Below are 144,179 nucleotides of genomic sequence, written 5' to 3' on the forward strand. Positions count from 1 at the left end.
TCAGACCTCCAATGAACTACCTGTGCTCTTCGAGGTGACTGGCAAAGAGCCTCAGAAGAGACTCTTGATAGCTGAAGAACGAAAGCGATGACACCAGGCAGCCAAGGAGTGAATAGGGAACGCAGGGGTTGCATATTTTAAGAGTAATCATTAAAATGGTTCGTAGTTATTCATATGCCACAAAAAGAGTTTCACTCTGCCTGCTGTTGGGAGAAGGGCCATAATGCATGCAAAAGACCCTAGCTTCAATCCCCATCTCCAGGTAGGGATGGTAAGGATTCGTTAAGAATGGACCGTAGGTCTACTTTACCTGCGGAAAGTCCCAGCTTCAATCCTCAGCAGCTTCAGGCAGGGCTGGAAGAGAATCCTGTCTGAAATTGTGAAAAAGCCACCGCCAGCCAGTGTCGATGGACCAATGGTAGGACTCTGAGGCAGCTTCCTACGTAGCTATATACTGAAGAGCAACTGGCAGTGAGAGAAGATAATACTTAAATAGACTGACATAGTATAAGGCAGCCTACTGTGTTCCCATATGCTACTGGGTGTTTTTTGTTTTGTTAAAAAAAAAAAAGCCACGATAGGACATCCTGAGATGCTAATGTAAGGAAACAGGTCTTGGTTGGGTTGGTCAACAACAAAGCCCAGCCCACCCTCAGAAAACAATTGTGCTGCTAGTGTGACTGGATGTGGGCAGTGAGGATGATCCCCCAAGTGACAAACAGGAAAATGTATGCCATAGCTCCTGCATTCTAAAAACTGGCAGGTGTACATTTATTCTTTTAGCAGAATTTCTAGAAAACTGTTTTGTAACATTCACGGGGCAGGGATATGGATGCTAATTGGACATTTCTTGCCAGTACAAAAATAAGCAGCATGATTCAGTACCAAATCAATTACTGTCAACCAAATAAAAAATAGAATTGTAGAGTTGGAAGGGACGACGAGAGGCATCTAGTCCAATGCAGGCATCTTTTGCCCAGTGTATGTAAGAAAGACTGGGCTAGATATTCCAGAATTTACTCCAAGCATTCAGTAATATGGGGAATAATATTTCAGATATTACTAGGATGCTTGTATTTGCTTTTGCCTTCCCTTCCATCTACCATTTCACTTCTCACTGTTGCTCCTTATATATTCTTGTTCCCTTCTTTTTGTTATGAGATGAAATAACTCTAGAACTCATACACAACAGCTTGTAGATGTTTTTAAGAGCTGCACAAAGTGAACACATCATGCCTACTGCCCTTAGTGGCTAACACAAGGAAATAGGCAAGCATTATCATGCTGCTGGATGTGCTTTTTCACCGCCATGTAAGCAGAATCATCTAGGGTGTTGTCCACGTGGTAAAAGCTGGCCCTTCGTACAGAAAAACTGTCGCTTTGCATGGATTGTGCTCTCTGAATTACAGTGACCATTTCAGAGATGAAAAGAGTTACTTGCAGCCCACCTGGACATGCAGTAAGAACCCCTTCTAGGCAACTGAAGATGGGAGCTTTTGTAAACTGAAAGCATCAATTCTTAGGGCAATCCATGAGTAATAACTAGCATTAGCTATGTGTTCAAAGGTAAGCTAGTAAAAAAAAAAAAAGGATTGGTAACCTTGATTAATTTATTTACAACTAACTGAAATCCTGTTACACGCAGAAGGTATTATTTCATCTGTAACCAGCACCTCTTCTTCAATAAAAGAACCAACCAACCAAAATATCTTATTTGAACAAGTAATTGTTTTCACTGTGTTCAGACCAAGGTGAAAATGAAAATTTAGGGGGAGGACAGAATGACCCTGGCCCATCAACAGGATCCATTTAAATAATCTTCTTCTTCTTCTTCTTCTTCTTCTTCTTCTTCTTCTTCTTCTTCTTCTTCTTCTTCTTCTTCTTCTTCTTCTTCTTCATTGTGCAGTTCTGATGTCATTCTGTTGGGGCATTGGTCTCTACTTCAGGAGAAATTTAACTGCCCAGATGTTGCATAGTAACCAGAGCTATCTGCGGAGAATCTCTGAGAGAGGTAGACTGAATTCAGCTGCACTTCTCCGAAGCAGAAGTTCTCAAAGAGCTGAAAGAAATGAGATGAAAATAATGAAAGATCCCTAAAAGCGTGTGCTCATATTTCTTATGAGTGAAACTACAAACAATATTTTTGAAACACTTTGATTTTGTAGGACAGTAAGAAGCCAGATATAATAGCATCACAGATTATATCTGGCCTCTGGCCCAACATTTGGCCATCTCTGTTCCTGACATTTCACAATCCTTGTTTACACTTGCCTCAGTAAAACACAAAGGGAAACATAAAAGTGGAATCAGCCCTTCAAACAAACTTTTGCTTGCTTCCCTGGGCTCCCCACAGATTGGAATGTGAGCGCTGCTCCTTCATCACCCAAAATGAGCTTAATGACCAAGTTCCTAGTAGATTTAATAAAAGATGTTACTGCCTCTCTTTGTTAGTATGTAGTGGTATCACAGAAGATATGGTTTGTGGCTCAAGGAAGAGGTATAATTATAGTTTAACTCCCGAGTCTTCATTCTTCAGTTAGGCCTGATTATAATACAGGCGACGTCCATTTTAGGTGCGTCTAACTGACATGTGATTGCTGGTGCGCAGGTCCTTTTGGACCTGGAAGAAGGCAGAACAGGGGTGGGCTGGGGTGTAATGGAGCAGGGAATGTGGGGTGGGAGGACCAGGAACAACAGCCCCACGCAAAATGGTCATCGCCAGTAGTTCATGAACTAGGTTAAACGAGGCTTTGTTTGGTGAGAGCTAGTTTGTAACGTCCATGGTAAATAAACTGAGTTCATTTAATTAATGCAGGTTATCAAACTGCATACTGAAAGGAGACACCCTCAGAGCTTTTGTTCGAGATAAGAAGAGTGAACCGGAACAAAAGGCTCTTTGACCCAATTCCTTCAATGAAGTCTTTCAAGGGCACTTAAAACACACACACACACCACTCCTGAAACCTAGTTCAGGAGAAAGCTGCTCCCGTGATTAACACTGTACAGGAGACAGATGAAACGATTACATCAGAATATATTACAAAGGGAAGCCAGTAATATTGCTTTGAAGAAACATCACATTCAAGTGCTTTTCTCCATTCCATTAAGAAGCAGGAAATTGGTCTGCCTTAAAATGCCTTTGGAAAACCTTTCAACAAATACACTAATTTCAAACTCAGTTCAATTCTGCTGTGCCAAGGGTCAACAAGGGCTGAGTAGCTTAGCTTCCCCATCATGGAGGCCTTAAAAACCACACTCCATCTGACTTCTTCTGCATTTTATATCTGTCCCTACAGACCTCAGCTCAACATGGGCACATACAACTCTTCTGGCCATTAAAGACTCCCAGCGGCTTTGAAAAAATCTACAGCTTCATTAAGCCCTGCTCATCCAGAGCTGACAATGCATTGATTCTTCTGTGTGAAACCACTGAAATTCAAAAATTTACTTGGCAGGCATAATGTAATATATTTCACTTCTTTCCAGAAATGTACTGAACTCTCTCTGGTACGGTTTATCTTAAACCACTTCTTCACTGATGTTGGCCATTTATTTTATGTTCCATGACCCTCTTATGTAAATCAGGATTTGCCCAAGTGGGTGGGGCATCTGACACCATAACAGTTTGCTAAAGGAGTCTGAGGGAGAGACATATACTGTACTGCTCAAAGATGAAGACACTTCAAGGCAAGCTGCAGCTGACTGGCCCCCCTGCTGTACTGTCAATCTCGCTGCAAATATAAGGATGGGGATGGGCAGAAGCAAAGACAGGGACTTAAATTGATCTGGTTGGCTGGGCAGAATACATTACGGGATCTAATAGGGTGGTGGGCAGAAGGAATTTCAAAATCTTGAGTCTCTAAGTATGGAGTCTTGGAAACAAACAAAAGGTTCTTAAACTATAAATCTAGCTTTTATTTTCAGATCCTTCTTCCACCCAAGAGCTTCAGAGAACAAAGTAGCAAATGAGAATTGCAATAAACCTCACTGTCCCTACTTTGACCCCTCCTTGACTGTTTTTCTGGTTGCCTGGATGGAGGATGGAGTGGAGTGTCAGTGTAGAACATGGGTATGCAAACTAAGGCCCGGGGCCCGGATCCGGCCCAATCGCCTTCTAAATCCGGCCCGCGGACAGTCTGGGAATCAGTGTGTTTTTACATGAGTAGAATGTGTGCTTTTATTTAAAATGCATCTTTGGGTTATTTGTGGGGCCTGCCTGGTGTTTTTACATGAGTAGAATGTGTGCTTTTATTTAAAATGCATCTCTGGGTTATTTGTGGGGCAAAGTAATTCATTCATTTCCCCCCCCCCAAAAAAATATAGTCCACCCCCCCCACAAGGGCTGAGGGACAGTGGACCAGCCCCCTGCTGGAAACGTTTGCTGACCCCTGGTGTAGAAAGTCACTTACTGCGTAAAGAGTAGAATTTACATTTGTTGGAAAAACCCTCTTTTGGTTCTGGCCCCACCCACCATTGGCATGTGGCCCCTTGAAGCATGCCAAGAAGGGAATTTGGCCCTCAGTGTCCTCCGCCCTTGGTCTGGGAGCTGGTCCTGAAAACCTGAATTGCTAAAAGATTGCCCCAACAACTGCTGGAAGTGCAGTTATGTTTTAAAAAGGACGTGAAACTACACAGGAGGAAGCCAAAAATTACTTTGAAATAATCAAGATTCTAGGAAAATCAATATTTGGATAATGAGACTTATCCTTTTTCGCTTCTTGTTAAGCCTAGCAAGAATACATTTTATCGAAAACTTAAAAAATAAGTTTTGATTTCATATTTAAAGCACAGGGTAAAAAAGGAGAATTGAAAAGCCCCGTGCAATTATAAACATGCATCCATAATGAGGCTCCAAAATCTTATGTTCCTGCAATCAAGATATACATTTCTCATATATAAGAACTAATAATGATGGGAGTAGGGGGTTCTTTTTAAATTAAAATCCAGTTTGACTGAGCACAGTATTTAGAGAGTATTTTTTGAAGACTACAGCAATTTTGACAGGGCATAGGCTTTTTGCTCGGTGGCCAGAAGTGGGATTTTAAGACTACACCTGTTTTTTATTTTCCATATATTTTAAATAAGTAGCTCTCACAGGTCCTCATAATCCTACCTTTTTGTTTACTCAGCAAACAGGATGCTCCCTGCACTGCCTACACTACAGGAAATTGTTACTGTCAGACTGTTTGTGAGCCTGAAGATGTTTTTAAAGTGAGGAATATTGAAGTATTTATTTGCAGTGGCGGGGGCGGAATGTTGAAGTTTTAACTTCTAAGGGGATTATTTGCCTCAAGACAAGCTAGCACAGGAAGCAAAATGCATATACAGGATATTGCAAATATCTATTTGAGATAACAAAAGCAAGCTCTTTCTTACCATATAGGCAGTTCTTATTTGAAAATAAGCTCATGCACATGCATACTCTCTCTCTCTCTTTCTCTTTTCAGGGGGTACTCAAGAATACGCAGTACCGACACCTCTTTTTGTTGTTGTTAAAAAGTGTAGCACTTACTGTAACAACTTCATGGTGAGTACCAGCACCTATTTTTCTAGAAAAAAGCACTATATATATGTATACACACATACACATACAAACACACTTTGTGTACACACACACAGACACAGATATAGATTTAGTTACTAAGTGCAAGAGCATTCTCCCCTCCTGCGGTTTCCAGCAACTGGTATTCAGAAGCCTTTGACAATGGAGACAGGAAATGGCTAGTAACCACTGAAAGTCCAATCGTCCATGAATTTGTCGAACGCTCTTTCAAAGCCATCCAAGTTGGTACCCATCACTGCCTCATGTGGGACTGAATTCCATCGTTTCACTAAGCTTCACTGGGTGCCTGCAAGTTCTAATGTTACAATCCACTTTCTCCATGCCATGCTATGATTTTATAAACTTCTATCATGTCAGCTTTTGTCTAAACTAAAAAGCCCCACAGCAGCCCTATCGCTCAAGAAAGGGTAAGGGGAAACATGTAGCTTGCAGCAATAATGCACAGGTAAGACAAAAAAGGGGGGATACACTTATTTAAAATAACCACCTGTTCTCAAAGTGGGGTGCTACTTCAAGATGTAAAGAAGAAGAAGACAGAAAATAGCACTTTCCCACAGTGAACTTTACTAGAACAATTGATTTTTCTGGAAAGGTACTAGCCGTACATTAATCATGAGCATAGCGCAAGATTTAAGGAACAGCCACAGCCTTTTCTCTTCCCGCTTTCACATCAAGCCTCCTACTTTTATTACCTCACTTTATTCCCTCAGGCCTCAGGTGACTGCAGCCGCTGGAGACCAAGAGAAGGCAGATGAGGGCAATAGCGTAGTCCAAAGGGCATGAGGTCCCTCTCAAAGCACAGCTAGGAAAGAGGCTCTTGGGAGCACAGATGGTAGCAAAAGGTCTCTGATATTGCAATGTTAATTTCTTGCTTTGAAAAAGGGGTCCCATGACCCTGTCTCCTGAGCTTAGGTTTAATAGAGCCGCCTTCTACTTCACATCTGATGAAGTTGACTCTGGGCCATGGAAACCTATGACATAATTAATTAGTTTTCAAAAGGTGCCACACCTGTCCTGATTTAGCTTACATTATTTCAGATTAAGGGGAGTTAACAGCAAGTAAAAAAAGTTAGCAAGTTGAATGATCTCTCGTTTGCCCTCCTTTGTTTTCTCAAGCCACCCAAACTTTACTTATGATTGTAGGTAGGCCTTTTGAAGACAGAGATGAAACTGCTGTAGGCCACCCTGAACCCATTGGTCTTGTGTGGGTTATAAATAGGATTAATAAAATTAAAATTTTCAAAAATATTTTAACTATAGTTTTAAGAATACTGTACTTTAAAGTGAGGCTTCCATAAATGTGCTCAATATATTTTGCTTCGGGCAGAATGAGTGAAACACCCCCTTTCTCGTCTGCTCGGTTCCAGCAGTTTCCTTTCAGCTACCTTCCCCCAAAATGCGATGCACCACTTCTGTTTTCAAACCTGGGAATAGCTACAATCAATCACAGGTCTAATATACACCAGGCTACCAGCAGAGCAGAACTGCAGCTCCATTTATGAAAACGTGGACATGCCAGCACAAACTACTGCTTTTAAATCACCTGTCATGAACACAGCAAGCATGAGAAACATTAATAGATTTGGCTGAAAAGGTGCTGGGCAGCAGGACGGCCAATATAACCAGAAGAGAAGAAGGGGAAGCAGAGGTATTTAAAACTTCCTTCACGTAATCTCTCTGCTCTGCGCTCTGGGCAGCCTGGCCTGGATTTCACTGTTACTGTCACAGGTATTGATCAGTTCCAAAAGCTTTGCTCTTGCCTAAAGTGGCAAGGCCAAAAGGACCATTTGGAATTAATTAAAAAAAAGAAAGAAAAAGAAAACCTAGCACTTTTGCAGAGAATTTCAATACTCCAATACCATGGGAACAACTCACTGCAATGCTCTGCAGTTAAAAATCTACCAACAAAGAGAAGCAGTATCAGAGGATGAGATGCACACATTCACTCGGAAATGAATACACGCATGCAGTCAGTCTGTAGGGAATCCATTTGCTGAAAAATATCAACCATATAAAGCACCGCCTAAGGGTAAAGAGATTAATGGTGCAAAACTGTCCTTTGTGAATTAGCACAAGTAGGCTGGCAAGAGAAATAACATGTCCTTAGCCGTCTGTACAGTTTATTCACAAAACCAGATACTCCCAGCCACCGCTGTGGGAGGCTAAGGACTCAGCCTGAAGGTAAGAATGTTTTAAGCATCAGAAGATGGAGGGTGTGTGTGTGAAGAGCTATTAAAGGAATCAGATGCCTTGTAGGTGATACAAAGCAGCTACGCTGTGTGGTATCAGCCCCAAATCTAAACATACCCCTAAGGGTGACAGTTCTTAGACTTGGATACAAGGACAGATAGGATATACAGTAAGAGCAACCAGGGACATAGTCAGACTTCTGGTGCTGGTGGAACAGAGAGACGACACATCCATACCCACCCCTCAGTTTCTTCCCTAGGCAAGCCAAGCTGCCTAAACTGGTCCCATCCTGACCCGCCCGCAGAAAAGGATCTAAAAATATGATTACCTCAGCTTAACTCCAAGGATGGATGTTTCTAAGGGCACTCCATCAACAGAAAATGTTTGTGGTGACTGCCCTTTCCTTTATCACATCTGCAGCACCCAGTTTTCCCCAGAGGAGATAAAAAACCTCCACCAAAAGATTCCATTGGGATTGTTTTCATGTCCACTCCTCTCTGAAGGCAAAATTCACACTTATTTCAAAGCAGCGAAGTTCACTACATCATTTTTAGCAGGGAAAGTGGTCGCCTATCATCTCACTCCCCCACAAATGAAAAGCACCAAAGTGTACACTTAAAATAAGGGGGCAAATTCACCATACACATATTAATTAGCTCGCAGCCACACTGATGAAGTGGGAGGACTTGACTTCAGCTACATTCAAATAGGTACAGACTGGTAGAGAGTTTGGGATTACACTCAATATTACATTATTTGACTACAGTCTTAAAGAGCAATACATGCTCTGCATCTATCATGCAGATAATATTAGAAAGTAACTTTGCTCAGTTCTTGACTTACATATCATAACTCTCCCTAGTTTTCCACCTGCAGACTTTGAAATTTTCAGTGACCACAACTAAATATACACTTTAAAACAGGCATTCCGGAGCCCTTGGCTTCACAAACTTTTATCTACTCATGTGCCTAGCCTATATCGCAAAATACAGGAGAGTACCAAGCCCTCAGACAGCTACTCTTGAAATTATCCACGAAAAATTTAATAATCCTACCCTAAACAAGTATAAAATGACCTAAATTGGAAATATATTGGTCCCATGGCTTAGAAGAACTAGCTAGTTAAACCCATGCTCTTTATAGCCTGTCTTTGTGGAAAATATTACTTAAAGTGCAAATTATTATAATCTTTCTGACTTTGACTAAATCAGAGCCTTAATACCAGCACAAGCTAGAGGGAAATAAGCTGTACGTAGCTCACCCATCAAGCATATGATAATTTATCAAAGAAGACAATGTTTGTTGTATTGGCCTGCAGCTCTTGTTCAGTCTTTTTTGGCAGAAATGAGTATCTACTACAAGGTCTCTGACAAGGAGAAGATTGGTTTAAAACCAAAGAGGGGTCTGCAAGTATAAATAAAGAACCTCTACTGCAATCCTCTGGGAATCGTATGGATTTAGAAACACATGCTATCCTGAGATGGCATATATTGATACTGTGGGGGAGAGGAAGGGGGGGAGAGGAATGCTTGTAGGGATAGGAAATAAATCAAAGTGATTGATAGGACAAAGGAGACTGATTGATACAAATGGGGTGAATTTCACAGTTCATGAATATGTGGAATGGATCTCAGTTGGCTAGCAGGCAGATGGGAACTATGGACACAGTATGCTTTGGCCATCTGTCCCACACAACTCTTGTTAATGAACCTCCATTGCGACATGGAATGAATCTGATTTTTTAGTTCCTAGAAGGCATGAAGCTGGAAGGAATATAAAAATCACCTAAATCCAGCCTCTACACATCATCATGCTTTCGCTTTCTCTCTCACACATTGATTTACACAGGTGATCCAGATTGCAATGCCTCACCAAACAGGAAACAGGAAGGAATAAGAACATGCAGTCAATGAACATTTAGTAAAACAATGAGTTAAAAGTCTGTTGCCGCTGCCCCCCTCCCCGCTCCCGGCACATTAGTACAGTGGTACCTTGGGTTACAAACACTTTGGGTCACAAATTCCGCTAACCCGGAAGTAGTACCTAAGGTTGTGAACTTTGTCCCAGGATGAGAACGGAAATCGCGCGCCAGCAGCATGGCAGCAGTGGGAGGCCCCATTAGCGAAAGCGTGCCTCAGGTCAAGAATCGTTTTGGGTTAAGAATGGAACTCCAGAATGAATTTAGTTCGTAACCCGAGGTACCACTGTATTATAAAAATGCTAATGATCAAAAAGGGTTCTGGCCAGAAAATGTCTAAAACTGCATGTTGTTATAGTTTTGAAATCATCAGATATGAATCTAATGAATAGTATTCCATACACACTTCAGAAAAGAGCCTGACCATCATTCCCACATTACACAGATGAAAAATAACATGAAAAACGTATTTCAGTCTCTATTAGGTAACAAGAACCACAAACTTACAGCACTTCAGTGATTTATGTTCCAAGATCATTCAACTATTTCTAACAAAAGGGCCTCTTTGCTATAATTCCAAAACAAAGTCTACTTGAGTTCATGGGCATCAATAAAATCAATAAAAATACTTAACTAATTGAGGTTCTGCCCTACCCCAACATAAAGCCTGACCCCCCTAATATGAATCCTGGCTACGCCCATGCTTCAGGTGGCAAGTTGTGGCGACTACCCAACTAAGATAAAAGGCAACCATATTAACAGGGATGCAAACAGTCATTCAGATGAGTAGCAGTGAACAAGCATTCAGTGGAATTCATAGATACGTTTCTTGAGTCAGATCTTTTACTGGCTCAGGAAACAGAAGTTTGCATACAACTAACCATCACAACAAAGGAACAAATATGGAGAGTTGATTAGTTGATTCAGATTTTTTCATTCCACATTTGAAATATGTTTTCAATAACGTTTTGGTCACGTACAAAAAGCATATATCCGACTGTGTGCGACTCCAGACTCTGCAACCCTAGTAATTACCTTACACCATTTAATGTCACCTAGAAGCTTTCCAGCACTACAACCATTAAAAGAGCAGGTAGGCTGGTGCTGTTCCAGAGCAAAAGACCCTACCTTCTGCTCCAGAGTGAAATGAATGCTACCTTCTGTCAAAATGAGCCTGCTGCTCCTTTCTAATGGCTTTTTAAAGGCATGCTAGCCAGATGAAGAACAAAAACTTCTGCTATGGCACAGGTGCTTTGTGATTAAGATGTGCTGCAGTGTTTCACAAAAAGCATGGAGGACAAAATGAAAAGGAGAAAATGAATGCCTGGCATTCTTTCCTTACTTCCCATAGCAGGGCTTCCAAAACAACCCACAGGTTATCAAGGCCTTCCACCTTGAAAATACAGCTTGACAGATTTCTGGAATAGTCTCCCTAGAATAGCAAAGGGAGCAAATCAAGTCCCAAAGGAATAATTTGTAAGAGTATTTTATTCTTTTTCTTTAAAATCTGGTGGAGTACTCAGAATCTGTTGCATCCAGCTTTTCTCTCCCCCCCACCCCTCAATCTTGTAAGTTTTTTTTCTGGATCCAGTCACTACAAAACTTTGGAAGACAGCACATGCCGAAATTCTCCCTTATATGAAACAAAAGGTACAGAAGCCTTCTCAGGGCCAGGCTGGGAAATCCTAGCTTTCTCCTGCACTTCTGGAGCAAGACAGATTGTCACATTGAGAATGTTGACTGGGATGATGTTGTGATAAGAATGCCTTTTATTTGAATAGCTTGTGCTTCATCCTCAAGAGGCTACCTTTCCCCCCCCTCCTGATCCAACAGGCTAGCTATCCAGCGATAATTTTTCCTCCTACTGCAGCATTTTGGCTTGGCTCAGACAGATTGGTCCACTAAATAATAAGACAGTGGTTCTTCCATAAGTGAGCATGCATGAAAAGTGTTCCATGAACATTGGAGAAGACTACTGATCTGGAGAAGGTTTTATGAAGGACTTTGCCTTCAAGAATGAAGTGGTCTATCCAGTCCACTTCCCTTCTCATTCTTTTTTTTATGTCTTCTGTATTGTATTAATCTTTTAAAGAGCTATGATCTGGAGATGTAGGATTATAAATGATTAATAGGGTCTCCTTAAAGGTAAAGGGACCCCTGACCATTAGGTCCAGTCGCGGACGACTCTGGGGTTGCAGTGCTCATCTCACTTTATTGGCCGAGGGAGCCGGCGTACAGTTTTCGGGTCATGTGGCCAGCATGACTAAGCTGCTTCTGGCAAACCAGAGCAGTGCACGGAAATGCCATTTACCTTCCTGCTGGAGTGGTACCTATTTATCTACAGTGGTACCTCACAAGACGAATGCCTCGTGCAACAAAAAACTCGCTAGACGAAACGGTTTTGCGGTTTTTTAGGTGACTGGCAAGACGAATTTTTCTATGGTCATGCTTTGCAAGACGAAAACGTTTTGCGATCCCCCCCGACCAATGCATTCCTATGCAAACTGCGCTTCGCAAGACGAAATTTTCACAAAACGAAACGACTCGCGGAACGAATTAATTTCGTCTTGCGAGGCACCACAGTACTTGCGCTTTGACATGCTTTCAAACTGCTAGGTTGGCAGGAGCAGGGACCGAGCAACGGGAGCTCACCCTGTCACGGGGATTCGAACCGCCAACCTTCCTATCGGCAAGCCCTAGGCTCAGTGGTTTAGACCACAGCGCCACCTTAGTATTCCATAAAAACACCTTCAAAGCTCCCCAAACATTGTGGCTTATTCTGCAAAACTAACATGTCAAGCAATTTATAGAAGCCTCTGTTTTATCAGCAAGCTCAATATTCTTTTTGTTCAGTTCTCATTTTGATTAACTGTTTCCACAAGAACTTTAATATAATGAAGCTTATTAAATAGTCTCATGCTAGGGTTAAAAAAACCCGAAGATTTGAAAACAAAATTAGATAGTGTTTGAATTATGAAGGCAATTCATAGAATTGTAGAATTGTAGAGTTGGAAGGGATCCCAAGGGTCATCTAGTCCAACCCTCTGCAATGCAGGAATTTCAACTAAAGCATCCAGGCCAGATGGCCATCCAACCTCTGCTTGAAAATCTCCAAGGAAGGGGAGTCCATCACCTCCTGAGGGAGACCGCTGTTCTTCCCTTCATCCAGGCATCACAGAGCGGTTTACAATATAGAAACACAAAAATACATACCACATTAACAAACAAAAACAATACCCCCCTAAAACAGTTTAAAAGGCCATAGATTGTTTAATTAGCCAAAGGCCTGTTATACTTAAATGATCATGCAACAGAGTCACTCTTGGTACAAGACCTAATTACAATACCTGGAAATATCCACATTTGCTGCATTTGATGCTCCATTATTTTCAATACCCACTGCTAACAAACTACTAGCCCACCCACAGGACCACACTCAAATTAGTAACAGATCATACTCTTGGGTAACTAGCTGCACACAGAGACAAGCACATACAGAGTTCCCTCTCCTTTAATCAGTGTTACAAGAGAGTTAAGCAAGCAGTAATGGCACCTGGTGAAAAATAATGAATTAAAGATACATCTGCACAGAGCTATCCGGCACATTTTAGTGATGCTCCATTAACTTTAATGCACTTTGAATGAAGCCATGTAGGCCTCTGAGAGTCTAATGTGTTAATGAGGTATTGATGGCTTTAGAAGTAGCTAGGCTGCAAAATGGGCCTTATTGGTTGCTTCCCAAGTAGCCTGGCAGCTAAACAAAGACTACTTGAAACAGAAGCAAGCATTCCGCTATGTCTCTCCATATTGCAAAACTTGGGCATGTCACAATACTCCATTCACACCTTCAGCAGACCCTGTTGTCTTGGTACCAGTGCTACTTCCTGTGGAGCAGTATCTTGCTGTTATGTGACCTCTTTCTACTACCTTAAGCAGAACTATCACATTCTTTGGCAACCAATTTGTGTGCCCCATCACTCCGTTTGTGTTTTGCTGAGGGAAGGATTGAACACTGAGATGTTCACAAGAGTGTAAGGAATCTAGACATTTGTCTTCAGATCAATATCTATTTCCTCCTTAGGGAGATACAAAAGATTCATACATGCTAATGTGCCACAATTGGTCCCCCAAGAGTCTGTTCTCAGGCAAAAACATCTGAATTACTCTTACAATAAATCTAAAGATTGAGACTGGAATATCTCTTTCTATACATATGCTTGCCTCTGGGCACCTTTCCCATGCTTTTTGGAAAGGTTACTCAAGGTCAGTAGCAGAGAATAATAAAGTAAGTTAGTACTTACAGATGACAACAATACCCGACTCCCAGTATATTGTGGAGTGCAAACTGGAGTGCTTTGTTTTAAGGGAGAGCATAGATTTAGTGGGCAGTCATGGGATAAGAGGACAGGTCCTCTTACAGATCAGGCACTGGTTAAAGAACAGGAAGCAGGAGCTGTAATAAATGGATAGCTCTCTCAATGGATGGATGTACTTTTAAATTTGACTGTATACGTGTGAGACTGTGCTCAACGATACTTATCGCCTTGTAGCTGTGTTTGGAATGGCATACATACTCTGAAAACATAAAGGAGATAAAGAATTTCCAAGATCAACCACATACTTTCTCCCATAAAGTTTCTGTCTCGTAAGATACACAATGCATTGGGTCAAGTGTAGGACTTTTAACTCACCTACTAGAAAAGAGGCAGAGCTAATTGCTGATATACTGATTGAAGAGAACCTAAGATTGAAAGGAATGCCCATGGAAGGGAGTATGAGGGAAACTAAAATTTGATTTTAGGGATTTCTGAGCATCTACAACTCTAGTTGAAGAAAGGTCACATTCTCTGTATCTTTTAAAAAAATCTGGCCTCCAGTTAATTGTCATAGGAGAGCAAATTAAATAGCTCTGCCAGCATTCCAGTAGATATGGGAAAGATACAAAAATATAACGAATTCGCTATATTACATTTCCACTAAGTCTTATTCACTTCTTCCTAAAATTGTTTCTCCAGTGGGCTCCCTTCTCCCCTCTGTATTTGAGTTACTCCAACAAAATATTTTTCCCCCAGTCTCTCTTCTGAATGTTCTCATATTCTCTCTTAGATCACTAGCTTAAGGATTGCCCATATTCAGAGGATGTCAAAAAGCCTTTCCCCCTCAAATATTAGATTTCTATTAATGTATTTATACAGTCATCCAGCCCCTTTAATCTTCCTTTCTCCAGACAATGCAAAAGTTGATTTTGAATCTCTCTTTAGCCCTGCGGTCTCCTACCACAGCATCATTCTAATTGTGTGTTCCTGAATTTTCTCTAGTATATCAGAATCCTTTAATAATGCAGGGATCAGAAATAGATGCAATGTTCTGCAGTGTGCAAAGTGGCATTATGTGTTTCCAATTCTCCTTTCAATTTTTGTACCTAGACACTCCAATATTAAAAAACCACTCTTAACCGAATATTCTATTCAAAAATGCTACAAAACATATATTTGTTTTCTTTCATCAACTTCTTAGTTTTATCTTCTGGTGTTTACGAAGCCTGCCAGTAGTGTGTTCTAGTCACCTTACTTTTATTAATTTACTTGTGAAATACCTCTCATTATGAAGGGTAGAAGGAGAGCACATATATTACAGGGACTCACAGGTGTGAGTAGAATATTATTTATTTAGAAACTTTATAAACAGCTTGACTAAAAAAGTATCTCCAACTGGTGTACATTTAGCATGCAAAATTTTCAGTGGAGACTGGATCTCCTAATTTCAGAAGAAAGAATTAGGCTTTGTCCCCACCAGAACAGTGTACCCAAGTACAGTACTATAAGACCAGACAGCAGCTACTCATTTTAAAATAAAAAGATGCATGTGGAAACACTGCTGGGATGAGAGCTGAACCCACTCCTGCACCAAGTGACCCAAGTAGCTGCAATACAAGACATGTTCCACTCCCATCCCTACTGACACACCATCTTTCAATTCATTTCTTTGTTACAGGAAGCTACTGACTCACAGCCAATGAGCTGCACCAGGATACACTCATGAGCCCCATGTCCAGAGCACAGGTAGATTTTTCTAGTCCCCTGCAATCCAATCCCAGTTTGCATCTTATCTTACTTTACTCAATAGGACTATGGAAGCCTTTAAGAACTAAGTCCATACCTATATGCACATCCCCACCCTCAGCTTTATAGACTAGTCTCTCATTTTGTGTGACAAAACAAGAGAATCCAGGAGCTAGCTTTTATAAGAATATGATCATGGGTTTATCCAAGTCACGCAGAGTGCAACCAGAGCCCCCTCAATATGCCCTGTACAAACTCAACAATGCCTTAGCACTTCTTTCTCGTATTGTAATTAAATAAAATAACCAAACTGATTTTCAGTGTTCAGCACTAGTGGAGATGGGGCTGTAGCCTGGGAGGGTCATTATTAGGAAAGTCAAGCTCTGTCAGTTTCTCAATAATTGCTGTTGTGGAATGCCATAAAACCCTTCTCTATCAGGATGTAATTAACTCTACTCAGCATTATGTAGGCAGCTGTTACTCTAGGCTATTTTTTTTTAAAAAAATATCCAGACAGTTTCCCCTCTATTTCACTTTAAATATACGACATTACAAAGATAAGTGTCATACTAAAAATCTGTGTCCTGCATCTAAGTTATATCTATTTACCGACATGAGGATTACAAACCATAGACAAGCGTACTCACAGATCATACCCCATTATCACTTTGTTATCTTTTGCTAAATCTCCCTTACTTTTCCCAAACACACAGAGATGCAAAGACACCAAATGATTTTTGTTTCATAACAGGCGCAGAGTACCTCAAGGCCTGAACATTCTAGTGGATTGGAAGTGAAGTAAGTGTGAGGTTTAGGCCATAGGATGAAAGGGAAACCTGAGTGGGCCAGTGCAGTGCAAAGAATTGTTAAGGAAATGCATGATGAGGCCTTGCTCGCTGTGTCATGCATTCAACTGGCAACAGAGCCTTCAGCATGATTGTACCAGTTTTAAGGAACTCTGTCTCCTTGATGATTGGACAAGCCTACAACTCTGTCCTTTTTACTCAGGCCTTCTCCAGCATTGCTTTTCACTTGATATGATCTATGATGAAGGCCTTTTTATTATGGAAAAGGGGCTTATAGCTCAGTGGCAGAGCATTGCTGTGCATGCAGAAGGTCCCACCTCATTCTCTGGCAGGTAGGGCTGGGAACGTCTGAAACCCTGAAAGTATAGACAATACAGTGGTACCTCATTTTTCAAACATCTCGGAAGCTGAACGTTTTGGTTTTCAAATGCCAAAAACCCAGAAGTAACTGCTTCAGTTTTCAAATGCTTTTCGGAAGTCGAACATGCCACGCGGCTTCCGTTTTGAGTTTTCTGTAAGTAAATGCTTCAGTTTTTGTACATTTTGGAAGTTGAACAGTCTTCCAGAACAGATTACGTTGGAAAATTGTACTGTGTTAGATGGATCAATGATCTAACTCAATATAAGGTACCTTCCTACATTCCAACTATGCTTTGTAGTTTTTGTTTTATAATGGATTTTATCTTATGCATTTTTATGCACTCTTGTTCACCACTTAGACTTTTTATCCTTAAAATAAACAAGAGTTAAGTGTATGCAGGAATCCTATGAAGGGACAGATTATTGCCGAGCACTGTCAGTTAAAGCCTCCAGAAATCTGCAAACCTGGCGATATACACTGCAATAGCCCCCATATTTTATCAGTCTACAGCTCCCATCAGCCTTAGCCTAAACAGACAATTGTGAGAAATTATGGAAATTGGGAGTCCAACATCTGGAATATGTTGACTACTCCTGCTTTAAAAAAAAGGGACTATGTGTCACTGGGATCCCATTATACTTGACTTTGCATATATCTTCTTTCAGAACATACAGTCAGTAATGGCTTAGCAGTTTCCCAAACTGGGGTCTCCAGTTGTTTTTGGACTACAACTCCCATCATTCCTAGCTAGCAGCATCAGGGATGATGGGAATTGTAGTTCAAAAACAGCTAGAGACCCAAGTTTGGGAAACCCTTCCTTAAAGCCTTCCTCTCACATGTTTCTTCATGATTTCTAAGATCAGCTAGGAGTGCCCTCTTCAGGATCACAATCCTGGGTTGTTTTGGTGACAATGGCACATAGAAAAGCACTATCAGCAGCTGTCCAAACATAGAATCCACAACCCTGCCCCAAATTTTCCAAAGTTTAAACATTGTTGGAAGCAAGAAAACATTTCTGTTTAAGTTGGCATTTGGTAGCAGAGTTAAAAGCAGCCAAAAGGTTATTTTATGTTCTCATCCATTTGAAAACATGTGGCACCTGCTGAACCCTTTCTATCAGATTACTTTCTACTATATAATTATTACAGTCAGTATGGTGTTGTCTACAGGAAGGTACCAGCAGACTTTAATCTCAAAATTCTCCCAGCCTCATGTATTCTGGCTTCTTACAGACTTACCTCTTGAGCCCCTACTGTTGCATCCTAATGCCTAACTTCTGGCCTCGTCAGTAGTAGTAGGAGTAATTATTCTCAATGCATTTATATTCTGCCTTCCTGCCTTAATATGAGGCACTCAGGGTAACTCACAGCATGGTAAATATACACACACACCACAAATCACTTTTAAAAAACTCACCTAAAAAGGGGGGATAGCAGAAAATACAAATCAAATACATGCAAAAGAGAAGGCCAAAAAAGGAGAAACAAACTGAATACCGGCCTGCTGGAACAAAATAATAAATAAATCTGCCAGGCAGAGTAATCCAAAGCCTAGACACAATAGGAGAGAAGGCTCTATTGAACATTCCCACCAGCCCACTCTCAGATATCAGTGGGATACACAAACAGGCTTCTCCAAATGACCTCACAGAACAGGCAGACTCATAAGGTAGGAGGAGCCAGTGCATTTGATATCCTGGTCCTCAGGTGTTTAGGAATTTAAAGGTAATGGCCAATACTTAAGTCCCAAACAAACCGGAATGAATATTGTAAATAGTGTGAGGGGGAGATTTGACAAAATCTAAGAGGGGGTGGGAGGTTCGGCTACTCAATGTTTTCAAATGCCCCCCCATGTTTCTCATTCAAACCTCCACAGGGGGTGGCATGCACCTACCTGCCTATCAGCTTATCCAGCACCCACCCCCTGTAAACTTCTCCCTTCAAACCTCAGTTCATTTTGATGTCCCACCATAGCTTCAAATAAATCACTTCGGCCCACTAGGGGTAGGGGAGATAAAGATTGAGCCTGATCTAATGGGGGTGGGGGTGGGGTTTGGCAAACTGTAAGAGGGGATGGCTTTGGCAAGGAGTGACGGGAGGAGGTTGTTTTGGTGATGGGGCTTTGGTGAGGTGGGGGGTAAATGAGGTTGGTGAGTTAAGCCAGCAGGGGTGGAAGCCCCTAGTACAGGGTTTTCCAAACTTGGGTCTCCAGCTGTTGTTGGACTACACCTCACATCATCCCTAGCTAGCAGGACCAATGGTCAGGGATGATGGGAACTGTAGTCCAAAAACAGTTTGAGACCCAAGTTTGAGAAACCCTGCCCTACCTAGTACATTAACAAGAGCAAAATGACTGATCAAAGTGTGGCAGTAATCCTAAACATACTTGGCATAATACACTTAAGGCTGCAATCCAACTCCCCAATCTGTCACAGCCTCTCCTCAGAGCTCTGCTAGCATCACTCCTCCAGCCTGGAGCTCCTTGTTCTGCCCACTGAAAGTGTAGGTTGGGGTGGAAGTATCACTAGCAGGAACTTGCAGAAAGCCCCCAAATGGGGCATGCTGGGGGGGAGGTTGCACTGGCCCTAGATTCACTAAATCCCAAACTAACCCCACTGCAGTCACTTGATGGTATGGGGCCTGATCCAGGAACAGTCTCCATATCAGTTCCACATCAGCATGGAATAGGGTTTTATCTGCCCCAGGCAATGTTGAGTAGCAAGGCTGTGGATGCAGCAGTGGTCTCCCCATTCATTCATGCCTCTCGGCTGCCCAGCCAGTGTCAAGATTGCTCTGATCCAGTGGGATTAATTCTGAGTAAATATGCATAGGATTGTGCTGTAATGGCTCTTCTGTTTGTCTAACAGGGCTGTTGCTGGAAAATGTCTGGATGCACAGAAGCCTAAGGTTTGTTTTTAATGTGCATATTGCTTATTGTGAAGCATTAAATAATTGTTGAAAGACACTGGCAGATGTGCTGATGTGGATGAAATTAATGCAAGGTGAGTTAATAGATCTCAAAGATCTGCACTGGTATGTAATGACTGCAAAATCAAAAAAAAAATCTACATTTATAACAGAAAAGGTTATTGGAAAGGCTAAATGCAGTGGCATATTTTGGAAGAGAATGCCACTGGAGGTGCACTGATTCTCCATATTATCATCGGTGGCTGATACGGTGCCAGTCCAGTATCACAGCAGAACAAAAACAAAAAAGTGTTTAAAAAAATAGGCCTGTGTCTAACTTGCTGCAGGAAGTTCATCAGCTTGTGCCTGAGCTGTGCACTTTCTTTTGGCTGTTCCCACTTGGAGTTTGCAAATATACTTTAATTACTACTTCCAAATGAGATTTCTTTATACTACTGCTCGACCTCTTTGGGTTATGCTCTATAAAAAGGGGCTTGCTCTTACCTGGCATGCTCTCATTTTCAGTTATCAAACCGATCTGAAAGTTATCCGACTGGGAGAATTAACCCTAATCACTGAGCTGGTTGCATAAGCATCCACAAAGCTAATAACGAGTCAACAATACATAATCTGGACTGGAAGTAAAAAAAAAAAATGAAAACTACAATTTAAGAACTAAGGGAGAATGGGTGAGTTTGTAAAGCACATTGCATTTGGATGGCAGGATGTAGCTGGTATGCTGCGACAGTCGCTGCAGCTGCATTCGTAACCAATCTGACGTTTGGGCTTCTGTCTCTAAACCTAAGGAAACTACTTTGCAAGCAGAAGAATGTAACTAATATAAAATGGCAAGGGCAAGAGTGCCTATCAGAGCAAAATTCAAAAGAATGCATCACTGATCAATGGTCAGGCTGTCAGGGCTCTACTGCCAGTTATGAGTCATACTTAATTAGTGCCAGTGGGTGTTCCTCTGGGCAGTTGGCAACAAGGAGGGAGATGCCAAATGAGTGGCAAAAGAATGTGGGGGTGCTGGAGAAAGATGGTGTTTCTTAAAAGAAGGCGTGCTTGGGGAAAATTAGCAGCATTCTTTCATGCATCAAACAGCCAATGGTTATATTGGCTGGAACAGTAAAAAAAAAAAAAATTTAAACCCCCCACAATTAATGCTTCATAAAAACAACTGGTCTGTCTCACATTTCACAGAGCTGTGGTATGAATAATAGACATGCGTGATCAAATTTAATGTATTTTTCCACTTAGAAACTCCACACATCAGCATGCCAAGTCAAGACACAGAAGTGCAAATGATACAATCTTTAACTTGTTGCCAAACAGGAAGATGAGACAGGTGGGAGATGAATAAACTACTTGAATCTATTCTTATTTTAAAAATCTAAGTATTTGGGAAACATTCAAGGAATGAAGGACTCAAAAGTAGCTTAAGGTAGACCTAATAACCGCTTATGTTCTTTTCTGCTGTGTTGCAATTAAATATTTATTATTGTCTGTCTTTGTCTTTCTGACACACACACACACACACACACCCCAAATTAACTATGCTTGGATAATATTATCTGGGTTTGACATACCATCTTTGCCATCTTTCTCATTGCATGCTTGAATGAAATGCAGGCATGTCTAACTAAACAGTTTCCCATTTTGTTCCCACTGGTAAACTATGGCTACCTGCTTTGGACAACAGTTTCAATATCTATATATGTGTGCCCCACCCCATTCCGCCTCCATTCCACCTTCTTCTGGGACCGAAAGGACCCATGCATTGGCAATCACATGTCAACTGGCTGCGCCTAAAATGGTTGCCACCTCTACAGGCAAGTTCTAATAGCTATATTATGATCTCACTGAGTCCAGTCAATGTGCATCCATATGTCAGTGTCATTTATACATTTTGCACATGTTAGACATGCCAATAGTATTTCAGTTTGAATTCCTTTCTTTTTAGTAAAAAGGTAAAGGTAACCCTGACCATTAGGTCCAGTCGCGAATGTCTCTGGGGTTGTGGCACTCATCTTGCTTTATTGGCTAAGGGAGCTGGCGTACAGCTTCTGGGTCATGTGGCCAGCATGATTAAGCCGCTTCTGGCGAACCAGAGCAGCACACGGAAACGCTGTTTACCTTCCCGACGGAGCAGAACCTATTTATCTACTTGCACTCTGACATGCTTTCGAACTGCTAGGTGGTAGTACATACATTCTTTTTAAGTACATACAGTACATACATAGTACATACAATTAGGATATCATAGATACAATATACAGATGCAAGTTTGCAATTTATTTTTTATTTCACTTGGAATGTCATTTAACATAAGCTAAACAAGCCTACTTCACACTGACCTTCAATATATTTCGTCCATCAAATGACTCCCTTTCCTTGAAAAATTTGCCTGCAGATCTATTACTTGGCTCTTCAGCTGCAAAATAAATATATCAAATTACAACTCATCCTAAAAGGGTTTTTTCACACATGGAATACAACTCTGCACTCACCTTTTATACAAGAAAGAAAACCTGCAAATTATTTCCCAAAGTATCATGTCAAAACTCCTACAGTCATCAATATTGTTGCAAGGATTATGCAGGGCTGACAGCTCAGTGTAATAGAATCATCCAAGGGGAAACTAGAGTGTAATACTCAGTGCTCTGTCAAAGCACATTTCAGCAATAAAGCATTCTCTCATCTCTTGAATTACCAAGTCCAGCATCAAATATCTGATCACTCTGCATAGTATATATTTAAAACCAATGAGGAAAAGCAGTCACTTGGGCAATGCATCCTTGTTCACAAGGTGTCTCTAATCTCTCAATGCCAGTATCTGAGAACAAACTCAAGAAGATGAATTACTCCTTAGCTAGGGTTCTGTTACTCTGCAATCTGCATATTCTCCGCACAAGCATATAACCACCAATATGATTTCTGAGATGTTCACGTTTCATTAAAAAAACCCTCAAAATTCTAGCCCTTATGATAGCAAGGAACAAACTGTTGCATTGCACTTAGCTAAGCCACGGTTTGGCTTAGCATATCATCAAAACCAGAAACAGTGGTTCTCTCCTCACTAACCACAAGCTACAATCAATAAAAAACTTCAGTACGATCTCACTAAGCCATAGTTTGGCTTACTATGTTGTGCGAACTAGCTATCTGAAAATACAACTTTTGGAAGTCGTCTATTTGTTAAAAATAAACATGAGCAGTAGTTCATAATTCAGGGTTGTAAGCAGCAAGCTACCTGTTCACCTGTGAGAACTGCTTTCAGGAAGGATAGTAAAAACAGTGGTGGACTAAGAATTTTTATAATTTTAATTTGCATCCCAGGCACCGGATTTGAGATTGTATGGATTCTTTGATAAAAAGTCTGAATTTTCTGATGCAAACATCACACAAACACATCTATTAAGTGTCCTATTTGTTCCATCAGCCAAAATCAAAGACGAAATCTTGATATACAGTTAGTTGGATGAACTTAGCATGGTAGTTCTTATGGCCTTAAAATATGCAATGCACAGAATGACTTAAGGAAATGTCCTTGTCATACAGCAGTTTGCTGTAAGCAGTACTGTTTGTTAGAATTAGCGCAAGGCATGTTCGGGGTTCAGTTAAATAGTTACTCAGTTACTATTCTATTTACTGATATAGTCATTCTCACTAAAACAAAACAAAACAGGAGCCTGGAAGTACATAGCATTAACCAAACCCATTTTTTAGATATAGGAAATATGAATGAAGACAGTAACAGTCTTGTCTAAAAAGCAATACAATATCCTAACTTTCTTCAGACATAAGGGGAAGACAGAACCAATTTCTGCCAGACATAAACAGTGTGTTTAATGTTTTAGCAAAAGATTTCTTCTCTGCTCTGTACTGTGTAACCTAAATGAAGGAACCCAACTCCTTTTGAGGGTCATGAACCAATTATCTTCTGCCTAAAGGTCACAAAGCAATAACAAATGAGCAACACCAAACACAGGAACCATATAGCAATCTCAGAGATCAAAGTGGTAGCTATATTTCCTCAAGGAGACCTTAACAAATGCTCACCACTAGGATCTTTCCGGAAGATTGTGTTCATGACTGTGGCATGGAGTTTCACCCGATCCCACTCTTTCATCATTAGTCCAGAGGTCACAAACCGATCTGTCAGTCTATCTGCTATGAGCTGGAGCCTATGGAAAGGGAAAGGAAGTAAGGAAAACCACAATTTTTTCATGACTGTAATGGGATACATAATTGTATGTTCATAACCCTGCGAGGAAAAATACATAAAATTGTTGATACTAAAACAACAGATGTTGCATTTGCAGCCTGCCATTTCTTCAAGGTAGGGAGATATCAGTGGTGAAAGTTGGAATTGGCGGGTCTGAAGTACAGAACAAAATGTTTCAGTCACATTTGTCACTGGGCTTAGAATACAAGGCAAGCCTAGATAAGGGATCAATCATTGGATGAGATGACAAAACTATGTTCTTAAGACTAAAAATATACTGACCCCACCTGAAGATGGCTTGATATCATGCTAAAAACAATTTATCTTGTTCCATGTACAACTTTGTAGTGTGGAAATCAGAAACTTGGCCAAGGATGCTTGTCTGAGATAAAGAAACGGCCTCTGAATCACAAGCACTGCTTCAAGTCATGCTGGTACCTGTCACTAATCGTCTCCAGTGACAGAGGTGATAAAACAATGTAGCTGGAAACTGTCGATACCTTGCTTAACCCTAGCAATACAACACCTTCCCCTACCCTACAATGCAGACATTTCTAGGACAATGTGGTGCACAGGCAGGTCATCATACAGGATTGCTTTATCTGGGTGTGCATGTCACATTCATTTTGGCAATAACCTGCAGCACACAGCCACAGGGTGGAGCTTTATTTGGACATGTTTGTTTTCTGAGCATTGCCAGAATAACTCGAAACATTTACAGTCAAGTGTTAAGATGTATTTAGAGACAAGTCAGATGCATCGTTTTTTGTTTATTCACTGCCAAGCATAATTGAACCCATTTGGTTAAATCTACTGCAGTACAGCTCTGCTGCATGGTTTATCTGGGGATGCTTTCCAAGGCTGGTTCTTATGAGTGAATTATTCTGCCTTACGCTGTTTAAAGCACAGAGTGATGGAATTAAGACAGAAGGAAAACATGAGGTCACCATATACAGCAGCTCTCCTCACCATTTCAGCTCTGGCTTGAGATAATGGTTCTCCACCGGAAAAGTGGAAGGACAGAAAGTGATAGAAAAGAGGCAAAGCAATGCTCCCAGCTTAGGGCACCTTCCCAAAAATGAGCAGTTGACCAAAGCAGCTAGAACTGTATAGAGTTGCCGTGAGATTTTAGCTATCTCTGATGACATCAATCATAATGAACTATGTTGCTTCTATAAGTGGAAATATATATATATTGGGCAGGGGGACTGGAACAGATATATACCCAATGCCTATATCTGTAAGCAATAAAGTTGTGGCCATTTCTAATCCAGATCATTGTCAGCTTGAGTTTATTAATTACATCTTACATTTAGCCAATGCCCGTGGGGGGTGGTGGCACTGTGACTAGGCCCACAATAAACAACCAAACAAACAAACTTAGTGGTGAGTTCCCCCACTTTTTCCCCCAAAAGAAAAGCACTGGTTCTACATCACCTTAAAGGCATCAGTTTAATTCCAGTTCTGATTACAACTGAACGTTTCTTAGGAAGTCCGTTAAGTGTACAGAAACTTGTCACTGCTAGAACATACAAGTAATCTCCCCACACAAGAGTGTGATGATTCGTATTTGTGCTAACTGCAAGCTAAATGTGTGCACTAGAGGATGAACACATTTCTAAAGCCCCGTAGCTCTTCTGTATGTTTTCTTCCTTCAAAGCACTGAGCAAGATTCACAGCACCATGGACAGAGAACATTCATTAAAACCAAACATTCCTGCTCATTAAAATGGGAGATCATCACACAAATGGGAAATCTTATACAATCTTGTCACAAAGTCCATTAGCAACATAATTTGCCAGATAGCTCATCCCTTTCCAGCTATAAGTTGCCACCTTGGCCCTTTAGGTCTTACTCAGAGATGGAACAGTAATAAGGTTATTCTCTCTCCCTCTCTGGTCACCATTTGCTTGACAATCCTTGATGAGCTAACGCTACAGCCTGCTAGCTTTGAGCTGTCCCTTTGAAGCAGTTACTGGCCAATTTCTAGTCTTACTGATTGAATCTTATGTTTTGCCCCTCATCATTTTATTTCTGGTGATACATCAGTGACTTTTAAAATTAGCGATGACAAATGAAAGAAGTATCATTACAGATGATACTAAAACAAATTAACAAAATAGCTCAAGTGAAAATTGTGCTTTATTATGTTATAAAATTAATCAAAGAAATGAGACAAATTAAAATGAATTACAAAGTCTTTGCTACATGGGAACCATCAGAGCATAACCTTATTTCACTGTCTCCCCCACCCCACCCCACACACAGTCTAAACACAGTCTCCAACATCACCAAGGCAAAGGAGGGAAATGGGAACTCTTATGCTTTGGGAAATCAACTATTCAGAAGCAAACAAAAATCAGAAAGGATATTCGCTTCTCACATTGCCATATAAAGGATGGATAAAGAGCTTATTTTATAATCCTAAGTGTTGAAAGAGTCGGTTACTTTTCTTAAGGTATCATAGTAACTAATACTGTATGTTACTATTAGTTACTAAACTCATGGAATCTACTGAGTATATCTATTAAATCAAAGCGCCTTAGCTTTCATATCAACCCAAGTATGTACGTCCTGGTAGCACAGAATCCAGTTAATGGGTAGTGAGAGAGCTATGAAGCAATGGACACTTGGTCTTTGAAACTGTACAATCCCAAAGTAATTAGGATCTGTCTCTACCATTGATTCTACTGATCAGATTCCTTGTAAGGGAGAAAGCTAAAGCAAATAAAAACATGGTAGTCCTTATTTTAACAAAAGCTGAAGATTAATTTGAAATGTTACATTAAAATCTTGTTTATTTAATTTTGCTGTAACTATTTACTCTGGTGCTTCTTTTCAGGAAACCACAGATACATTTCAAAGGGAAGAAATAAATAAATTGAAACATTCAATATACATTTGAAAACAAAACAAAAGGAATGGCCTGGTCTATATTTAAACTTTGGTTTCTTAGGGAAGGTAGTGACAACACTGAATACAAAATAAATGAACATTCATACTTTGCAAGTAGGCAAAGTGAAGAGCATTACAAATTGTGATAACAATGTGACTTAGCAGTCAGTTGCAAAGACAGGGGCCACATTCTCGCAGTTTAGCCATCTAGACAAGTGTGAACGGGTCCAAGCAAAGTCTTCAGCTTGCATGCTCCCCCTTTCCCTCTCTGCTTCCATGGGGCCAGAACTTCAGCAGCATTTAGTTTCACTTTTAAAGAATTCTGGCTCAGCACCAACATGTGCATAAGAGATCCTAGTTTTTTTTTAAAAAAACTATGGCTAGCCACATAGCAAGCAAACTCCAAACCATGGGTTATGAAAGTGGGTTTTTAAATGAACCAAGGTTTGTTTTAAATCAGAATCTGTGGTTCAAACCTAATGCTTTAAAAGTGAAACAAAACTCTGCTGAAGTCGTCTTGCTCCTGACTGCATGGAAAGAGAAGATGGGAGGGGGGAGTGTACAAGCCTGATACTTTGTTTGGGCACTTTCAGGGTCACCCACATATGTGTGAACGCAGCCACCAGCTAGCAGTAGTAAGAATTTCAACCACGTATTTAAATTAGAACTAACAAGAGTGGAAACAGTTTCTAGTTTTCAGAAGTACCAACATTAAGCAGAAACTGCACAGGTGGATACTCCATAATTATCTCTCTCAGTAATACTACTTGTTATCAACCCAAGGGCAAACTCATTACAGACCCTTCTTTACCTACAAAGAGGTTGCAATAACCTTATCTCCTGGATATCTTGTGGTATATTTTCAGGCAGAAATAATCAAACTCAGAGGTTGAGAGCCTTCTCAAGAGTTATTATATTACTTTTGCAAATTCATATATAATCTCTTTATGGAATTAAAATGATTTTTTTAAATTAAAAAAAGCAGGGGGAAACTTACTTGTTAGAGCCATCCTTCATACGAACTTTTGCATAGAGAACATCCATCATGGCTGGATCATCATTCATGTACTCTACACCTGCTACTTCTACAGTTAGTGGTTTGCCTCCAGCAATTGAGCTGTTTGAAAGAGGGGGGAAACACCAAACACAGTTCATGTTTAAGATTTGGCAACTGCATAATTCACTTGTTCAGCTGCACTAGGCTACAGCAATTCACCAACACAGTTTCTCCCCCACTTTTTAATGGAGATTTATGGATTACTTCTATTAAATTTATATATTTTAGTCCGGCTGTTATTTCAGTAGTTTGATGCATATTTAATTTTTAATTTTCATTATTTTGTTTTAAGCCTTTGTATGCTGCTTTAGAACGCTTTTTTGAACAGAAAATCATACAAAATAAAATGATCATTGGCAGAATTCACAACTATATACTGTCCCTAGCAAATTCCCCAGAATACCTACCCTTTCTTCCCTAGAAGACAGAATGGATTGTTCATCACTATTGACCTTTGCCCTTGTTTCTGCTGTTTCTAGAATCATATAAACCTAACTTAGTTCCATTAATTTCAATGCATCTGCTCTGAGCACGTTAGTCGACTACAACCCAATGGATGCAACACACAACAATCTTACACTATAGATTATAGAACATTGAATCATACAGAGCAATGCCTCCAGGCCTCCTAAGCCCCAACAGATTTATGTCTCATTGTGAAACTTATAATGAAGACATTCAGATTATTTTGCCACACAGGCTGTATTAATGTTCCCATCAAATGGAATGTTGTATGATCATATAAGGGCCAGTTCATATGAGGTAATCACAGGGGTTCACTGAGATAGAGGAAAATTAAATCCTATCATTATTAATGTAGATTGCAAGCTTTACAGGCAGCAACTTCTAGATACTATACAGCACAGTGCTAGTAATATTTAACTGTATCAGAATCCATGCAGCTAGCTGCTCCCCGAATAATGCAGACAAAGGCCTTTTCTCTGACAATTTAAACAAGCCCTTGCCATAACTCACTTTGCATTTGCCACCAATGTGCTTACCTGGTTAAAAAAAAAAAATGCTCATCATTTGCAAGCTCATCTCTGGGTCTCACCCTGCATGCCAGGAATCATTCTGCTAGAAAGTCCTTGCAAAAATATTGGAAGTGAAAAAAATATCGGGGGGGGGGGGATTCATAGTTTCATAGCTTGCTATTAATTCTACAGCTCAAACAATATGGTTTTGTGTAGTAGATTATGAAAACTCCTGCACTGTAGAATCATTGATCTACTGTATTAGAGTTTTTTTTTTTAATACAGTTCATGTGGCTTCAATACTCTCTACCTTCAACTTGTTTAGAAAATTAATCTCAGGGATATACGACCAATGGGTGGGGGGAGCTATTTGACAAAGGCTCTGCTCGTGAAAAAGTGCCAAGGCAATCACATTTTTCATGCACTTCCAGGAGGGGGGAATCAATCTTTGTTCATGTACAAATAAAACCAGCTACTGTAAGAGAGAGAGAAATTCTAGGTTATAGTAAGATTGCAAGCAAAGAGATGCTCCTAAATGGTTTATATCAAGAACAAATTAGGTCCTTGTATTGTTTTGTGTAGGCTTTTCATTTACTCCTAATAATGGCTTGCTGGATTGCTACAAGCTGTGACATCCCACACACCCCTCTAAGTTACCCTGGTCCTAGAACCAGTGCTTCTTTTTGAGTGCTGCAGCTGGTTTACGGCATCCCAAGTGCTTTCAATTTACTCACTCAGCAAAGTCTTCTTTACACCTCTGCAGGAGTTCCTGGGCCTTCTGGATTTCCTGTTCATTCAGGAGTACCAGCGTCCCAATAGTCAGATGGAGCTTGGCAGGGTTCTGGAACAGGCTACTACTGACACCATAGTCCTGTAGAAACATTGAGAAATTCATTGAGTGACATCAGAAATTCAAGTTTCTCTTTACTTTTGCATATCCAGGAATCTGTGTCTCTTTTAAGGTATAGAGCAGATCTCTATTACAAGCCAGGTTTTATGTTCTAAAAAATGTGGAGCAGCTATTGATTCTTTATTCCAATCTCACAGATTTGTAACCAGCTACCTGTAGCATCTTGGGGAGACTTATTAAACTGCTATCTCCACCTTGCAACTGAGTCATCAAGGTAACCTCATAGCTATACATCCAGCCCAATTATTTTACTTTATTTCTTTTTCCTTCTCTTCCAATCCCCTATTCTGAGTAACATCTTGCCTAATTGAAGAATTCTCGAGAACTCAATAACTTGCCACTATTTTGTGACATTTTGCTTGCTCCTAAGAAAGGTATTAACCAACTCTGGATTTTTGAATTCTGATGATCAGAATTCAAAATGGGTGACATGCAAAATGAAAGTCATATAATAACATGGCAATAGCAACAAATAGGAAATCTTATTTTTTTAAAAAAAACAGCAAACTAAAAAATGACCAGATAAACATATTCAAATTACATAACATAATTTCCTACATTTTGCTGGCTGCTGCATTTTAAAATCAGTTAGCTCTTATGTTCATAGCTGCTTTAGAAGAGGTAATTTCCCTACAGGTAATTGTCTTGTCTCCATTCAACCACATTGTTAATTTTTACATTTCAGAAACCCAACTGATGCTGCACAGCAGGGGGCCAGCTAATGACTCCCTTTCTTATGCAAGTCTTATTTGAAGGAGCAAAGTGGCAGATCATTTGCTACTCCCCGGGCCACATATACAGTGATGCAGACTGTAGAATCAACACACCCTCACTCTCATCTTGCTTGATGCCTGCCTATGCACTGCACACATGGGAGCTGCTGGCAGTATGTGTCACACTGAAATAGTTATATGCCATGGCAAGGAGTGGCACCAGTAAGGTTGTGGCACATGTGTGTCAGGTGACAGTGCATGGCGGGAGGCAATGGGTGACACAGGAAGCATTGGAGTAGCAGGGGGCTCTGCCACACAAGGACCCTGGAATTATTATGACTAAATGTATTACCAACCCTTCATCAGCAGGTCCTACGACAGTAATAACAATTTAAAATTCGGTGTTAAAAACAAATAATAGTCACAGAATAGGATGGAAACACACATTTCAGGTGCCAAAGGCCGGAGTGAATTGGCCTGTCATCAGCATTCACTGAAAGCTGTATAGTGAAGTCACCAGATGTATCTCTGTGGAGAGGGAATTCCACACCTTAGGGGTTGCCACAGATAATGCCCTTTCCCGGGCCACTGCCCCTTGAATTTCTGAGGGTGGCAGAACTACTAGCCTCCCCCCTCCTGATCTTAACACCTGAGAGGGTCTGTAGAGAAGGAGGCAGTCTTTCAGCTATTTGGGGCCTAAGTCGTTTAGGGCTTTAAACACTATCTACACAGGGAAATGAATTTTCAACAGTGAATGAACTGTGCCATGAATAAAAAAATTATCAACTGGAAAAAAGACGAAGAACATTGATTTAGGGCCCTACACCCTCCAAGAGTCAGGGATCACTATAGGATATCTACCGGTATTTAGTGTAAAAATAGATCCAAGTATGAGGAACGCAGAGGTCTTGATCCCTGAATAGTAGAAATTTAACAAAGGCTTTTTCTTGTTTCTAAGCTTTTAGAAAGACTGCTCCGATTTGAGATTTTGTCAGCCACCCTTATACACAGAAACTTTTAAATCATTTGCTGAAATCTTCCAGAAACAGAAAGGTCTATAGCAGTCTATGCCAACCTGGTGCCCCCAAGATGTTTTGGACTATACCGGTAGTTCCCATCAACCTCAGACAGCAAGGCGATGGACAGGCCTGGTGGGAGTTACAGACCAAAACATCTGAAGAGAACCAGGTTGGCAAAGTCTGCTTTAAACAAGCCATTGTATTGTTCCATATCTTATGACTCCAGTTATGATCCTACAGACTCAAAGACTCACTGAACATGGGCAATAATCTGCCGTCTGCAGACAGAGCTAGGAATCCTTTATCAATGCTGTCCATGTTATTGGGAAAGCATTACTACCGTCACTGCTACCTTCCAGGCCCTCACAGACAAAGGAGGCCAAATTGATAATATTCAATTCAATTCAGTTAATGTCAATTCTACCTTTCAACGGGAATGCTCAAAGCAGCTGAGAACAAAAGCTCCCTCCCTCCTGTTCTTTCCATTCTGCCAACTGGTACAAAAACAAAGCTGAAAAAGGTCCTCATTCTCTTCTGCATGAAAGCTTATTTAGGATATACTGCAAAGACAAAGTGGTTGTACTTATGAGCTTTCTCTTCAAATATGGGACAAGCCCCAGAAGCCATTTAGTCCATAATGAACACAGGGAGCCTCAGAAGCTGGGGAGGCAGCAGGGGGCAGGTTTGTTATGTTCCAACTGTTGACAGCAGTTTATTTTAATTTCTGTAATGCTCACAGATATGATGTGCACAAAATATATTAACACAATAAATAAGCAGCTTTTAGGAAAAGAGGCATATTCAATCTAATCCCATGGAGGAGGGGAAAGGAGATTTCATGTTATAATTACCAGCAACCTAATCAGCTGAATTTCTCCTCTACAGCTTTCCAGGAATCAGTGGTATCTTACATGCTCTGACAGCTTCCCATTCTGATGCTGCACATCACTAGGAAACACCTGAACTAGCTTTGCAGGAGGAAGCCCCATTAATAGCAGAGAAGATCCATAACTCCTTCCTATAAATTATCGGCAAATATCAAACCTATTGCTTCTCATCTTTTACTGTACTACATTTTCAGAACTCTAGTGATAGTGGTCTAAACCAGACGTAGGCAAACTCGGCCCTCCAGATGTTTTGGGACTACAACTCCCATCATCCCTGACCACTGATCCTGTTCGCTAGGGATGATGGGAGTTGTAGTCCCAAAAATCTGGAGGGCCAAGTTTGCCTATGCCTGGTCTAAACAGAACAATCCTAAGTAGGTTTACTCAGAAGTAAGGCCTACTGAGTTCAATGGATCTTACTCCTTACCTAAAGGAGCAATCTTAATTCCTGGCAAGGGAACAACAGGCTGAACAGAGAAGAAGAGCTGCCACCACATCTGAAGCTCTGCTGCTCACACTGGCCAGGGAGGAAAGGGAAGGAGTGTTTCACCTAATTTATGCTGTGCCAGCTTCATGTGACAATAGCAGAGACCTGGATCAAGTCCCTCCCTAGCTGCTGGACCAATTCAGGATCCAGCAAATTCATGGCTGGTCCAACTTCACTCCACTGCCATTCCACCCAATATTGAGCCCTTAAACTGACTACCACCAACGGGAACACCACTAGCCATAGCATGTCGACAACTCAAATTGTTGATGGTCAGAGACAGACAGAAGGAAAATCCTCCCCATACCCTAAACGCATCCCAGCAGTGGAGGTTGCGGGTTAGGATTGTTCTGCAAATGTGTTTTAATCTTAATACTGTAATTTAACCCCATGACGCTTCTGAGTGGACTTTTTCCAATGAAAAGCCTGCAGCAAAGTTGCAACAGGCTGCTGTAGCTTGCTGAGCACTTGCCGTTTTGCTTAGATGCTTGCCTGCTCTAAGACAAAGAGCCTTTAAATTACTTGTTCAAACCCCCAGTTCATAATTTACTATTTAGTAATCAATGCAGTGCCACTGAATTGCATTGATTTTTCCTTTACATCTGCACCTATCCTAACAGCAGCAGAAATAAATAATAATAATAATAATAATAATAATAATAATAATAATAATAAACAGTGAGTCAGAAGCATATCTAGAACTCCTCTTAAGTAAAGCAGAGTTAGGGAAGTAAGTTCGCTCACAAAAATCTGGACTAAACCAGACTTACAAGCTATATATCTAAATTCTATTTTCTTTCAGCATTTAACTTGAGACAAACTAATTTGGAGCCTCCACATTATAATAATAGAAAGCTACCATTAACACTAGATTACTTCTCAGATACTTGTCACAATTTTTTCCTAAGCTTTTTTAGATGTAAGTTTCTAGCAGTAAATGCATCAGTTATATTGTGATAAAGCAATGAAGGGATATAAAGTAATTGGAATGGTTCAGAGCCACATGTGTACAATGACTTTCTATTACTATCTATGGGATTGTGCCTTGTGTGTGCATAAACCCAATGAAATCTTTGATGGCCACCAAACAGTTAAAGCGGTCCTCTTGTATTCCATAAAATGCAATATATAATGTTGGTACCATACTATTACTGTTATTATTAATGCCTCAGAGAAGAGGAAAATTCATTTCAACTGGACACATTGGTGCAAACTCAGCTTGCTTCATGTAACAGAAGGACAATGTAATTAGATATTATTATTTATGCAAATAGTGGTTAGATTTAATTTAAAAAACAATTGTCTGTAATAGGTCTGCACATATGGTAGAAACAGAACACAATGTATCCATAAGCACACTCAAATTACTAAAGTTTGAAGTACCCAGTAGTCCAGTGCATTCTGCCTCTTCTCAATGTGTGTACTTAGGGTCACAGTTTTTATATTGTTGTAGGATGAGCTGTACTCTGGGGCTCACTCTTAAAATGCTAAATTGAATTTAGAACTCCACTATAAGCTAAAAAGATGCTCTAGCTTTCACAGCCATTACAATTCGGCTTAGATACTTGCCTGCTCTGTAAAAGAAACAACAACAACAACAACAACAACAACAACAACAACAACAACAACAATAATAATATATTTATACCCTGCTCATCAGGCTGGGTTTCCCCAGCCACTCTGGGCAGCTCCCAACATAATAATAATAATAATAATAATAATAATAATAATAATAATAATAATAATGTTGTGATAAAACATCAAACATAAAAACTTCTCTAAACATCTGAAGAATATCTGAAGAAATGTGCATGCACACGAAAGCTCATACCAAGAACAAACTTAGTTGGTCTCTAAGGTGCTACTGGAAGGATTTTTTTTTTTTTTTTTGTTTTGACTATGGCAGACCAACATGCCTACCTACCTATAACTTCCCCTGTAACAGGGCTGCCTTCAGATGTCTTCTTAAAGTCAGATAGTTGTTTATTTCCTTCCCACCCACAAGCCATTTTCAATTCAGTTTTAAGTTCAATTATTTATTTTTGATGTGGGATAACTACTCGTGTTCGCCAAGGAATAATTTGCCCAGAATCATGAGAAATGTCCTAGAATCAAAGTCAGCCTAAAACTTCATCAGAACTATGGAGCTAAGTAAATGGACTGAGAAGAGACAGCATGTGCTGATGGGTTGCATCCAACAACGGCAGAAAGCATTTTTGCTCATGCAAGTCTGGGTAGCCAATTCTTGTCAAGCCACTTAAGTCTCACATTTTCCCTCCCCAAAGCTGTTGAGGAACTCCCTGGATAGGCTGGTAAGGGCAGTATATTCAAAACTGAATATACTATCCAACATCTAAGAAACTTTTTTTTAATGGAAGCACATTCCATATAAACCAATATCATTTGTTTCACATTCATGTTTAGGAATCGCGCATCAGACTCTTAAAATACTGAGTTTCAGATATCCACTACTGCTGCCTTCCTAGCACTGCCCTCTGCTGGACACAAAGCAATGGCAAGCCTTTGTAACCCAATAGATCAGGGGTCAGCAAACTTTTTCAGCAGGGGGCTGGTCCACTGTCCCTCAGACCTTGTGGGGGGATGGACTACTTTTTTGGGGGGGGATGAACAAATTCCTATGCCCCACAAATAACCCAGAGATGGATTTTAAATAAAAGGAAACATTCTACTCGTAAAAACATGTTGATTCCCGGACCGTCCACAGGCCGGGTTTAGAAGGCATTTGGGCCGAATCCGGCCCCCGGGCCTTAGTTTGCCTACCCATGCTATAGATGACCATCATTGTTCCATATAGTGGGAAATACTAAAGGTTGAAGGCTTAGAAACAGATGAAGGAAATTAAAATTTGAAGGAGAGGGGAAATTGAGTATAAGGCTGCTGAGTCTTTCCCTGACAATGTTTTCTTCATATTTACATTACAGGGCAAGGGGGGGGGGGAGAGACTACAAATAAAAATGTTAGTTTCATGAACATTCTTATTTCAACATGGAAGTTACATTTAAAACAGCCAAAATAGCTCATGGTCAGGGATGGTGATAGCTGTAATCCAACCAAATCTGGAGAACCACCAATTCCTCACTCATGATTTAAAAGAACTCGGGAGACCATGGTAACTTTATCATCATAGTAGCTTATATAATCTAAGGCATGGAAGGTACCTCTGCTGATTTTGGGATCCCCCTTCCACCCTCAGCCCTCCGTTCCACAGCCTCCTCCATTGAGCAAGGCCCATAAGACCTTGAAAGAGGTTTAGGGAGAGATGCCAGGAAGACCACCTTTTCCATCCAGCAAGCAACCAAGAACTTCCACCCAGCTGGAAGTGCCATTTTTAAAATCTGTTAACAATCTATAACAGGACCTACTTTCACTTAAAAAACAGAGACATCACCTTGCCAACAAAGGTCCGTATAGTTAAAGCTATGGTTTTCCCAGTAGTGATGTATGGAAGTGAGAGCTGGACCATAAAGAAGGCTGATTGCCGAAGAATTGATGCTTTTGAATTATGGTGCTGGAGGAGACTCTTGAGAGTCCCATGGACTGCAAGAAGATCAAACCTATCCATTCTTAAAGAAATCAGCCCTGAGTGCTCACTGGAAGGACAGATCCTGAAGCTGAGGCTCCAATACTTTGGCCACCTCATGAGAAGAGAAGACCTGGAAAAGACCCTGATGTTGGGAAAGATGGAGGGCACAAGGAGAAGGGGACGACAGAGGATGAGATGGTTGGACAGTGTTCTTGAAGCTACCAACATGAGTCTGACCAAACTGCGGGAGGCAGTGGAAGACAGGAGTGCCTGGCGTGCTCTGGTCCATGGGGTCACAAAGAGTTGGACACGACTAAACAACAACAACAACAACTTTCACTTATTTCAGTCTCATGCAACTTAGTAACTGTCAGATGCCATCTACCAGAAGTACTTAGTATTTCAAACCTAACCCCATGTGCACAGTAGGCTCATCTATTGTATATAAAGGAAACCCTGTCTCAGCAAACTCATTTTAAAAGGTGATTTCTCCAAAGGCAGCAAGAAGACTGGAAACATCTGCTTCCTAATTTAAACTAGCCACAGTTTGTTGTTATGGCCCAAGATTACCAACTGCTGTGAGTTTAAACTATGGTTTATTAATTAAAGCAAGACACTTTCAAACCAGTTTGTGATGATGGTTCGTTTCATCGAACCTGAGTTTAAACTAACTAGAGTTCCCATTTCAGATAAAATGAAAGACCCCTATTAGTTTAAACTAGTAAGTGGATACCACTAAACTCTTCTTCACAACTGCACCAATGAAGGAGGGGCGGAGTAGGTCACAAGCCTAAAACTCGCTTCTGACCATTCACATAATACTAAATAAACCATGGGGCAGTGTTACATAGAATCTACGGCTTGATTAGATAAATGATCCTTCTGCCTATTTAATTATTTTATTTTATTTGGACTGGGCTGGGCTCCATTTGCTTAGATGCTGGGAACCAATATTAAATAACTGCATTTTAGGTTTGTACTTGGATCTACAGCTATTTTCAGATTTATTCTTTTTTTCCCCAGGAAATATTTTCTTGGTAATGTGTTTTTATCCATTTCAAAATTTACAGTAATACATAAAAAAGGCATTACAAAAACTTCAGGCATAAATCCTGTCTCTATCCAATGCATACTGTCAATGTATCAGGGGAGTACTAAGTACAGAACTTTTGAAAATTGTCGCCAAAATTATTTCCAGTTCTTCTATCACAATCAAACCCCAGATCTTAGCTTCCTCATATATACTTCAACAGATGAGATTTTCTTTTACTTTTTACAAAAGCAAGGATAATGTGTGAAGATATCAAGGCATTTTAAACAATCTTAAAGATGAGTACTTGATAAAACACTTAAACAGGCAAGCAATGCCACCACTCCCCTTCAGTGGCAGACTTTGGGTTCTCAGATTTCAGCAGTGCCCCATGTGACACTAAAATTCAGTGCCCCCTGCCTCTGGCTTCTGCAGCATTGTTGTGGTGCTCCCTGCATTGTGGCACCCAGTGGAACTACATAGGTCACACTACCATAAACTGCCTCTGCTCCTCTTTACCTGTTACCCTTGCCTAAAAGCAGAAAGGGGAGGATGGAGATCTTGGCTGCAAATAATGGAGGCAGAATGTGAGTTCTAATATGAGACAAGGGAGATTTCACTGAGGAACTGAGAGTGCCTTATTTAGAAGGCACTCCCTACTGAATACCCACCCCATACTTAATTGTAGGTACCTCTTTCTGAAAATTCAACCTCCAACTAATTAAAGCTGTAACCTAATTTGATGATACCCGTCAAATAACCATTTGTGATACGTATCCCCAAATCTGATTACTGGTATATGGCATTTGCAGTATCTGTATGATTTTTGTAATGAAGGCCAACAACAACCTCTGTGTTTCTGCTCCATAATTTCAACAACAGTTTATTTCAGTTGATCCTGACAAGCGGCGGAGGCACATCATGAAAAGCTACAAATGATGGTGTGTTTTTGTATATTTAGTATATCTGCTAATTAGGTGATTTAGTACTAAACACTGATCATTCTCTTTCCTGAACACCACCGGCTCTTTTGAAATTATGTTGTTTAAATTCGCCCAATCTTGCAATTTACTGGTAAAGAAACTGGTGGAGTCTTGAGCTGTTGTCTGTCTAACAGGCTAATTGGACAGCCATTGTTCCAATCAAATTTATTGCCTTCTTTGAGCACCAGAACTTCAATATTCATTCCCAAACCATTAAGCAGTCTTTTCACTGAAATTTACATATGACAATTTGTTATATGTCCACCCGGTGGTCTTTGTTCAGAAACATTTCAGAAGTCAATAATCAATTATTGAAATACGATCAATGGAATAGTCTTTTTCAAGGGACTAAAGGTGGTCATGGCTTTGTTTGTTCTAATATGGAAATTTAGTTTGAGGATATAATACAAGTACTTGATTTACTCAATAATTAAAGCCTTGATCAAATTGCGCTTTCCATCTTTCTGACTTTATTTGGGCATATATCATTACAATCACTGCTTTTGATTTATATGCTACTAGAATTATATGCTCCTTTGTTCACAGCAACTTCCGTTAGTTCTTAGTTATCTTAAACATGCTTTGTCCTTCCTGCTTTAACAGTTTGAGGACCCTAATGGAAATCTGCCTGCAACTTAACCTAAACATGTGAAACCAACACAATCACACATTGCCTCCTTGCTCACCCCTATTTCTCCTGCCCTGTCTTCCACTGAACTTTATATTGTAAGCTCATCAGAGAAGGAACCTGCCTAATCTGTTCTGTAAAGTGTTAGGCACTCTGATTGTGCTATATAAAAATACTGGCACTAACAAAGGGACAAACCCACAAGCTGCAAGCAGCAGAAACTACTTGAAATATAAAATCAGTAAGGGAAGGGTCCTTTTTTGTTGTGATGCTTTGATGAGAAAACTTGGTCCCCTGAGACATCTGCCAGGGCAAATTAAACTTGTACACTTGAATTCAAACTTTTATTCTTTCAAAAGGCAAGCTATATATTTTCTGTTCAAGCAGGCATCTTGATTTCAACTTATTTGTGTTAGATTTATTTTCCATGTTATCTGGCATGATATTTTTATGAATTTTGATTATAATTGCTGTTATTCTGATGTTGTTAAGGCAACCATAGCTTTCCTCTGTGAAAGAAATCTGTGGTTTGTATAAAAATAACTTATAATAAATATAAATGTTCCTTGACCTTCAGTACAAGTTGTCTGCTCAGTGTAAGCTTAGATGGACAGTGCTTATTAATTTTCACATTTTAATACACCCTTAATTTTCTGATGAAGCAAAAAAGAGGAAGAGTTATCTGCAGCATATACAGACGCATGAGACTACAGCAATATAAATGATGGATGTTCGGTTGCCATGGTAACTATTATAGTGAGAGGGAAAGATTCCGTACCATTGCTCAACAACCAGCAGAAATGCTAATCTGAACACCTGATATTATTCCATTTTTTAAATAACATGGCTCTTAATCAGCCTCATTTGAATAGAGACATCATTAACTGACTGCTCTATTTTGAAGCTGAAAAAAGCAGCAAGAACAAACACATACAGCTTCCATAACTAGCACCATATTCATGTTCTAAGCATCCTAAAAGCTCACCCGCTGCTTTGCACAGCTGTATATACTTTCATAGCATGCTACAAAGCATAGGTTTGCAAATATTGCTTTCTGGCACATCCCACTGTGAGAAAAAGTGACATAAGAGTGGGATAACTGACCATGAAATGACTGAGAGACATATGCGAAAGCAGTATGTTTTTTCCCTACTAACTAGCAGCTGTGTATTTTATACAACAGAGTTTAGAGAAAAGTGTGGAAAAAATAATGTACCTCACAGACTCCACTCTCTTGCAGTGATTTATCGATAATTCTAGGTTTAAAAATTGTGAGGACTGTGAATTTTGACAAACGGGATTATGTTGTCAGATTTCAAGGAATCCAATTAAACCCTCATAAAATACTGGAGTCACACATTCAGATGCACTATCAAATTATTTTCTCAGACTAGACAATCAGTAGTTTGAAGTTGTTTTTTATCTGGCTGCACACAGAATTTCACCAGAAAGGTGCCAATACCATTCAACACGAAATGAAAATAGTGTACCATAAATATATTGTGAGACTTACTGATCTCTAGACAGGCAGACAGATAGATAGATAGAAAGATATATAATAGAAAATAAAAGGACTGGTGTGTCTGTAACTTTTAGGGATTTTCTTAAAATTTAGTTATATGTACAGTATAATTCTGTTTTTCCAGGAATACCAACATTTGAGGAACATCTACAGTTTCTGAAAGTGACTCCGTGTAAACTATTGACCCCTTCTGACCCCTTCTGCACAGGCAGGCCACAGAACTTAGCTTGGAGGTCCTGGAAGTAGCAAGGTGCTGGTGCTGGGGAAATACCTGTACTTGCTTTAGTAAGGGAAACATATTTCACTTCTTTATCACTAAAGGATGTGGGCAGCTTCAATGGGAAAATCCTGGATTTTATCTTTATAATGTGCTAATTCCAGGGGAAAAATAAAAATTTCTATGATCTCTCATGGCTTATCATCATACTTATTATCCCACCATATTGCTAACATTGAGTATATCATCTCAGGTAATAGTGTTGTTACTAATGACATATTTTTAATGTGTATCCTGATCTAGACAAGCTCATGTAGCATTTTGCAACATTCTCTACTTATTTTTTAAACTCCAATTATTTATGAGTATTATCATGGCAACTTACATTTGAGCACTTCTCCAACACTTCCTCTTTGAACTGTAGAAACTTTTCCTGGACTGCAAGTTGGTTGAGTGCAAATGACAGAAAGTGTGTGAAGGGTTGTTTCTTGCGGAAGCTCTCCACAAGAACATCAATTCGCGTTCGAGCTGAAATAATACCATTCCGGTGTTGTCCTGTGATCACTGGAAACAAGCAAAACATAAAACAGGATTTATGGCAGCTTGCTACATCTGCTCACAGAAGTTTAGAATTAATAACAAGATTTTCCACTGTACCAGAAAGCCAGTTCCTAACAAGGTGAGAGCTATCTCAGCTGAATACACAGGTCAGTGTTACTATCAAACTAGTGTTTTCAAAGTGTGAGATGAAGCTCCCTAGTTTTCCTAGTTTTAATACATTAATATTTATGTATTGCTAGAATCTAACCATTAAAATGTTTCTGTCCTTTAGTTCATACAATTTTTATTTCTCCTGATACAGGTTTGTATTTATTTATGTATACCTATTGATATTGCCAGGACTTTCTCTTTTATCAAAGTAGACTATTTTTGAGTCTATTTGTTATAATAACTGATTCTGCTTCCTCTGGAAACATTTGAGGTTTTCAGTTCACATTATGGGTGCACTGCAGAGTTTTGTCACTTGTTTTAGCCATAGAGATTTTTGTGTGTGTTATTGTTATTACTGTGCAATGATTTGTGTAAAAGCAGTCCATACACTTTTGCAAACATGCGCTGGATTGCAAACATGCGCTGGATTGTTGAGAAAGCTAGAGAGTTCCAGAAAAACATCTACTTCTGCTTCATTGACTATGCAAAAGCATTTGACTGCGTCGACCACAGCAAACTATGGCAAGTTCTTAAAGAAATGCGAGTGCCGGATCACCTCATTTGTCTCCTGAGAAATCTCTATGTGGGACAAGAAGCTACAGTTAGAACTGGATATGGAACAACTGATTGGTTTAAAATTGGGAAAGGAGTACGACAAGGCTGTATATTGTCTCCCTGCTTATTTAACTTATATGCAGAAATCATCATGCGAAAGGCTGGACTGGATGAATCCCAAACCGGAATTAAGATTGCCGGAAAAAATATCAACAACCTCAGATATGCTGATGATACTACCTTGATGGCAGAAAGTGAGGAGGAATTAAAGAACCTTTTAATGAGGGTGAAAGAGGAGAGTGCAAAATATGGTCTGAAGCTCAACATCAAAAAAACTAAGATCATGGCCACTGGTCCCATCACCTCCTGGCAAATAGAAGGGGAAGAAATGGAGGCAGTGAGAGATTTCACTTTCTTGGGTTCCATGATCACTGCAGATGGTGACAGCAGTCACGAAATTAGAAGACGCCTGCTTCTTGGGAGAAAAGCAATGACAAACCAAGACAGCATCTTAAAAAGCAAAGACATCACCTTGCCGACAAAGGTCCGTATAGTTAAAGCTATGGTTTTTCCAGTAGTAATGTACGGAAGTGAGAGCTGGACCATCAAGAAGGCTGATCGCCGAAGAATTGATGCTTTTGAATTATGGTGCTGGAGGAGACTCTTGAGAGTCCCATGGACTGCAAGAAGATCAAACCTATCCATTCTCAAAGAAATCAGCCCTGAGTGCTCACTAGAAGGACAGATCCTGAAGTTGAGGCTCCAGTACTTTGGCCACCTCATGAGAAGAGAAGACTCCCTAGAAAAGACCCTGATGTTGGGAAAGATGGAGGGCACAAGGAGAAGGGGACGACAGAGGATGAGATGGTTGGACAGTGTTCTCGAAGCTACTAACATGAGTTTGGCCAAACTGCGAGAGGCAGTGAAGGATAGGCGTGCCTGGCGTGCTCTAGTCCATGGGGTCACGAAGAGTCGGACACGACTGAACGACTGAACAACAACAGTCCATACACTTTATGAATAAAGTGTATTGTGTGGAAAATAAATGTTTAATGTTACGTGCAGAAAGTATAATTAAGGGGAGGGAAATAAATAAATGGATAGCAAGCATTCAATCATGTCTGGTTCTTTAAAAAAAATGTCATGCTAACCATGGTACCTGACTTTGCACAATTATGCAAAGCATAAATATGAAAAGAAAAATGTAGTTCTCTCTTTTTGAATAACAGAATGCAACCACCAATGATAGCCTTAACATTAGATCCACAAAATTACTTTTTGGCAATACCATAAGTGGAATAAAGAATCTGACCCTCTTCAGTCTGTTTAAAATGTGTTCACACTGTGCTTCTACATTCCTTATTTTCAGCCAAAATGACAGTAGGTGGGCCAACTGCAGTGAAGATTCAGTTACTGAAAGTCTTCAAATCAACACCAAAACATTAATACAAACAAACCTAATACAAACATGCTCAAAACCCGTTTTTGTGCATCCTGTTCTGGGTGTGCATAGAAGAGCTTGGAATGCGGAAAGAAAGCAATTCAGACAATTGTAGCAAAGGAGAAGGAAAGTACAGAAAGACTATTCCCAGAAGCCTCAGGAGACAAATAAACAGACAGATAATATATGGAGGAGGCAGCAAATGCCAGGAAGGCAGTAAGTGAAACAAGGACTAGAATAAAAGAGTAAAGAGCCCATAGTTCTAAAAGGTGGCTTAATTTTTCCTATATCCAGAAGAGGTGTAGGAGATAGAGAGGGGATAAGCAGCTATTTGGACACAAAAAAGAATACATGAGTGGCCTCAACGAAGACTTAAATGGACAAAAGCAGTTGGGGGAGAGCAAAAATGAGCTGCAATAGGCAATAATTGGTGTAATACAGTAGGTATTTATTAGGGAATTTCACAGCATGGAAGGACATGCTGACTACTAGATACTTTCAGTGGCTTGGACCTAGCCTTTCCTATATGAAGGAGGGTCTTTAATTGGGCAGGGGTTTCTGATGGCAGAAGGGGGAGAAGCAATTTTTGTCTATATCCACTTCAACTCCCATGCTACTTCCTACACTCCTGAGTGGATTCGTCAACGCCACAGAACAGATTTTCAAGGGTTGCAGGTAGAATCAGCCAAAATCACCTCCGTTCCTCTTCCATCAGGGCAGCATCCACTGAGCACGGACCTGCCCATGGGATCTTGGGATCCAAGCCAGTGGGATTGTAATAATTGCCACCCTTCATTCATAGTCATACAAATTACTTTGACATTCTGCACTGAAGACATCATATTATCTTTCCTATACTGAATTCAGTATTACAGAGGCAGCTAGTTTCATTCTTGATGACAGTTTTTACATTTATTTTCCAAGCAGTACCAGGATGCCTTTATCATCTCTAAGTTTCACACCATGTCAGACCAGTGCATAAAAATTAAAGGCCTATTAATTTTTACGAAACCCAGAACTCACCAATTTCTCCTTCAACTCCAGGCTTAGGAATAATGATAGAGGTTCGGGTTTCTGTTTCTATTTTCTTCTTTGTTTCTCCTTTTTTGCCTATTATATATCTATATGAGCATACAGTGGAAAAACAGAAAAGGGAATCAGTGATATATATTTTTAAAAGAAATGATTAAGTAGTTCCAAACATTAACAGCTTAAACATCCTACCCATTTTGGAATCCTAAATGCTAATACAAGCACCAGTTTCCTGGTGATCGAGGCATAGGACAGTCCCCACGATGTGAGGCTATGGCAACTAATTTATCCCAAATTTCCCCTTAGTAGTTGTCAAAAGCTAATTGTAAAATCAATAATAAAGACTGAGAACATCTGAGTTTCCCCTCTGTTGTTCTAGCCAGTGGCTGCATGATTAGCAATTCTGAATATGCACACACAGACTTACTTGTATAGTGGGCTGGGAATGTCCACAGCACATTGGTACCCTCTTTGTGTCTCTTCCACTACAAAGGCATCACAGGGTTCATCTGCACAATCCTCAGGACCTGCAAGGTATGGAGTGATTAGAAACTATTCATCTAAAGCAGGCATCCCCAAACTCGGCCCTCCAGATGTTTTGGGACTACAATTCCCATCATCCCTGACCACTGGTCCTGTTAGCTAGGGATGATGGCAGATGTAGTCCCAAAACATCTGGAGGGCCAAGTTTGGGGATGCCTGATCTAAAGGGTAAATAACAAACAGACTTCTGTTTGCAAAATGTGACTTTACCACCAACCTGCAGTGCCTCACAAACCCAAGGTTTTGTGATCCTCTAGATCTGGGGGGCTATGAGCGGACTGGCAGGAGGAGGAAAGAAAGTTAAATCCAATTACACAAGCAGAAGTCCACTCACACTACAATAGCTTCCACCCATTATGCTAACTTTTAAGTCTTCCTGACATCGTCAGAAAGCAGCTGTTGCGGTCAACTGGAAGGCTTTCTTTCTTTCTTTCTTTCTTTCTTTCTTATTTTATACTCTCATTGAAAATAATCTACAGAATAGCCCTGTGGAAATCTATTTTTCTCCGAGATGTAGGAGAAAATTTTCTCCTAGATGTTGAATTTTTGGCCTCATACAAATGCTTATTTAAGAAAACACTGAACAGCAGTGGATACAGATGCAGGACCCAAAAGCTGAAAATTGAGGCAAAGTGATATTGACTTCTACTCTCAACAGCAGTGACTGTAATATGTTGGAAAATGGGATATTTTTAGCTCAGTAAGAAAACACTGAAACTATTTTTCAGCTAACCAGAAATATAATTTCAAAACATGTCACAAACCTCTGTGTTATCCCACTCTCTCCATCATTGGATTTGTTAAGGTGGAATAAAATTTCATTGTATGAAGCAACATTTTAAAGAGCCTTAAATTTAATTTACAGTACGTTACTGATTTGATAAACACTGTGGTTTGTAAAAGAAAGAACTATAGCTAAGGCTAAGTAACTGCGAGTAATTTGCTGAAAGGGTGTTTAAGATGCAGGGCACTGGAAAAAATGAAGCAAATATATTATAAACTGATTGTTTATAACAAACCAAAATATACAGCCTGAAATGTGTGTCTGTGCATGTGCAGTGTTGCATACACATGCACAGTGACATTTGCATACTCATAGTGCAATACACGCACATAGACATTTCACATGCATGTACACTCTGCTTCCTGCTACTTAACCAATTGCTTATCTATAAGTGGACCTTTCCTCTCACTCCATAACTGATAAATTTACTCAGAAGTCTTCTGTGAAGTACCTTGTTGGAAGCTTTCTGAAAGTCCAACAACACTATGTCAAATGGATCACACCAATCTATATGCTTGTTGACACTCTCAAAGGTAAGATTTATGTCTCTGTTCAGCAAGGCTTATTATTCTATACAGTATGCCATTATTTTTTCTTTGACAATACTTGCCACCAGTGGTTTGTAATTTTTAGGATCCCCCTCCCCTGCCAGATTCCTTTTAAAAAAAATGGTGTTACATTGGCTGCTTTCCAGATCTCAGGTGTGGAGGCAGGTCTAAGGGATAGAAGATCTACAACTTCACCGTGTTAGAAGATCTACAACTTTACATTTGAGTTCCTTGAGAACTCTCAGGTGAATGCCATCCAGACCCAGCAATTTGTCACTTTTTATTTTTTCTATTAGGCCTGGAATTTAATCTCGTTACCACTACCTGCCTCAGACAGTCCTTGTGCTAAGGGTTATCCTCTAAAGAACACAACATGAAACACAAGGAAAAGGGATTGGGAAGCAAGATGCAAAAAGTATGATAGCAGCTGGTTCAGTTGCCTAGGTGCATGGGAATATATCCATTCTGGATCCAAGTGTACACATTATAAGGATCAGGAGTGCACTTCTGACCTAGCATGATATTTACCACCCTGTTCCCCTTTTCTTTTTCCCTTTCTGCTGTTTCTCTTCTCCTTATGCTTTCTGCTCATGAATTCATGCCTAAGCTTCTTATTCTGCCCACCCACCCTTCAGGGGTGGATGGCTCCTCAGAAGCCCATCTGGTGCTTCCCTTAAAGTGACTACAACAGTAGTTTCAAATGCAAGCAAACTTCGGCACAAAACAAGTGTTGCCTCTTGACAATAGAGCTTTAACTCCCACTCCATAACAGAATGTGAAATATTTAGCAATTCAACACAACTTACTAATGTTGGCATTTTTCAGCAGTGTGCTGAATTCCACTCCAAACTGTGAGTTAAGACTGTGATATCAATGGTGACAATTGCCTTTTTGTAAAAGTCTGACTAATTGCATACACTTCCAGAAAAGCAGAGGCAAGCTCTTGCTTTCAAAGTTAAAGGAACAAATAATCACAGGCATAGAGAGTTCTGTGTTTCCTATGAATAAAATGGAGTAGCAAGAGATTAAGTCCCCTTGTGCCAAGACATATCAATTGTCCCCCAGGCCTAGTATGGCCAGCTCCACACATGGGGAATCTGTGGCCCTCAAAACTGTTGGATTACAACTCCAATCATTCCATGGTGGCTGGGGCTGATGGGAGTCCAACAACATCTGGCGCCCCATAGATTCCCCATCCCTAGTCTGCATTGAGTTCTGCAGCAAGTCACAGGCAGCCCTGCTATCCAGCTCTGTTAACTGGAGATACTATGATCTGAAAATATAACCATAAATATGCAAAGCCTATATATTATTCCTGAGCTACAGTCCCCATATAATTGTATTCCTGATACTTACCCTCACATCTCTACATTACTCTAAGTATAATATTGTCCTTTAATCCATATATTTCAATACATTCTCTCACCGGTATTAAACAAATAGGTTGAGAATTTTGAGACCCACTCTCTGTCATCTTGAGTGTCTGTTTCTTTATTGTACTGAGTCCATACAGACAGCATGGGTGTTGGCATTTTCTTGAGAATCATGGTCCATTTCAATACTTCTGTCCAAGTCCTAATGCCAAGATCAGTTTAATATCATAGTCTCATGAAATGGAACTCTGTGGATTCTTATCATACCTGCATAGAAATCTTCCTCTTCATGCTGGTGGGGCTGTTCTCGATTATGATTTTTCCTGTAAACACGTCCTCCAATTCTTATCAGTGGTGGCCGCAGAACTTCCATTGTGCTTTCCTTTTGCTGAAAGACTAAGTGGAATTCAACAGGACTTACTTCTGAGTGGATGTACACTAGTTGTTGTTTTGTTGTTGTTTAGTCATTTAGTCGTGTCCGACTCTTCGTGACCCCATGGACCAGATCACGCCAGGCACTCCTGTCTTCCACTGCCTCCCACATGTATACTAGTACAACAGCGCAATTCTATACATGTTTACTTGGGAGTGAATCCAACTGTGTCCAATGGGACTTACTTCCATGTTAACATGGTTAGGACTGCAGCCTTTACTATGTTATCTAAACAGAACCTCCCATTAAACTGGCAGACTGGCAGATGCTGAAATAATAATAATAATAATAATAATAATAATAATAATAATAATAATAATTTATTATTTGTACCCTGCCCATCTGGCTGGGTTTCCCCAGCCACTCTGGGTGGCTTCCACCAAACATTAAAATATATTTAAAATATCACAGTTTAAAAACTTCCCTAAACAGGGCTTTTTGTCCATATGTTATAAGTGCTTGTGCAAGTGGGTGGCTTTTTTCTTGCAAATGGGTTAATGCCTCAAATACTAGTTTGTTTGTTTGTTTAACCTGCATCTCAATGCTAAACAACTCAGTGCTAAACAACGAACTTTTTTTTAAGATGGCATCAAATAATATGTCCGTATTTCCCTCCCCTTTAATTTAATTTCATAAACTTCTGGGGGGCTGCGGCCTGCCTTCGAGGCTTCAGCGCTCTCCCTGGTCCTTCTCCCGTTGTCATGGCACCCAACGGCCAGAGGGAGGAGGAGGAGGAGGAGGCCCCCGCCTCCGCAAGCGGCGCTATACGTATTCAGGGCGTGCTCGTGCCCGCGAGCCTCCCAGGCGCGCTCACGTCTTACTCGCCGACGTCATCCCGGTACGGCTCTCGTAAGTGAAGTTGAGGGCGGCTGAGGGTAAGCGAGGTAAGGACGAGATAAGGAGGGGAGACTCTGCCGTGTTACTTACCGGGGGTGCCGTGGGGCACACTAAAGCGGCCGTGGCTGGTCACCGGGAGGCCAACGGGCGAGTAACAAAAGGCCGCGGTTGTTCGGCCTGGTATCACCTCCTATTGGCAGGGTGGCTTCGCGCATGCGTCTTTCGATTCGGTTGCCTGCCACGGCGCAAGCGCAGTGGGCATTTGAAAGTCATAAGTCGGCGGGATGTAACGCCGCGGTGAGTTCCGCGGTTCTCACGTTGCTTTCTGGACAGGCTGCCGCCCTTGTTTTCCGTGCATGTTTACTTGGGGAAACGGTCCTCCGAGCTTAGTGGGCCTTGGTCGCGTCGCACTTAAGAGCACGCCCCATTGGACACAGCGAGGGTTCCCTTCTGAGTAGGCCCGCATAGGATCCTGCTGCTCGAATTAAGAGGGGAAATGTTTGGTTGCCAGATCTGCGGGGCAGGCAGACGTTTTACAGGCGTGTATAAAAAGTTGGGCTAATTTTACCGTTCTTGAAGTCGGTGCACAGGACCAAGTTTGTAGATCTTCGGAAAATAAAGGAAAAAGGCTGCTTAAAGCACATAGCTGGCCGTGGTTCCATCACCTCCCTCTCCTCACCTTCCAGCATTTTGTATTCAAATAGAAAATATATGAGTGGCTTACAGTTGACACTTGCAGTGACCCAGAATATAGTAAATAAAATGTCTGTCCTGCTTTATTGCCCTCATGATAGGAGGTAATTATCATCGCAAAGAACAGCGACAAGTCACAAGGCAACTGGGAAGCTAGCCCAACTGAGAGTAAAAAGAATTCACTGGGGCTGGGATCAGTCAGCCAGGCAAACCAAAAGATGTACATAGATATTGATTTATTCTTGCAGTAGTTCTGTGAAGGTCACATTCTATACATAGCAGACAGTTCAATTAACGAACTAGCTAAACAGAATGTCTGTGCGCTTGTATCTGTCATGTCAAGAAGTGAACCCCTGCTTGTCCATATGTTATAAGTGCTTGTGCAAGTGGGTGGCTTTTTTCTTGCAAACCAGCCGAGATACCACTGCAGCCTAAAGGTAGCCACATGACTGTCTTTTGGTAGCTTATCATGTCTACGTGGGCACCTGGAAACTGTTTCAGTGCATGTGTGTCAGTGCATGGTTGAAAAGAAAACCCTCTAGATGGTACTCAAAAATGTAGAGCGCTTTTAATAAGATGATGAATTCCCCAGTGAGTTTCAGTGGAAGTCATTCTTGAAGGTACAAGAATTCAGTTGGGTGGGTTACTCCAATAGTACAGCACCTCTTCCACTTGCTGACTTTGTCGTCTCAATATGGCACTTGTCATCATGGGCATAGCCAGCCCAGGATTTATGTTGGGGGGCAGGCTTTATATTAGAGCACAGAACCTCAGTTAGTTAAGTATTTTTATTGATTTACTGTACTTGATTTCAGGGGGGCAGCTGCTCCCCCCTTAGCAACACCCATGCATGTAATCAGGTGACAAGGAAAGTGTGTTCAGAAAAGTTCTATTCAGCTGAATGCATGGGGGCGCAAACTCAACCCATCCACCCGTCTGCATTAGCTCCCACCCCTGCCACTGAATGCATGTTGAGCTGAATGCAGCCTCCTTGTGATCATAACTTGTGTTATCAGAATTCATGATTGTGGAGAGGTTTTTAAGTACGGTATGTTACGTTGAATATGCTTAGGATCTCCCTTCAGACTTTTGTGCTGAATGTGGCATGGTTGGGAGTGGAGAGTGTGGGGCTGGTACATGCAGGTGTGTTGGGGGTGGCCTAGTGACTTCTACATACAGTCGTACCTAGTGTTGCGAATGCTGCATGTTGCGTTCGTCACGGAATACGAACGTGCCGAACCCGGAAGTACCGGAACAGGTTACTTCCAGGTGGCGGTTCACGCATGCGCAGATGCATCAAATGATGTCATGTGCAGAAGTGCCGAATCACGTCGCGCACATGCGCAGACACAGCGCTTCAAGTTGCGGACTGCTCATGATGCGAATGGGGCTCCGGAACAGATCCCGTTCGCATCCAGAGGTACCACTGTATTTTGTACAGCTGGACACCTAAACAGAGCTAAAGTGATTCTTGTTTCACTATCTGAAAACTTCTTTCCCCACGATAGCCACTAACGTTGAGTTAAAAGTTCTCTGCAAAATGTCTTGCAGTTCCATGTCAGGACACAATTTAAAGATACAGATTTCGTTCTGCCTAACTTTCACCCTTCTTGCCTCTTTTAGATGGTACCCTCCCTCATTATTTCATTAAACTGACCTGATTTGCACATCATTTTGTGCCAAACTATGGCTTAGAGGAAACAGGTGTATGGGCTCTTGGAAAGCCATTTTGCTCACATCCAGACTGGGGCTCATGTTTAAGCTCTCTTGTCATGAACCACAAGCTGTAACCGAAGATCAGGGATGAGCAGCGTGGCTGTAGGGTCCTCTCCCTGAGCCCACAAACCTGTGTGGTCCCACTAGGCCATAGTTTAATAACATGCAAGCCAATCCATTGTTGATCTCTTCCAGTGGTTTTGAGCCCTTGGCCACAAAGTAAGGGAAAAGTGTGTTGTGGGGCTGGTGTGGGAGAAACAATTTATTTTTTAACAATAGGATGCAGAAATTGGTTAGGTTTGTGTCTTTAAATCTGTTCTTTAAACCTGCCAACACCTACGGGTAGCTCAAAATTTGTGAGGCAATTAGCTACCTACATCCACTAACAGAAAGTAGTTACTACACATTGGAATGAACCAACATAGTAATAGGTCTTGTTCACTGGCCTACATCTACGTAGCATGATGAGTGGTCCTCTCCTAATTGTTTTGTGTTTTTTATGTCCTCTCCCAATTGTGACCCCACAAAGGTGCCCGTATATCTATGCCTGGCTCAGTGATATGGGGAAACACTGATGGCCGGCCCTACTAGCTTCAGACATGTTATGCCATCTCTGGTGGACACTGAAGCCCCCGTTGAGGCTATGAGGAGGTTTGTTCAAAGACTGAAGAGGTACAGTATGAAGGTAGCTGGTAGTCCTGAGAACTTTAGCAACATATTTGTGGGGACACACCCCTCCAACTAGTCCTATGTTGGTTCTGTTTCTGGGAAATGCCTCATGTTACAGCCGTTTATTTCATATCTCATATAGGCAATGGGATATCACTCAAAGCACCAAACTAGATGTGACATTTTTCATGTTTTTAGCCCTTACATGGCTGGTTGGTTTTAAAAAAAATAGTCAATGTGAGGAAGAGCTAGATGGGTGTGTGGCCGCTGTCGCATGCTGACAGCTTCTAGGAGCCACAGATGAGAGCTGAGTGCAGAGTGGGGACCAAAGGAGGACATACTGCCCCAGCAGGAGCACAGTGTGCCCCCCACCAGACGTACTCCTCCCCTAACACCCCATACAACCCCCACAAGGCTAAAGGCATGTATAATGTCACATCTATTTTTAACCTATTGATTCTTTTGCATTTGTTCCAGTTCTAATGTCTCTCTGCTGTAGATTACTTGATTTCCTTCTGACCATGTTTGCTTGAAGGGCAGAGAGCAACAGCAAGAGTCTTCTAGTGGCTTAGGTGAGACAGCAAGTCTGACTGGGGCGTTTTCATAGGTTGTGAAGTGCCGCATGATTCACTTGGATGCACTTGTGGCTTCCTGGTTGTTTTCTCTGCAGTTCCTTCGTTTGCTCAGAGTGTGGCAGTGGCGCCCATGGACTGAGTTTCCACCCCAAGTTCAGGACTTGCTGTGCATGCCTTCATTACACTATTATATTACATATCCTCTTGTATTTTGTGGGATTTCTCTGACCACAAATTGCATGAAGCCACATGTTGCCTTACAGGGGTAAGGAGATTAACAGTACAATTCTGTGCATCATTAATTGGAAGTAAGTCCTGCTGATTTAAATGGGAATTGCTTTCTAGCAGATGTGCATAGGTTAGCATGGTTTGTGCAGCAATACATTCGTTAGTCTTTAAGGTGCTGCAAACACCTTGAGGTGTGTGGGTTTTTTTTTCTTTTGTCACAACAGACTAACACTACATCGCTACTCTTTTTGAACTTGCTTTCATAAAGACTCCCAAAAGTGTCTTTTATGAATATTCAGTAGCTGTGATTCTAACCGGAACTTAATTGATGCAAGCACATTTCAGGTTATTAACCTGTGTCTGTGGCCATATGGGATAGAAAGAGGTATGGGGTATGGGTTTGCATAGCAGCAGAGGAATACTTGAAATGCCCAGGACCTTTCAGAGAGAGAGAGCATACATTTACAGTCCAAAGGATAGCTACTTGAATCTTCATGCTTACTACTTAGAGAGATTCTAGTTTTACTAGATTTTTTTCCTTTGTCTATTTCAAAATCAGTGAACCGGTTTTCCCAATATTTTCTATCCTGTTGCAGAGGAGACACTGAAGTCTTTTAAAAAGAAAGCTAGAATACCCCTGTCTGGGTTATAGGCCATCCAGTGACTCCTGTGTACCTCAGAATTGATAGCTTTGTTGGCTTATACTAGCTAGGACAACATAGGGAAATACAAGCTCACAAAAAGCCATCCTTGATTGGATTAATTTACTGCTCCCACTGTGGCCAGCTTTTGGAAGATGTATTTCCTCCAGCAAATGCTTGGGTACCATGCTGAGCCATTGATCAGGTAGCCATTGGAGTATGGTGATTTACAAATGTGAAATGGGCTGCATGGCTCATAAAAGAGGAAGGAAGATGCTGTACATAATTGTGGTAGATCTGGAATGGATAATAAAAACAGTAGGTATTCAGTGACTAAACAGACAGCAATTGCTTTAACTGTGTTGTGTGTGTTGTAGGGTTTGTTTGTTTTTAATTATCTACATTAACAGCTTAAAAGAGCATTTTCTTTAGGTTGTGGGAGTAGTTAATACTGTAAGATAGCTGGCTCCACAAAACAACCTAAAGGTTTTGTATCTTACTTTTAAAAGATTTTATATAACAATAAGGACTTCAACTGGGGAAGGTAATTGAAACAGCTTTAAGACCTGTCCTCTCCAGCCCATGTTAATACAGGAAATGTGAAGAGGTGGCATTGTAGATCTAATAGTGTTTTTGTTAGGGGGAGGGGTCTGAAAAAATGTTTCATTTATTCACGAGCAATGCTTAGATTGGGTTTTACACTTACTGTATTTCTAAGCTATATGAAGAGCTTGTGTTGACTAGGCTTTCCCCATTATAAGTAAAAATGGCTCTTTTCTGGTTTTCCTTTTGCATATTCTAATAACATTCATTCTGGAGGTGAGATTGTGTCCATCTGTCCTTGAACAGGTGGCTGACCCAAAAGGAAAGAAGCAGTGGGAGAAGTCCACTGCATGGCATTTAACTTGTCATATCCAGTTCCTCTTCCTGCTATCTGATTCCACAAGGTGTTTGGTAACCAATTCAGAACATTACCCATCTTTGTTAGCCTCTGATAGTGGAAAAGAATCCTGTGGCATCTTAGGGCCAATTCTTTTGTTACTTTCTGCACTTGAGAACTGGTATCTGGAATGCAAAATAAATGTGTATGGCATCTCTAAAAAATGGCACCCATCTATATAATGCACAGCTTTTTGCCTGCAAAACACACCCAAGCGGCAGCTGGAAAAGCTGTGAGCACTTGGCTCAGGTGTGTTTTGCATGTTAAAGCTCATTATTTGTGATCTTTTATAATGATTTCAATCTGTTCTTGATCACAATACCAAGTTCCTGTCTAGGAACACCTAATATTCTAACAGTGAAGTTAAGAGCATGTGAACCTAATGCGTCCTGGACCCCTGGAAGATTCATGGAAACTTCTCTGGGCTTTGTAAACTGCTTTGAGGTTTTTTTCCTACATTCGAGCAGTGTATGCGTTTTATTAAGTAAATAAATGCAAATAATATAATGAAATGTATGAAATTGACCTTGGCCTTTGAGGTGCCACAAAACTCCAAAGTTTGAGTTTTTGCATTCTGGCTGCCACCCAGTGGTGAAAGTTTGAATTGCGTTTTGTTTCTAAGAGCAAGCATGTTGCGAGCAAATGGAGCAGTATACATATGTATTGTGGCAAAAGGTGAAGAATAGTCAAGACTTGAAAGTTGGGGATGTTGCCATGGCTGCTTGTGGTCCAAATATTCTTATGCATTCCTGAGAACGAGCATCTGTAGCGTTTTTTGTTTGTCCTGAAGATGCAGATTCAAGTTTTATATATTCATCTTCTACCTCTTAATTCCTAATGGGTTTAAAGAAACCTGGGTCCCACGGTTAAACTGTTTGATTTCTGTAGACTCTCTCTTTTTTTTAGAAAAAGAAAAGCAGAATACCCAGCTGGATATTTTTCTACTTGACAGTGTTTGTAACTTAGACAAATCTACAGTGGAACCTCAGGTTGCAGACGTAATCCGTGACGGAGGCATGTCCGCAACCCTCAGCGTTTGCATCCTGAAGCTCTGCCTCTGCGCAGGTGCGATTTGGCACTTCTGCACATGCACAAAGTGCGATTTAGCGCTTCTGCGCAGGCGCGAGCGGTGAAACCTGAAAGTAACCCGTTCCGGTACTTCCGGGTTTGCTGCGGTCTGCAACCCGAAAACACGTAATGTGAAGCATCCGTAGCATGAGGTAGGACTGTATTTTGATTTTCAAAATTCTGCAGCAATCCCATTTACACACACACACACACACACACCACGTATAATTGAGCCCTTTTCTCCTTGCCAGCCTTTGGTTAATTGTACATAGTGCCAAGCACACTGCAACATGCCCAGCATTTTCTTTGATGGCAGGCTTGCCCACATTTTCTGTCGAGAGGTCCAGCAGTTGCACTTCTGCCTGGAGCCATACTATGTGGGTTACTCAGAGTTGCTGGGTGGAGGTGGGTGGTGTGGAACATGCAGTCGCATTTTGCTCTGAATGCCTGACTTGATGAGAACTGTCTGGGTTTTAAAGCCCTGCAGCACTTCATTAAAACTATTTCTTTGAATGAACGGTGCTTTAACCCAGGTGTCAGCAAACTTTTTCAGCCATGGGCCAGTCCACTGTCCCTCAGACCTTGTGGGGGGGGGCGGACTATATTTGGGGGGGGGGGAATGAACGATTTCCTATGCCCCACAAATAACCCAGAGATGCATTTTAAATAAAAGGACACATTCTACTTGTGTAAAAACACGCTGATTCACGGACCGTCCACGGGCCGGATTGAGAAGGCGATTGGACCGCACCCGGCCCCTGGGCCTTAGTTTGAGGACCCCTTCTTTAACCTGTTCTCAGTGTCTCATCCTTGGGATGTTAGGCCACAGTCTGCACTGGAGAAAATAATCATTTCTGTCAGCATGGTGTCCCATCAGATTGGAAGGAACTTGCATCACTACCTAAGCTACATGGAATCTGGCTATTAGGGACATAACTTTGGTTAAAACCTTTCCTGGTACAAAGGTCTCTGTGGTGTCTGAAATTGTGTGAATTCATGCAGCTGATATGTAAACTGCCATGCCTCTCTGTTATCGTTTATATTTAACAATCGGCATTAGCTGTGTTGAGTGTAATGAGTATAAATTAAGCTTTCAGCAGGTTAATCCTTTTCAAATCATACTGCTGTCTTAGCTCAGACTTTGTGCTGGGTCACAGAAGATGTGTAGCACAGCCTCCAGCTTTGATCTATTGAGTTATGTAAACTAGCTAAATTGTGGGAGGCGGATTTACACTGTGCTCCCTTTGAATCTTGATATGTTTCAATAGTATGGTCTGGTGGGGGAATTAAAAAGTTGCCAATTCTAGCTCAAAGGCACACAGCTATATTGTGATTGTGTGATCTGTTTTCACAGCTTGCAATCCTAAATACACAGACTTAGAAGCAGGCCCCATCGATAATAATAGAGATTACTATGTTTAAGAAGAAATTAAAAATTAAAAAATAGTCCAGTAGCACCTTAGACACCAACTAAGTTTGTTCTGGGTATAAGCTTTTATGTGCATGCACACTTCTTCAGATATGCTTAAGAAGATTTGTTTTAGGTTAGGATGGCAGTCTCTGAAATTTGTTTTTCTGTCACTGTTCTCATAATCACAGGCACCTAGATTTTGTGGGTTTGCTTGGAAGCAGGTTTGCAATTTAATTTGAGACATGGGTCTGGAATAAATACGTTGACCTTCCTTCCAGGCTAGGAAGCAGGGCTAAACCTTTTGACCAGAACCTGGTACAGTTGTACCTCGGGTTACATACTTAATTGGTTCTGGGTCGCTGTACGTAACCCAAACGTGTTTTGCGCAGGCGCAAAGTGCGCAGAGCGTGCACACGGCGGGTTACACTTCCGGGTTATGGGAGTATGTAACCCGAAAAGTACGTAACCCGAAGCGTACGTAACCCGAAGTACGACTGTACTAGCCTGGCCACTTGAGTTACACTCTTCCCTTGCTAAAACAAACAGAACATTACCTCAAGCCAAGTCCCCCATTAATTTGAATATATTCCCCAATTATCAATGTGTGAACAAAATGCTGTTTCCCCCCAGTTAACTCAGCAGTGTGCTGCTACATTCCCTCCACTGATAGCCGCACATAATGTAAACAGCAGCACAAGAGGAAAGCAATCAAGATGGTACATATACTTGAAGCACTTGGTTTTCATCTCTTCCTTTCTCTTGCCTTTAGGTTCAGACTGAGCAAAATGGCTGCCTCTTCGTCATCGTCTTCGGCTGGTGGAGTTAGCGGAAGTTCCATAACTGGGTCTGGGTTCAGCGTCTCGGACCTTGCCACACCAAGAAAAGCTCTCTTTACGTACCCCAAAGGAGCTGGCGAAATGTTAGAAGGTAACTGCTCTGCATATCTCCTCCTTTTGCGTCAAGGCAGTAAAAGGGGCACTGCTAAACATCACGTAAATTTTCACCCTTGTGCCTGTGGAGGTAGTAGCGGTAAAACAGTTTTGTGTGTGGCATACGGGCTCTCAACTTACGCTGCTTTCCAGGGAGTGAGCCCCAATGAACCTGGGGGGACTTTACTTCTGAGTAAACCTGCTCAGGATTGCCCTGTGCAGTGTGCATTTTAGTGGACCTTGTGCTACTTTTGTTATCCCTTTGCATCTGTTCAACTTGCACAGTTGGATGGAGTTGTTTGCCCAGTAAGCTATATTGATTCCAGGCACCACACTGCTGATATTGCATTGCTGATCTGATCTATTGGGCTTTGGAATGTCCGTGATGTATGATTTGCACCCTTGTTTCAGGATTCGCTGCAGTTAATTATAGAGTCCGTTTGGATACTTAGGAGCTGCCCGGTATTAGCCAGGAGACTGCTTGTCTCAGAGCCTCTGGGCTCATAAAGGAGAGCATGCAACCACAGCACCTTCTACTCAGTTAATGCTTGACCCATCTTTCTGTCCTGCCTTCTGCATCAAACAGGACTAGTTGTGCTCTGCAGCAGGCAAGATAAGCCAAAGGGGTAAAGTCGGAGGCTGCAGCATCTCCAAGCACTTAAACAGACAAGCAAAGTTTTTAGGTTAGCATCTGGCAATCCTATCAGTAATAGATCTCCAGACATGCTTAAGGACATCATAAGAGCACAGCTGAATCAGGTCAAAGCCCCATTTAATCCAGCCTCCTATTCTTACGGTGGCCAACCGGATATCTTACAGGAAGACTACAAGCAGGACTGGAGTGCATCAGCACTCTCCCCATATGTTCCTATTTTGCCTTGACAGTTCTTGGATTTTTCTCCTCCTCTTGCTTACACTTACCCATCTTCTCCCTGCTTAAACCTTGAGTTCAAGCAGGAAGAAGCAAAAGCATTTCATTCCCCCACCTTTACAGAGTCCCAAGTAGCCCTTAGACTCTTGTAAGGGCACTTTGCCTTTTGACTGAAACGCAGACTTTATTTCAGTGGCTTAGATCTCTTGGCCAGCATGCTATGCTGTCAGTACAGTTGCTCAAGCTTGATGGATGATGGCCTGTTCATTAAGATCTGAGGCAGTAGCTACTACTTAGCAATGCAAATACATACCGGTCAGAATAAAGCTGCCCTGGGTTCTGCTGCCAGAGCAAGATATTGAATTCTAGGTAGCTTTATACTAACCTGTATGACTCTTAATCCGTGAAAGCAATAGATTGCTAGTATATGTAAAGTTTCTGTATAGATTATATTTATTAGGATAGCGTTAGCCATTTCCCCCAACAGCTCAGGACAGTTAACAGTATGACAGCAAGAAAGGATGGATCCTCCTTACATTTACATTTTAGGAGTAGGAATGGAACTGAATTGTACAATTACTCCCATGCATAGCAAGAATGAAGTATATGCTTATTTATCCAATTGCCATATCTGGGTATGGCATGATCTGCTTTTACAAGCTGTCTTCCCTATAACAGGTGGCTCACAAGTCTTACCGATAGCAGGAATAGGATGCACCGTTCAGCTGTGGGACTTGAATTTGATGTGTCCTTAAGGTTTGCAATTGGCGGCAGTTTCCAGACTCACGCATCCTAGGTCTTTTTGCTGAAAGAATGAATATTTTCCCCATAGGCATTTCAAGACTAAAAACTAACATATTGAAACAACACAAGGCATAAGCATGGGGACTTGCTCATCGCCAAAAAAAAAAAAAAAAAAAAAGCTTTGGAAACACTTCTCCATCCAAGAATGGTAGGCATTATTTTTTTAAAAAAAAAAAACAGAAATTAGGATGGAGCTCTTCCTTTATAAGACATGGCAGGATGGGTGGGTATAGTTGCTGTTTCCTTTCTTGAGAGGTAGTTGCATTTCATTTGAGTTTTATATGCAGAGTTTGGTGTGGGGAGGGAAGAGCATTGTACAGTGGTACCTCGGGTTACGTATGCTTCAGGTTACATACACTTCAGGTTACATACTCCGCTAACCCAGAAATAACGCTTTAGGTTAAGAACTTTGCTTCAAGATAAGAACAGAAATAGTGCTCTGGTGGCGCAGCGGCAGCGGGAGGTCCCATTAGCTAAAGTGGTGCTTCAGGTTAAGAACAGTTTCAGGTTAAGAACAGACCTCCGGAAGAAGAAGAAGAAGAAGAAGAAGAAGAAGAAGAAGAAGAAGAAGAAGAAGAAGAGGAGGAGGAGGAGTTTGGATTTGATACCCTGTTTTTCACTACCCGAAGGAGTCTCAAAGCGGCTAACATTCTCCTTTCCCTTCCTCCCCCACAACAAACACTCTGTGAGGTGAGTGGGGCTGAGAGACTTCAGAGAAGTGTGACTAGCCCATGGTCACCCAGCAGCTGCATGTGGGGGAGTGGAGATGGCAACCCGGTTCCCCAGATTACGAGTCTACCACTCTTAACCACTACACCACACTGGCTCTCATTCGTTCTCCGGAACAAATTAAGTACATAACCAGAGGTATCACTGTACTCTGTAGATCATGCCATCACTTTGCATGAATACTTGCCATGTTGCACTAATTATATACTGTGTCACAGCCCTAATTAATATGTATACATATTAGCATCTGTATGCCAAACTGTTGGATTAATTAAGATTAAATGCTTGTCCTCAAGCTTAATGAGCCCCTAGAACCAATTAAAATATTGAAGTATTTTTGTGTTACTGGGCATGTGCCTGGGAGAGAATGTCTAGTGAGGCTTTTTTCTCCACGAAAGAAGAAATAAGACTCCTTGGCCACTTCATATATTTAAGAGAAGTAAAAAAAAAATCACTTGCTACACTGAAAGTCACCCATTATCCTTCCCCCCACTTTGTTGCAAATAGTACTGGGAAAGTGTGTGTGTGGGGGGGTGATAGTTGGTGAGACTTAAGACTAAATGGATTGTATGGCTCCACCACAATTAGGAACACTCAATATCTCCAAAGCAATTGCCTCCACCACCCGCTTCCTTGTCTCATGACTACAGCAGTAAAAGATTATCGTAGCTGGAGGAAAGATTTCTAATAATTTAATAATGTTTTTCTGATAACATAATGATAAATCAGCCTTGCCTAGAATTGCTTACAGGGCTTTCTTATTCAGGTAGGCCAATTCCTTCCATTTGTCAAGTCTGGCAGCCTGTTGGGCAAAGACGTGGAGCTTCTGGCCCTCCAGATGTTGATGGACTACAGTTCTCCTCATCCCTGACCATTGGCTATGCCAGCTGAGGCTGATGGGAGTTGGAGTCCAACAGCATTCGGAGGGCCACAGGTTCCTTACCACGGCCTCATCATGCCCTAAAGCAAGGGTCTCAGATTGTAATATACCTTTCTGAGGGGATACTAGACTAGAAACTGAATTTTGATTCTTCAAAGAGCATACAGTAAGATTGGCTGCAAGTTGGTGAAAAAAAACCCATAGTGTTCTGCATCATATTTCATGAATTTTAATATGCATTTCTAGCCTTGTGATCATTCACTTGCATCAGAGTATCTTAGCATCCCCGCCCCCATCAAAGTTTCGATTTTTGTCTCTCGGTAGTGTTTTCTACCTCTCCATCAGGCATTTGGTTGAAATAATCAACCATTTGCAGACCTACACCTCACACACAGTTTAAAAGGCCATTTATTGTTTAATTATCAAAAGGGCTGGGACAAAAGGAATGCTTCTGCCTGGTGCGTAAAGATATGTAACAAAGGTGCCAGGCAAGCCTCCCTGGGGGAGAACATTCACAAACAGGGAGCCACCACAGAAAAGGACCGTTCTTGTGTTGCCATCCTCCGGACCTCTCGTGGAAGAGGCTAACGAAGAAGGACCTGAGATGATGATCAGATGGGTGGTATAAAATAAAATAAAACCATCACTGGGTCTGGGTCAGTTCATATGGGGAGAGGCAGTCCTTGAGGTATTGTAGTCCTGATCCATTTAAGGCTTTATAGGTCAAAACCAGCACTTTGAAATGGGCCCGGAAACTTAATGGGCAGCCAGTGCAGTTGGGCCAGGATCGGTGTAATATGCTCAAAGCATCTTGCCCTGGCGAGCAACCTGGGCATTGAATTCTGCACCAGCTGAAGTTTCCGAACCTTCTTCAGAGGCAGCCCCACATATAACGCATTGCAGTCATCTAACCTGGCAGCGTTAGCATGCTTATACTATGGAACATAGTAGACGGCCACACCCACTCTGGAGAAATATGCTGCTTGAAAGAGCCTGCAGTGCCTTCCTTGTACGTGAAGGACTCCATGGTTCACAGGTTAGGGAGACAGCAACTGACACCTTCAGTCGCAAGTTCCAGGGCTCCCCCAAGCACCCAAACAGAAGTTATAATCCCCTGGCAATCCAGATATAGCCACCTGCAGCCCACAAAAGATCCAATTTTGTTAGGGATATGGATGGAGAAGGAAGACGCCTCGCTTGAATTCCATGCTTATGGATTCTTAGGAGACTTGAAGTCACTGTTCCACTCATCAGAGTGACAGGGGCATAGACAGCAGGGTCCAGCATGCAGATTGGTGTCCGATGTACACATACCCCAAGACACTTTCCCCCATGTTTAGTTGGATCATTGCTGGCATCTGCTGGTTATTTTTTCAGCAGGCCTCCCTACTGATTTTCTCCGCTCCTTCTTCTTCTTTGGTGATCACTTGTAGCCGAGTAAGATTGTCTTCAATGAACATGGTCTTAACAGTGAGTCTGTAAGTGGCTGTGGAGGCCAATTCTCGATCCACACATCCTTCCACAGTGGGAACATAAGTTTCTGGGTGGGAGTTGATTATGGTGAGGGTTTGCCAAACGTGCCTTCTTCTTAGCACATTTCTCCCTTTTGTCCTGAGTTAGACACCTTGACACCTTTGGTGAAGGCTGTTCTCCAACTGGAGCACTCACAGGCCAGTGTTTCCCTTCCCAATTGTCAATGTTTATACTACATTTTTCTTAGATTTGCCTTGAGAGAGTCTTTAAACCTCTTTTGTTTACCGTCAGCATTACACTTTCCATTTTTAAGTTTGGAATAGAGTAGTTGCTTTGGAAATCGATAATCAGGCATCCGCACAACATGACCAGTCCAACAAAGTTGATGTTGAAGAATCATTGCTTTGACACTGGTGATCTTTGCTTCTTCCAGTACACTGGCATTAGTTTGCCTGTCATCCCAGGTGATGGGTAAAAAATTTCGGAGACACCATTGATGGAATCTTTTGAGAAGTTGGGAGATGGCGTTTATAAGTGGTCCATGTTTCACAAGCATACAGTAATGTTGGTAGTACAATAGCTTTGTAAAGAAGCATTTTGGTTTCCCTGCGAATGTCCTGGTCCTCAAACACTCTGCACTTCAGTTGGGAGAAAGTTGCACTTGCAGAGTTCAGGCGATGCTGGATTTCGGCATCAATGTCGGCCCTTGTGGAAAAATAACTGCTCAGGTAGGAGAAGTGATCAACATTTTCCAATGTTACACCATTGAGTTGGATTTGTGGCGCTGCAGAGGGGTTGTTTTGTGCTTGTTGGTGCATCACTTGGGTTTTTGGGATGTTGAGCAATAGGCCAGGCTTTTCGTAAGCTTCTGTGAAGCTACCGGGTATTTAGGATGATTTGGAGGTCAGCCTCTGAGTGTGCACACACCACGTTGTCATCAGCATATTGAAGCTCTATGACGGAAGTTATAGTAACTGTACTCTTCGCTTTCAGCCGACTCAGGTTAAAGAGCTTTCATCTGTTCAATATATGATTTTTACCCCAGTTAAGAGTTTCCCTTTGACAATGTGTAGGATCATGGCCACCTCATGAGAAGAGAAGACTCCCTAGAAAAGACCCTGATGTTGGGAAAGATGGAGGGCACAAGGAGAAGGGGACGACAGAGGATGAGATGGTTGGACAGTGTTCTCGAAGCGACTAGCATGAGTTTGGCAAAACTGTGGGAGGCAGTGAAAGATAGGCATGCCTGGCGTGCTCTGGTCCATGGGGTCACGAAGAGTTGGACACAACTGAACAACAACAACAGGATCATGGCAATGAAAATAATAAATAGAGTTGGGGCAATAACATAACCCTGTTTAATACCTGATCCCACTGAATGGTTCACTTTGAGAACCATGGTTACCTGTGATTGTTGCTGTCATATTATCATGGAGGAGCTGAAGGATGTTCACAAATTTATCTGGGCAGCCAATTTTCAGAAAGACAGTCCAAAGGGCATTACGATTTAGTGTTGAAGGCCTTAGGTCAATAAATGCCATATACAGGGGGTTGGTTTTGTTCTTTGTATTTTTCTTGAAGCTGTCAAGGAGTGAAAATTTTGTCCACTGCCCCCCTAGAAGGTCGAAAACCATTTTGAGATTGAGGAAGGGTAGCCTCAGATATAGTTAGGATACGGTTTACTAAGATCCTTGCTAATAAAGAGATGCCTCGATAGTTTCCGCAGTCTGTTCTATTACCTTTTTTAAAAAGGTTGATCATTTTGGCTCCACCACATAGCAACAACACTGCTTGGTTTATTATCACACCATTGTTATCTAGGGGTGGGAGAGACAGGAGAGCACTGAGTTTTGGGGGCTCCACCTCCTTGATCAGTGGTCCAGTGGAATACTTAAGGAAGCTTGCCTGGCCTCTAGTACAGTATCATTTTGGTACCAGGAAAACACCTTTCAGATCTTCCAAATGAGCCATCTGCTCATTTCGATTTTATTGTTGTTGCTTTTATTGCATACATTTTCATTGCTTTTGTTACATATAATTTTCCCCTCTCTTTTGTTTTGCTCTTTTATAGCTGCCCTGGGAAGGTTTCTTTGAAAGGTGGGGCATAAATAGCTTTAAATAATGGATAGAAGCTGCAGCTAGGTGCTCATTAGGAGTTGTTGAGTGAGTAGTTTAAAGAGGGTGTTGGCCACAGAGGTACTGTTCGATTTTTTTTGCAGGCACCATCTTTCCCATTCGTAGGCTTGCTGCTGATAGCACTGTTTTGAGGTTCACCAGTTTCGGGAGAACATGCACTTATGGAGATAATATTCACCCCATGCAGGAAGTTGCATCAGAATTATCTCTCTGGTTACTGTGCGTTCTGCTTGATGTGCCCCGGATCTGATCCTGTGAGGAAGAATGCATTGTATTGGCTAGCAGTACCAATGGGACATGGGTGGCGCTGTGGGTTAAACCACAGAGCCTAGGGCTTGCTGATCAGAAGGTCGGTGGTTCGAATCCCCGCAACAGGGTGAGCTCCCGTTGTTCAGTCCCTGCTCCTGCCAACCTAGCAGTTCAAAAGCATGTCAAAGTGCAAGTAGATAAATAGGTACCACTCCGGCGGGAAGGTAAACAGCATTTCCGTGCGCTTCTCTGGTTTGCCAGAAGTGGCTTAGTCATGCTGGCCACATGACCCGGAAGCTGTATGCCGGCTCCCTCGGCCAATAAAGCGAGATGAGCGCTGCAACCCCAGAGTCGTCCACGACTAGACCTAATGGTCAGGGGTCCCTTTACCTTTACCAGTGAGCGAAGTACTCGCTGTTTATCAGTGACCGTGTTTGTGCTTCTCATACGCTTCCTCAATGTGTGGTGTAAGCTTGTGGGAGGCAGAACCTGCAGCAGGGTAGTCGGGGAAAAGAGAGCAGGGCTCCTGCACCTTTAGTAATTACACAAAGGAGGACGTTTTCAGCTTGGCTACACCAGCTGCAATTCTCTCTTCTATGCAGTATTAAATATTAAAGATGCAGGGCCCTGGTTATCTTTTTTCACCTGGCCACCCTACTCCCCTTTGTTTCTGGAAACCACTGGGAGAACTGCTGTTTCGGATGCACAAGCTGAAAGCACTCCTTTAGAAAAGCTACCCAGTTCTTTGGACCCTGACTCTAAACCACTTCAGAAGTTTATAGGCTCCAACACATAAACATCATTTGTCCGCCTTTGTCAGTGATGTACCTCTGAGCCGTGGTGGGTGCACATTGGATCAAACGTCTCACGTCTCCTTCAAGTTAGTATATATGTCCAGTTTTAAAATAATAAATTTTACTTCTTTGAAAAGTATAATTTTCTATTCAGTGCTGGCTGGAGGATTACACATTGCGGCCGCTAGACATTATGTGGAAAATTCCACATTGTTTCCTATCTGGAGAAATCTAGCTTTTAAGAGAGTTTCAGTACAGATCATTCGGCACAAACATAAATGCCATAGATTGCAAAATGGCTTGTAGTATCCAGGAAGTAAGATGTTCAAAGAAGAAAAGGAATCTTAGAAGATCGACTAAAACTGATTCCCCCCCCCCCCCGCCAAGTGGTTCTCTTGGCTTAATGAGTTAAAATGCTTTTTTTGGCCTGGTAACATGTACTGCCTTTGTCAGTTGCACTTAACTGAGACCTTTAAACTTCTCCTATACTGTACAGTGGTATCTTGATCTACGAACAGCCTAGTTCACAAACTATTTGGAACACAAACACTTCAAAACCGGAAGAAGGTGTTCTGGTTGGCGAACTTTTTTTGGAATCAGAATAAGAACACTTTGGTTTAAGAATGGACTTCCGAACGGATTGTGTTCATAAACTGAGGTACCACTGTATTAGAAATGACAGGACAGATAAAAGATAGTGGGTGTGATCCAGCAGAACTTAAGCACTTTCTGGTCCCACAAAAACAATTAGACTTAAAGGTGCTTAACTGTGCTTGGACTGTGCTCAGCAATGACCTAGGTGGCTAATAATACATCACTAAACTTTAATGCCTGTGCAGCTTTACTCAGATGAGTTATAGAAGTACAGTCTGGCAGAAGCAAGATGTTTGCCCTTCAAAGGGCTTTTTGTCCTTTTGGCTGGACTGTGCATTTTGCAGCCTTAAGTGCATCATCTATCTCAGCTCAGACACCGACCATAAAATGGTGTGGCTGAGTTCCTTTGGGCTGTGTGCTGGGGGTCAGCTGTATGTGAGAACATGTCATCACTTAGAACAATCATTTGGATATTTCACTTTCACTTACAATTCTCACACTATGGGGAAGGATGTACCCCACAAAAATACATCTGCAAAATCAAATGTTGGAAGTGCTGCTTTGCTTTGCCTCTCCGAGGTACACAGCATCGTGGAAGGCTGCCCCACGGAACCAGTACAACCCTCCTCTCCTCCACCAGACAACTGTTGTGCATGCGATGTTGTGACCAGGTCCTTTATTCCAAGGCCCTCCCGGACCTCTCCAGGTACCTCCTGCAGTTGGTTGCTTCCCCAGGCCCTCTGCTTATAGTCTTCTTTGAGAAAAGCAGATCCCTTGACACATCCTATTCAGACACATCAGATGGGGCTATGTTGGTAGCATGTTAAATATTAAGCCTTAGAAACTCCTTTGCATGCTTTGCAAGTATTCATGAAACGACAAGGCAAACTCTTCGGGTAATCGTCAGCAGAATAAAGAGATGTATAGGATTCAAAACAGACCTGAAGTTCCTCCAGTTAAAACAACCAGCCCTTGCATGGGTTAGAGTGACTAAGGTAATTAATCCCTGTACTAAATTATTTCTCAGATCCCGCAATTGCAGGGCAGGGGTGAGCCAGGTGTATAAGGCCAATGAATACCCACAGAACCAAGAGCGCAGAAGCGGCTCCTTTGGAAGCAGTCTGCACACACAGTCACTGACCAGTGTTGTCTAAGTGTAAATTTCCTCCAAACCTTGACTACCCTGTTTGAGCAGGTCACCAGTATGAAGCAGTAACTGTACCCCCATCAGTTAATTATTTGGGGGCACACATCCCTGCTTTGTTCTAGTTGTGGGTGCCTCCAAGGAAGAGGGGAGAAAACACAAATGTCTATGGTGAGGCAAAGCAAAGTCCCTGTAAGTGCAGATTGCAGATGCATGTTAATTTCAAAATGTACACTAAAAGTGTACAGTGACTGATTTCAGTTTTAGTTTTCAAAATCGTCCAACTTCATCTGGAACTCTTGCCTAATAGCATGAGACTCTTAATCTCAGGGTTGTGAATTCGAACCTCGTGTGGGGCATGGACTAGGCGACCCTTGCAGTGCCTCCCAACTCTATGATTCTTTGTGTTTAAGATGGGCATGGGGAACCTCCTCTGTCTGGCAAACCTAATCTCACTTGCCCTAGCCCTTCCCAAACACCTGTCCCTTTCCACAATGAAGAAGTCTCTTCCTGAGGAAACTATGTGCAAACTTCACACTTCGGGTAGCTGGAATCTTTCTTCTTCTCTCCAACCATAATTTTTAGTGGTCTGCTTTATAGCCATTTGCTCCGCTAGCTCCATTCTGTCATAACTCTATACTGCCTTCATTGTATATAGAGTGCAGTCATTTCCCCTCCTGCCCCCACCTAAACAAACCATCAAAGGCATGTTTAATACATTTTCCTCCCTTGAAACTCTGTAGTAGAATCTCTGAAGTCTACATGATGGTTGGTCATGGGGAGTCAAAATGGTGGTTCCTCTTTTCTCTTCTGTATGACTGGCAACCCATTCCTAACCCTGTTTGCTGGGATGAGTGGACTTTCTTTCAGAGCAGGAAAGCTGGCGGTCTTGTGCAATTCCAAGTTAGAGGCATCCAGTGCTAACTACTCTCTGAAGATTGTTCCCATAGGGTGGGAGGTGCTAATGCATTCTTTTCAATGAGTGATGTGGCCATGGTACGTCTTAGAGGTTTTGTCCCAGGGATTTGCATAGTGGCCTATTTTTGATGTTGGATTTCCTGTACTTGACAAGTACCCGTGCTCATATTGATTAACATTCTACAATGTGAGCTGCTTTTTCCACTGTTTCCATTCACTGCTAAGATTGCACCTTGAGATGCTTAAACATGTATTGTGCTATCATTTTGCATTGCTCTCAGGTAGGCTCAGGTTGCCATTATGGATGAGTCACCTATAGTCTCCTGAGATTAGCAATTCCTGGGGAGAATGGGCTCCCCCCCCCCTAAAGCCTTAGGTTGAGAATCATCTACAGTTGCTTTTGGGCACTGACATGGTGCTCAGTCTTGTAGCTGCTTTGAAGAGCTATTGAATCTTAACTGAAATCCCACTGTCTTTGTGACACTTCCAGAAAACCAAAGAATTGTTTTCTTTGAAAGTTGAAAGTCCTCATCTCTTTGTATGTTAAGGCAATTGAATTGGAGTTCATCTGCCAAGAAAGAAAGAAAGAAAGAAAGAAAGAAAGAAAGAACGAACAATAGTAACACAGGCTAGTCAAGAACAGGTTTTCTGCACTTCAGTTCCATAGATGTTAGGAGGAGATGTGTGCTTCAGTTGATCTGTTTTTTCAGTCCAGATATCACTTAAGGAGCTAATTCTTCTTTTCTTCACATGGGTAGCCCTTGCTACTGGGAGCATCACCACAGGGTGCCGTGATGGTGAAAAGGGCAAATTATGTGCTAGGGATAGTTGGGAAGGGGATTGAAAATAGACTGGCCAAGGTCATACATAATTCCTTCATATAAAGTTTGGTGTGGCTGCATTTGGAACCATCTCAGAAAGGATATGGTAGAGCTGAGAAAAGGACAGAAAAACAACAACCAAATTTATCAAGGTATTGGGAGCATCCTGATACTAAAAAAAGCTGAAGCATCTGCAAAACACTCTTTAGTCATTTTTCTCCCTAAAGAACTAGAGGGGTGTGATAGAGTTTTACAAAACCTATGAACAGAGAGCAGTCCCTGCCTCCCCCCTCGTAGCTCTAGGTCACCCAAGGAGATGATTGGCATTATTATACTTGGGGCAGACAAAAGCATACTCCTTCACAAAACTTAAAAACTTAACTTGCAGGATTTGCTTCCCTGAGGTGTAGTGATGGCTTGGAAAGGCAAATCTGTGGAGGGTAGATCAGTCAGCAGCTATTTAGCCATGATATATCATAGAATTCTAGAGTTGGAAGGGACCACGAGGGCCATCTAGTCCAACGCCCTGTAATGCAGGAATCTTGCCCAGTGTGGGGCTCAAACGCATGACCCTGAGGCCAACCCCAACCTCTCACCACCAGAGGAACACAAGCGAACAACAAAGAACCTGCACAAGCAACGCTAACACCAAACCCTACATATATTAAGTAAAATAGAAACATCGCCACCCGACCCCACCCCACCTATCTTCTCTCCCCCCCCCCGTCCACGTCTTCCCCCTTTTCTTCCGAATGTCTCAACAAATGAAACTGATTTGTAAAAATGTTACATAGAAAAAAATACGAGAGAGAGACATTGCACATACTTTTGTAAATCAAGAAAATATTTAATAAAAAAACACAATAAAAAAGAAGAAGATTAAGAGTTTCATGCTGTACTGACAGAGCTAACTCTATGTGATGGTTAATGGAATGTCCAAGTTTCTAGGCAATATTTATTTACTATATTTGTATAATGCCTTTTGTCCCGAACAGCTAGCAAGGCCATTTACGAGAAAAACAAAGGTGAGGGGCTTGCTCGATTTGTACGACACACCCTGATTCAAATTTTGCATTCCAGTGTCTCTGTTTAACGTGGCTGCAGTAACATAGCAAAGTGCCTTATAAAGAATTAGGCCTGTGGTCGATCTTGCTCAGTATTGTCCGGGGAAAGTGGTCATCCAGTTGCTGCTGGACTCCAACTCCCATCATACCTGACCCAGCTGTCCTGGCTGGCGCTAATGGGATCCAGAGCACAAAAACATGTGAAGGGCCATAGATTCCTTATGTCTGGCGTAATCGCCTGGCAGTGGCTTTCCACAATTTCAGGCAGAAGATTTCCCCAGCGTTCCCTCTGCTATCAGGCAGAGTTTTGTGAAGTCTTGCAGGCAGTTGTTTCATTGTCACTCCCCACCCCCTTTTCTTCTATTAATGATAACAAAACCAAAAACCATTTTCTATCTCTGTACTCCATGAGTCTAAACCCAGGTTGGCTTGAATCCTTGGTCCAAAAAGAAATGGTGGTTGTTTCCAGTGGCACCGTTAGATGGACATAAAGGTAAAGGGACCCCTGACCATTAGGTCCAGTCGCGGATGACTCTGGGGTTGCGGCGCTCATTTTGCTTTATTGGCAGAGGGAGCTGGCGTACAGCTCGGGGTCATGTGGTCAGCATGACTAAGCCGCTTCTGGCAAACCAGAGCAGCGCACGGAAACACCATTTACCTTCCCACCAGAGTGGTACCTATTTATCTACTTGCACCTTGACGTGCTTTTGAACTGCTAGGTTGGCAGCAGCAGGGACCGAGCAATGGGAGCTCACCCCGTCGCACCAACCTTCTGATCGACAAGTCCTAGGCTCTGTTGTTTAACCCACAGCGCCACCCGCATCCCACATATATACATATAGGGAGGTATAGCATAGACTAAATTACTTTCCCCTTCTATTTACAGATGGCTCAGAGCGATTCCTATGTGAATCCGTTTTCAGCTACCAGGTTGCATCCACATTAAAGCAAGTGAAACATGGTAAGTACTCTCAACTTATATAAGAATCGTCAATGGATATATCTATAGTAAAAGTTCCATAATCATAGAATTGTAGAGTTAGAAGGGACCCTGTTTGCAAGTGTGTGTTTTTTTTTAAAAAAATATCTTAATCTAGTTGATCCCTTGTGAACCTGTTGACCCAATGTTATCTCAGATAATAGAATTGCAAAAGCAATATTTATTTATGCAGTCTAGTTCTTGGAGATAAGTTTTGAAACCTCTGTTACTTAGTCCTATGTTGTATGCATAAGAGGAGCAAAGTGAATGCTGCATTCATACTAGGTACTCTTGTGAGATGCAATGCTGCTGTTAAAAAAAACACTCTCTGCCCCATGAGTCAGTTGGTTTGAATTTGATCTCCTCTCCTCCTTCCTGGCTCACATTGTATATTAGAGATCAGTTGGTATTTCTGAAGTGCCATCAAGATGCAAGAGCTCTCTTATCAGATACATATTTATTATTATTTTTGTATTGCAGTTCTGTGGAAAATGTTCAAAGTGTTATCTGGTTAGATTAACTTTTTGTGTATGAAACTAGATAATGTACTGTTCCAGCCATATTCTGTGGCCCAGCAGATTGGACAAGAATCCTTCAGTTGCAATAATCAATCCAAGTGGACTAAAAGTTAGATGACTGTTCTGAAGTCAGATTCCCTTTAAGATCTTCAAGTTTACTGTGCAAAAGCAGTTCTATTGGTGTTTTTTTCCTGGGAGTAGATTCTGGTTATATAAACAACCCTTCTTTACTTATTGAAGGCTATTGTAATTGTAATCTGTAGCTCAGTGGCGTAAAAGGGTTTTCCTCTTTGAAGACATTAAGAGTTTTCCTGCACCCCCTGAGGAATTGAGTCTCCCACAACTAAAGGGGGGGTATTCACACTTTCCTTTCATCCTGCTTTTTCCAGGCACAGGTGAATGTACATCTACAATACATATATAAATAAAAACAAAACTTAAATTTTGTTGCAGATTGAAACAAACTTGCTGAAGTTTGTGTGGGAGGGACAACTTTTTTGTTATCAGTGAAAGAATTGGCTGCGGCAAGAGACTATTCATGGCTGTTAATGTGTTTCATTTGAAAGGCTTAATTTAAAGTTTATTGCTAACCACAGTCAAATTTTCTGTTGCAGATCAGCAGGTTGCTCGGATGGAAAAACTTGCTGGTTTAGTTGAAGAGCTGGAGGCAGACGAATGGCGGTACAAACCCATAGAACAGTTGCTGGGGTTCACTCCTGCATCGGGTTGAAAGTTTGTTGATGTGGAAAGATAAATCACTTGCACGTTTCCCTTTTAAAAACACTTGGCTGTTTTCCATTGCTTGGACTGCAGTGTAGTAAAGAACGGTCCATAACTGGACTGCCTCTTACCAGAGCCAGTAAACTGCAGACACACAAGGTTTTATTAAAGAAAAAACTTATTCGGTTTTCCAGCAGCCTCACTCAACAGCTTGTTTCAGGAGGGTGTGATTGCTGTAACTAAGGAGATAAAATCATTTTTGAAGAAGAACCTGTTTGCTCAAAAGGGAAGGGGTGGCTATTTAAACTTACAACCCTTTATGCTGACCTTGGAGCATGTGTGCTGAAAGTTGGCTGGGTAATTGGACCCTTGTTACTGTTCAAGTTAAACTCCCGGAGGGCAGAGTCAAAAGGCAACAGGCTTTGGCCTTAAGCTGTCCCTTTGAAGATGGATGTGATAAAACAATAGGATAGGATCACTTGAAGGGCAGAAGAACATTAACTGTTTCCTGTATTTAGATTCCTTGGTTTTTGCTGAGTCTGCGTTTTGTCAGCTGTTTCTGTCTCTTAACTGACTGTGGAAATATTGGCAGAAGATGACTGCTGTTAAATGCAGAGCAAGCCTCTGAAAAGCAGCGTTGGCTGTCCTCTCCTTTGTTCCAATTCACTTGAACCGTCTGCTTGGCAATTAAATTATTTCTACTGCTATGGTGTCTGCTCCTGTATTCTTTTCAAGGGCTCTGGAGTCGGGAAAACGGGAATCAACTGGTGCCAACACAAGCTTCTATAAAGCAGCTGTCCATGTTTAAACCTTTAAAAAAATCTACTCCATAAGGATGATTATGAGACAAGTGGCTGAGTTCCCCTGCTGTATCTGCCAAAGCACAATAGCGGCATCTCATCTTAAGCATTTATTTGCTTGTTGAAGACGTTTTACGGTTGGGTTTTGTGTATCCTGGTTTCTATCAAATTTTAAGGACAGAGTCATATATTACATTCAGGAATGTTTTTGTGTATTTTAGCAGTGCTTCACCTACACGGGCAGTGTAGTGTGGGAGGCAGGAACTGCTGTAATACTGCAGCCACAACTTTGCAAGCAGTGGGTGCTCAAAACCAAAAATCAGCGGTCCCAGAAGTTGCTGCTGCAATTTTGCACCAGATTTTAATCACAAGACTGCTGTGGCTTTAATATAATCGGTTTAAGATTGGTAAGAAAAACACAGCTCCTGTACAACTTCTGTCCCTCAGACCTTGTGGGGAGCCGGACTATATTTTTTTGCGGGGGGGAATGAACAAATTCCTATGCCCCACAAATAACCCAGAGATGCATTTTAAATAAAAGCACACATTCTACTCATGTAAAAACACCAGGCAGGCCCCACAAATAACCAAGAGATGCATTTTAAATAAAAGGACACATTCTACTCATGTAAAAACATGCTGATTCCTGGACTGTCCACGGGCCGGATTTAGAAGGCGATTGGGCCAGATCCAGCCCCCAGGCCTTAGTTTGCTTACCCATGGCATAGACAATAGTTAGGCTGTCCTAATCCAGATAGGGGCACAGTTGGGCCATAAAATAATTTCTTTTACCCATGTTGGTTTTCTAAAAAGAAACCTGCAACATCTTCATTAACATTTTGACCCTTTTAAAAGTAAAGGGACCCCTGACCGTTAGGTCCAGTCGTGGACGACTCTGGGGTTGCGGCGTTCATCTCGCTTTACTGGCCGAGGTCATGTGGCCAGCATGACTAAGCCGCTTCTGGGAAACCAGAGCAGCGCACGGAAACGCCGTTTACCTTCCTGCTAGAGCAGTACCTATTTATCTACTTGCACTTTGACGTGCTTTCAAACTGCTAGGTGGGCATGAGCAGGGACGGAGCAACGGGAGCTCACCCCGTCGCGGGGATTCGAACCGCTGACCTTCTGATCTGCAAGCCCTAGACTCTGTGGTTTAACCCACAGTGCCACCCACATCCCCAACTTGACCCTTTTAAAAAAAGAAAAAAGAGGCGGTGGTAGTTCTTGACATGTTTTCATTCTGAGAAACGGCGGGAAGGGGAAGATTATTGCGAAGTAATTTTAATTAATGCTTTCCATTTAACGTTTGGATCCTTGACCCATCCCAATCCTCGTTTTGGAGGTCACCATCTCGAGTGCATCATCCTTTCTTAGAAATGGGAGGACTGTGGAACGCCAAACATGCCATAAAAATAGTTTACAAGCAGAGAGAATACAACAAAAGGCCTTGTGCAGTGATGTTCTCAGGGTTTCCAGGAGATGCCAGAGGAACATTTTGTACTGACTCAAGCCTTTTCTGCAGCTCTTCCCTCCCAAAGTGCTACAATCTGTACATGAACTCTAATTATGTACAAACAAATCTCTAGCCAACATCTCCAGAATCAGACAGCAGAAGGAAGGCGGCTTAAATAACTTGGAGCAAACGGCACAGCAAATATTACCGATCCGAGCCAAAAGGAAGCCGTACAGCAAGCCAGTACTTCTGCCCTGGCTTGCTGCGCTGTTGTGTGTGCTTGCAAAGCTGAAACTAGCACATTTTCTGACATGTTCCCCATCATGTGGCTTCAGTCACGCATCTATCTCTTGTGCTGGACTCCTGCATCCTGGAATGGGGCCACTTGCTCCATTGTCTGTGCTAAAGGAGCAGCACACCCTTCTGAACAGCTTTGTTTTGTTTCTCCTTGAAGGGCACCGGTAATCCATGAGCAGATCAACTGATGAAGTGATGGGGATAGCTTCACCTGCTGAATTCATGCTTGCCGTGTGGTTTTTTAACAGCAACATTAATGGAAGGGGGATAATAGACAAGATGGTCATACTTCGGAATAGCAGTTGGTGGAAGCCACTGGAGTGGAGAGTGCTCTTGTTTGCCAGTTTCCCCATAGGCTGGCCACTCTTGAGAACAGGATGCTGGCCTAGATGGGCCTGATCCAGCAGGCTTTTCTTATATAGACAGCCTTGGCTCCTACAATAGGTCCTTGCATTAAAGTGGCAGGGTGGGGATACTCTCCACATCACAAAATGGTTTGATCATGAAGCTGCAATAGAAGACCTCAATTTGATGCTCTATGTCTTTACCAACTGTCCATTGTACAGGAATTAGAGAGATGAAACATGATGGGTTTGATGATAGGAAAGCCTTCAGCTGCTTAATTTCTGCATGTCACACATGTTCACAAATGCATACCAATGGGGCCGGGGGGGGGAGGGTTGGTTAGTGTTGCCTATATAGGTTATCAATTAGTAAACAGACCTAAGGAAGATTACACCAGATGATCGCATATTCCCTTTCAGCCCTAGGTGTCTGTATTTTTTAATTTCTCAGTACTTGGTGTCCTGGAACGATTCCTGGAGTTTGTTTAAGGAGTACTCAGACAATTCTCTTATTTTGAAAACGCATTTATAGGAGGCAGCATGGAACAAAGTGCTTGTTAGAACATTTGTAATGACAGTAAACATCAGTCAGAGCAAAATGATTTCCTACGCCAACGTCAACAGAGAGCTGCGCTCTGCATATGGCTTATTTGATCATATTCTCATCTGGTATTACCGGTAAGTATCATCAGACTCTGCAACTGCCTGAGGATACGGGTAGCATCTCACTGGGAATGGCCATCCCCAATGAATATAGGACAACAATGCAACTTGCAACCTGACATCCTCCAAGAAGATATGGAGAAATGACTTGGCTTTGATCCATCTGTGAAGACATAGCTATCCTTTCAAAGTCTGTTCACAGGCTATCTGATCTGTGAGGATATATCATTTCAAAGTCCATTCCCAAGCTTATCTGATCATTTTCTCTTGAATGCATTGTTGTTGACATCCATCTGTCTCTTAGTCCTTATAGTGGGCCATACCATTGGTCCACCTAGTCTGCTATTGTATATTCTGATTGCCAAAGGCTCTTCAATATCTTCCCTCTATCTGGAGGTGCCTGAGGTTGAACCTTGAGTATTATGTAAGGACAGAACATGCCACTTACTGGGCTGTGGAGATTTCCATTGCACTGCCCTGGAATAAGGAAATCGGATGTTTGCTTAACTTCATAACTGAATCCCATAATGCTTTCCGAATCTTCAGCACAGTTGTTAATTTCCAGGAAGTGACATGCCCTGGACATTAAATATAACCTATCATTAACACTCTCTGGTCCAAGCAGAAAATTTCCACAGGGGGGGGGCAGGGAGAGAGAATTCCACACTCACTCTAATGTTTCTTTTTACTGTTTCTGCATCAACACAGTAAGAGAACTGAACCCAGAAATGATACTCATAGGAAAATAACATCCTGTTGCTTCATGAGTTTCTCCGGCAGCTGGCATTGCTCATACTCTAAACACAAGGCCCTGATTTAGCTAAATCTATTGTGGAGTAACCTGAAGTCTTAACATCCATTAGGAAATGCAGGGGAATGTCTGTGCTGTGACACATTGTGATGTATGCATTGCCTTGCTTGTGGAATTTTTATGCCTTTAGCTATTTGTCCTTCCCTATTTTCTCCTTACTTGCCTTATTAGTAACTGATACTTGATATGCCATACGCTAGCAAGGTTATGCTTAAAATTCTACAAGGCAGGCTTAAGCAGTATGTGGATCGAGAACTCCCAGAAGTGCAAGCTGGATTTCGAAGGGGCAGAGGAACCAGAGACCAAATTGCAAACATGTGCTGCATTATGGAGAAAGCTAGAGAGTTCCAGAAAAACATCTACTTCTGCTTCATTGACTAAGCAAAAGCATTTGACTGTGTCGACCACAGCAAACTATGGCAAGTTCTTAAAGAAATGGGAGTGCCTGATCACCTCATCCATCTCCTGAGAAATCTCTATGTGGGACAAGAAGCTACAGTTAGAACTGGATATGGAACAACTGATTGGTTCAAAATTGGGAAAGGAGTACGACAAGGCTGTATATTGTCTCCCTGCTTATTTAACTTATATGCAGAATTCATCATGCGAAAGGCTGGACTGGATGAATCCCAAACCGGAATTAAGATTGCCGGAAAAAATATCAACAACCTCAGATATGCTGATGATACTACCTTGATGGCAGAAAGTGAGGAGGAATTAAAGAACCTTTTAATGAGGGTGAAAGAGGAGAGCGCAAAATATGGTCTGAAGCTCAACATCAAAAAAACTAAGATCATGGCCACTGGTCCCATCACCTCCTGGCAAATAGAAGGGGAAGAAATGGAGGCAGTGAGAGATTTCACTTTCTTGGGTTCCATGATCACTGCAGATGGTGACAGCAGTTACGAAATTAGAAGACGCCTGCTTCTTGGGAGAAAAGCAATGACAAACCTAGACAGCATCTTAAAAAGCAAAGACATCACCTTGCCGACAAAGGTCCGTATAGTTAAAGCTATGGTTTTTCCAGTAGTAATGTACGGAAGTGAGAGCTGGACCATCAAGAAGGCTGATCGCCGAAGAATTGATGCTTTTGAATTATGGTGCTGGAGGAGACTCTTGAGAGTCCCATGGACTGCAAGAAGATCAAACCTATCCATTCTCAAAGAAATCAGCCCTGAGTGCTCACTAGAAGGACAGATCCTGAAGTTGAGGCTCCAGTACTTTGGCCACCTCATGAGAAGAGAAGACTCCCTAGAAAAGACCCTGATGTTGGGAAAGATGGAGGGCACAAGGAGAAGGGGACGACAGAGGATGAGATGGTTGGACAGTGTTCTCGAAGCTACTAACATGAGTTTGGCCAAACTACGAGAGGCAGTGAAGGATAGGAGTGCCTGGCGTGCTCTGGTCCATGGGGTCACGAAGAGTCGGACACGACTGAACGACTGAACAACAACAACAACTTGATATGCCAGTTTGTCCTCTTTTTGCCCCCTGAATTCTCTGAGGGAAGATGGACAGGTGTAAGTCTCACTGGCTGCATTTAAACATCAAACTGAACCAGCATTTAGCTTTCCCTGAATCTTGCACCTCTGGACCAAGGATGATGCTGAGTCTCCTTGGGAGGGTTATAAAATTAATAATAAGTAAATACAAAACACTGGTTGGTTTAACAAATCAGCTTCAGCAACCGTGGTTTGACGAGCTTGTTATAAATGCCGATCCTTGGTGTGGATGACACAACGAGCCAGGATTCAGGGAAAGCAAAACTAAATGCTTCCATTTGCATACACTCCAACATTTCTCTGATGAAAACAGGGACGTCCCATTCAATAATGATAATTGTGCTATTTATACCCTACACATCTTATTGGGTTGCCTTAACACACTGGGCAGCTTCCAACACATACATAAAACACAATAAAAACATTAAAAATTAAAATAAAACTTCCTTATACAGGATTGCCTTCATACTGCTGGGGGGTTGGATAACTCCATACCCTCCAGCATTTCTCAAATGAATCTAGGGACATCCTAAGGAAAAGCAGGACATTCTGGGATCAAATCAGGAACATCCCTAGAAAATAGGGATACTTGAAGGGTCGGCATTTAGGATGTGCTGAAGAGGGGAGGTGGACCACATGTGCACAGCGTGCTTGGACTTATTCTAGTGCATACATGTCACACTGATTAAACCAAAAATAGGGAATCCCAGCTGAGTGTGACCCTCCTTTTCAGCTTCAGTTTCTCCTCTTCAGTTGCTGTGATGGCTACAGAGAGACTTCTTTTCCTCCCAACCTCTGTGTGTGTGTGCGCGCATATATATACAAACACAAATACTAGGGGCTACCTACTCTTTTGCCAACTGCCCTTCCCGACACCTGACCACCCCCCTTTACACCTCACCCATCCCCTCATTTATCCTCCCACAGCTTGCCCCAAGCCCCACTCCCTTCCCTTCACACCCTCTCCTTTAAAGGAGAGGCAGGCATTTCAAAGAGCAGTTTGTTAAACCACAGTGGGAAGCACCTCCATTAAACCTCAGTGCAGCTATGTTTAATGGAGGAGTGGGGCGCTTGACACAATAGCTTGCTAAACTGTCCCCCTCCATTAAACAGCTGGCTGCCATTCGTCACATTGCAGTTGGCATGGCCGCCTATCGGCAGCCATGCCAACTACAGCGTGATGACAGCATTACATTTTTATGTCTATAGAAGGATAAGATAGATAAGGTGCTTATCTGTCTTAGCAGGGACTTTATATTGTTGATTATGTAATACATGTAATCTTGAAATAAAGCACACAGAAAAAAGAACATGTTTTTTTTAAGTGCTTGTCTCGCCCACTCTTTATATTTTTTAATGTGCACCTTAAAAAAAAAAAACACCTTAGGTATACAAACAGACAAAAAAAGCCCTGCTTATCTGGTGCTGAACAGCAGCTCTAAAAGGTCTGAAAGGGAAACAGCCTCAGCAGCTTTGTGGGTTTCCTTTCAGCTGCTCTCTTAAGTTGTGAAAAGGGTTCTTAAGGAGTTCTTAGTCTCCCACATAAGCCACCAGTGGGAGGGTTTTGATTGCCTTGGAGCAAGAGCAAAACCAGAGGCCCCTTGTTTGTTGCAGCTGCTTTGGGACTGGTTGTACTAGAAGCAAAGGAAGTGAAAGAGCAGCTCCCTGGAATGGGCTCTTAACTACAGGGTCTTAATGTTGTCGCTTGCCACTGGTCACCACAGCGCAGGAAACTTCCAAGGTTTTAGAGCACCTGGGCAGACTGGCTGAGATTCTGCTGCATGGAGAGAGAGAGAGACTGAGCCAACCGGCTTGATGTACTTCATACCAGGGGGAAGAATAAATGAAAAACATGCATTGGGGTGTATTTGGCCCAATTGGGGCGGAGTTGGCCCAAAACGCATCACTTTGTACTTGCTTACATTGAACTGCATTTCTCATTTTATTGTCCATCCATCCCATTCAGAAATCCTTTTGGGGCTTGGTTTGTTTTTGTTTTTTTACTACAAACCTGGCCATTTCAGTGCTCCCCTCTAACTCCAGACCGCTTGTAAGCAAGTAAAAAACCGATAGTCCCAGTGAGCATCGTCGTGGATGAGCAGGAGTTTGAGACTTACCTGCTCAATATCCCACCGATCATCTGGCAAATAACCCCATGACAGAAAGCCTAATAACAAAATCCTGCAACAGCCTATTTTAGTACCTGGTAAAACACTAAGGCTATGTACACAATTAGCAACTTAAAATGCTGCAAGATTGCCCCCCCCTTATGTTTCAAGTCGCATTTTAACATTGCTGTACAAACCAGAGGGGGGTGGGGTAGGAATGTCTTCCCTCATTACCTGATTTATTTCCCCATGCCCGCAACCCCCTCCAACTTCTGTTCTAAGATGATGTCATCTATGCACATGCTGTCATCTGGGCATGTGCAAAAAAGGCTGTCAGAACTGTCCACACTTCAGCTTAACTGGCTTGCGTTATCATATTGGATGGAAGCTGGTTTGAGGGTGTATTAGGGGTATCTCTTGAGAGCCTACTTTGCGCTTCAGTTATAACAGGATGCAGATGGATTGTGGCTAACAACACGTGTGCCCGGCTTCTAAAACCCAGCAGTGGAAGTCTGATGGAGCCAGAGTAGACGCTATTTTGTACATACTATAGCATTCAGCCCTTAAACTCTTGTTATGCCGAGGTGAGGATCACTAATCTGGTTTTCTTGTTCTTCATAGGTGATCACAGCACTGAAATTAAAGTAAAATATTACAGCCACACTGTGGGAGGTATTGAAACATTTCCAAATTGCAATGCATCCCCTGTGTCCATCCTGAAACACAGAGGAGGCATTCTTCAAAGTATCCATCCACTGCTCTGCTGAAAAGGCAAGACGCTTTTCAGTTTTAAAAACAAGTTGCCTCTTGCGCAACCTTTCCTCCCTCTTATTTTTAACTCCTCTGGCTTTTCAGGATCCTCTTTATTATTTTCATTTGGGGTCCCCAGCTGGGATAAGAATCACGGATCCACTCTGAAGCAAGAGGAAGAGACAGCCAATCCCTGTGCAACCTAATTGGAGCACAATCCTGCACAAAATGCGCCCCACAGAGCCAGAGGCAGCCCATCAGTCATGCGGTCTGCCAGAGGCTTGACGACCCCTTTGTTTGTACAGTTCCAGGCAGGAGATTTATCACGCCCCCCTCCTGGTGTGCCTGCCTTGCAGAGAGAGTTGTGGGCTGCGTTGGGTGTGATGGATTGCAGGTTGTACAGGCCTGATCTAATCTGATGGCATCTCTCATCCTGGCTTTGCAAGTACACAGAGGGAGCTGACAGTGCAGAGCAGCTCTTTCCCAACCCGGTGACCTCAAGATGTGCCGGCCCACAATTCCCAGCCCAGCCCTGCTGGTGGGGAAAGGCGGCTGCTGCAGAGGATGTTTAGAACTCCTTCCCCGTCTCTAATCTCCTCCATTTCCCAGTTTGTCCTCTGTTCTCTGGGAGGCGATATATGATCCAGCACCCTCATGCTCCAGCAATGTGACCGCCCAGACGATGAGATGGCACGCATAAGTGCAGCTACGCACCCCCCCCAAAAAGGCCCCCAATTGAGACAACACCGGGAATAGCGTAGAAACAAAACCAGCAGAGAAATGCCCTTTGCCCTTCGCGCTTGGCTGTCTGGATGCTGTTTTATGTAGCTAGCTGACCGGGTGCATGAAGAATTGCATTCATGGAGACTGGTTTGGCAGCTAGGAGGGGAGGCAAAGTGGGGGTGGGGGGGGCGGAGACCATCTCTGTCTAAACCAGCTACTTCTGGCAAGAAGCCCAGCTTTAGATTTCCTCTCAATCCCTTGAGCTATTGAGGATTGCTCTGGAGTCAGGAAGCAAAATCCAAACATGACAAGAATCTCCCTCGGACTTTTGGCATGCACAGAAGGTACAGCCATCTCTCTATGTCCCCTAAAAACTGGTTGCGGCCCTTTGGGTGCCCAAAGAAGTGGTTAAACAATTTCTGCCTCCCATGTGGCCTTGCTATGCATGGACTCTGACCTGAGATACAGGCTCAATTTGGGGCTTACTGGTCTTATGCACAGCATCCTCGTTATAGATGGCAATGTGCATTACTTTGCATTCCTTCAAAGTGTGGCAGACCAGCCTTGCTGCATTGGGCAGCTCTCCCACTCATTCTGCTGAGTGGGGCCTCAGACTTCAGCTCCAGTGTCCTTTACTGATGGTGCCAGTCAGACAAGACATATTCTCCCAGGCATATGGGCATATTTAATTCTATTAATGCTGCAGGAACGCAACCTGGGCTTTAGGGTGTGTTTGTATAATGGTTATTGTATTGATTTTGTTCATTATCGTGTTTTTATTATGCTGTATTAGAATTGTTACACTATATATGGTTGTGGGGGATGATTTGCGTGGCAAGGTCCCAAACCCTCCCCCATTGTAGAATAAAGACACTTGACACCAGAATTTAGGTTAATGAGCTGAAAAAGGCCACAACTTTATTGACTACAGAATGTGAGTGGTATTGGCTTAGGCATTGGAACCAATGACTATCTGACTCCTGCCCGCCTGCCGGGAGTCTAGTAAGGGTTAACAACTGATAGGGGGAGCCCTGTTGATGCTCACCAACCAGGAATTCCCCCAGGGTCACTGATAGGGGTCGTGCTATGGCCCTGTCCCCCCCCCCATCTGGGCTTCGGACAGAGGAAACGCCCCCCAGATTCCTTTAACGGAATACCCTTGAAATAGGAGGGGTAGGTGATGACCGCCACCTCCCCTCCCCTCCAACCGAATATTCCAATGCCTAACCGCCAAACCTTACAAAGTTGTGACGATTTGCTTCAAGGTAAGTGAAAAACCAGGTGGCTGGTACCAATTTGCCAAGTGGAAAAAAACTCCCACCAGGCCCCCTGGACAACCAAGGCGACCAACCAAAATCCATAGCAAGGTCAAAGGATAAGGACCTAACCATAGGAAGGGAGGGAGGGAGAACTGCGCAAGCGGGAGCGAGCCTGGCCACGGCTTGTTTAAATGGGCTAAGCCACGCCCCCTTCGGCCGACCGGACTGGCCGATATGAAATGACGCGGCCAGGAACTCCCTGTGACACGGAGCTACCTAAGCCCCCTGTGTACGGGTCGGGTTCATGATCCGCCCGCAAGGTCGACTCCCCGCGAGGGGAATCGGCTTTGGACGATTTCTTCGGGTCACCTCCAGGGAGGTTTTATATCTTTAAGGTATGAGTCTGTAAACAGAAGGAACTGCTCTTGTTAAGCATCCTCTTTACATGTCTAAAGAGTTGGTCAACTACGGTGTGTTACCATAGAAGCAACGAGCTTGTGAAGCCTTTGGAATGTACCATTTGTACAGGAGGCTAGTTTCTACACACACTCGCACATCCCTCTCTAGCATCCACCCAGACAAGCAAAAGACATAATCAAAGTTCAAGAACATATTCCAGCCAAGCAAGAATATTTGAGGGTGCAAAGCAGGGGTGGACAGGAACGTGAAAGACTGCAATCAGCCCCTGGGTCTGAGGTCCAACTCCCCCCCCCCCCGGTCATAGGTGACATGTCTGCACTACCAAGCTCAGCTGGTGAGAGGATACATGAAGAAGCAGCCCAAGCCTAGCACCAGGAGCATAGCAAGGGGGGGCGTAGGGGGCGGGCCGCCCCGAGTACCACCCGGGGGAGCCCCGCCCCTGCGTTTGGCACCTCCCAACCCTTGCTCGGCTGGCACTTTTTTCGGTGCTGGCTGGCCTGCAGAGCCGTGGCATGGAGGCAAGGGGCGGGCCAGCAAGGAGGGCACCCCTCCTCGCTGGCCCGCCCCTCGCCTCCATGCCGCAGCTCCGCCCAGGGAGCCCAGCGCCAAAAAAAGCCGCTGAAAGGGGGAGAAGGGAAGCAAAGCAGCTTTCAAGCGCCTGCTTTGCTTCCCCTTTTCCCCCTTTTAGCGGCTTTTTTTCAGCGGGAGGGGCGGGTCAGCAATGAGGGGGCGTCATGACAGCGTCATGACAGTGACAAGCGTGACACCCCCTCCTCGCTGGCCCACCCCTCACCTCCATGTGCGTCGTGACCCGTCTCCAGGGGGGGTGCCTCCGCACCACCGCCCCGGGCAGTGAAGAGGCTTCCTCCGCCGCTGCCTAGCACCCCCAAGCCTGGCATCCTCTCGGCCCAATATTTCAGGCAGTTACCTGGGTTGTCTGCCCCTAAACCTAGCCCTGGGAGCCATCTGCAACCCATATGTATTTTCTCATCAGTGAACCCTACACAAATCTGGAGTCCCTGAGATGGTTGGATGGCGCCTTGTAGGCCTCTTTCCGGCGACTCCTGCAGCCAAGCTGGTGACAAATGTATTGCTCTGCTTTCCTTTGGACCACCTCAGCGAGGCCAAGAGGGGATATTGTCGTCTGGGGAGCCCTGGACCTCCGTACACACTGTCCAGGCATGTTCCCCAGAGAGGTCACTTTGGTGCTGCTAACACAGCAAAAGCAATGCAGGAGGGGTAGCAGTTATGAGCTACCAGTCTCTGCAGCCACAGCAGGAGCTGTTAATATTCAGCAGTTCGACTTCACCTTGGGTGGTTCACTCCATTGTCTCTCAAGACAAGCAACAACAAACTCCATTCCCTCTTGTCCCTCCTACTGTTGATGTGTAGTTCCTTGCGGCGGAGACTTGCCCTTTTGTTCACATTACTCCGCAGTGCTACATTAATACTTAGGAGGAGGAGAACACTGTTGTCTCCTAGTCATCTGTCCCTCCCCCCCCAAAAAAAAATCCCACCTCAGTAGCTCTTTCTGAAAAATGTGAGAATGCTACATGGAGGCATAAAGCAAGCTTGGCCCTCCTGTGGCTGTTGGACTTCGGCTCCCAGCCTCCCTGTCCATTAGCCATGGTGCCTGGGATTTATGGGTACCAGAGTTTAACAACACCTGGAGGGCCACAGGTTCCCTTCCCGGCACACAGGAAGAACTCAGGAAGGCTTTTTCAGTCATCCTTTAAGTGCACCCCTTCAGCAGTTCCCAGGACTGTCCCATCTCCTGCACTTCTGAATAGCTGCTCCTGGTTCCTTCTTTTGCTGTGCAATTTGAGCAGACTCTCCAATCCCCTCCCTCAGATTAGCAAATATCACTGAGCTCAGCACATGCCTGCATCGGAGCTGGGTGGGAGGGCTAGGTCTTGGGGGGTGGGGGGTGGAGTTCCTCTTCTGCCTCCAAGGCATGTCCCTGGCAGCCCAAGAATTTTTGTTTTAACCATTTCCAGGGATGATAGTACCACAGTGTGTGCTACTGAAGTTTGCTCTGAAGTTTGATATCCTTCCAGATGAATCCCAGCTACTGCAGACACATCAGACAAAAGCCGGCAGGCAGGCAGGAGAAATGAGCCAATTGCACAAGGGCAAAAATAGTGTCAGGCAAAAATCGCTGCCATAATTCGCCTAGGCTTTTCTTCCACCATGCGATCTGCCTGGTTTTAATTCCGGTGGCTTTTGCTGCTTTCTGCTGGGTTAAGCATTTGCATCTGAGGGCTCTGCTGAATTCATTTGTGCCGTTCTTATTTACATGCTTATCTTGGCCGGGGGTCAGTGGTTTTAGTATCTTGAAAGTTACGACTGAAAAGAGCGGCATATAAATCTTTTAATCAATCTTTATTTACTCATTTAAAAGATTGATAACCCAGCCTTCACTAATACTGCTATCAGGGCAAAGTACAACGAAAGGTCAACCAATTTAGCGGATAAACAACTAAGGCTGCAATTCTAAGAGAGAGACCAAATACAAAGGTGGCTTATCCGCAGGAAAATTAACTACGAACCCCAAAATTTGGGATCCTCTCCAAACCTGTGTCAAAAGTTTTGCAGGTTGTTTTGCAGCGAAAACACCACATTTTGCAGCACCCCACAAACTGAGCAACTGATACATCAAAAACGGGGTTCGTACTTAACATTAACTACAAACCCCCAAATTTGGGACCCCCTCCAAACTGGTGCCAAACTTCTAGTTACAGGTAGGTAGCCATGTTGGTCTGCTTTAGTCAAAACAAAATTAAAAAAAAATCCTTCCAGTAGCATGCACATGAAAGCTCATACCAATGACAAACTCAGTTGGTCTCTAAGGTGCTACTGGAAGTATTTTTTATTTATTTTGGTGCCAAACTGTTGCAGTTGTTTTGTAGTATTTTTTGTGTGAAACCCCCCAGGTTTTGCTGTGCCCCACAAACTGAGCAATTGCTACTCAAACCTAGGGTCATAGCTATCCCCTCCCCCCAAAAACCCTACATTGTCCAATTCACTTCAAAACAGTGCCAACACCAACAAGGAAGGATTTCTCGCCTTGCCATCTTCCATGGGCCAGAGTCCGCTCCGTCAGATAGCATCGACTGCCGCTGTGTATGAAGAACGACCTCCCTGAAGGTTACCATCTGCTGGTTTTCCTTTGTAGAAAAGGAGGGAAAACAATGATGATAACACCGAGGACACAATTTGTGGGAGAGCTTCACATCCTCCAGTCTGGGCAACTGGCCAGAAGGATAAAACTGGGCTATAGGGCCATTCCATTGTCACGGGTGGGACACTTTGACCATGTTTTTTGGTATTCACACATGTGTAACAATGTAAATATACATAAAAATTAACAACCAAAATTTAAACTATGTTCTTAATAAGATGCTGAACATTTTACTAATTTTTTATTATTTTTATGGATATTTTTGACAATTTTATCAAATGTTTAAAGTGTTGTCACGGGTGGGACAAAAAAAGGACATGGAGCTTGAGATAAGTTTGATTTATGGAAAAACTCTGTGAGTTGGGAGGTGAATCAATGATAAACTCAGCATATCTATTTAAATCAATGTTTATTGGTTACAACTATGCAATCAGGAATTAAGTTTAAGAAATTTAACGATACAAAATTAAGGAAAAAATGCTGTCACGGGTGGGACAATCATCAATTTTTTTTTAACTTGAACACTTCTGTGAAGACTACATGGGTGGACTTTTGAAAAGAAGGTCCATAAAATAAACTTCTTTTGTCTTTAGCTTTTAAAAAAATGGTTAGACTGCACGTTTGGAATCTTCCTCACCAAAGTCCAGCGCTCATCTAGCATTCTTATCAGGCTCATTTTTCACGGAATGGCCCTATACTAAAACTCTGGCCTGTTCTTGGGTACTTTGCTAAAGTATCATGTTGGGGGACATGAAACAGAACTTATGCATGCACTTACCAAGGTCAGATCCAGGTGGTTGGTTGGGGTCCTTGGGGCAATGCAACACATGAAAGAAGGTACCACAAAGAAAAGTCTTGTGGTATCTTAAAGACTGGGAAGGAACCTACCAGCTCTCTGGTTTGCTTTCACCTACCTCAAAAGCACTCTTGTCCACAAGAAGTATGGAAACCAACACAAAAAAGTGAGTGGGTGACGACGACCAGAGCTATTTTTCTAGAAAAATAAGTTCTGAAACTCGCCGTGAACGCCTCCCTTGTTCTCTTATAACATACCGTCCAACATTTCTCCGATGAAAACAAGGGCGTCTCATTCCATAATGATAATTTTACTATTTATGCCCCACACATCTTGCTGGGTTGTCCCAGCCACTCTGGGTAGCTTCCAACATATATAAAAACAGAATAAAACATTTAACTTAAAAAAAGAAAAGAAAACCTTCCCTCATTGCCTTTAGATGGCTCGGGGGTAAGATAACTCCATACCCTCCAGCATTTCTCCAAAGAAAATAGGGGCGTCCTAAGGAAAAGTGGGACATTCCGGGATCAAATCAGAAACCGGGATGGCTTCTCTAAATCAGGGATGTCTCTGGAAAATAGGGACATTTGGAGGGCAATAGCGCCCACCTGAGAAGTGACAGAACTGAGTTCCAGTGATTTCCAGCTGGGGGGGGGGGAGCCCTGGTGAGAGAGGAAGCGACCTCTGGCATCATTTTTCTCCTGAATTCGAAAGCCCTCCTAGGCAACAGAATATGCTCCTTTGCCACCTTTTGCCTTCAAAAGGCAGTTAGAGTGGGAGACAATGACTTCAGGGCCAATCAGGGTGGAAGGTCCTTCAGACTTCTGGAAGTGTTCTGCATGAAACCTGTGTCACCAACTTCTGGAGAACCTGCTCCCCTGTCAGGTTACACATTTAATTCATACCTTGCCTCCAGGAAGGGACATACTGTACATCAGTGTTTTTCAACCACTGTTCCTAGTGTGCCGCGAGATGTTGCCTGGTGTGCCGTGGGGAAAATTGTGTTTATTTGATTCCTATTCAAGAGAATTACTTTATACATAGTCAATATAGGCACAGAGTTAAATTTTTTAACATTTTCTAATGGTGGTGTGCCTCGTGATTTTTTTCATAAAACAAGTGTGCCCTTGCCCAAAAAAGGTTGAAAAACACTGCTGTACATATTATATATAAAATGAAAGTTCAGACGCAAGGACCCCTTGCAGGCATGGGTCCTGATGCAATTACTCCAATTACACCATGGGTAATCTGGCCTTTGTGCTTGCAGGGGATCTCTGCATGCCAAATGATCCAAAAGACCAAATGAAGCCACAGGTAAGAGCAGGTTGAAACCACAGCAGACACATGCCCCAACTTGCCCCAAAGGGAAACAGGCATCAATCAGCTTGGATGAGTCACCCTCAGTGCTTCAATTTGCTTTCTATTTGCCCATTTCTTGGAAATTAAAGTTACCGGGTGCCTCTGGAAGTGCCCCTGCTCACTTCTTCCAGAAAGTTGTATCAGTAAGCAAGAACTTAATGGCAGTTCAAAAAACAAACAAAAAAGGTCAAATTGCTGTTATTTTTCTTAAGGAGCAGTAGATGTAGGTATGCTAGATCTGACTGGGCATGCAAACATTGGTGGTTGTTTGTTTTTTTTCTCTTCCTTTGAAATTGCATGAAGATTGGCTTGCCAGTTTTTCAGCCAGCCGCTGCACCTGTGCCTTTAAAAACAGCTTGATCTGTAGGCACTGATGAGTGATTTGTGTTGGTCTTCATGCTGTGAAAAGTTTCACTTGCTGGTTTGTGCAGTGTTCTTAACTCTGCACAAGATCAAGCACCAGAACTGCATTCCTAATCGTACTTTCCTAAAGTAAAATGAGGTACCATGGGGTGGAACAGACTATATTTGGGGGGGGGGGGTTGAACGAATTCCTATGCCCCACAAATAACCCAGAGATGCATTTTTAATAAATGCACACATTCTACTCATGTAAAAACACCAAGCAGGCCCCACAAATAGCCCAGAGATGCATTTTAAATAAAAGGACACATTCTACTCATGTAATAACATGCTGATTCCTGGACCGTCCGCGGGCCGGATTGAGAAGGCGATTGGGCCGCATCCGGCCTCTGGGCCTTAGGTTGCCTACCCCTGGTGTAGACCTCTGGAAATGAATATACATACTGGTAACTAAGTTAGGTCCATCAATTTCAATGGATCTACTATGAGTAAAAGTTAGTTAAATGCCACCCTCATCTCTGGTCAAACCAGCTTTGCAGGATTTTAAAGAATCACTAAAATCTGAGTGTGATGCATCTATGTTGTACACATTATAAAAAAATAATGCTTCTGTCTTCCTGTCTTCAATTCTCTGGCTACTTTTGAGCATCACAATAACCATGGTTTATCATGATAGAAACAAAACCTGGGGTCAAATGCTCTCCTTCTCTAGACAGCCACAAGGAGGAGATTGGAAGCTTTCACTTCCATCATTTTATTAACTACAGCGTGTTGTCTTCTTCAAATCTAACAAACTGCGATTAATCTAAATACGGATAGTTTGAAACAAGTCAACTTCAAACCATGGGTTATGAAGCTGGCCTGTTTCAACAAAACACAATTAAGATAAACCACAATTTAGGGTTCAGATGGAATGTTAAAATGGTTTGTTGTTTTTTTTAAAAAAAATTATTGTTTTATAGTAAAAGTAAATACAACCAGAACAAAACCAAAAGGGGGAAGCAGGTTGGGGGGCAGAGAGAGAGAGAGAAAAGGAAAAATAGGTTCCAGCAAAGCCTGCTGGTCATTACTTCATGTAAACAATTCCATGTCAGGGTCCCCAATATCTGAGTGTTTGTTCCTTTTTTGCCACCTGCTTCAGGTGGCTTTTTCATAAATCACAAAAGTAGTTATGTCTTCTGACCACTGGGCAATTGGCCAGGGTGTGTGGAGACATATGCTCCTTCCAGTGTTGTAAACAGTCTTTGGGCCACCAACGGTGCACACAAAGCCCAATTTTGTTGCCCCTCTGAGATGACACACTAAACTGTGGCTGGTTGAAACTGGAAGTAAAATCTTCCAGTCTCTTCCTTGTGGCTGCACTATAGAACGGTGAACGGTGCATGCGAGCCCATCAAAATAAACCGTAGTTTAGAGCAGCCTCTAAAGAAAACCAGCATTTGTTTACACACTCAGAAGGGCGGTCCAGTGTGATCCACAGAACTTCTAAAAAGAGCACATTGGGGATTAAAGCCTTAGCAATGGGCGGTGAATGCATTTACACCTGCGCAGTTCCAATGTGCCTTTGAGTATCTGCCACACTATGAATGTATGGGGTAGAATGTAGAAAAGAAATGGAAACTGTTTTGCAATAAATGTAGCTTTTGCATTTGGTTTTAAAGTTGATGTCAAAACTGTTTGAATCCTCTGTTACAAAATACCCAGCATTTTACTTACTCTGCATAAGATGACAGAACATAGTGCTGTCGTGTTTTTTTGTTTTTTTGTTTCAAATTTGGTTTTAAATGAAGAAGGCTTGGGGAAGCTATAGCTACAGAATAATACCATAATAAAATGCTTGCACCCTGGCTAGGGGGTAAATCCCACTTGCCACCAAGTGTGCAGAGGGTTGCAAGGGCAGTGTTTAAATTTGTGATCCATACTTACCGGTAAGTATTTTTCAGCCCTTGCAAGACCCCATCCTATGCAAGTCTACTCAGATGTAAGTCGCTTTCGGTTCAATGGGGCTTATTCCCAAGTGAGTGGGCATAGGATCCAAACCTTACACTGTAATTGACTCTATCTTTCCACAATGTGCAGCTTCAACTGTTGTCTAGATGACGTCCTTAGAGGGGAAAGCTGTTTTTAATTTGCAGGAACTCTATACTGTTCTCAGCACCGCCCCTCCTCGCAAAGATCCCTGTGAGGAGGCGTCTAAACCCACCCTCTCAGCTCTGCCTTCAGTCAAGTGTGTTACTGATGCAGGGATTATATTCAGTTCCATTGGACTTGTTTTTTTCGGAAGCACAGCGTAAAAAGCAGGTGAAAACAGAAATAGTGTTATGCTGCCATTGATGGTTCTGAGAAAGACTGTCTCAAGTGTTCTAGAGACTGAAAGTACAGAGGCCCATTCACTGGAATGAAACAACAGGAAGCCGCAATAGAATGTTATTTTTCAGCTTTTGAGGGAAGACGTCTCTTGGATGCAGCCATCAGAGTTGCAGGAGGTGCAAAAAAATGAAATTTGAAATTAACGAAAACTGGTCATCAGTAAATCATAAGGTCCAAAGACAGGTATATCACCTGATGTGTGGCTTAGAGAACCAGGATTTACATTTCTTTCTGTATCTAGATTTATCTTCAACTTTCTCTTCTTACCCAATTAGAACCTGGATAGACTTTTCTGTCAATGCAGACATGGGATGACTATTTGTTATTTTAATTACAGGTAGGTAGCTGTGTTGGTCTGCCATAGTCGAAACAAAATTAAAAAATTCCTTCCAGTAGCACCTTAGAGACCAACTAAGTTTGTTCTTGGTATGAGCTTTCATGTGCATGCACACTTCTTCAGATACACTGCAACAGAAGTCACCAGACTCTTACATATAGTGAGAGAGTGGGGAGGGGTATTACTCAGAAGGGTGGTGGGAATGGGTGATTGGCTGATAGGTGTGGTAAACCTGTTGACGACTGTTAACAACTGCAATTGGTCTTACAGAAAAAAGCAAGGGCTAATAATAGTTATATATTATTAGCCATCTCACCCCTTGCTTTTTTCTGTAAGACCAATTGCAGTCGTTAACAGTTTTGTTGTTGTCATTATTATTATTTTTGGTTGTTGTTATTTTAATGTCATAGCCTGCCACTTTTAGGAGCTGTAGAGTTGGCAAGTGGCATCTAAGTTGATAAAATAAACAAATACATAGATTCATAGAATTGTAGAGGGATGCCGAGGGTCATCTAGTCCAACCCCGTGCCATGCAGCAATCTCAACCAGATCATACATGACCGATGGCCATCCAACCTCTGCTTAAAAACCTCCAAGGAAGGAGAATCCACATCATGTTATATTTCCCCACCTCTCCCTCTCATTGCATACACAAGCAGCCTTATACCATGAGATTGAGAAATGGCAAGATGGGCTCCTCAGGTGGTCTCTTGTGAGGCATAATGACAGGAACCCTGCATGTAAGGCACTAACGCCCTACTCCTTCCTGGAGCACCAGAGTGCTGGCAGAAGTCATGATTCTGACATCACAGAAGTCATGATTCTGACATCAGAGCCAGCTCCATCCAACCTCCTGCTAGGTAGCTCCATGGTCTGTTGTGGGCATTCGGCCAACATTCCACATGTGGGGAAATTCTACTTGTGACACTGCCCCCTACGGAACGACCTGAAAAATGGGCATTTTCTGCCATTACCCCTGTATTATGGAATGCCCTTCCCTCTGCCATATGTGAAGTAGCAACCCTCAGGTGCTGAAGTCATCCTGCAAAGACTTATCCATTCACCCAGGCTTTAACCCCTAAGACCAGTCCCTGCTCTATGTGGCTTTTATGCTAATGTTTCATTAGTTTTAGGCTGTTGTTTTCCCCCCAGCTGTTGCTTTTATTAATTTATTTAGCCGCTTGACAATTACCAATAATCAACAAAACTCCGCTCCCTCGCAAAATGTTGCTTTGTCTCCTAATATGATGCAAGTAAATGTGAATCAACATAAAGACACTATATCTCTCCCCCTCCCCACGGCCTCCCCACAAAGAATGAAAACCTACATGAATTTGCTTTCGCGTGAGGAAATTATTTTGTTGACAATATATAATGGGCAGCCAGTTTATTCATGTGTTTATTTATTTCATATGTGTGTGTGTGTGTGTGTGTGTGTGTGTGTGTGTGTAAATGAAATTTGACAATAAAAACCCCCAACAATGAAAAAGCCTTGATTAAAAAAACACACGTTGTGGAGTCTGATATGGATACAGACTCGGATACAAGTTTCCACTTGAAAGATTTCAGCCACTTAAAAGATTCAGCAAGGCTGAAACCTGAGAGCAGTGTGGGAGACTGTACTGGAAAAGGAGGGTAAGCTTTTGACTACTTTGAAGTCCTTTTTGCCAGAACCATGGGCAAGAGAATGTTCTGGTTGTGTGTCTCCTTCCTCTTCCCCAGGATTAAGCAGGGCTAGGGTGGGGTCTTCTGAGACCTCCTTCATTCTTTGTGCCATTGGTCCTAATGAATACTGCTTTCCCTCCCACCCACAACTGCTATTTGAACAAGGAGAAATAAGCTGTTGGGTGGGTGCCGGGGGGGGGGGGTAAAGGGTTAGCTTCCTTCCTGCAAGCTGGAGTCCCAATACTGAACAGCGCCCTCCCCAGGCAGCAAAGAGAGCCATCCTGTGTATTATTGACACATTCGGTAATCACAGGTAGTCCTGTGCAGACTGCAACCGTCCTTCCTGTTCTCAGCACCTTTCCCTTCACAACGTGCCTCTCGCCATTTGCTTCGTAGGTCACCTATGCTGTCAGCGATGATGAACTCGAATCAAGCCCGCCCTGAATTGTCGCCAGCTTGCCTGTAGTCAACACAAATGACTTCAGTGGATGGAATTGAGGTCAGCTGCAGTGGAACGATTGTCCTGAGAAAATTGAGGTCAAATGATGTATGAGTCCCCCCCACACAAATAATCTGCGGCCGGCACAAGAATCATGGGCAAAATAACAGGCTGAGCTTAAATCTGTGTCCCTCAGCCACTTGAAGCCTTTGCCTAGCAATACAGTATGTATCTTCTGCACCATCATTCCTAAACTCATCCCTTAGGAAGGGACAGTCTTCAGAAATATGCATTGGCTTCCACAATGATCAAAGTTATCCTTAGTAATGCAGTAAAATAAACATTGAGAGTGTGTGCTACCAATAAATTAATACAGATGCTTACATTTCCACGGGAAATGCTCTCCAGCCTTTAACAAATTCTGATCTTTGGCTGTTTGATAATAAATTGCAGATCTGGACATACAGGAGCACCATCCAGGTATAAACCTGTCTGAGAGCACCGCACAGGCATCAGACACAGTTTTAAAATCTTTTACAGATGGATTCACTGGAGCAAAAACCCGGTTCCTCCTTGTTGCCACCAAGGTGACATGCTGAGTCATTAGTAGGATCTACAAATAGAACCAGCTGGCCTAATTCCTTCCCTCCTTCTCTAACCAGTGCTTGCATTCAAACAGGAGAGGTGTGCCTGGGGTCAAGGATGCCATCTGTCCCAGAAGCCCCCGTTGCATAGCCCTAGGCGTGTGGAGAAAGGCTGTGGTTATTTGTTGGCAGTGGGGAGCAGGGGACACTCTGCACATGCTCAAAGGCATGTTTCGTTTAAAGCCCTGGCATTAAAAGCAGATCTCGAGGCTGAGCCCAAGGCACAGATGGTGCACCATCTGTAGCACATAAAACTCATTTGCATCCTAGGGCCCAGTGGCGTCAAATGCTTAACTTGTCCAGTTCATTTTATTTGACTTTGCAAAGCATAAATCTGCTAATAAATCATGCTTCCTAGGTAAATGCAATGCCTAGAGCGTTTGCCAGATTTTTCACGGGACGCTTGAAGAAACCATTTTCAGAAAATGCCACATTTTTATATTTTATTTAAGTTAGATGTAGAGAAATGGTCAGGTTGTAGCTGAATCATTGGCTTCAGGAGCAGAACAGTGCAGGTACAGCTTGGGAGGAAACGGTTCCGGTGCTAGTTCTTAGTTTTAAGGGCCTGAGTGGTTCGGGGACCTGGGCAACTTAAAGACCACCACCTCCCATATGTCTCCCCATCTTCCCCCCACCCCACTCCTGCATTCCACTCAACATCTGAGTTGCTGCTGCATATTCTCTCACCAACCAGGGATGATGCCTAGGACCAGTGTGATTGAGGCATCTGTCAAGGTGTGCTCTGATACAGGGGCCCTGCCGTTCACCCCCTTCGCTGCTGTTTCCTCCTCATTCACCTGCTGGGGCTGCAAGCTGAAGAGTTCCAAAATAAAAGGAGCACCGTATGAAACCAAAAGAAAATGTTGTATTCCCTGCATCTAAACATTAGCAACCAGTGTGGTGTAGTGGTTAAGAGTGGTAGACTCGTAATCTGGGGAACCGGGTTCGTGTCTCCGCTCCTCCACATGCAGCTGCTGGGTGACCTTGGGGTAGTTACACTTCTCTGATGTCTCTCAGCTCCACTCACCTCAAAGAGTGTTTGTTGTGGGGGAGGAAGGGAAAGGAGAATGTTAGCCGCTTTGAGACTCCTTTGGGTAGTGAAAAGCGGGATATCAAATCCAAACTCTTCTTCTTCTACTACTTTATTTGAATATAGCGCCTTTGTAATGCATCGGAGCCTTTGCAGTGATGGTGTATCACAGGGGTCAGCAACCTTTTTCAGCCATGGGCCGGTCCACCATCCCTCAGACCATGTGGTGGGATGGACTATATTTTTTTGGGGGGGGGGGAATTGAACGAATTCCTATGCTCCACAAATAACCCAGAGATGCATTTTAAATAAAAGAACACATTCTACTCATGTAAAAACACCAGGCAGGCCCCACAAATAACCCAGAGATGCATTTTAAATAAAAGGAAACATTCTACTTATGTAAAAACACGCTGATTCCCGGACCGTCTGTGGATTGAGAAGGCAATTGGGGCGCATTCGGCCCCTGGGCCTTAGGTTGCCTATCCCTGGACTGTATCACATGAGCACACATGGTTTACAAAACCGTCCCTGGCAGTCTAACCATAAGAAGCAGGGACTTTTCAGTTGTGGCACCAACACTGAGGATCATACCCAGTGTTAATCATAAACCAGTGGATTTAAGCAACATAACTCCATTGATTTAAATGGATCTGAGTATAACTAATGTTGGATACTACCCTGAATATTTCCAGCTGCCTAAATAAAACCTGCCTTTTCCAGAGAGGTCTTTTACTGTCAATCTTGGTCCCTTCTGTTTGCTGCCTTGCTGGGGCTAGGCTCTTCTTTTCAATGTCCTGCTTCTGATTTTACTACTTTTTATGACATTTATGAGCTTGCTTAGCTTTGGCTATCTGTTTGGCTGCTTTTGCTGCGGTTTGCTGCTGTTTGGGGCTACTTTCTTGACATGATTCGCAATGTTGTGTTATTGGTCTTCATGTGGTTTGATTTATTAGGAAGATAAAGCAGGGTACACGTTTAAAAAATAAAATATTCATAGGATCTACTGGATACTCATATGACCCGAGGCAACCTGTGGACCCTCAGAAGAGAAGGAATGTGGGCAAGTCCCGCACAAGCCAGAAAAATATGCAGAATTGCACTGCTTTTCAGGGACTGGGAAATATATACCGGTGGTCTCCCACACTCACAGCCGTGCAATGGTCTGTGCTTTTTTAAGGGGGGGGGTGAAATGCTGCTTTCCTTTCTAAGATTGTATTTTACCATCTTTTTCCCCTAAAAGCAATGGGTGGGGTTAATGAACCTCTCTCCTACTTCTGTGTGCCCCCTGAACCCCACAAAATTAACTATGGGAGAGCCCCCACAACAGCACACAGCGGGGAGGGGGGATTGTCCTGTCTGGCAAGCTAACAGGTTTGTAGAGGTGGAACATTCAACACAGCGTGACTTTGAATTCCACCCAAGGGATGAGTGCTCATTTTTACTCATCTGCTGAAGTTAATGAATAGGACTTAAGTTAGCTTTATTCATTTCAACAGGTAAAACTTACTTGAGTACCACACACTATTTTGCAAGCTTCCACATATCGGACAAAAATAAGGAGTTTTAAACAAGGGCTACATATATTTTAACAGATGCAATGTAAATAGCTAGAATGTATTGCCTACATCTCACTCACACACACACAAACACACACACACAAAAAACCTTTCTATATAGTGTATATGGGGTTTTTTTGGAGTGACTTTGCAATCTATAAGCCACTATATATGGGATTTGTAATGCATATCCTCCAGGTCCCATGAGACAGTCTGCAAAACAGTTTTGTGCGTCCCACAGAACATTGTGAGAATATATAAAACCTTTAATTTAGTTTCTTAGAAAAATAGATTTTGAGTCCTCATTTTTGCAGGGATAATTTTGAAGTCATAGTAGTAAAAAAGCACTACCGGAGTGGTGAGCAGAAGGGCTTATAAAAGTTTGTCGGATTCATTATTTTTCAAGTCTCATCATTGAAGGCTGGGCTGGGAATCTGCAGGGCGTCGTTTTCCTCAGAAGAAGCCACCATTTTAACATCCACCAGTCTCTAGTTTATGACAGTGAATGGCTAAGAAAGTGAATTCCTGCTATTGAAAATGCTACTGAACAAATGAATCTGCGGGTTGAACTATTTGGTGTGTCTGTGTTATCAGCAATGATGCTACACATTGTCCATGCAGCCTTGGTTATACACTCTTGCCGGTCAGTTTCACAACCCAGGGTGTGACAATATTCCCACACAAGGTCACATGATCACATAGAGAGAACCACATGGTTCTAAGTGCGGTCCGAGGGCTGCTACCTTTTGTTTTATGGCAGCTAATAAAAATACCTGTAAATTTCCATTGGAAGAGGCTTTCAATCATTTCTTTCAGAGTTGTCCAGGAAAGAAAGACTGATTCACGAATCCACCTCCTCTCTTATTTGCTGTCCTAGGAACCCACCCCTCTCCATTGACACGGAGCCTCTGTAGCAATGCCAGTGTCCGCTTGCATAGAAAAATATCTTAATAGAAGGCAATTGCCTGCAGTCACAACCAGGATGTCATGTTCAAATGAAAGAGGAAACCATGTTGGGCAGATGAAGGGGATAATCTTCTATATTCACTGGTGCACTTTGTTGGTTTACAATGCCTGCCTGATAAACATTGGCTTTATGAAGATAAAAGGAATCTGATCATTGTCATTGCCTACTTAATCCGTCCATCTTTCTGCTTTTAAATAATAATTTTTTTTTACATCAGTTTTTGGCTGGACAAGAGCTCCTTAATGTCCAGCACTGAACCCTATCGTGCTGCAAGGGATTCTGGGACATTTTATGGAGGAACATATTCAAGGCTAGACAGACACAACACAGGAGGTCTGTAATCAAATTTCCTGACTTTCAACAACTGTTTTAAAGCAAAATAATAATAAAAAAATCCTTCCAGTAGCACCTTGGAGACCAACTAAGTTTGTTCTTGGTATGAGCTTTCGTGTGCATGCACACTTCTTCAGATACACTGAAACAGAAGTCACCAGACTCTTACATATAGTGAGAGAGTGGGGAGGGGTATTACTCAGAAGGGTGGTGGGAATGGGTGATTGATAGGTGTGGAAAACCTGTTGACGACTGCTAATGACTGTTAGCACAGGGCTCCAGTTTTGTTCAGGGCAGTGGCACAGGGAGAAGCAGATGTTTCGCTCTCCCTTCCTGCCATTCTTCAGCTCAAAATTGCCCTGCAGAACTCTGGGAAAATACAGCCATGAAACAGCTACCTATATAATGTGCCCCTGGACAAAATGCTTTGGACTACAACTCCCATCATCCCAAGACAGCCTGACCGGTGGTCAGGGATGGTGGGAATGGTAGGCCAACAACATCTAGAAGGCACTAACGTGGGGAAGGTTGAGCGAAGGCAAATGTCCTGACACAAGGCCATGCAAGCTGGGATCTGAAGTCGCACACCCTCTGGAAAGCCACAGGTTATCCGCTTCTGACATATACAGCCACTGACATGGCGGTGGCGGGGAGATCCTCCACCTCTGTCCAGTTCTAGCCTGCTGAATTTTGCTGGAGGGTTTTAAGCACATGCCAGAGTGCGTGTTTATAAAGCTTAATGCGGATTAAAGTGCTCTGTCACCCTACATGTCCACTTTTTGAAACTCAACTCTAGAAAAGTGGCTGGGGAAAGCACCGAAAAGTGCATCTGGATGAACGCTCCATCGCCCATTGTCATACATTCTCATTGTCCTACTGTGGCGCCTATATCACTTGCACCTCTATTCTATGGCTTGATTTGGGTTAGATCACCAGACTTTTGACTTTGATTCAGCTGCACTCACTTAACTTTTTCTTGGGCAAAATGGCATAGCAGTCCGGAGACCAGAATGGATGGGGGTGGGTGGAGGAGAATTCTGGTCCTGCTAGCATAAAACCATGCAAGGACTACCACTAGTGCAATGGGGCTTACTCCCTCCTCACCCTACCGTAAATTGGCTGGGGAAGCCGGATCAGGAGAAGCTGCAGCATGTGTGTGTGTGTGTGTGTGTGTGTGTGTGTGTGTGTGTGTGAGAGAGAGAGAGAGAGAGAGAGAGAGAGAGAGAGAGAGTTCCATTGGGCATGCAGAAATGCTGGTACTGATGCAGCCGTAACTTGAATTCCTCTCAGTGACTGCAATCCACAAACCACACAGTCTGGATTATTCTGGGGTGGGGGTGTATGTGAAAGGGGTGGGGGTGGGGGTGGGCTTGTCCCACAAGAAGGAAACCCCCGCTCTTTAGCTCTGAATTGGAACAAACAAATCTGTCCAAAACAAAAAATGACTTTTGCTCTGGTTGAGTACTAAAGAGTGGGGTTTCATGGGGGGGGGGATGACGACTCTGGGGCAAAACACAGAGCTTCTACGTGCAGGCCTGTGCCTGGACAGAGCAAGGCGAAAGGAGAGTTTTTATAGGTTTGGGCTGTGTTTTATGGCTGTTTTCATTACGTACACTGTTCCTGAGCATTGTGTGATTGAGCAATCTAGAAACCTTCCTAAATAAATGTTGTTGTTGTTCAGTCGTTCAGTCGTGTCCGACTCTTCGTGACCCCATGGACCAGAGTACGCCAGGCACGCCTATCCTTCACTGCCTCTCGCAGTTTGGCCAAACTCATGTTAGTAGCTTCAAGAACACTGTCCAACCATCTCATCCTCTGTCGTCCCCTTCTCCTTGTGCCCTCCATCTTTCCCAACATCAGGGTCTTTTCTAGGGATTCTTCTCTTCTCATGAGGTGGCCAAAGTACTGGAGCCTCAACTTCAGGATCTGTCCTTCTAGTGAGTACTCAGGGCTGATTTCTTTGAGAATGGATAGGTTTGATCTTCTTGCAGTCCACGGGACTCTCAAGAGTCTCCTCCAGCACCATAATTCAAAAGCATCAATTCTACGGCGATCAGCCTTCTTTATGGTCCAGCTCTCACTTCCGTACATTACTACTGGGAAAACCATAGCTTTAACTATACGGACTTTTGTCGGCAAGGTGATGTCTTTGCTTTTTAAGATGCTGTCTAGGTTTGTCATTGCTTTTCTCCCAAGAAGCAGGCGTCTTCTGATTTCGTGACTGCTGTCACCATCTGCAGTGATCATGGAACCCAAGAAAGTGAAATCTCTCACTGCCTCCATTTCTTCCCCTTCTATTTGCCAGGAGGTGATGGGACCAGTGGCCATGATCTTAGTTTTTTTGATGTTGAGCTTCAGACCATATTTTGCGCTCTCTTCTTTCACCCTCATTAAAAGGTTCTTCAATTCTTCCTCACTTTCTGCCATCAAGGTAGTATCATCAGCATATCTGAGGTTGTTGATATTTTTTCCGGCAATCTTAATTCCAGTTGGGGATTCATCCAGTCCAGCCTTTCGCATGATGTATTCTGCATATAAGTTAAATAAGCAGGGAGACAATATACAGCCTTGTCGTACTCCTTTCCCAATTTTGAACCAATCAGTTGTTCCATATCCAGTTCTAACTGTAGCTTCTTGTCCCACATAGAGATTTCTCAGGAGGCAAATGAGGTGATCCGGCACTCCCATTTCTTTAAGAACTTGCCATAGTTTGCTGTGGTCGACACAGTCAAATGCTTTTGCATAATCAATGAAGCAGAAGTAGATGTTTTTCTGGAACTCTCTGGCTTTCTCCATAATCCAGCGCATGTTTGCAATTTGGTCTCTGGTTCCTCTGCCTCTTCGAAATCCAGCTTGCACTTCTGGGAGTTCTCGGTCCACATACTGCTTAAGCCTGCCTTGTAGAATTTTAAGCATAACCTTGCTAGCGTGTGAAATGAGTGCAATTGTGCGGTAGTTGGAGCATTCTTTGGCACTGCCCTTCTTTGGGATTGGGATGTAGACTGATCTTCTCCAATCCTCTGGCCACTGCTGAGTTTTCCAAACTTGCTGGCATATTGAGTGCAGCACCTTAACAGCATCCTCTTTTAAAATTTTAAATAGTTCAGCTGGAATATCATCACTTCCACTGGCCTTGTTGTTAGCAAGGCTTTCTAAGGCCCATTTGACTTCACTCTCCAGGATGTCTGGCTCAAGGTCAGCAACCACATTTCCTGGGGTGTATGAGACCTCCATATCTTTCTGGTATAATTCCTCTGTGTATTCTTGCCACCTCTTCTTGATGTCTTCTGCTTCTGTTAGGTCCTTTCCACTTTTGTCCTTGATTGTGGTAATCTTTGTATGAAATGTTCCTTTCATATCTCCAATTTTCTTGAATAAATCTCTGGTTTTTCCCATTCTGTTATTTTCCTCTATTTCTTTGCATTGCTCGTTTAGAAAGGCCCTCTTGTCTCTCCTTGCTATTCTTTGGAAATCTGCATTCAATTTCCTGTATCTTTCACGATCTCCTTCGCATTTTGCTTGTCTTCTCTCCCCCGCTATTTGTAAGGCCTCATTGGTCAGCCACTTTGCTTTCTTGCATTTCTTTTTCATTGGGATAGTTTTCGTTGCTGTCTCCTGTATAATGTTACGAGCCTCCATCCACAGTTCTTCAGGTACTCTATCCACCAAATCTAAATCCTTGAACCTGTTCTTCACTTCAACTGTGTATTCATAAGGAATTTGATTTAGATTGAATCTTACTGGCCCAGTGGTTTTTCCTACTTTCTTCAGTTTAAGCTGGAATTTTGCTATAAGAAGCTGATGATCTGAGCCACAGTCAGCTCCAGGTCTTGTTTTTGCTGAGTGTATAGAGCTTCTCCATCTTTGGCTGCAGAGAATATAATCAATCTGATTTCGATGTTGCCCATCTGGTGATGTCCATGTGTAGAGTCGTCTCTTGTGTTGTTGGAAAAGAGTGTTTGTGATGACCAGCTTGTTCTCTTGACAGAACTCTATTAGCCTTTGCCCTGCTTCATTTTGATCTCCAAGGCCAAACTTGCCAGTTGTTCCTTTTATCTCTTGACTTCCTACTTTAGCATTCCAATCCCCTATAATGAGAAGAACATCCTTCTTTGGTGTCATTTCTATAAGGTGCTGTAAGTCTTCATAGAATTGATCAATTTCAGTTTCTTCAGCACTGGTAGTTGGTGCATAAACTTGGATTACTGTGATGTTAAAAGGACTGCCTTGGATTCGTATCGAGATCATTCTATCATTTTTGAAGTTGCATCCCAGTACAGCTTTCGCCACTCTTTTGTTGACTATGAGGGCCACTCCATTTCTTTTACGGGATTCCTGCCCACAGTAGTAGATATGATAGTCATCCGAACTGAATTCGCCCATTCCTGTCCATTTTAGTTCACTGATGCCTAGGATGTCAATGTTTATTCTTGCCATCTCATTTTTTACCACATCCAGCTTACCAAGGTTCATGGTTCTTACATTCCAGGTTCCTATGCAATACTTTTCTTTACAGCATTGGACTTTCCTTTCGCTTCCAGACATATCCGCAACTGAGCGTCCTTTCGGCTTTGGCCCAGCCGCTTCATCAGCTCTGGATCTACTTGTACTTGTCCTCCGCTCTTCCCCAGTAGCAAGTTGGACGCCTTCCGACCTGAGGGGCTCATCTTCCAGCGTCATATCTTTTATATGCCTGTTGTCTTTGTCCATGGAGTTTTCTTGGCAGGGATACTGGAGCGGCTTGCCAGTTCCTTCTCCAGGTGGATCACGTTTGGTCCAAACTCTCCGCTATGACCTGTCCATCTTGACCTGTCCATAGCTTGCCTGAGTAATTCAAGCCCCTTCGCCACGACAAGGCAGTGATCCATGAAGGGGCCTAAATAAATACATAAGGGCAAAATGAGATGCTGCCAGGAAAATAATTGAACGATGAGCAGTTTGGGGTACCTTGCGAGGCAACAATGGGACCAGGCTAGTTTAAATCACGGGGGGACCATTCTGGAGAAGGAGGAAAACAGTAAGTTGTTGAAATAAGGAACGCACACTGCTTCTTTTTGTATTTTTTTTTAAATAAAAATCTTAAATTACAGGTGGAAATCAGTTTGAATGTTGGAAAAGCAACATGTGAACTTTTAAATAAATGTGCCTGCCTTTGATGGGAAATCTGGTCACTTTGGGATAGGGCTAGACGTGTCAAGATCAGCAGGATGACTCAGGATGTGAGCTGGGAATTCCCCAGGTTCAAATCTCACCTCATCCCTGAACTCAGTAGGTGCCCTTAGGCCAGCTGGGATCTTGAAGCCTGCCCCTCCTCCATTCATCCCATTATGAACGTAATAACACTGGCATGCCTAAAGGGTTCTTTTAAGGAGGATTGAGATAATAATATAGATTGAGTGCTCTGAGCACTCTTCAAGCACTCTATAAGTGCTGAGTAGCATTATTACTATAGGTTGAGAGACATTTTAATTAGGATTCTCTAGATTTCTTCTTCATCTCAGTGTTGGGATAACCAGTTGCTGGAGAAGCCTGCTCCCACTGGTTATGAGGGTTCTTGAAGGTCGTGAGGAGTTTTAGGAATAGTTGAAGGGCTGAAGAAGATAGCGATAGGCAGCAAGGAAAGCAAAAAGAGTGGCCGAAGAAGCAGAAGGAGGCCAAAATCAGACTGTAGTCTCAACGTGAAGTGCACTCACTGAATGCGAGCGAGCTCTCCGTCGCCTCAAACTGAGGCAGGGGCTATTTATTGAGAAATTATACAGCGTCACCAACTCAGCATCAACCAATTACAACTTAGCAATAACGAGCCCTTCCGGGCGGGAAACCAGCCTTGCAACCGTTAGCAGGAGGCTTCCTGGCGCGCTTTTGGGAGTGTGGAGGGATCCCGGCTCTAACTCCGGCCAGATCTTCTTCTCCTTCTGCGCGGCAGCGCGGAAGGATCAGTGCAGCGGCTATCGCGCGCGGGAGAAACTAAAACGTATTCCCACATCTCAGTCTCACTATTTATGTGCATGTGGGGAACATAAGCAGAAATGCACAGGCTACGGCAGCCTGGTTCCTTGCAAATGCTTTGGACTACAACTACCATCACCCCAAAGCAGTATGACCAACGGGCAGGAATGATGGGAGTTGTAGTAGTAAAAAAACAAAACAAAACACCTCTAGAGAGCACCAAGATGGGGGAGACAAAACTAAGGCAAATCTCCTGACACATGGCTTTGGGCTGGCCCACTTTCCTAAAACTTGCCAGGGCATGGAGGGTTTTTGTCTGGGCATGTACCACAACACAGCCACTGATGTGCGTGAGTAGGATGGAAATAAACTTCAGTCAGCTTCACATTTTAAATGGATTATCATAGAATCATAGAGTTGGAAGAGACCACAAGGGCCATCCAGTCCAATCCCCCTGCCAAGCAGGAAACACCATTGTGGGGACCAGTTCTCAGTTTGCATTTCCTTTTGTATTCCTCCCTGCTCTGTTGTTTTTCAATCAATTTATGCAGAGCTGTGAACTGAAACCAAGGATGTAAAAAAGCACAGAGGTAAAAAAAAAAAGGGGGGGTAAGGTAAGGTAAGGTAAGGTAAGGTAAAGGACCCTTGTATAGATAAGTCCAGTCAAAGGCGATTATGGGGTACAGCATTCATCTTGCTTTTCAGGCCGAGGGAGCCGGCGTTTGTCCACATACAGCTTTCCGGATCATGTGGCCAGCATGACTAAACTGCTTCTGGTGCACAGAGGACCGTGATGAGTGCCAGAGCGCACGGAAACATCGTTTACCTTCCCGCCACAGCGGTACCTATTTATTTACTTGTACTGGCATGCTTTCAAGCTGCTAGGTTGGCAGAAGCTGGGATACAGCAACGGGAGCTCAGCCCGTCACGTGGATTCGAACCGCCAACCTTCCGATCGGCAAGCCCAAGAGTCTCAGTGGTTTAGATCACAGCAATACCCAGGTCCCATGGGGCACAGAACTCCCCTACTTGCTCAAATTTACTCTCCGTTTTGGCAAGCTTAATTTCACCCCTGGTTATTTTCATTTAAAAACGTTATCTGCTCTCACTGAATATTTTTATTTTGCCTACTTGAAAGCATTTATGATATAAAAGCAAATAAAAACAGGAGCCAAACTTATGGGCCAGAGAAAGCGTAGCAAGGGCTGCTGGGGGAGGGGAAGAAAACGAAAATATATGCAACTTGGCTAGCCATCTGCTAAGACCTGCTGCCACCATCAGTAGATGGGGGAAAAGTCCGATGTGCCGGACAGAGAAGTTACCGTTCCCCAAGTTACCATTTCCCAGGACTGCCAACTGTTTTAATTTTAGTTTTGGTTTTGCTTGACTTAAGAAGAAAAGTTTTGGGGAAATTCAAACGCTGGCTCATTGCTCTTTCAGCCTAACCAATAACTTCTTGTGACACCAGGTAGATGTGCTTAGTATGTTCAGAATTCATTTATTCCCTCCCTCCCTCCCTCCAATTAATGTGTGAAGCCTGCATTGCGCTGGACCCGTCTTTATCTAAACTCAGTGCCCTCTCTTCCAGAAACCTCGGGTGAGTCAGTCCGGCCTTAAGGCTTCGAAAAGGCCCAGCAGTTTATTATATGGAGTTTCCTCCTTTCTGATGAAACGATATGCTTTTTTGCAGCAGCTCCGGGTGCTCCCTTCCCCCCTCCCTCATGATGCAATGCCCGCAGCAATTTACAGGGCTGGGAACTCGGGAGGCGCTAGGACCCAGGGGACGTCGCCGTGTGAGTTCTGGCTGCGGCTGGATTGCTCGGCTCGAGTTACGGAGCTCTCCGACGTGCCGAGCTCGCCGTCGCACCGACCGGCCTCCTTCTCCTCTGCCCGAGGAATTGCAACAGAAACCGCCCTTATCAGCTCCGCAGCGGTCAGTCGATGGCGCGACCCTGCGCGGACCAGGCGCCCAGACACGAGCTGACGTCATGCAGGGGCAATAATGACAACCGGGGGGGGGGAACCCTGTTATTTTTGGCGATCCAAAAGTGTTGGAAGGGTGGCGAACACTTAACGTGTGAACCCGAGTCCGACACGGGTCCCGACCCGCTTTTACATCATTCCTCTTGCGCTTTGCAAGGAAAAGCCGCCGCGAAGAAAATGCGCATAATACCAATTACTTTTTTGGGGGGTGGCGGTTTCCTGATCTTTGCAGCAACAAAACACGCACACATCCCTCTACAGGCCGCTTTGTGGAAGATTCACTTATTCGGCTGCTAATGTAACCTGACTGCTAATGCAACTGTTGCTTTCGTGGCCATAATTATTACATATATGGTTAAGGTCTTTGGGAGAGCACACTGTAAATAGGAAAGGGATCCTTTAAGGTTGGGAAGCGCATATTATAATTAAAGTTGGCAGCCAGATGCCAAACAGTTTCTACGTGCGCATCATGTGGATATTCCCTTGAAATCCAAGAGACTTCTCTGGGCAAGGATCGTAGTTAGGATCGGGGTGTGAGAGAGTGAGACCAGTGTCCTTTGAACCACAGATCTATTGTGTGTCCGAGGAAAACAAAATGCAAAAGGAGCCACAGCTTCATGAGAGAGAAAGAGCTGGCCGTGCATAACACTGGGATTGAGAACAAAGCACGTAGCTCAATCCATAGAGCTCAGAGACTCTTAATCTCAAGGTCTCGGGTTCGAGTCTCACGTTGGGGGAGGGGGATTCCAACATTGTAGGGGGTTGAACTGGATGACCCTTGTGATCCCTTGCAGTTCTTTGATTTTATGAAAACAACCTCGCCACTGAGTCTGTAAGGCTGCGGTCCACTCCTAACCCCACACTTGCCTGGGTGTAAGCCGCACTTGAATAATATAGGACGGGCTTTTCAGTAGACTTGCGTTGCGCCGATCCTTTCCTCGTCCATCCTAGTGCGCGTTGTAAGAAGGACAGGCCCAGCTGGTTTGCAGCGGAGCCTGCGCTTGCTACGTGATATGGGCGCCCAGAGAGGGATCCATCGCTTGCCTTCCCCACTCTTAGAATCCCACGCACGTTGAAGGGCGTTTACTCAGAAGCAACCCCCCCCCTCCCCAGTTTGGAAGCTGCCTTATACTGAGACACACTATTGCTCCATCAAGCTTAGTGCTGCCTACACTGACTGGCAGAAGCTCTTCTGCAGCCGTAAGCCTTTCCCATCCCCAGCGGCGGGAGTTATTTACATGGCTTTCTCTTTCTGTCGCACACAATTGGGGGCATGATTTCCAGGTAAACGCGTTCGTGGGACCTTCTACTTGCACACAGCGCTGCTGGGCCTGGCATACACCTCGGTTTACTTGGGAGCGACGTCCCGTTGAACTCTGCAGGCTTTGCACCCGGGTGCAATTGCCAAACGCACAATATTGCAATCGGACATCGAGGGGTGCGAAGTTAAGGGTGGATGTGGACTCGTAGTTAAGCGCCTCTTTCCCCCCGACTTCCAACACCAGCCTATTGTTCTGCAGCCTGCTCTCCCCCCCCCCTCGCCGCAGCCACAAGCCTCCCCCCGCCCCCCCCATCCCCGTGCAGCCGCAGAACAAGAACAGCGCGGAGGAGGTGGAGGGGGGGCGTGTCCCAGGTTGCTGTAACCGGGCAGGAGAGAACGTTGCGAACGTGCGCTCCCTCGCCATTGGATCGGCCCAGCTCCCGCTCCCGGCCAATGAGCTGCGGCGGAGCAGGAGAGCCGAAGCGGCGAACGCGGCGGAGGGAATAGGGCGGAGCTTCCGAGCGCGCACACCCCCCTGACCCGACTATTTAAAGCCGGAGCGGCGGGGGGTGGAACCGCAGTGCCAACGAAAGGGCAGAGGAGGGAGGTTGGGTCCTGGTGGGGTCGCTCGGGCAGCTGCGCGCCTCTTACGGGTCCTACAGCTCTGCGCTGCTGCTGCTGCTTTCACTAGCTTCCTCGACGTGCGCCCTGAAGCCGGTAAGTAGGTGGGTTTCCCATTGGACGCCGGTTTTGCAAGGGTGCCGCGGTCGATTCTGCTGCCCTTTATCTTTTGGAGCTGGTCTTAAGACGTAGGCGCCCGATCCACTCCGATCCTCACCTGCGCCCTCCTCTCCCCCCACCCCCCTTGCTGCAGAGCCGTCGATCCAAGTAGCGGAAACTCGTCTTCCGACCCCCGGTGTGGAAAAGTGGCCGTGGAAAGAAGGGCAGCGATGCCAGTCTCGTGGGACAGCTTCTCCTCCCCGCTGCCTCCCATCCCGGAGCAGAGGGAGAACCCGCCCGCCTTCGCCTGGGAGAAGGAGAGCGCCTACCAAGGGGCCGCCGGCCGCAGCGCCCGGCTGGAGAGTTCCGACTGCGAGTCCCTGGATAGCAGCTTGAGCTCCGAAGCGGGTAAGCGGGGTTTCTTCATCTCACCGGGGGTGTCTGTCTTAACGTCTGCAAAACGGGCTCCTAGGCCTTCATATGCGGGTCTGGGATGGGAGAATTGGGGCCGGGGAGCTGCTTGTAATGGGTACCACGTCTAAGCAGATTGGGGGAAGGTGACTAGGGATGCTAATGTAAGGGGAGCTTTGGAGACCTGTATGCATAGACGGGGTGGGGTGGAGGTGGAGTTCTATCATGTTTACTTAATTCCGTTTAAAAACTCTTCTCCCCCCCCCCCAAAAAAAATCCCCACCCCTTTAAAGCAGAAAAGGAGCTCTTCAGTGATTCCCATTTTACTTAAGTGCATGCAGAATTGGCCTACTGACTGCTTTAATGAAGCCTTGGAGGAGGATATGGGGGGGAGATAGTGAGCATTATGGGCAACTACAGGCCATACTAGGAACTTAAAAGTGCAATGCATGTTTAATTGGCAAACCAGAAAGCAGCTACTGCCTTTGTTGCCTGCCTTCTCTAGCAGAGGGGTTGCTGAGAAGCGGCTGCCTTAAGCTTATAATGTGATCTTTTCGTTGCCCAGAATGGCTTCTACCAATTAAAAACAACCAAATGCACAAAGCTGTTTTGATTTCTTGGCGGGGTGGCAATAAAGGTAACACAGCAGCGTTAGCAGCAGAGTAGTCACGGGGCTGTTGTCTCTCCTTCATTTGCAGATGCCCAGGAATATCTCGATGAAGTGTCCTTGCCAGACTTTGACTTGTTAAATGATCCGGAGGATGAGCTCCTGTGTGCCAATCTCATGAAGCTAATCCAAGTCAGTCTGAATAAAGCAAAGATCAACTCCAACCGCTCCTCCAGGCTCCTCATGCCAAGCCAGCTGATCGCCCAAGTTGGCAAGGAGCTCCTCCACTTGGCCTATAGGGAGCCCTGTGGCTTGAGGGGGGCCCTCATCGACTTGTGCGTGGAACAAGGGAAGGGTTGCCACAGTGTGGGGCAGATTGCTGTGGACCCCGGCCTGGTGCCTACCTTCCAGCTGACACTCGTTCTAAGACTGGATTCCCGCCTCTGGCCTAAAATCCAGGGACTCTTTAGCTCCGGCTCTGCTTTTTCTCCAGGCTTCAGCCAATCGCTGAAGCTCAGCACTGGCTTCAGGGTCATTAAAAAGAAACTGTATAGCTCTGAGCAGTTGCTCATAGAAGAGTGCTGAGAAGCGTCTCCTGGTTGGAATCAAAACTGAGCATTTACTCTCCTAAAGATAATGGCCAGCACCTGTCCAAAGCGGGGAGGCGTGTTTAAAGGGCTGTGGAACACAAGCCGTTTCCAAGACGCGGCTGTCCTCTCGAGCCACCGTAGGTTAGATTTAGATGGAAGTTTGACTTAACAAGTGATACTAGGCAGGTAGTCCAAAGAGGAGGAGGAGGAGGAGGAAGGCAAGGCTTGAAAATAAAAACAACAACAACAGCACTCTGCTTTTTTGTAACTGACAAAAAAAGCCCCCTGGAAACAATGTGCTAGCTTTAAAAAAATCCTTGTCTGACACGTGGGACAACTTTAGCAGTATTTTTTTTCCCTGGCAGCTGATGACATAACAGCAGCAGGGCTGCCACTAAGGATAGATGAAGGTTGCCTGCTTTTTTGTGATAAACTTTTCTTTTTTTTAGAAATCGGGGAAAACTTAGATAGTAATCAATGGATATCTGGTGAGTGGTGAGGTGCATGGACAATTGTTTATATGTGTTTTAAGGTCTAAAGGGACCCAAGAATGTGTTGCATTGCTTTGAACAGAAGGGCATGAAGAAGCTCCACTTCTGACACACTAGGGCAGCTAAATATAAGGACTTCTGAATGAATGGGGGTGTTAAATCCACCATGCATCATTTACGCAGCTCTGTTCATGTTTATTTTTTTCCTGAATGAGACCAGCGTGGGAGGCACAGGGCACATGAGGTGGAGTGTGCTCTGTCATGGTTAGGTGTCCTGGTGATGTATGTTTGAGGAAGGTGTGAGGTGATGCTGGGCTGGGGTTGGGTGGGGGGGGCAGGAACCCTCGCAGTCTGTCTGTAGTGCTTCCATTGGTTACAGTTCACATGGAATACACTTGATGTTCAAGTTTTTGAAGACTCCTATGCAACTGTTGGTTTTTTTACTTTTCTAATAAAAACATTTCTAATAATCTGCTTCTCTCCTTCCTTTTCCTTGCCAGTGTTTTAATGGGGGCTGCAAAAAGGTGACGGGAGTTGGATGATTGACTTCTGAAATGGGAGGATTGATTTGTGAAATGGGCTTTGGGACACTGGAGGTTTCCTGGAATCAGATTTTCAAATATGGTTGAGTAAGGGGGAAACAATGCACTCTGTTGTTCCCACTGTGCCTCTCTCCACCCAAATCCCCATTTTCAAACATCTTCTGGACATACCTCCTTCCTTCAGATTGTACTGTCATCGGAACCTGGATGTTGGGAGCAAGCTGGAGAGAAAAAGGCCCAGCACAGAGGGTTTGCTTTAATGTAAGATTGGAATGGGCACCTTGGTCAGCAGTTCTGTAGTTTCCTCTTCAAATTTGCTAAGCCTAGGGTGCCAGTTGACCTGTAGCCGAAAATGCCTGTTCAGGACCAGGTTGGCAAATGGGGGTTTAAGCCAACTAGCATATAGGCCTCAAAAGGATATGGGCATGGCTACCAGTACAATGGAGATCATTCTGTTCAAGGGCAGAAGGCCTATCTGAATTACTTTACTTGCCTCCCCATAGCACTGACACCCAAAGCCACCACAGAAGGGGCCTTGCATCAGATGCTCTACTGGGGCCTGTTCCATTGTTAGCCGTTCTCCTTGCAGGGACTGGTGGTTATAACTCTTTAAGTATCTTTGGTATCAGTCCTTGGTTCTAGAACACAGTTCTGATGTGCTTGGGGACACTCGCTCTGCTGAAAGTAAAGGGATTGGCTTTTAATTGCCAGTGTCTTGAGTATTCGCCGCAGGAAGGCCTTTTGCTCCCTGAACGTTCTGCAAGTATTGGAATTCCTTCAGTGGTGAATGTGCATGAGAATTCTTCCCTAATGGTTGAAATCAGTGGTACGATAAGAGGTTGCTCTGAGAAGGTTACTTGGGAAAACAAATCAAAAACCTCAACAAAAGTAACTAGTGTGTAAGTCAGCTGTAGGTTTTTAGTTTAAGTGGCAAGTTAAAGGCTAATACTGAGTAAAAGGTAAAAAACTAAATTATTGAGTCATTGAGTGTCACATAAGCTGCTGTAATGCAGAGCTCTTCTTGTCAGGTTCATGAGTTGTACTTTTGGCAGATAACACCTAGTACATGCAGAATTTGGGGAAGGGTACTAAAATCAGGCCTGGAGCCCCTGCAGCGTAAGAGTAAAAAGGGAAAAAGCTGAGAGCGTAATCCAGCTGAAGGACCATCAATTTCCGGGGAAATGTTAAGCATAGACAAACATAAGATCCCTGCCAGATGAGGCTAAAAGCCCACAATGTCCAGTATCCTGTTCTCAAGAGTGGCCAGTCGGGGGAAAAAAGTCAACAGCAGAACATGAGCACAATAGCGCTCTTCCTACTTGTGATTCCCACCAACTGGTATTTTAAGACTTCGCTGAGTAATCCTTTACTTCTTGTCTTAAGTAGAATCTGGGACTGGAGGGGGGGGACCACAAAAGACAATTATACCAAAATGGAATGGTAAAGAGACATCCGCAGCATCCATGAAAACGGATACAGCCCACCAGTTAGGGACTGTGCTGCCAATAATGGCCCCATGCTACCCAAACGTGGAAGGAGACCATGAACTCCTGCAAATGAGGATATGCCCGGGGCATCATGACACCGTGCGGATTGTGGCAGCCCGGCAGCCTCACTAGCTCCAGAGCCACAGGCAGCAATAGCCATAACCGTCTGCAGATAAGTGTCTTCCCGATCATATGTTTGTTGCGAAGATAACAGTGGCACACACTACCTCTTGTGTTTTTGCTAAGGAATGCAGTAAGAGTTATATTTGATAGGTATAATACACAGAATATGTGATGTGCAGAGCTGAATTCTACAAGTGGCATAGGCCTCCCCAACAAAAAGTTTGTAGAATCGCCTAACAAGCCTAGCAGTGCATTCCGTTTCACAGTGCTGACCACGAATGTTTGACTTCAGCTCGATGTCAGCACATTGCGGAATGGGCAACAGGCTTCCGTTTCTCCATTATGCATTGCAGAAGCAGCATATGGTGGTGCTAGGCAAGCATATTTTCCCCAGGATGAGTCTCTCTGCTCATGGATGATGTGAGGCCCTGACAGCTATCATTTCACATATTTATGAGAGTGTAAGACCCTGTATTGACAGAACCAGAAAAGGCACCTTGCTATTAGTAAAAGCACATGCACAAATTCATTTCTTCTAGTTGAGTGGAGGAAGAATAGCTTGAGACCGGGGTCAGCAAACTTTTTCAGCAGGGGGCCGGTCCACTGTCCCTCAGACCTTGTGGGGGGCCGGACTATATTTTTTGGGGGGGAAATTGAATGAATTCCTATGCCCCACAAATAACCCAGAGATGCATTTTAAATAATAGCACACCTTCTACTCATGTAAAAACACCAGGCAGGCCCCACAAATAACCCAGAGATGCATTTTAAGTAAAACGACACATTCTACTCATGTAAAAACATGCCGATTCCTGATTAAGAAGGCGCTTGGGCCGCATCCGGCCCCCGGGCCTTAGGTTGCCTACCCCTGGCTTAAGACTTACTTCAGTGTTACTTATTCCAGGTAAGTGCATAGGATTGCATGGGGCTCAGTTACATTTTAAAGAAAGGATGAGAGCAATCTACAACACCGGTATAATCCACATTCTTTCCTGGGGATTTCCCTGATACTACAAATTTCAACTGTGGTGGTCCCATGTCACCATCCTAAGCCAAATCTCTCTCTCTCTCTCTCTCTCTCTCTCTCTCTCTCTCTCTCTCCCTCTCTCCCTCTTAACTTTGAACATTGCCACTTTACTCAAGGAAAATTGCTGGAGATTGATAGAACAGAAACAAATGTTTAAAGAATCCCTCAAAAGCATTCTAGTACAGTCAAATGTTTAAAAACAATTGTTTGGGACAATGCATTTTGGAATGTTTGGGCAAATCAGGATTTAAGTGTTCCATTAAAACTTACTTAGTTTTAGATTCTTAAGCAGAACCTCAAGTGAAATTGTTTTAGAGCTTGCTGCAATCCAGCGGAGGATCCTTTTTGTTGATCCTCTGCCTTGGGAGTATTGCATTTTCCATAGGAACCTAGGAAGCTGCCTTATACTGAGACAGGCCATTGGCCCACCTAGCTAAGTGTTGCCTGCACTGACTGGCAGCAGCTCTCCAGGCTTTTGGACTGGGGACCTTCTTGACCTGACCTGGAGATGCTAGTGATTCAACCAGGGGGCTGCGTGCAGCTGCTATGCCAGAGAGCTATGGCCCTTCATTGGTACTAGAAAGTAGGGAAATATTGAACCGTGGCATTATAGAGTACTGGTCTATGCACCTTTAAGCAGGACATACCTGCCCCTGTCCAGACTTCCCTTCATGACACATTCAGCACATGTATTTACCAGCCATTAAAAAGCTTGATTTCAATCACCTGTCTTGCTTATATCTCTTCCAGTGTTTAGATGCATTAAGTGGAATTTATTCATTTAAATTTTAATGTGTAGCTTTATTTTTGAGGAAAACAGATAAAAAGCACCCACTTAGAAACAGCTATAGAGATTTGTGAGCAGTGGGGGAAGGAAGAGACAGGTTTGTCACAACACAAATCCCAACAGTTGATGCAGAAAACTGGCCAAACCAGTACCCCTAAGTTCAATCCTTGACAGAGAATTGTACACTGGTATTCAAGGTGATGTGTGCCCTACCACAGCAGCTGGGCCGTTCGAACAAAGTCTGCCTGCATAATTCCTTGAAGCAAGTCTCCGGGACGTGGTTTTGGTTGCATCCACTGGAAAATGCCTATGATGACATAATTGTAGGCCGAATAATCCCTCTTCCCACATTATGATGCTAAACCTCAATGTTGATCCTGCAAAGTGGGGGGGGAAGGTCTTCTGTGGTCAAACTGTGAATTTGCTGACCAGTACTACTGCACCCAACTCTGGGATGCAACACAATTCGTTCAAGAAGAAGTTCAACCGAAAGACTTGAAGCACATAAAACAACACCTGGGTACAATGTACAAGCTTCATTCAGAGGCTCACAGAAAGGAGCTGAATGTAAAGCAAAGAATCCAAGGAGAGGCCAGTCAGGTCTCCTGAGCCTTGTGCTTCGATCGTGAAGAATAAGGCTCAGGAATGGGTAATTATCTAAATGCGCAATTATATAATAGAATCTCAGATTTGTAGAGTTGGAAGGGACCCCGAGGATCATCTCGTCCAACCCCCTGAAATGCAGGACTATGAAGCTCTCCCATACAGGGATCGAACCTGCAACCCTGACACTATCAGCACCACACTCTAACCAACTGAGCTGTTTCACCAAAAAACCATTAAGCTGTTTGCAAATTAAAACTCAGTAAGGTCAGCCAAGTAAGGGGCTGAAAAGACAGCTCTCCTGTCTTCACATTTTAGCATGCAAGGACATGGAAGCATGTTGCACGATCAGCTGTTGTGCACATATAACCAAGGGATTCCTCTGTCTATGGAAAAGGAAGTCCATATTCACTGCCATTCCTTTTGCACACAGAAACCCGCCCAGAATCGAAGCAATTCTGTGCGAATGAGCCTGCAAAAAACTGTTTCTGTATTTGGAAGGTGTTGCAAATGCAGAGCTGGGCACGGTGTGTAGACAGCCAACTAATGTTCCTGTTGGACTATGAGCATCTTCATGCAGGGGCTGGTGCCTCAAATCCCACCCCTGGCAAAGGGTGTGTATGTGGCCCATATTAGGCAGTAACAGTATCCCTGTGTAGGGGCAACTTCAAGGAAACATGCCTGAACTTAGTCCTATTCAGCACCCTGTTGTGAGCTGGTACCTCTGAATCAAGCTTGCAGATTGCATTCAGGGAGTTTAGTTTTCCATGCAGTTGACTGGTGCCCATATCACCACCAGTCATTTCTATACAAATTAATTCCTTGCTGGGCTGCAGTTCAGTATGAGGTGTGACAAATAAAAGAACCCAAATTACAAAATCCCATACGTAGATGAAAACAAAGCTCTTTCTCCCTTGCTATCCTGCTCTTCTTCTGGAGTCTCTGAAATGTCAAGACACACATTCCGGTGTGTTTCTGAGAAAGAAGGAATCTGCTCTGCAGAATTCTGAGAACGCTGGCTTTGGAATGGGACTGGTAGGAGGAGAGCAGATGAGATGGCGATTGGCTGCAGGAGGCGAGTCAGGATAACTGAGCACAAGGCAAGCATCACGCGATCCTCACAGGCTGATGGGAGTCTGCTGCTGCACAATGTAATTCAAAACCCACAGTTATTGCTCTGGAGAAGAAAGTAGGTACAGGTAGTACCAGCCAAACATGCTTCATCCCTCTGCCAGATACCAGCTGTTCCTTTTGGGCCAGCCAGATCAGAAGAACTCAACTCTGTAGGGTCACTCTTGAAATAAATCCACGGTGGTGTTTTTCAAGTTTTGTAATGTCAAGGTAAACCCTTTCCAAAAGAAATTGTCCATTGAGGAACTCTCATGTCAGGGGTAGCCACTGTGCACCCTCCGGTTGTTGTACTACAACTCCCATCAGCTCCAAGCTGGTATGGCTAATGCGCAGAGATGATGGGGAGTTGTAGCTGGCAACATCGGGAGGGTGCCACAGCGACTCCACCTGTCTTGTCTACTTGTCATGGAATCCATGCATGTTGCAAAGGATTCTGGGGACCGTTCTAAAGACACACTAAGTTCACACAGCCAAGCCTCTTAGGCTTCACCATTGACCACCATGAACGGAGAGCATTCTCAGCCTAGAAGACACCCAGTATGTCCTTGTGGCTGTAGGTTGCTGGGGATAGTAATGATACCGGGTACATATCCTCTGTCAATTTCAATGTAACAACATTCCTAATTCTCCAGAAAATGGTTCTGAAACCATGGCACAGAAATGCCTATATATATATATAAATAAATACAATAAATAAATACAAAATAGACAAGGATTGAGAGCATGTTGTCCTGATCTTCCTCATTTCCTTTGGTTTTCCCTTAGACATGGAATGAATGTCATGGGCATGCCTGAATGCTGAAATTGTCTTCTATGGGTGTTCCTGCTTTTGGAGGCAAGACTGGTGCTGCAAAGGCAAAGGACCTACTCAGTGGTGGCTCCCTGTTTGTGGAATTCTCTCGCCAGACAGATTCACCTATCATGTATTTCTTGTGCCAGGTGAACAAATATCCTATACCAACTTACCTGGAAGTATCATTCCTTCAACGGGGCTTACCTGTAAATAGATATGCATAGGATTACACAGCTGATCTATTTTTTTCGATCTGTTTCATGCTATTGATCCTTTCAGACTGTACTGCTGCCTTGGCCATTTTATAACTTTGATTGTTTTAACTATCTGTTTAATTTCATTGTAGGCCATCCTGGAAGTTTTTGTTGGACAGAAGGGTGCTATATTAAAATAGGGGAAGATGAACCAAACAATGGATTGGCATGAGGAAGTTTCCCTATTTTGGAGTGGTCCATCATGCTAGCAATATAGTGGCCGATAATACGAAATATGAACAAATGTTTTGACTAATGAGTCAAGGTCCACAATAACCAGATCACGCGGAGGATTACTAATAGTGACATGTTGAAATCAGCTTGTTCAACTGAAAATACAGGTTTAGGTACAAGGGGAGATGAGATGTAAAAAATAAAAAACTCTTTAAAATTCAACAGGTAGGGGGCTTAGCTGGTAAGGGGTGCAGCCTGGGGTGAAGGGGTGTATAATCTGGGGCAGTGTCTCAAAATTAAAAGACACAGAGGCCAGATCTAAGATTCCCTATCCCTACTATATAAATTTACCTGAGAGTCAGTCTCACTGAATTCAGAGGGACTTCTGAGCAGCATACACTGCCCTAGATTCCAGTGTATGACTCTGTCACTGACTATTAAAACTACCAAATGACAAGGGTTGGGGGGAAAGGGATGCCTCTATGTCAAAAGACAGTTTGATGGTTAGAAATCATAGCATGCGGATAAACAAATTATTTACCTGCTTTGGCTCCTGCCATTTTAAAATCCCCCAATGCCCTGTAGCACTGTTAGGTCGGGTGCTGTGGGGCATTGTGGGAAATGTTAAATGGTGGCAGGGTGACTAGAGTAGGAAGAGTCTCATGTTGCTGAGGCTCCTTAACACCGAGAGCTGGCTTGCCACCACAGATTCCCTGGCTGGATACACACCAAAAATTTAAAATACACCCCTCCTGGATCCTGGGAACTGTAGTTTACCCTTCACAGAGCTGTAATTCACAGCTGTCTTTAACAAATTTCAGTTTCCAGGGTCCTTGGGTATGCGGTGTATGCAGCTGCCACTTTCTTTCACATGTTGTTTTACGTTCTGCCATTAATTTTACCTCAAATACATACAGAAAAGAGGGCCTATAAACCTTTGTGAGAATCTAGCTTCTCTTCCCACACCCCAACATGTCTCCTCTTCCTCTGTGAAATACTAAATGACACCCTTTGCTGAGGCTCTTGATTTAAAGAGCCTGAATATTGCTGCTTTTTTCCAGCCTCTCATTATCAAGAGCGTTTGAGAAAGCTACCCCCCAAGGAACAGCGATGGCATTCTCACTCCTCTTGAGTCACGGCTTTAATTATACGGATGGGGCAAGTGTTCGCTAGGCTCCTATTGATCACAGAAATAACTTGCCTCTTTCCTTCTCCACCCGCCTCCCGCAACAAGGCTGGAGCAGTGGAGCAATCTTAATTGCTCACCGGAGAGGCGTTGCTAGAATGGCACCAGCCATCACCTGAGGTGCTGTAATTACAGCTTGCAAACAGGAGTTGGAGACCGGTGAGCTGTCATCCTGGTTTTTGGTGACTGCTTTTTCGGTTTCTCTGGCTGTAAAAGTGAGCCACTAACAGCTCTCTATTGCCCGGCCTGCTGCAGAGGAAAAGACACACAAAAAAGACACAAAAAAGACAGACAAAACACAATGTTCTGTGTTTTACTGAGGCGGCACTCAGACTTTGGAACTCCCTGCCTCATGACCTTAGGCAGGTGCCTTGGCTGTATTCTTTCCAGCAGCTGATAAACATTTTTGTCTAGGCAAGCCTATCCAGACCCACAGATGTTGACACATGTTTTAATCTGGTTTTAATTATTATGATTTGAATGTTTTAAACAGTTGTTTCAACTGGGTTTTTTTGCTGATAATTTTATTGTTTCGTTCTTTTTGTAGCCCGCTTTTCATTGTTGTTGTTTTTAAACACATTCAAGCATTTTGAGAAATAATAATAATAAAAACCCTGGTGCCACAAATCTTTCCCTATTCTGCGACCCTTTCATCTGGGCACTTCCAAATCCTTTCTTTATAATATGGAACACATACACTTTTACGAATAAAGCCGGACTACCACTCTCATAATCCCTGAGCATTGGCCATATTGGCTGAGGCCGATGGCAGCTGAGGGCACAATGTTGGCTACTCCTGCTCTAGGGACAGATAGAGCTTGCAGGCTCAAAGACCTGCCAACAGCCCCCCTAATCTTACATGGAGATGGTGCTGTGGTACTTGGCATTGAGGGCTTTTAGAATTACGTTTACTTCTTCTATTGCAGGCCTACACCCCGGTATTGAAACAGAAGCAGGAGGCTGGGTTGTGTGTGTGTGTGTGTGTGTGTTTTAATAGCCACAAAACCCTCATTGCCTCCCCTAGGGGAGAGACTCAGGCTTCTCATGCAGAAAGGCCGAGGTTCAATCCCTGGAATCTCCATCGAAAGCCATGTTCAGAGCCAGTGTGGCATAATGGTTAGAGTATCGGACTGGGACCTGGGAGAGCAGGGTTCGAATCCCCACTCAGCCAATGAAGCTCCTTGGGTAATCTTGGGCCAGTCACCATCTCTTAGCCTAACCCTACCTCACAGGGTTGTTGTGAGGATGAAATGGGGAGGAGGATAACCATGCACATCATCTTGGGCTCCTTGGAAGGTAAAGGTGGTACAGTATAGAAATGTAATAAAGGAAGAAATGAAACGTTGGGGAACCTAGCTGCCCTCCGGATGTTGTTGGATTCCAACTCCCCTCAGCCTCAGTCAACATGGCTAATGGGCAGGGATGATGGGAAATGCAGTTCGGCAACATCTGGAGGAACACATGTTCCCAACCCCTGATTTAAAGGCTCAGATAGCAAGTGATGGGAAAGATATATTTTTGAGACCCTGAGTGCCACTCCCCAGCCAGAGCAGACAATACTAAACTAGATCTATACAATCTGTCTTGGCTGACCTCCAAACACCTCCAATCCTAGTTTATCCTTTGCAGAGCTGCAATCGCCAGCACCCTTAACAAACTACAGTTCCCAGGATTCTTTGGGAGGGGGGGTGAAGCCGTGTTCTTCAAATGCATGGTGCATGAGCAGCCATGGTGTGCGAGAACCTCTGTCATGTTATGTGCAGCCACCTGTGAACAAGACTCTGCCTACTTTGCATGCTCATCGACATCCTGTGCTGTGCTAAATCTGGTGCAGAATGTGGCTTCCTGAGACACTCAGTGTTCTCTCCTTTAACAAAAATAATAATCTCAAAATAGTACATTACTAGCCCTCGCGGTTGTGGGGGGAAAGTTTGAAAACGTGTGACTGGCACATCGATAGACCTTGAAAAAAGAAAAGCTGGGGCAATGAAAAATAATAATAGAGATGTTCATTCCATTGCATGCAGAAGTGAAGAAACATTATTAAATAAAAAATCTTGCTGAAGGATTCTCTCCAGGGAGGTGTTTTAGAGTGGACGGGTCTTCAGAGCTCAGGTTCCAGGCAAGGGTTGACAACCTGCGGCCCCCAGCCTCATTTCAAGTGGCCCTCTGCATTCAGTTCAGACCTCTGGCAAAAGTGATCGGTGCTGCCCCTGGCACAGCAATGAACAGAGCAGGGAGGAAGAGGTGGGGGGGGAGAGTAAATCAGTGGCAGAAAAAGACAAAGGAGGGAAGGGAGCAAAGAGAGAGAGACCCTTTTGACTCTGGGGCTGCTGAATTAGGCCGCTCATCAACATGAGGCCCCCAACTGATCACCCCAGAGGGACTATGGCCCTTGACACAAGCCCACTCCTGCTGTAGGTTGAAGGGAAGCAAATGGCTTGTTCCCAAATACCCACACACAGAGGCTTCCAGCTTTGCCCAGTATGGATCTTGTGTTTCCATCTTGTGCTCTACTGTCTGTGTTCCCTGGCACAATGTAGGCACCATCCAGTTTTGTCAGGTGGGATACTAACAGGGTCATTTCAACCCTCCTGTGGTAGAGACCACCACCTCCCAACTGGGTCTCTCAGAGCACATGGCCACAACCACTTTGCTAATAGACGAAGCCATGAAAAACGGAAAGGCTACATTCTGCACCGTAACTCATGCCTAGTAAGCTGGCAGAGTTCAAACGCTTTGCCGCAGCTGGGAAAAGTCAACCATCTCAGTCTAAGGCAGCCTTGGTGCTTTGGGAACACAAAATCCAGCCAGATTACCTATGCGTGGGCTGAGCTCAGAATCACATCGGGAAAGTTTCATGAAAACCATAAATACACTCAGTTTCTACATGGCACATTTCAAATGCTTGTTATGTAGCCCAGTTCAGGTGTTCAAAAAGACTTCACCAGTTGCAGTTCCAGGGTAGGTTTTTGGAAGAAGGGGGAGGAACCACTTGACTAAGATGTCTTTGCAGGCTCTTCCTCCTCTCAATAGTCCCACACCACCGTTTCTTCGCGATGGCTGCTGGTGTTTTGTTTGTCCTGGCCCTGTAGGCCAAAGCAACACCAGTGCCCAGAAGGAAAGGGCAAGATCTGGGCAGAGGCTTCAACTCTTCCTCCTTGCCCCTGTTAGCACTCGCCTACCTGGAGAGGAGGGACGTGGGTGGCGCTGTGGGTTAAACCACAGAGCCTAGGGCTTGCTGATCAGAAGGTTGGCGGTTCGAATCCCTGCAACAGGGTGAGCTCACGTTGCTCGGTCCCAGCTGCTGCCCACCTAGCAGTTCAAAAGTACGTCAAAGTGCAAGTAGATAAATAGGTACCACTCTGGCGGGAAGGTAAACAGTGTTTCCATGCGCTGCTCTGGTTAGCCAGAAGCGGCTTTGTCATGCTGGCCACATGACCCGGAAGCTGTACGCCGGCTCCCTCGGCCAGTAAAGCGAAATGAGTGCCGCAACCCCAGAGTCGGATACGACTGGACCTAAGATCAGGGGTCCCTTTACCTTTACCTGGAGAGGACAGGTGAACAGGCAAGGAAGTAGCCTAGTCACAAGCCTCTGGGGTTTTGCCCTGTGTCACCTGCTGGGCTGTGGGTCTCAGCAGATACCTGATCCTGCCGATATAGCCCTGTATGTATGTATTTCTGTATTGATCAGCAAAAAAACCTCTAAGCCACTTGCATAAAACAATACAATGGATAAGAAAATACTAATAAAGGCAAAGTTTGCAAAACAAATACAGATAATCAAAACAGAGATACTGAGCAATTTTGAAATAAATATAATTATAAAAATTGGATATCTAGACAGGCTTGCTCAAACTAGAACATTTTTAGCAGGCACCAAAAACCACACAGTGAAGGTTTCTCTATCTATCTATCTATCTATCTATCTATCTATCTATCTATCTATCTATCTATCTATCTATCTAGTAATCTGATCACCTGACATGCCCTGCTGCCAGGTAGGGAAGAAAGTCTCAGCAATCAGGTTGGATTCTTCTCACTGCTTGCCAGGGCGGCACCGTCTATTGGCTCACCAAGTGGCGAGATGCAGCATGTGATAATTTACCACTTAAGAAATGTCTCTGTGTATTCACCCTGCATATTCATGTCACTGAGACTGTGTGGGTGCCTGAGGAGCTGAGGAAATGGTGACTTAGCTAAAGGCCACCCACTGCGTTTGCAGCTCAGGCAAGATTCGAAGCACAGCGCTTGCCAGCTTACAGTTCACACTCGGGTTACTTATGTTGCTACAGCTCTTGTTTCTTGATAAACACAGGAGGTCCCTGGTTAAAATCTTGCTATTTTTGCTATTGGGTGCTGCTTGTTGTTTAAGTAATTATTATAATTGCTATTGTTTTGCAAAGTCATTAGGAAATTGTTATGCTATTCTTTTGCTATGTTTTTAGAAAAGTGTTTGTGTAGTGTTTGTTTGAGCATGATATTTTTGTGTGGGAAAGTGGCACACAAATAAAATGAATGAACGAATGAATGAAAATCTCCCCAGTTCTTATATTTACTCAGCTCCCCAGCTGCAATATAGGAACATAATTTTGGCCTCTTTGAGGTAGTTATGAGAAGCCCTTCTTTAAAATGTTGTATAAATACAATGATTCAATGTTGAATTACTCTGCACCAGTCATTCTCCATTAATCAAGTTACCTGGATGTAAAAATCAATTGTATGATGTACAGAAATAAATAAATACCCCCAGGCACTGTCTCCTCTGAATCTTTTCTGCAAATTCCATTAAAGCAGGAGGCAGAGGTTACTCTGCTGAGAGAAGCCATTAGCAGTTCACCAGCATCAGATTGTTGCTTGGAAATCCAGAAGTTTATTGCTGCAAGATAAACCCCAGGCAGTTTTTAAACAAACCAATATTGCTTGTTTAAAAGGTCAGAGGGCGATGTGTGCACTCGCTCAGGAAAATTATTTTTGTTATCAATGGATAGTTCTCAAGGTGAACCACACCATCCATTGCCTTCACAATCTTGGAAGATTGACAGGTGCTTTCATGACTATAATTATTTATGTCAAAAGCTCTCTCTTAATAATAATAATAATAATAATAATAATAATAATAATAATTAATAATAAAGCCTGAACCAAGGAAACCTAAATTCTACTCCCCCAAAGCCAGGTTTTGCAGCCTGAATAAAAGTTTGCCTTGAGACTGGAGCTTCCCTGCTTCCTCCCACCTGATTTCTTACCTTTCCCTCTCAACCACCTAATGTAGGTGGGGCAAAGAAGGTCTCTCTCTCTCTCTCTCTCTCTCTCTCTCTCTCTCTCTCTCTGTGTGTGTGTGTGTCCTTTCCCCTTCCTTCTTTGGTCCCTAACATGAGGGGTGTTGGGAAATGTAGGTTCCTAAAAGACACTTCTCCCTTACTCCATCGGGTTGCCATTGGGGAAGCAAGGAAGGTTCCTGGCTCAGGATGAGTGAGGTATACAAATGGGTGGGAGGGAGGAATAACTAATTCTTTTTTTTTGGTTTGGATTAAAATCCAAACTGGGGAATGACTTTTGAGGTGATCGTTAAGAGCTGGCGAGATTTGGACTTCTGAGCTGGAAAATACTGGGCATGGCACCATCTCTAATGCTCATGTCTTCTTTCTGTATAGAAGCGTGGTGCATTATCCTTGTCGGTTTTGCCAGCACAGATTCCCTTAAATAACGACTTCCTCTGCTCTCCAGTGAAACTGACCAAATCAGAGGCAGACAGTATCAATTTTGCTAGTGCCCATTTCCTTCATTGTCTTAGCTTCTTTGCTCTCTCATGAAAGCATCGCGAGGGGAGGCAACAAAGAAAATAGTTGTGGTGGAATATATCTTCCACAGTTTATTTCACAATATACCTGTGGAGTTTCCTCTGCATTAGGGCATCAGATCAACACCCAGGATAGGTGAGGAGGGAGTGTTGTTTTAGTGTCTTCTCCTACATTAGCTGTGGTGACATGCAGTTTAACACGAGAACAGTGGTAATGTGTGATCACTCGAGTGGAGGAAGAGTCCCAAGCGATAAATTGCTTCCAAAAGCTTGTGGGATTTCAGCCTGATTTTGACTGGATCGAGGCCTTAAACTGGTTTAACAGTCTATCCCTGCCGTCAGGGAATCCCGGGAGGAGTTGTCCTAGACCTAGGTGTCTCTAAGAATATCTAACAGGGGATTCTCAACACGCACGGTTAAACTGCGGAAATCACTGTCACAAGAGGCAGTGACAGCCACCAATTTTGATGGGCTTCAAAAGAGGATTAGACAAATTCATGTAGGACATGGCGATCAATGACTACTAGCCATGATGGCTGTGTTTTGCAGTAATTATTCAGTTGCTAGATACCACAGGAAGGAGAGTCTTTTGTGCTCAAGCCCTGCTTGTGGGTTTCCCACAGGCCTCTGGCTGGCCGCTGTGAGAGCAGGACTGGACTAGATGGGCCATTGGCCTGATGCAGCAGACTATTCTTACCTTCTTAAAGTGCAGTTCTGCAGGATTTATTTATTTATTTATTTGGCGAAAGTGATGGCAGTTAAACTGGAATAAAGCTGATATACTGTAGATACACCTCTAGTGACCCGGGCATAGCCTATCAACATGGCCTTCCTCATCAGGGCATCATTTAAAAATGCTTCGCCTCCAATTTTCTGAATTGTCATGCTGATAGCTGGCTGATAGCTCGTAGCTCCTTTGTCTTACCATCCATTTCAAACCCACTGAAACATTAGAACATGTCACTTTAGGGTCCCCGAAAGCTATACAGCTTTATCGCCTTTAATTGTTTGAAGGAAGATTGCCTGGGGGCCTTGATACCTTGTCAACAGTGTTGCTTACCCAGCTTGTCTTCTGTCAACTACCCTTTTCACAGGCAGATAAAAGACCTTGTATCTGGCTCTTGATAAGAGTTAGTTCAGCCTTCCCCCCTCCCCCTCCTCTTAAGCACCCCTCTCCTCATGTTGAAGTTTCCCTCCTTAGTCAAACAGTCTCAGAAGCCGAGGTCTATGCACTGCTGAGCTTTAAAAATTGTGCTGACAACTTTTCTAATGTACCGTGTTGAAATGAGACCCCCAGATAAGACTGAGGCACAAAGATCAAATCTTGGTCCAAAAGCAATAAAATAAATAAATCCCTAGGTCAGAAGGCCATTTCAGACACAACTTTTTGTTTCATACTCAGAGATAACTTCTATGTAGAGGAAAAACAGATATGCCACCATGAAATGCTGAAACAAGCAAGCCTCTCACTTTACTTTCAAAACCCTTACTTTTTTTTTTAGTATTCAGTGAATATAAACTTATGTAAGAGAGTTTTGCTAGGATAGAAACCCAGGACTTCCCAATCCAGGAGTTCGTACTGTATTTTTTAAAAAATGTATACCGGTATGTATCGCAATGCAGCAATGACAGCTTGCACTTCATTTTCCGCATGGAGTGCTTATTTATGTATGCATAGACATTATTTGATTTTGCTATCGTTGTTTAATGTACATTTGATGGGCAGTTGCACATGCAAACAGATTCCACTGAGAAGCACTTGCAGTTGAGGTATATTGGTTCTATCAGAGCCTTGCCAGCACATTCACAGATGTAAGTCAAGTCAATGTCTCTGGGCATTGCAGTCATCAAATAATTGTTCAGGCTTATGTGAACTAGGCCACGGACAGAATATTCAGGTCAGTCACTTGAACCTGAAGTCTGTTCACACACTCACAGGGAACCGTATGAGAAATCAAATTATGTGCACCCAGGTAACAACCAGAGCTAAGATTGTCTCCAGCTTAGAAGAATAAACTGTTTTAAAAATTTGGAGAATAAAGCGAATGGCTTGCTTATTGCAGCATTTAGAAACGTGGAATTTTATTTAGTTAAATGATGCTTAGATCAGACATGTGATGTAGGTGTTATTGACTAAAAACCTGGCATGTGGCCCCTTTAACAGAAGCAGCTAGCTCAGAGGGCTGCCTACTCTGTGTAGGCTTCGAGACCTCATCAAGAAAAAAGTTTCTTTAGCCACTAACTCAGCTAATAGGAGTTTCTACCCCAAAAGCTGAAGACAGCACATCAACCCAAAGCATTTAAGTCAAAAAGCACTGTTGTCAATAGGTACTCAAAGGTTTACCTCAATAAAGCAGTTTGTTGTTGTTCAGTCGTTCAGTCGTTCAGTCGTGTCCGACTTTTCGTGACCCCATGGACCAGAGCACGCCAGGCACGCCTATCCTTCACTGCCTCCCGCAGTTTGGCCAAATTCATGTTAGTAGCTTCGAGAACACCGTCCAACCATCTCATCCTCTGTCGTCCCCTTCTCCTTGTGCCCTCCATCTTTCCCAACATCAGGGTCTTTTCCAGGGAGTCTTCTCTTCTCATGAGGTGGCCAAAGTATTGGAGCCTCAACTTTAGGATCTGCCCTTCCAGTGAGCACTCAGGGCTGATTAAGGATGGATATGTTTGATCTTTTTGCAGTCCATGGGACTCTCAAGAGTCTCCTCCAGCACCATAATTCAAAAGCATCAATTCTTCGGCAATCAGCCTTCTTTATTGTCCAGGTCTCACTTCCATACATTACTACTGGGAAAACCATAGCTTTAACTATATGGACCTTTATCGGCAAGGTGATGTCTCTGCTTTTACATGCTGTTTAAAACCATGTAGTTACACTTTCCCAATGAGTGTCTACAAATGGGCATATCTATAACAGTTCTAAGCTGTACTAGCAATTGCAAGTGAACTTTAAATGAATTAATTGGGAATTTTAAAAAAAAAATATTCACAGATTTCAGCAGGAGACTTGAGCACATACTTTGAATCAGCCAGCCTTAAGCATGACTAACTTTTTTTGTTGGCTTGTAGACTTTTTTCCATGTGAAAATTTGTCTACTAACAAATTCTCTGGAAAGAAAATGGCGGGGAAATGGTTAGGAACATAGGAAGCTGCTTCATACCAAGTCAGATCACGAGTTATCTAGCTCACTGTGATCTACATGGACTGGCAGCAACTCCCCGCAGGATTTTAGGCATAGTTTTCTTCCAGCCCTATTAGGAAATGCTGGGGATTGAACACATGACCTTCTGCATACAAAGCAGATGCTAAGCTATGGACCTTCTTCCCCAAGTGAATGAATTGGTGCAAGTCTCCAGGTTCCAGCACACAGAGCACAATAAGCTGCTATGAAAATCCTTGGCGTTCATGCTCCAAGACAGCCAGTTGAAATAATAGAATCATAGAATTATAAAGCTGGAAGGGAGCACGGGGGTTCATCTAGTCCAATCCAGTTCCCTTGCAATGCAGGAAATCTTTTGCCCAACATGGGGCTCAAACCCACAACCCTGAGATTAAGAGTTTCACGCTCTACCGACTGAATCTGCAGACCTCTGCAAAGCCACACACCCACCTCTTAATTTCTAAGAATATCCTATACATGAGGTATATCTGACCAGCCAAACCGGTTTTCAGACATTCCTTGTTTCAGCAAAACGAACAATCACTTTGAATTTCTCTCGTTAATCTCCTAGCCCGGGCCTAATTTTTGTTTGGAATGGGTTCTGTTGACTTGAATGAAACTCACTTCCTCAGAGGGAAGGTTCGTCTCCCACACACATCTGGGCAGATCTAGTTTGGCGTGTATTTATGCAAGCGTTGTGGTCCAGGGACTGCCCTGGATGTGATTCCACAAGCTTTCAGAACACTGGGCATTTACAAGTGAGACAGGGAAAGCCAGAATTAACCTAGCTGCCACCTCCTCACTTTTCACATGGGAAGGTGAGAGTAAGGGCCTATCAAGGGCAACCTCTGTTCTAGGACCACGTGTATCTCTCAGTCTCATTTCATGCTGGTAACAAGGTAGAAAGTGGTTGGCAGAGAGGGGAAAGGGAACCCTCTCCGGTTTTGGCTCCATCCATTCCTGGCTTCTGCCCTGCTCACTGTTATTATGTGCGCGCCTGGCAGATTTCCCTCCAGGGATTGTGACCCTTGATAACAATAACAAAACGTTCCCCACTTTTTGCTTTTGCTTCTGAGTTACCTTGCCAGTTTGCCACAGTATAAGGCACGTCCCCCATCTTTGTGGACGGCAAGTATTTTGAATAAAAAAGAGCCAAAGTTCTTATTACACCAAAACAAGGTTTATGCAAGAAAACACGACACACTCTTGGGCATGCAACCTATGTTTGTGCACGTATAATCTCCGAATAAAAACTTTCTTAATAACTAATGCCCTTCTAAGATGATGAACAGGAATTAGGGTCAATATCTTAAAGGTCTCAGGATCACGATGTCAAAAAAGGCATCGTATCATCTTGGCAGATACTTCTGAGCAGTGCGTGTCTATTCCAACGAAAGTGATGAGTCAAGATCCTGACAACCTTGAGTCACATAGGATGTTCTCCTTGCAAAGGGAAGGCCACTACAATGCCTTGTCGGAAAGAAAGGAGCCCCATATTCATTTGAAGTCCTTATGAACAATAGGTATTTACATATGGCTGAAACAACTGCATATGGCTACCCCAGGAAAGGGAAATCACATTGGGAAGAATCAGTTAACGTAATTAGGCAGTGTTGCCCTAATTTTAGATGCAGAAGGTTCTCACAGGAAGCCTCAGACTACAGGGAAGCCAGAATTGCCACCACAGATATTCCAGACCAGAGTTTGTAAGGCAGAGCCTATGTAAATTTTACAATCCACAATCTGTTTCGAACAGCATATGGTGTATGTTGCGGGATGCATTCAGACTAGCAATCCCTCTTAAAAGAAAATAATATTCCTTGCCTGATCCTGGCATGGAATATTGCTTACTTTTTGAAGAGGGGAGACAAATATGTTGCTAGTCTTCTGGAGGCTTGACACAAGCTAAGCAGTTGGGAGATTACAGAAATATTGCAGCGGAGTGCTTAGGGCAGCAATATATTAGGGTCAGCAAAATATATACTGACAATTTTAAAAGTGTGACATGCGGAGGCTGAGAGGAGCAACTATTTTCAGCCAGGATTGCTTAATGGGGAAAAGCTCTTGGAGGCAATGCTAGTTATGGGACTAAATACCTTCCACGATTCCTGGTTCCCATGATTTCATGTAAGATGTCTCGAGACCCTTGTGGTGTCGGGCCAATCTCCAGGCAATCTCAGACAGAGAAGACGATCACCAATCTCCCGTCCAGGACACCTGAAAAGAAATAAATATAATTTTTTAAAAAATTGAATTTCATGCATTGCCTATAAGACCATTTTATTTATCTGGTGCAGCTCCATCTTGTGCCATACACCTCCCAGATGGTCACTGCCCACCCCACACATCCCAGAGATCCCTCGCCTCTTTTTCCTCAATGCTTTGTCAATCCTTTTGACTTTTCCCTTCTGGTTTTTACGTTTAAGTATTATGTCTGCGTCCTGTTTTGTTCTTCATTTATTGTATTTGGAATGCCTTTCTGCATGGTAGGAAAGAAATTATAATGAAAGCTTTTTGAAAACTGAAAGAGAGAGAGGGGAACAAAATGGCGACCCCACTTTCCCCATACAGAATCGAACTGGAAAGAGGACAGTGCCCTTTATCATACCTGCAGGCAGCAGACCAGCTCAGGGAATGCAGGGCAGGCTAGTTTAGGAGATGTGGCAGGAAGCCACCTCCAAGCACCCACTACCTGAGGCAGCCACTTCACTCTGCTTAATGGTAGGGCCGGCCCTGCATTTCAGTCTGCTTTTCCCCCTCTTCCATGGGAGGCATATCACCCCACGGAGAGTGGAAATGTTCCCCGAAAGCTTCATGTTGTGAATTTTCTGCTGGCAGCTGATTGCCTGGAACATGCACCATATGCGATCTCTTACAACAATAGCTTCTGAAAAAGCAATGCCGAGGCTTTGTGGGAAGCTTTGGGAAACAAACATTCCCACTAGAAGCAAGCCCAGTTTTAAAACAGCCTTCTCACCACCTTCCCCCATCCCATTCATTTTCCATATTGCCAAAGCCACATGGTGGTGTCAGGTTCGGCCCACGAGCAGAAAAATTGCCAGTGAGTGGGGAGAGGCTGGGGAGAGGCAAAAGAATAAACAACTCACAAACGCTGTCCCATCAGCAACCCACCACCACCACCAACGAACAAAAAAAGAAAGAAGAATTCATGGGGAAGAGAAGCTACTTGCCACAGAGATGCTTCAGCCACAAATATTACATGAGATTTGACAAGTGTCTTCGTTTTAATGCTTCGCCTGTCGAATTCATTGTTGTGTGGTGCAGAACTCAACATGAGACTTGCAGCTACTAAAATGGCATGGTGGCAGGATTTAATTTGATAGCTGGACCATGGGACATAGCCGTGGAATCTTCTTTCAGTGCCAAGTCTTTGGAGTATGTAATAATCAAGTATATGTGTAGTTCAAGCAGGCCTGGGAAACTTGCAGCCCTCCAGATGTTGTTAGATTCCAACTCCCATCATTCTTGGCCATTGGCTCTGCTGGCTGGGGATGATGGGAGCTGGAGTCCCACAGCATCTGCATACCCTCTAAAATCCCTCTTGGCAAAATCGGGACACTCGTGTTTTTTTTTTTGGTCCCGAGTTCTTGCAGGAGCCAGCTGATTCCTGCAAAAGTGCATGACCATAAAACGAGTGTCTTTTGGTCTGGTGCTCTGGTGCGAGCCAGCTGACTCGCACCAGAGTGCTGGACCAAAAAAATGGGACATTCCTGGATTCAGTCAGAAGCTGGGATGGCTTCTGTAATTCCAGGATGTCCTACTTAAATCTAGACAGGTGAGCAGTAGGCATCTGTAAAGCTACAGTATCCTCATACCACTCCCAGGCCTCTCCTACGCTATATATTTAAATCATATAACTTTAAACAGTCAAGGCTTCCCCCAAAGTATCCTGGGAACTGTAGTTTGTTAAGGGTGCTGAGGACTGTTGGGAGACTTCTCTTCCCTTCACAGAGCTACAATTCCCAAAGCAGCTTAGCAATGAAACCTTCTTCCCAGGGAAATCTGGGGAAATGTAGCATTCTGAAGAGAATAGGAGATCTCCTAACAAACTCTCAGCACTCTTAACAAACTGGTGTTCCCAGGATTCTTTGGGGGAAGCCGTGACCGTTTATAAAGTTGTTCGATACCACTTAAAATGCAGAGTGCTGATGGGGCTCCAGAACAGCTTGCAAAAACCAGGAGCTAAGACAGTCCCTGCCTGCAGGCTTACAGTCGAAAAGGCGTGACACACATACGCCTCTCAGGAGCTGGGAAACAATATCAGGCAATAGTTCTTAAATTAGAGTTCTTAGAAGAACTGGCCAGGAATGAAGCAGTTCAGAAAGCCTGGAAGAGTTTAGGCAGCCACTGTGAATGTGCAGAATGCCTTTCCTGCACTATGAACTAATCCCAACTTTCTCCCATGATATAGTAGAAAGACTTTCGGACCACAGAGTAGTATATCTAGGGAAACTTCCAGCCTAGCAGCTTTGTTTTTAGTAATTAAACTCTGGGTTGGGGAAAGAAGAACAGAGAAGCTTAATCTGAAAATAAAATTGCCTGAGTGTGTCTTCCTAATACCGGTAGTAATAACATATGGTGCTGGAGGAGACTCTTGAGAGTCCCATGGACTGCAATAAGATCAAAACTATCCATTCTCAAGGAAATCGGCCCTGAGTGCTCACTAGAAGGACAGATCCTGAAGTTGAGGCTCCAGTACTTTGGCCACCTCATGAGAAGAGAAGACTCCCTGGAAAAGACCCTGATGTTGGGAAAGATGGAGGGCACAAGGAGAAGAGGACGACAGAGGATGAGATGGTCGAAGCTACTAACATGAGTTTGGCCAAACTGCGGGAGGCAGTGAAGGATAGGCGTGCCTGGCGTGCTCTGGTCCATGGGGTCACGAAGAGTCAGACATGACTGAACGACTGAACAACAATAACATAAAAAGGCTGGATTATTGATTGATTGATTGAATTTATATACTGCCCTATATCCGGAGCTCACTAGCCAACCAAATGCCTACTCAATGCCCACAAGCAGGACACCAATTCCATGGTACAGTATTCAGGCATGCTGTTTCTGATCCTATACAGGCATCATGACTGGTAGCCATTGGAAGTAAAATGTTTGGGAGCCCCTGATTTGGAGGAGTGCACCTCTGATGCATGAAAGTCATTTTAAAATGAAAGATTTGCAAGCAGGACCACATTCTCAGTCCACTCTCAGGTGCAGATTCCCAGAGCAGACTGGCCTGGCTGCTGAACTTTGGCTGGTTCTGTTTGCACTCATTTCAGTTGTTCATTTCAGCTACAGGCTCCTGGTGTTTTCACACATGTGCCTTTTATTCTCAGGCCCATTGTTTTTCATTGTCTTAAGGCATGTGATGATATCCCTCAGCCCCACACTCTGAGGCCAATAATACTGACCTACCTTACAGGGCAGCTGTAAGGATACTTGTGGAAACGGATGTAAAGTACTTTGAAACCTTAAAAAGGAAAAAACAACAACACTACACGTGCTACAAGTTATCATTCCGCTTGACATTAACTAAAAGCTCTAGGTCCTTTGTTAGTTTTTCTACAGGCAGGGCATTTTCGACCGGGGGGGGGTCCTTAAAAAAACCGACCCCCTAAAGGCAGCTAAAGTGGTATTGCCCATTTGACCACTACAATGGCTTTACCACCACATTCTCTTGATGGGTAGACTAGATTGCTGGGAATATACATGGAAGCACTCTGGGTAGAAATGCGGAAAGAAAAGAAGACAGACTCCTACTTGTCCCAACCTGTTTGTACCTAAGCCCTAAATTTGGGGGAACAGGGAGCTGTTTCCAAAGAAAAGAGAAAAGCTTTTCTGTGGCTTTTCTAGGAGCCACCAGCAGTTCTTTGTATCGAATAAGTTTTATTTAGCCAGCTCAGCAGCTGGAGAGGAGCCAGAAGCCACACAAGGTTGTTTTCACGCTGCTGTGGAGCTGGGAGAGTTCAGCAGAGGCATCTGATTGGCCTGGTGGCAAGAACAGGCACTTGGCAAGGCTGACATCAGATTCTGGCCACACAAGGCAAGCGACGGGTGCCAAGATCTCCTTGGCTCGGCTTCTCCGAGGAAGGATTGCATACAGAGCCAAACGTGTTTACTACTTCAGGCCTGTAACATGAGACACGACCCTGGCGAGGGTTGCGATTGCAGAGGAGGGAGCGGCTTGGAGACGGGCATTTTCTGGAACGATCCGAGGAATTTAAGAGAGACGGGGATCTTGATCTCTCCAAAGTATCTGAGAAAGGGCCCTGCTTGTATGGAGTCCAGCTCCTCGTGTGGTTTGGAGCAGATGCCAAATGATTGCTCCTGAGCAAAGGGCTGGAGCGAGTACCAAGCTCTCTGCAGGGAAATGCTGGATCCCTTCCCCAAAGTCTGCTTTTGAGGAACTATCATTTACCCTGGCTTGGGTTTCCCACAATGAGGACTGCACCCTTTAATGCAGTACATCACAGACTCTCTGCTTAAGGGATGACAGAAGACCTATAACTGCACCCTTCTGCACTATACATGTGTTATAAGAAAAAACTGCTTCCTTCCCCTTATGGGGTATACATGCAAAACAGTGTCGTAATCACTGTTTAGTCATGGGTTCTCCCAAAGGATCCTGGGAACTGTGGCTTGTTAAGGGTGCTGTTAGGAGACCCCTGTTCCCCTCACAGAGCTACGATTCCCTGAGTGGTTTAACAATCAATCCCTTTCCCCAGGGAACTGTGGGAACTGTAGCTCTGTGAGGGAGATAAGGGTCCCCTCGCAAATCTCAGTCCCCTTAACAAAGCCATTACTCTTTAAAATGGTACGATGCGGGCTCCGTATGATTGATTGTTCTGGCCTTCCCTCGGGGTTTTCTTTTTTAAAAGTAGATTTTCCAAGTGCGCAAACCCCCCATTGAAAGAGTGAAGCCCGGCACCTCTTATTTCAAAGATAAGATGGCAGCATGCTCCATCCTCCTGAGGTGTGGCACGTGCTGCTTTAACTGGTAGGCCAGTGAATTGCTCCATAAAAGCGACATATTGAGAGCCATTAATGTTATTGTTGGAACGATTGCAAGGCCTGGTAGATGAAGGAGATCTGGAATTAATTTTAAGTATTACAGTAAGGGCAGGAACAGAAGCAGCTGCAAGAAGACGGATTGCTCCAGACATTCCTATGAAGTGGAAAAGGCTGTGAGAAGCCTGGACCTCAGCAGAGTTGGTGACACTGACAAGTTCAATAACGCATTAGAAACCTAAGAGGTGCCATCAATAATGTTGAAGCAGAGTGGACTCCCTTTGGAAACTTCTGGAGCACATATGTTAGAAAGAGGAACCTTTGAATAATTTTCTTATAGTTGTGTGAGTTGCTGCAGATGGTTTGAAAAACATTTGACAAAAAGTGTACGAACCGTATAGCTAAAAATGTATGTGTACTGATTATATATATATATATATATAATGCTAAAAAAAAGTCATGGGCGTAGTCAAGGTGGGGGGGCAGGGGGCCAGCTGCCCTCCCACCGCAGATCAAGCAAAACAATAGAAATACTTAACTAACGGACCAATCACATCGGTTCTCCCCACCAAAAAAGTTCTGGCTACACCCATGAAGATAATGCACTAGGGAGTAAGCCATATAAAACTTGGCAAGACTTTCCCCCTAAGCAAATATGTGTCCCTAGTTGACTATTCAATAGCAGCAAATTTTAATTGTGGTGGTTGTGATGGAAAGTTGCAATTGGGGGAGGAGGGTTGGACCCCTTTTGGTTCTAGTAACTGTAATAGAGTTCAGATACCTGTGGCTCTCCAGATGTTAGAATAATAGAATTGTAGAGTTGGAAGGGACCCTGAGGATCATCTAGTCCAACTCCCTGCAATGCAGGAATATGCAGGGATTGAACCTGCAGCCTCTAACCAACCACTTGAATTGTTGTTCTCCAACTCCCATCACTCCCAGACAGCGTGGCCAGTGGTCAGGGATGATGGTAGTCGTAGTTCTGCAAGGGCAGCCCCAACTTAACTGCATATATACTTGATTATTACATGCTCCAAAAGCCTGCCATTGAAAGTGGATTCCAGGATTAAACCTTGGCAATCATTTTGGAGGGCTGCAGTTTCCCCACCCCCGCTGTAAATAAAACATTTATGAAAAAATAAAATATTAAGGCAGACTTTCCTTCTAACAATGTGTGTGTGTGGTTTCTAAGATATTAAGTTATCTCGCAATATTGTCAAAAGCGAGCTGACAGTGCAAGTTGTAGTTAACTCTTTATCCGCAAAAACACAATCTGCACAGACTTGGTGGAGTGTTAAGTCTAATGAGCACAGACGCTCATCCCTGGTACGTCTGACCCCATGGATCAGTTGCTGAGACTGAAAGTCCCTGCCTCCCCACAGCCATCTAAGTTCCATCCTCTCCAGAGTTTCCCTCAAGAAATCGGAGACTCTGCCTACATTAAACCAACCCTCTCCTCTGCCTTTTTTATGCCTCTTCTGGTTCTTGGAGACCAGACTCTCCCAGCTCACCAAGCCTGTTGCCTCTCCAGCTTCCAACATCTCTTCCTCCCAGTCTTCTCCTTCCTCTCTGACTTCTCATTGTCATCCCTCCACCACACCCCAGCTGGTTCTTCCCACCATTGCTCTGCATCCAACCAGTCCCTGACAAATACCTTCTTAAGGGCACTTGCCTAGATGGAGGTATTGGTGCTGTGCAAATTATATTCCATATGCTCAATTAATTGGCAAATGAATCAATTTAACAGGGATTTGATTAAGCAACTAAGTAATATTTCTGGGGCACATAGCACATCATCCACTCTGACTGACAGCGTTTCTCTGGGATTCCAGACTAGGGTCTCTCCCAGCCCGAGCTGGAGGTGCCAGGAATTGAACTTGAGACCTTTCGCATGCAAGGCAGCTTGCTCTGCCACAGAGCCACAGCCCTCCCCCCCTTATATGAAGGGCCATGGCTGTTACCACTCAATTCAGTCAGATAAATGAAACCCCAAACCCCAAACTGCTGGCTTTGCAGTCTCTCTTCCCCAAACAAAAGACACCCAGGCCTCTCTCCTGCCAACATTCATTGCTCTCTGCGTTGCCCCACCTTTCATGTCATGCTCTTGCCTCATTTTCACACATGGTAGTGATTACATTTCTTCTGCTGCTTCACACACACACACAGCGCTGCAGGAATGCTCACCTGCCATTCAGCAGTTCCTGTGCACGGTTATATTTTCTTATTATGTCAGAAAAGGGGTGTGTGTGTGCCATCTCAAAGTTCTTGGCGGAAATATGAAACCTCTGGAACGTGAGAATTTGTTATTGAAGTATTAACAGCACGTTATATGGTACACGTTGTGAGAGAGTGGCTGTCCTGTCAACGGAGCAAAATCTGGTCAAGATGTGAGCCCACAAAAGTCATCTATGCCCTTCTACCGGCCAAAGATGCCTTTGAGCATCAGCTGAACTCCTCGGAGCTGTTAGATACACACAAACTGCACTGGCCCACCATGCTGTAATGTTTAAGGGAATCCATGTTTTATGCATTCCAGTTCACTGGCTTCTAGAGTAGATACTGCCGGGTTCTACATAAAGCTCAGCAGCTCTGGAGACTAAGCTCTGAGGCAGAAGGCCAGAGAGAGAGAGAGACCAGGCCTAATTTGTGCCGAGTTTGTTTCTAAATCAGGGGCACCCCAACCAGTGGTCCAGTGAGCCTCATTCAGGTGGTCTGTACAAATGCAATTAAAAATCATACAGCATCTACTACAGCACATGACAACTGCTGCAATAGACAGAAAAATCATTAAGTGATCCCCCAAGACCCTCAGTAATTTTCACGTGATGTGGTGGTGGTGGTTGGGGTTTGGGAACCCCTGTTCTAAATAAAGTGGTTTGGTCATCATCATTCCTGTAAACAATACATCTGTTTTAACTTTTTAATATGTTTTTACTGTATGTCTTTACGTCTTTTTGATGTCAAACACTTTGATATCTTTATGAAATAGTGATTATAGTTTTTAATAAATAAGATAAATTTGTGCATTTGTTTATTTATATACAACTTAATGGCTTCTTAGCTGTTTCCAAGTATTAAAACTATATCAAACAAATATAATTCCATTTAATTAAAATTCAGAATAAAACAGTTGATGGATTGGTGCCAAGTTTAATTGCTTCTTCCAATCACTGCATGGTTGATATTCAACTTGTTTGTTTGTTTTTAGTTGTATACCGTTCTTCATTGGAAGATCTTGGGGCGGTTCACAGAATAAAGATACAAACTGAAAACACAAAACATATAATAAGAACAAGAACAAAAACCCAGATGCAGTGAGCATGGCTAAGTTAAGTTAATTTCAATGGATCTGCTCTGAGGAACAGTTAGTAGAGCTGGACCCCATGATTCCAGTTCCAGGAACCAATCAAAAGAGGACCTCAGTCAGCTCCTGTCAAGAACAGTGACATAGCTTAAGATTTAGACAGCACTTTATGAATGGCTTCTTCAGCACTCAGGATGTTGGGCAGCAGCCCAGGGCAGGTGAACTTGACCCGGGTTGGCACAGCTTTTCTAAAATACATTTGAAAGTACCCATAGGGATTTTCACACAACAGACTGCAGGTCCCAGGATAGCTTGTTTCCATCACATGACAGCAGTGGCAGCATTTAGATAATCAGGTTTACCAGGCAACTAAACAACGGTAAATCACTCCATTGTGCTTCCTGTAACACCATCTGCTTATTGGTGATGGGTGGCATATGTGCCTGAGGACATCTATGCATATTTATGGGTTAAAAATAGGGCTGTCAACCAACTAAATAATATTTAGTATGTTGGCTGCCTTTTGGGATACGGGTGGCACTGTGGTCTAAACCACAGAGCCTAGGCTTGCCAATTGGAAGGTCGGCCGTTTGAATCCCCATGACAGGGTGAGCTCCCGTTATTCGGTCCCAGCTCCTGCCAACCTAGCAGTTTGAAAGCACGAAGTGCAAGTAGATAAATAGGTACTGCTCTGGTGGGAAAGGTAAACGGTGTTTCCGTGTGCTGCTCTGGTTCGCCAGAAGCGGCTTAGTCATGGTGGCCACATGACCCGGAAGCTGTCTATGGACAATTGGCAGCTCCCTCGGCCTGTAAAGCGAGATGAGCGTGCAACCCCAGAGTCCACGACTGGACCTAATGATGGTCAGGGGTACCTTTACCTTTACCTAGCTGCCTTTTAATGGATGGGTGGAGGATGGATGGATGGATCAATTGTTTGTGGTTATTACTATTCCTTTATGAATTAATCACCTTATAAAAGGTAAAAGGTAAAGGTAAAAGATCCCTGGACGGTTAAGTCCAGTCAAAGGCAGCTTTGGGGTTGCAGCGCTCATCTCGCTTTCAGGCCAAGGGAGCCAGCGTTTGTCCACAGACAGCTTTCTGGGTCATGTGGCCAGCATGACTAAACCGCTTCTGGCGCAATGGGACACAGTGATGGAAGCCAGAACACATGGAAATGCCGTTTACCTTCTCGCTGCAGCAGTACCTATTTATCTACTTGCACTGGTGTGCTTTCAAACTGCTAGGTTGGCAGAAGCTGGGACAGAAGCTGGGACAGAGCTCACTCCATCGCGGGGATTCGAACTGCCGACCTTCCGATTGACAAGCCCAACAGGCTCAGTGGTTTAGACCAAAAACGACTGACATCAAAGTAAAGAAAGCGAAGTAGGAGTACAATATTTTTTTTATCTGGACCCAACCAGCCAAGTAGGAACAGAGCTGCCGCAAACCAGCCCTGCTCATCCCCATCACAGACAGTCGCACCAACAGGATACCATGGTTGATGGGAGCAAAAGCCACTGAAAGATAAGAAACAGCTGGCTCTCATTCCCTCTGCCTTTCTCCTGGCCAAGGGACAGGGTGGTCAAGGTGGCTGCAGTGCTAAACCCAGGACCCTGAACCCTGACTAAAACAGGCCTAGGAAATCAGTCTCATCCGAGAGTGCCTTGGTGGAGGGAAACAAACAAACAATGTAATGGTAGAGTTCAATGGCAAAATAGTAAACATGGTGTCCAATCTGTTAATGTTCGAAGTTCAGCCTTCTTTTTACCCATGTGCCTTGATGATATGCCTTCATATGTGTACTTTAAAAGGTTCAAAACATGGTGGAGGAAGACAATCTAATAACCTAGGCGTGATTTCTTTTGTGAGGGTCGTCAGCAGAGAAACGGTTAAGAACGCTGACATTTAATAGTCATCACATCTGATCCCACAGTTGACTGTGCAGGGGGAAGTTCATTCCTCTCTTGGCTTTTATTTTCATAGCCTCTCTGGAGACTCCCAAAGACAAGAAGTCCACAGTCAAACTTTGGAAGGTTATCTGAGCCGAAAGAAGTGGCAGGTTTTTCCTTCCTTTGCTCTTTCCCTCAAATGAAAAGCCTTGGAAGCCAGCAAAAAACAACAAAACTTTTGAGGGGAAACGTGTGCTGCGATCCCAAATCACACCCACTGATTAACGCAAAGTCCGCTCAAAGGGCCAATTTGACGGCGTCAGTAATTTGTTCAGCGGCATAGGGAATTTGAGCATTGAAATGCAACACAGGAGAAACCCAGCCTCACCCTTTCCCCTCATGTTAGGAACTGATCAAAAAGAGGAAAAGGGACTAAAAAATAAATAAATAAATGTCACCTTCCTGGTCGGGGCCTGCCCAAGACATTATGCTGCCTGTAGGGGCAGGAAATGGTCCTCTCCACCTTGCAGGGTCAACGTGGTTTTGTGGTTGTAAAATGTTGCATTTGTTGCGTAATTTTATTGTTGCAACCTGCCCTGTGACCTTGTGACAAAGCTGGGTCACATCCACACTGGGAATTATAGTTTGTTAAGGGTGTTGGGAACTCTAGCTCTGTGAGGGGTAAATTATGGCTCCCAGGATTCTTTTCAGGAAGCCAGAGCTGTTAAAGTGGTATGTGTGTGCTTTAAATGTACAGTGTGGACTTAACTCAACAATTAAATAAAAGTGCATAGTACCCAAGTTGGTTAAGTAATTTTTGCATGTATGGCAGAAAAGATCCTACAAACCTCCTCCCTTTCCCTTTGGAAGTAGAAATATAATGATGTGTCTCTTCCCTTCCTGTCCTCTGCACATTTATGAGCAAAAACTCATTTTGTCTTTATTTGACCAGAGTCCAGAGCTGAAAAGAGGAATGGATTTGAGAAAAACATTTGGCTTTTCCTTGATGCAATGTATCCTAAAATGTTGTTATCAGAGGGGGAAAGTGTGTGTGGTGGCTTGTCTTTTTGAGAGACATGCCTGATCTGTGATGGAGACTCTCTTCCCTTCTCTGGGTGTGGTTCTCTCTGTAGCTCAGTGGCAACCACTTGGAACCTTAGTTTTCTTCCCTATGGAGTAAGTCACAGTTGTTTTGCTGAGCTGTTTTTTCATAAATAAGTACAGCTATTGAAATTTCATTGACTCCTGGTATTAGGATAGACCCATTGCAAAGTTTGCCCGCATATTGAGCACCCTTCACAAACACACAGAATACTACAGAGGCAAGGTGCCACCTTGACTTTGAGGCAATGAGCAGCCATGAACCACAAATCATTAAACCGAAGATTTTGGATTTAAGCCAACTTGCTTTCCAATCCTTTGTTATTGTTAAGATAGGTCGTTAGAAATTGAATGCTCAGAGTTAAATATTCTCCCTGAGTTAAGGAACACTGGGTTGCATCCAGCTAAGTTACCAGTATACACAGAGCAGATCCACTGAAATGGATAGACCCGAGTTCATGCCCATTCATTTCAGTGGGTCTACTTTGAGTAGGACTAATATTGGACACAGCCCATCAATGGAGAGAGGGGTGATTATGTTACATTCACTCTGAGATATATTAATAGCAATAAATTAGCACCAGTGTCAACTTTCCTCCCAAGGCAAATAGCAACCACAAAGACACCAGATTGGAATGTTAAATTCTTCTCTATTGTGGTCCCAATCTGGAGCCTCCTCAGGCAACTGTTATTTAGTAAAGGAAAAGCAAACACACAAGGACCAGTCACATGATTGACACCACCATTTGACACCTCAAAAACTCCTGAGGCAGTTTGGATGAAAATCTGCTACCTGGCCATGTTCAAGGTGCTGCTATTAACATATAAGGCTCTATACAGCTCTGGGCCAGGTGACCTGAGAGACCATTCAATGAATTGCTGCAGAGAGGGTTTTTTTTTTGCTGCAAATCCCAAATATCTCAGAAGCCCACTCTGCAATAACTCAGAGCAGGGCTTTAAGTGTGGCTGCCCCTGTTCTGTGAAATAGCATTCGTTTTGAAATATGACAGCCCCCCACTGCCTGCACTTTGTGGAAACAATGGAAGACATTTTTGTTCCAACAGGCTTTCCCAACCAGATAAATGGGCCGTCGCCCGAGTGCCTATTTTGTATGGTTTTAGCATGGTTTTAACATGTATTTGCTGCTTTAGAGTTTTTAATTATCTTTAGAGTAAATCACTTTAGGATGGTTGTTTAGAAGGCAACTGATAAACAGATGGTGAATATTCAGCTCAGTCGGCAGAGCATGAGACTCTTAATCTCAGAGTCGTGGGTTCAAGCCTCACGTTGGGCAAAAGATTTCTGCACTGCAGGGGGTTGGGCTAGATGACCCTGGGGGGTCCCTTCCAAGTCTAGAATTTTACGACTCTCTGATTATGATGTTAAGAATAATAATGAGAGGTTAGTACAATCAAGGAAGTCACAGCAGCGGTTTAGCAGTTGTAGGTCAAGATGAACTAGGATTGCTAGGCAGGGTATTTAAGGCAACCATTGACTCATAACTCAGCTAGATAGGATGAGCTGTCAGTGGTGAGCAGAGCAACCCAGGAAAGGCCTCCTGTCTCTCATGACACCAACAGTTGAAGTCATGTGGCACTGGCATGCATGCTGCAATGCAAAGCAATTCCATGCAACACAGGCCACCGCGTTTCCCACAGCAGTTGCACTATGAAGGCATGCTCGGTAAGCACTGACATGGGCAGTATCTGATTTCCAGAAGTGAAAAGTCTTGACTCATCCCTCTTATTGAGAAAGTTCACGAGGAGAGGAGGAGCAAGTTCCTTATAAAGGCATTCACCCCATGCACACCGAGGTGTAGCTGTGGCTCATGTTAATGTTATCCTAGACGCTATGAATGAAAGGGGACCTTCCATGGAAGAGCCCGGCGGTGGGTAGTCACTGTAGCAGTGAAAAGCTGGCCAGGCTAGGTTAGCAATGCATCTTGGGAACATCAATATTATAAACAAAACTATCACTTTTCATAAGGTTGGAGGGGACAGTATGGGATCATTTTAATGCAATGCCTTCAGCATCAATGTTGTTACATTTTATTGAAAATTTTCAGTGAGAAAATAAAGAAAAAGAAAGAAAAACAAAACAAAAATTAAAGGAAAAGATATTTGAAATTACAATACGGAATATACGTATATAAGTAATACAGTTATTCCAAATAATGAAAAATTACTAACAAGATATTATTATATATGTGCATTATAACCAGCATTAGGGCTGGTTTTCTCTGTGAGTTTACAGAGACATGTAAAGATATGGATTTTTAACCTACAAAGCTTGGAATGCCTTATGCCCTGCAAACTTTAAAAATTACCATCTCCACATCTTCCGCATAATGTAAATGCAGTTTGCAGTTTATTATGGCTAAACAGCCAACATAGTAAACCCAAAATTTCAGCATAATTTTCACATAAACATTAAAATGGTCAAAGTGGAATTTAACAATGTACTAATTAAATAGATTTAAAATATGTATCCAGGGAAATATAAACTCCATTAAATGTTTTGTTTTTTTTAAGTAGAAGAATTTGACTCTGAGCTGTGTCAATTCATGACTGTTTGTGGAGCTGTATAATCTTTTGCTTTCTTTGACTTAGGCTATCACATACAGTGGTACCTCAGGTTACAGATGTTTCAGGTTACATACTCCGCTAACCCAGAAATAATGCTTCAGGTTAAGAACTTTGCTTCAGGATAAGAACAGAAATCGTGCTCTGGCAGCACAGTGGCAGCGGGACGTCCCGTTAGCTAAAGTGGTGCTTCAGGTTAAGAACAGTTTCAGGTTAAGAACGGACCTCTGGAACGAATTAAGTTCTTAACCCAAGGTACCACTGTAATGCGTATCTCCCTCTATGAGAGAAGTGTG

General features: G+C 43.4%; 3 protein-coding genes across 5 annotated transcripts; 2 read left to right on the forward strand and 1 right to left on the reverse strand.

Annotated features, from left to right (window-relative positions):
- Positions 1-1,882: 1,882 nt before the first annotated feature.
- Positions 1,883-49,378, reverse strand: ASCC1 (activating signal cointegrator 1 complex subunit 1). Its single transcript, XM_033149108.1, has 10 exons — positions 49,249-49,378; positions 48,156-48,284; positions 45,068-45,167; positions 44,632-44,729; positions 41,287-41,465; positions 29,696-29,832; positions 27,928-28,047; positions 23,869-23,993; positions 22,164-22,240; positions 1,883-2,059 (listed from the first exon to the last, which is right to left on the reverse strand). The coding sequence occupies exons 2-10, from the start codon at positions 48,259-48,261 to the stop codon at positions 1,943-1,945; spliced, it is 1,059 nt and encodes a 352-aa protein (XP_033004999.1). The 5' UTR covers positions 48,262-48,284; positions 49,249-49,378; the 3' UTR covers positions 1,883-1,942.
- Positions 49,105-73,429, forward strand: ANAPC16 (anaphase promoting complex subunit 16). 3 transcript variants are annotated; one of them, XM_033149109.1, is made up of 4 exons: positions 49,105-49,205; positions 57,869-58,026; positions 71,392-71,466; positions 72,617-73,429. In XM_033149109.1, exons 2-4 carry the CDS (start codon positions 57,885-57,887, stop codon positions 72,730-72,732), a joined length of 333 nt encoding a protein of 110 aa, XP_033005000.1. In that variant the 5' UTR covers positions 49,105-49,205; positions 57,869-57,884; the 3' UTR covers positions 72,733-73,429. The 3 variants fall into 3 exon arrangements, with proteins under 3 accessions (XP_033005000.1, XP_033005001.1, XP_033005002.1); XM_033149110.1 differs by having other exon boundaries at positions 49,119-49,196; XM_033149111.1 differs by lacking the exon at positions 49,105-49,205 and adding an exon at positions 52,785-52,808.
- A 35,533-nt stretch (positions 73,430-108,962) lies between these two features.
- On the forward strand, positions 108,963-111,378 carry DDIT4 (DNA damage inducible transcript 4). The gene is made up of 2 exons (XM_033149112.1): positions 108,963-109,216; positions 109,918-111,378. Exons 1-2 carry the CDS (start codon positions 109,039-109,041, stop codon positions 110,409-110,411), a joined length of 672 nt encoding a protein of 223 aa, XP_033005003.1. The 5' UTR covers positions 108,963-109,038; the 3' UTR covers positions 110,412-111,378.
- Positions 111,379-144,179: the final 32,801 nt, after the last annotated feature.

This window comes from Lacerta agilis, chromosome 5, assembly GCF_009819535.1.
Source record: "Lacerta agilis isolate rLacAgi1 chromosome 5, rLacAgi1.pri, whole genome shotgun sequence".
In the NCBI taxonomy this organism is placed as follows: domain Eukaryota; kingdom Metazoa; phylum Chordata; class Lepidosauria; order Squamata; family Lacertidae; genus Lacerta; species Lacerta agilis.

Bases quoted from the DNA above. Each gene is read 5' to 3' on its own strand.
- DDIT4 (XM_033149112.1), top strand. From the start codon at position 109,039: ATGCCAGTCTCGTGGGACAGCTTCTCCTCCCCGCTGCCTCCCATCCCG. The intron at 109,217-109,917 runs GTAAGCGGGGTT...CTTCATTTGCAG, and splicing joins CAGCTTGAGCTCCGAAGCGG to ATGCCCAGGAATATCTCGAT.
- ANAPC16 (XM_033149109.1), top strand. From the start codon at position 57,885: ATGGCTGCCTCTTCGTCATCGTCTTCGGCTGGTGGAGTTAGCGGAAGT. The intron at 58,027-71,391 runs GTAACTGCTCTG...TTCTATTTACAG, and splicing joins AGCTGGCGAAATGTTAGAAG to ATGGCTCAGAGCGATTCCTA. The intron at 71,467-72,616 runs GTAAGTACTCTC...TTTCTGTTGCAG, and splicing joins ATTAAAGCAAGTGAAACATG to ATCAGCAGGTTGCTCGGATG.
- ASCC1 (XM_033149108.1), bottom strand. From the start codon at position 48,261: ATGGAAGTTCTGCGGCCACCACTGATAAGAATTGGAGGACGTGTTTAC. The intron at 41,466-44,631 runs GTGAGTTCTGGG...GCTTGTTTCCAG, and splicing joins TGGAGTTGAAGGAGAAATTG to TGATCACAGGACAACACCGG. The intron at 22,241-23,868 runs GTGAGCATTTGT...TTTATTTTGCAG, and splicing joins CTTCCGGAAAGATCCTAGTG to CTGAAGAGCCAAGTAATAGA.